Source organism: Hevea brasiliensis, chromosome 1 (genome assembly GCF_030052815.1).
Source record: "Hevea brasiliensis isolate MT/VB/25A 57/8 chromosome 1, ASM3005281v1, whole genome shotgun sequence".
NCBI classification, from domain to species: Eukaryota; Viridiplantae; Streptophyta; class Magnoliopsida; order Malpighiales; family Euphorbiaceae; genus Hevea; species Hevea brasiliensis.
In genome coordinates, this window is record NC_079493.1 from 2,938,543 (window position 1) to 3,082,721 (window position 144,179).

Sequence of the window (144,179 nt, forward strand, 5' to 3'; positions counted from 1 at the left end):
TCAGACGGATGGGCAATCAGAAAGAGTAATTCAGGTAAACATTAAAACCAATTGAATTAATACATATATTGAACTGAAATGATAATAATAATAATAATAATAATATGAAATATATGGTAGGTCCTTGAGGATATGCTGAGGAGTTATGTCATTAAGTTTAAGGGAAGTTGGGATAGATATCTCCCATTGGCAGAATTTGCATACAACAATAACCACCAAGCTAGCATCTAAATGGCCCCATATGAAGCATTGTATGGGAGGAAATGTAGAACCCCAGTGTGTTGGATTGAATTGTGCAATGATAAACTGGTAAGGCCAGACCTGGTGAAACAGACTGAGGAGAAAGTAAAGTTAATCAAAGCTAATTTGAAGGTTGCCTCTAACAGACAGCAATCTTATGTCGACCTGAAGAGAAAAGAAATAGAATATGCAGTTGGCGACAAAGTGTTCCTCAAGGTGTCACCGTGGAAGAAGGTACTAAGGTTTGGAAGAAAAGGTAAGTTAAGCCCTAGGTTCATTGGCCCATATGAAATCATTGAACGTGTGGGACTAGTGGCCTATAGGCTAGCTTTACCTCCAGAGCTAGATAAGATTCACAATGTGTTTCATGTATCCATGCTAAGAAGATACAGCTCAGATCCTTCATATGTCATTTCCATGGAAGAAATTAAAGTACAATCGGACTTGATATATGAAGAAGAACCCATACGGATCCTGGCTCGGGAAGTGAGAGTTGAGAAATAAGCAGATTCCACTAGTGAAAGTGCTTTCGAGGCACCACAACACCGAGGAGGCAACTTGGGAAAGTGATGAGATGATGAGGCAATAATTCCATCGACTGTTTGCATCAGCTAAATTTCGAGAACGAAATTTAAATTAGAGGTGAAGAGTTGTAACACCCTCACTGTAGCAATTCTGTACATTCTACTATTCAGGTGACCGGTGTCGGTTTAGACAGCTAGAACATCTAGAAAAATATTTAGACTAGAGTGAGGAGTCATAAATAACTCAAATATTAATAATAAAAATTTAGAAAAAAATTTAGAAATAAAATACAACCAAGTTAAATGAGCCGGTGCCCTATCGATGGGTAACCCGAAGGGAAGTTGCTGTCTTCACAGCTAGAAGCCCTAAACCCAGGGAAAAATTCATGAAATAATTTTTGGGACTCCAGAGAAGAGTCATTGAGGTTTTGATGGCATTAGAATGCCAAGAAAATGTTTAAAAAAATTTTAGATCAGTACAGACGATTTTGGCTCAATAAGCCAAACGAAGGGCATTTGGTCATTTCGTCTTCAGATATGCTTTTTGGCCGACTTGTCCAGTTAAGTAAATAATTATTATCACATAAAATTTGAATAAATATTGCTAAAAATTTAATTGAAAATGAATAGAAAAGAAAATGAAAGAAAATGAAGGAAATTTAGAATTTTGGCATCATTATGATGTCATTATTATACTCCCACCAATCACATTGTGACACATGTCTTTAAACCATTTAAAATGAGTAAATGGGCAGAAATTAAAGAAAAACAAATCATTTTTCTTTCCTTCTTCTTCCATCAGAACCAGCTCCCTCTCCCTTCCACCATTAAAGCTCCACTAAGCTTTGGTTAACCCACCAAACCACCTCAAAACCCTAGCTTCTCTTCACAAAAAACTCATCCTCACACCTAGAGCAAGCTTTGGACAACAAAAAGAAAGGAAAAAAGTGAAGTTTTGAAGTCTTGGAAAGTGACTAAGTCAAGGTTAGTGCCAATTTTCTTGCTTCCACTCTTTTCTAAGCATGAATCTAAGTTGACTTAAGTTGAAAATTTGATGAAAAATGAATTAAAGATGTATGAACTTGCCCCATGAAATTTCGGCAGCCTTAGGGTACCTTAGGGTTTCATCAATTTGATTGTATAATAGTTATGTATGGCTGCCATTGAACATGATTTTGATGTTTTAATTCATGGATTGTATGTATATGAAGAATTATAGTTGTTGGAGTTAGGGTTTGGGCACCAAAATTGGGATTTTGTTTATGTATTGATGAAAAGAAGTTGTAATGGTCAATTAGTGACCATTTGGTCATGTTTGAGTAGGAAATTGAGTGAATGGTGCCAAGGGAATTTGAGGTTAGGTATGCTGTCCAATGTGCCCTGCAGGTCTAGATGTGAGTCTAGCAAGTTTGGGCAGCTATAATTTGAGTTGTGTAGGTTCAATTAGTGCAAGGCCAATTGGACATGAAATTAGACATATAATGGCACAACTTTGATGAAGGAAACCTATCCAGAAAACAAACTTAGGGTGCCCTAAAAAATTGATCAAATCCGGGTAGCACCAATTTTTCCTTGGCAAAATGACCAAATGAACAGTGTTCATTCATTTGGTAATTCCTTAGTGTAGAAAGATCCAATTGACCTGAAATTTATATCAATGGAAATCTGAGGCAATTTAGAACAACTTTCATGTAGAACACAAACTCAAATTCTAGACTTAACTAAATGAAATTGCTAGCCAAAGTTGAACTACCAAATCTGGCAGAACCAAAAATTGCTCAGAAATTCTGGGTAAAGGCAATCAGACCAGTTATGGTGAAATAGCCATAACTTGAGTTAGAAAACTCCAAATGGGGTGATTCAAAAAGTGAAATGTAACTAGACACAATAAAGAACAACTTTGATTAAGAATACTTGGCCAAATTCTCACTAGAATGGCCTAATGGAACAGTGAACTCTAGCACCCAAAAACTGAAATTTTGATTTATTCTTCATTGGTTAAAAGTATGGATTGGCAACTAATGCCAACACTTTTGGGAACCAAAATGTGGTAAATTTATGTGATTAGGACTCATGTAACTATTATACATTGGAAAGTCAATAATTTGACCTAAATAATAAAATGAATAGTAACCTTACAAGTAAAACATGAAAATTCAATCAATAACTTTGTAATGTGCCCTAGTATACCTAGTAAGATTGGTTTGGATAGGTTGGCTTGTCAATAGGGTTCAGTTAGCAGTACTGCACATGGCATTATGCCATTCTGTGATTTTATGGCTTTTATCCATTCTGATATCAGTGTGATACTTGGCCTTGTGCCCAATGTTTATTACAGCTTATTAGCTATTCTGTTGCACATCGGGAGACATATTGTGACCGATATTGTGACTGCCCGAAGTACTTAGTACCCAGTGCCAGTTTACCCATTTATCCAGTCTAGTCATCCAGTATAGGTTACTTGGGCAGCCAAAATGGAAATGGATAAATTTAAGTAAATAACTAATATAAACAACGCCATATGAATAATATTACAAATAAATTATCTATATGAGAAATAAGCATATACACTGCATATTTATTTTCTTTGTAGTTCTTTTTATTTTATTATTGGCACCACTAAGCTGTATTGCTTAGCGCGTTGCTTTTTGCTACACGTAGGTTCTGGAGAGATTGACAGAGAGCCCAGTAGACCACAGTCTGGGTGAGACTTGTATACAGATCTACATAGTGTCTGTGTCACCTCACAGACTACAGTGCATTGGTAGGACACTAGGTCCCATTTTGGTATTTTGTACTGTTTATATTTTGTAATTAAACTTTTATTTTCTCATGTATAGTTAAACTCATTTAATTTATTTTAGTATTAATGTAAATATTTGTAATTTGTGTTTATAAATGAAAATATAGTATTTATTTATGATTTGTACACGATTATCATGTGAAATGAATGAATGATAAATAGAAGAATTTTTGAAAAATGGTTGAGAAATATTGAGATTATGTTGATGTAATGAAGTTTGAGAATGATGGAAAATGTATTGGAAGTGTTTTTCACAGGTTCCGAAAAACTGTTTTTTCCATTTTTAACCGGTATTCTGCCTGATTTTTTATAAAATTTTCAAAATTTCAAATGAGTTTATAATTTCAATAAATGACTTAAATGAGTTAAATTTCACAAATTGCATTATATAACAATGAAGAAATAAATTAAGAAATGATAAAAATAATTTAGATAAAATATGGTATTCCGGTACACTGTGTGGCATATCTTGCTTTGCTATACTGTAGACGGGTAAGGGGTGTCACATCACATCAATATATATATGGGAGCTGATCCCCTAAACAGCTCTCTTAATCCAATACCTGCTAGTGAGGTTAATTCAAGCTGGATTATCGCCTAATAATCTAAGTGCAGGGGCCAGCAAGATTAACTCAAAGCTGTGCTCACCCCAACTTATCTATATATAAGGATCGGGTCCTAGCTAGTCAAGCTCTAGTCGTGACTACCCGTCGTACCCATATCCATATCCACACCATACTCATGCCAACACACACACACACAACTCTAATTTATCTTAAGGCGACATCCACAAACAAATTCAATAACATATGCAACAAAGGAGTGTGCCTAGCATTTAATAAATTCAATACATACATATAAGTGAATGCATAAGCATGCCTTGAATATAATTTAATAATATTAAAATTAGAAATAAAATAAATATCAAACTCACAGACTGATCGACCCGATTGCAGCTGATCTAGTTGGAGAGAAGAAATGCTAGCCAGCACCAATTACTTATACAAATACACTAACCTCTATCAATTTGCTGGCAAAATTAAAAAATTAATTTAATTAAAAAAGCAAGAATAATTCCTAAGGTCTTGTCGAAATTTCAGTAGATTCTTCCCTATAACTAGACCTAACTCTCTGTAAGAAAAACTCAACAATAGCAACACATAGGGCCTTAGGCCTACAACAACAATTATAATGCCCATCTAGAGCCTACAATAAACCTTATCTAGGTCTAATCTTTCAAATTCAGCTCAGATTCCTGACTCTTTTACAGTCCAAATAATTAATTTCAGTACTTTAAAAATTATAAAAATATTTTTAGAGGTCCTTCACATTGTTCTTGTATTATTAAAGTTAATTTATTTCATTTTACTAATCCAGGAATATTTTACAGATTTAACCAGCTAACTAAATCAAGGCACAAACTACACAACTTGAGTTAATGGCTACCTTTGCAAATTATGCTATCTGAAACATGTCCAAAATGTCTAAAAATATTGGGATCGATTATAATATTGACTATGTTTTGAGATGGGCACCGGGCGTCCGGATCAGGTCGAAAACTTGGTTTCGGATGCTGGTGAGCAATCATCGATTCGAGTGCATATTCGGGATGCCCATGAGCTGCTGGTGATGGATCCGCTAATAGTTCATTAAAAATTTTCCCCGATCACCCAATATCGCCCTATTTAGTTTGGGCCATCCGATAAGCATCTTTGCTATCCGATCTCCGATCGAGGCATGGTTGGTGTCAAATCGAAGCTTGCGAAGAGTAGATGAAGATTACAAGGTCCAATCATCTATTCCAATCATAAATTGGCTAGGATCTAGCACGAAAGATTGAAAAATCCAAAACTTCTCTCTTCCATAACTTCTTCCTCCGACCCCCACCTTAGGCGAGGTTGGTCCCAAAAAGAAAGCTCGTCTCACGAGGATTCCAATGCCGCCCAAAAAGCCCCCATCCATTCCCAAAAAATGCAAGAATCAAGCGTGAAAGAATGCTGCTATGCGATCGCATTAAGACCCCAACCGCCGCCATACTAGTTCCCCCACGGTCACCGATGGGTGCTGGGCAAGTGGAGGTGACCAGCTGGCGTTGCCCCTAACCAGTCTCTGGGAAAGAAAAGTAAGGAAAGGGGGGGAGGGGGGGCGGGTTGGGGACGTGGAAGAAAAAGAGAGAGAGAGAGAGAGAGAGAGAGAGAGAGGGAGGCAGTCTGCTGCCTTTTCTGGAAATTTTCTTTTTTGAACTTTTAATGACATCATAGGTCCCTAAACTTTCCTAGCTTATTTACCTATATCATTTTTCTCTCTTCAAATAGGTCCAACTATTATTATTGTATTTGAATTAAATAATAATAATAATAATAATAATAATAATAATAATAATAATAATAATAATAATAATAATAAATAAAATATTATTATTATGAAAATACTAATTTAACACTATGAATAAAATAGTAATAAATTAATAATCTAATTAAAAATATTTTATATAAAAAAATCAAGTTGTTACAATATTTTTTTATTAGCTTATAAATATTAATATAAAATCAAAATTTCAAGTGATTTTAAGAATACACTCTCTTATATTCATTTAATGCAATCAAAATTATTACTTATGAAACACTCTCCAACAAAATTAAATCGTGATTGGCAAGAAGTTTTCATTCTTATCAACTTAATTAGGGGATAATTGGTTCAGCTAGTTTATATTAACTTTTAAATATGAGCCCCCTTATAATTGTTAATTGTTTTAATTTTATTTTTTATTTAGATTATATTATTTTTTAAAATTTGTTTATAATACTTAAAATTTATTACTTATTTAAAATTTATTACTTATGAAATTTTTGTGACGAAATTAATTTTTTATATCAATAAAATATTTTTAATTATAAAAAATAATAAATAAATCTAAAAATATTATAATTAATAATTAAACTCTATGATAAAAAATTATGTATATACATAAAAAATAATTATATGTTTTTAAGAATATATATTTTTAATTCTTATATATACTATATAATAAATTAGTAATTACATGTCTATTTCAAAATATATATATATATATATATATATATATATATATATATGATTTAACATTTCAACAAAAACAGTTAAATATAATTGACATATGCAAGCTAAAATATTAGATATGACATGGTTTTTTATTTAATTCTATTTAAAATGTAAACTTAATTTTTTTTGGGACAAAAAAGGGGAAAAAAAAAAAACTAACAAACAACTAGTTATCATAGGATGAGCAACACCCAAAACATCACCCTGAAGAAGCTGAAAAAGCACCACCAGAGGCTGATCCAGACGAGTGAGATCAAGAGGAAACCCATGGGCGAGGTGAGACAGCTTGTCGGCACAAAAATTTGCTTCTCTGTAAGCATGGACGAAACAAAGCTTCCAATTTCTGGACTTGAAGCTGTGGATAGAATGAATTAGAGGACCATGGACACTCAAAACTTCACTGCTACCTTGCAGCACTTGACAAGCAGCCTGATTATCAATCTCAACAATAACTTGTCTAAACCCAAGCTCCCAAGCAAAAGAAATGCCCATCAACACACCCCAAAGTTCAGCAGCAAAGACATCGCAATGGCCAATATTACGCACAAAGCCAGTAATCCACTTCCCATGACTGTCCTGTATCAGCCCTCCTGCCGCACTAGAATTCCTGATGACACTATCATCTGTATTGACCTTCACCCAACCATTCCCAAGGGGAGTCCAACTGATAAAGGATTCTTGACGTTCAGTGATGAGAGTAGTAGAAGAACCCGTAATGACAACCTTAACCTCCTGAACCTTGACCATGATAAACTGAACAGGGTTGGAGGGAGGATCCATGTTACTAAAAATATAAGCATTTCTCCATTTCCAAATCCACCAACAGGCCACCCCAAACACCAGTTGCCAATCAGAACAATGGCGCTCAAAATGAACCCAAAAATTGGATGAGACCCAATCATGAATACTTCCAATGAAGAACTCATACCGTTTAGTCTGATCCATAGCCCCCATCCAAGTGAATTTGGCCACCACACAATCACGTAACACATGGATTGCATCTTCAGAGTCGTGACCGCAAAAAGGACAAGAGGCATCCTGAGAAAGGCCACGGATAAAACGTTGGGAGTTAGACAAAATCTTGTTCTGAAAAGCAAGCGAGAGGAAAACTCTTACACGTTCAGGACCCGACCAAGACCAGATAAGTTTCCAGAGATCGTCCAAATTGCTTACAACTGAAGATTCAAGCAAATTGATAGAGGATTTCACTATAAAATGCCCATCCTTAGAAAGGGACCAAACAAGAACAACCTCACCACTGCCTCATCTAGGAGGAAGAATAGCTGCTATTCAAGAAATAATAGAATCATCAAAAAATTGGGAAAAATGTGGCCAATTCCAATCACCATTAGCATCAATAAATAGTTAACGCAGTCATTACATGGAGGAAGAGCCTCCAAACTCTAAACTGAAGAGTCAACCAAGTCAAAGAGGTGGCATACCAGGAATCCACTTGTCATCCCAAAACCGAACAACATCACCACTACGGATAAGCAAGTGGACGTTGTTGTGAACAAAAGGCCAGCTATCAACCACTGCTCTCCAAATATGTAAGCCTCTCGATCGGGGCAACACTGGAGGAATGCCAGGCACACGAGGGGAATACTTACTACACAAAACTCTAAACCAGAGGTCTTGTTTACTCGAAAAAATGTTAAACCCAAGCTTTTTATCATGAAAGCTCGATTGACAATTTGTAATTTGTGAAACCCCAAACCTCCAGCCGATTTAGGTATACAGATCTTATGTTAGGAAGCATTAATTCTCAATTAAACAAGATCAACTTTAATTAAGTATGGAATGATGATAATTAAAATTTTATTATTTGGCAAATTACCTCAAACAGCTTTAGGAATTTTCTGACCACCAGACCGGGTTGTAGCAAAACACCAGCCGTTCAGATGTCCGGCCTCTGATGGTATCCACACAGACCAGTTGTGAGAAAATTCTCCGAGACACTCTTAGAGAATATTGGGAGTTTTAAGTGCTAGATCTTTTCTTTCTTTTCTCACTTGTCAAAAATGGAAGACAAGCTCCCTATTTATAGGGAACAACCTTTTATAATTATAAATTTAACCCTTTAAATTTGTTAATTATAAATTGACCTCTTATAGGAATTATAATTCACATAATTAATTCTTAAAATTTTAGAAACTTTAAATTAATTGTACACTTAATTATTAGGACATTAAGCAGTGTAAATAAAATTTATACTTCAGTTCTTAAGTCTCTGGAATTATTTTTATGAAGTCCAACTTGATAATCAAATTTAATTCCTCACTTACAGTCTTTATGTGTGTGACCCATTAGGTTCCTAATATGTTGGCAATAAATATAATTAAATAAAATTAATACTTTAATTTTATCATCAATTCACAATTGATTAATTATATTTGTAGATCATTATTGACATCTAGCAATGTGTAACGACCACCCAAATATTAGAACTTGTCAAAGTGGTTTGACTAACCTTTCTGTGATCAATCTGTCAGTGTAATTGATATCCCTTCAACATAATATTTCGATTTATACATTGATGCATAAAATGTGTCTGCTATATATAAATTATTTCTGTCTTCCCAGTATGCTTGATTAATTAAATAAGATCTCAATATTATTTTACCTTACACAAGGATTTAACAATCCATACTGGCCAAGAACAATTGAAATATTTTCCTTAATTACCTAAGGTGATGAATTCTATCTTGACAATTAAATATCTCCACATAGTTCATACTATATCCAACAGCTGCCACATTCGTTATCTTTATATAGAATGACATGTGAGCAGTATCAAAATACAGTAATTCCTATATAAGATAACTTAATGTCTCAAGTCTAAGGATCATTTACACGACTGTCACGTGAGTCTTTCCATAGACACAGGTAAACTTCCATATGGAATCCTTGTACGGGTCAGTTCAGTAAACTTGTCACCACAAGCACTTACACGTTGGTTTTAGGTATCTCACATACCTCAGCTTAATAAGAACTGTTACTTCCTTTCACAAAGGAAAGAATGCAACGTGTATTGATCTCAACAGTTATATCAATGTCCAATCTTGATATAACATTTACCAGGAACATTTTTGAAACAATGCTATAATGCAGTCAGAATCTCATAATTATAACAACATTATAATTTACACTGCTATGTATATAAGTCCCATGGACTTTATCTTTATCAATTAATATTCATTAAAATTAAATTAAACATTATAGATAAAGCAACATTTTATTAAGAATAAAGTATATATACATGAATTAAGTGATCATACTTGCAATTAACACATTGGCTGCAGTGCACATACACTAACAATCTCCCACTTGCACTAAAGCTAATCACCCATGTATCTAATACCATAACCCTGCAAGTGGTGATCATGTCTTTGCTGGGACAATGCCTTAGTAAGAGGATTTGCAAGATTTTCTTCAGTGTGGACCTTTTCTATCATTGCATCTTTTTACTCAATGATCTCTTTGATCAAATGGAATCTCCTAAGTACATGTTTGGATCGCTGATGAGACCTTGGTTCCTTAGCCTGTGCTATGGCTCCATTGTTATCACAGTACAGAGTTACTAGATCAACAATGCTAGGAACCACACCAAGTTCAGTGATGAACTTTTTGATCCAAACAACCTCTTTTGCTGCCTCAGATGCAGAGATGTACTCAGCTTCAGTTGTAGAATCTGCTGTAGTTTCCTGTTTGGAACTTTTCCAACTCATAGCACCACCATTAAGTATGAAAATATAACCAGACTAGGATTTGCTATCATCTTTATCAGATTGAAAGCTGGCATCGGAACACCCTTGAACTACCAGTTCACCATCTCCATAGACCAAAAACATATCTTTAGTCCTTCTCAAGTACTTAAGAATGTTCTTTACTGCTGTCCAGTGATGTTCACCTGGATTAGCTTGGTATCTACTAGTTATGCTTAAAGCATAAGATATATCTGGTCTTGTACATAGCATCGCATACATGATAGATCCAATAGTTGAGGCATAAGGGATCCTATCCATTTTCTCTTTCTCAATCTGTGTCTTAGGACACATATCTTTGGAAAGAGAAATACCATGCGATATAGGCAAGAATCCTCGTTTTGATTCTTCCATGTTAAACCATTTTAACACTTTGTCTATGTACACAGATTATGAGAGACCAAGGAGCCTTCTGGATCTATCTCTATAGATTTTAATTCCCAAAATATAGGCTGCCTCTCCCAAATCCTTCATGGAGAATTTATTGGATAACCATATCTTTACAGATTGGAGTAATGGCACATCATTTCCTATTAATAATATGTCATCTACATATAAAATAAGGAAAATGATTCCACTCTCACTAACCTTCTTGAAAACACAAGGATCATCCACATTTTTATTGAAGTCAAACTCTTTAACTGTTTCATCAAAACGGATGTTCCAACTTCGTGAAACTTGCTTTAGTCCATAAATATACTTTTGAAGCTTGCATACTTTGTTAGGAAATTCTTTGGATTCAAACCCCTCAGGTTGTGTCATGTGCACATCCTCTTGCAAATTCCCATCTAGGAATGCGGTTTTGACATCCATTTGCCAAATTTCATAATCATGGTATACAGCTATAGCAAGCAAAATCCTTATAGATTTTAGCATGGCTACTGGCGAGAGGGTTTCATCAAAGTCAATGCCTTGCATTTGCCTGTAACCTTTAGCAACCAGCCTGGCTTTATATGTTTGTACATTGCCATCCATGTTAGTCTTTCTCTTAAAGACCCACTTGCACCCAATGGGTTTTATCCCTTCAAGTGGTTTAACCAATGTCCATACTTAGTTGATGTACATGGAATCCATCTCAAATTTCATGGCTTCAAGCCATTTCACGGAGTCAATGTCACACATTGCTTCCTGAAAGTTAGTAACCTCTTCTGGTAAGAATGACATGTCAGTATCAGCTTCTATTAAAAAATCCAATCTTGTAGGAGCATGATGTATTCTACTAGACTTTCGAAGTTCCTGTGTTACTTGAGTTTCAGGCTGTGCATCTGATGCTACAGTCTCACTCATCGATTCCATTTGGATGGTAATTTGTGGTACTTGAATTTCTTCAAGATCTACTTTACTCCCACTGCTACCTTTGAACACAAATTCCCTTTCAAGAAAGGTAGCATGCCTTGAGACAAACACTTTTTGCTCAGTTGGATGGTAGAAATAATATCCAATTGTTTATTTTGGATATCCCACAAATTTGCATTTATTTGATTTAAAACCTAGCTTATCAGAAATTTGACGCTTCACATAAGCATCACATCCCCAAATCTTTATATGTGATAGTGAAGGTCTATTGCCCATGTCACACCCTACCCCTCTGTAAGCCATAACATGATCCCGTAGTATACCTAATGAATCACCAACTCCGTCTACTGATAATCCATTAAATACACTACAAGGGATTTTAAAAACTTTTCTTATTTCTTTTACCGTGGTGAGCACTATTTACAAGTATTAAAAACCTTTTTAAATTGTAGTGATAGAACTAACACATTTGAATTATTTGGAATTTCTGTAAAAATTTTAGCAGAGTGCCATCTGTATTTTGGATAAAACAGTTCTTCAGAAAACCTGTGAAAAACACTTCAATAAATTTCCAAATCTCAACTTCAACATTTTTCTCAACATAACACATTTCTCAAGTCAAATTCACAGAAATTTTTCAAGGACTGAGATAGAGAAAATATAATAAAATTTTTACAAGTCAAAATATCTCATAATTTACTTTACAACTCCAATGTACAATTTTAATTTACAACTGCTCAAAACCAAAAACAATATGTACATACAGTGAACATACATTACATTACAAAATATAAAAATACTGGTATACTCATTATACCAGGTAGTCTCTCGCTGGAGGTACTAGCAGCCTAGTCTGCTGCACTGTCTGTCTGTCTACCTGCGACAGCAATAAAAAACTATCGCTGAGACAATGTCTCAGTGGTGCACAACATTAACCAAATACAATTTAAATCACAATTCATAAATCATATAAATAGTGGATACTTAAAACCATAGTTAATTTCAAGACAATAATTGTCAACCAGAATTTAAACTCCATTTCTCAATATCACAATAAATTTCAGTAAGTCAGATCATGGTTGAATTCAAAAGACAGTATATGTCCATAAGAGTTTAAATTCATTTCACAATCTCACAATAAATCTCAATAATCAGAACCCAGTTAAATTCGAAAGACAGTAAATGTCAATAAGAATTTAACTTCATTTCACAAATTATCAAATCGCATAACAACACAATTTAGTCGAATAAGTTAAGAATACAGTGTTGCCAATTCATTCACAACTTAAGCCATGACACAAATTTCCGATCAATGCCGCGTTGTACACCACGACAAAGCAATCACAACCCCACTAATCGAAATCAATGAGGAAGGGAGCTAGCTATATAATGAGTACTCATCCGATCACCTCAACTAGTAAACCAGAGAGGGAGAAAAATAAACGATCACGACTCCATAAATGGAGAAGGAAAATAAACAATCACAACCCCATAAATGGAGAAGGAATGATATCATACTGTCATGCTAAGTGTGAACACAAAATCAATTCCAAACATTTTATTCAAATGATTCGTGAGAATCCAATAAATTTTCAAAGTTATAATTTCATTCACAAAATGGCAACACAATTCATAGTTATCTTTAATTTCCACAAAAACCATTTACAGTGCTTTTCAATCAATAGTATCCATCAAATCATTTAAAATGCTTTTCAAGCAATAAATATCCATTCAAACACATTTCCACAATTTAAAACAATAATGTACAAATAGTCATAATTCATTTCAATTGAAAAATTCAAAAGAAATACTATTGTGCACAAACACAATTTAAATCAATAGCATACAATTAATCATATGAAATCTTATTCAGAGCAAAATCAGTTGAAAACTAGTTGTGCACAAACCTCTGATAATTGTCTCCTGGTCTGGACTCAGTGTTTCCTTCCCTTTTCCTGAGTCTTTGGTAACTGAGAAACACAATTTGAAGTGTTTCAGTACTAAATTAAACTGTCTCTAACGATAATGTTCGATAAATAATTCACTAAAGGCTATTATTTGCTCAATTACCTAATATACCGACCCTCGATGCGTTTTAGGTAAATTAGGTTTTAGTGTCCTTAATATGTCACATTCGATAGGGTTTTAGGGTTGGTATGTTTTACCAAACTCATTTCCTTGTTTAGTGCATTTTCTTGCAATTTGCTGGGTTCTGGGATACTAGTTTGACCTAACCAGACGACCTAGTTCCCTCGGTTTTCGGGTTTCGGTCAAAACTACAAACTTGTAGATCTATGTCTTATTGCACGCGGGGCAAAATTTTAGGTCAATCCGAGTTAAGTAGACCAAGTTATGGTCATTACACTATTGCTGGTCAAATGGCATCAAATTAGGTCAATTTTAGGTCAATTTGGTCAACTTTGGTTCGGCCAGTTTTTGGACCTGAACTTGTGCAAGCTTTTTGACTTACTTATGGTCATTTCTGGGTTTTGGTGTCTTCATAAGACTTGTAGGTATGGGTCTTAACTATTCATGGTTAAAATTTCAGGTCAATTGGACCTGTTTTGAGTGAGTTATGGCCTAAACACTAACTGCTGCCTAAATGGTCAGTTTTTAGGCCTCATTTGCATCTAATCCGAATTGGTCATTTTTTATATCACCTTGCAAGCAGAATTTTGGTATGCTTTCTCAATGAAAGTTGGCACATTTTGTGCCTAGTTTTACCTCCAATTGGTCTCATACTAATTGAGGTTACACATCTAAAGTTATTGACTAAAATGCATACTGCCCTTAACTACCATGCTTAAACACACATCAATTACACATGTACCTTACTATATGTTCACTTCCCTTACCATTTCTGTTTTGGTTCATTACCAAAACCATATTCCACTTTACATTAACATCACTTTGGGCAGATTACAATTATCCTCAACACACCAAATATAATTCTAATTTCCAAAGTCCAAATACAATTACACATACACATAAACATTACTAGTTTTTACATACACTTTACACAACAATTTCATATACATATCCATCTATCCTTAATGCCACAATTCTGCCCATATCTTCATGAACACATATACTTATCCAAGAGTTCCAAGGCTGCCGAAAATGTCTCTCAACACCAAAGTGTCCTACAATTCATCAATTTCCATTCTAAATGCAAAATCACCATATACATATGAAGTAATTCACTAAGTTATTAAATCACCATAACCAACATCATTTCCCATCAAATATATGTACAATTATCTCATCAAATACATGACTACATGGCTGCCCAAAAATGGATATCTCAATAACTCTTCAACTTAAAAATTTCCTTCACAAAACCAACACCCATAACATGTACACAAAGTTTAACAAAGAAATCTTCAAAAATGCTAACTTACCTTATAGTTGGAACTTGTTAAACCTTGATTAAACTTCTTAAATTTGGTATCAAACTCTTCCTTGTGTGTGTAGACAATTTTTCATGAAGGAACCTAAGTGATTGGAGTTGAAAATGGAGAGGTTAAGTGAGCTTGAGTGAAACGGCCATGGTGGTTTTCTTCTTTCTCAAATCGGCATGAAGGAATTCAAATGAGGAAGATGAAGTGCAGATGGGATAATGGGTGTACACCTGCCCCATTATGCCTTTAGTTTAATCCTTTAGTGGCCCACTCACATTATTTAATCATATTATAAGTTTAATGTGTTATTTACACCATTTCCACCCCATTTTTGGCTATTTACTTTAGGTACCACTAAATTAATTTTTCATTTCATTTTCTAAGTGTATTATTATTTATTTTTAATGGACATTTAGGTCAAAAGACAATTCGGGATGTCAAATGACCATAATGCCCCTGTTCGGGTTGTATTCCCGATTTTTCGGTAACACCGGGTTTTGTCTGTTTTTCGATTTCTCACTTTTCTTTGTATTAATTATTTAATTTTTCTTTGTTATTTCTAATGATATTTATACTTCAATTGATGTCTCTTTAAGTCCAAAAAAATATTTTCTAGGGTTCCCCGCAGTCCAGGGCTAGTCAACGGTCCACGCCGCGACTTCCCGGTGCGGTCACCCATCGTTAGGTTCCCGGCTCGCTTAACTTGATCACATTTCTTTGCTATTATTTTTCCTTTATTTTTCTTGTATTTTCTTTTCTTGTATTTCATTATTTTATGTCTCCTCACTCATTATTGAAGTGTAGTTCTTAGCATCCTAGCTGTCCGGACAACATTGGTCACCGGAGCAGCAGAACGCACTACCGAACTTAGGGGTGTTACAGCCCATCCACATCTCATATGGTGTCTTTTCAATAGATTTGGATGGAACTCTATTCAGAAGGTATGCAGCAGTTTGTAGGGCATAGCCCCAAAAAGAAACTGGAAGGTCAACATTACTCATCATGGATCGCACCATATCTAATAGGGTTCGGTTCCTTCTTTCAGAAACACCATTGTGTTGTGGCATTCCAGGAGGTGTCAACTGGTGAAGAATCCCATTCTCCTTTAAATAATCTTGAAACTCCTAACTTAAGTATTCTCTACCTCGATCAGATCGAAGTGTTTTAATACTCTTTCCAGTTTGTTTCTCCACTTCACTTCTGAATTCTTTGAACCTTTCAAAAGATTCAGATTTATATTTCATTAGGTATACATGCCAATATCTAGAATGGTCATCAGTAAATGTAATGAAATATGAGTACCCTCCTATAGCATGGGTAGTCATTGGCGCACATACATCTGAATGTATTATGCCCAACAATTCAGTAGATCTTTCACTCTTTCCAGTAAATGGTGATTTGGTCATTTTTCCCATTAAGCAAGCTTCACATGTTTCATATGATTCATAATCAAAAGGATCAAAATATCCTTCCTTATATAACTTTGTGATTCTTGTTTCATTTATATGACCTAATCTACAATGCCATAGATAGGATAGATTTTGATTATCTGATTTTAATTTCTTGCTATTTATGCTAAGAACATGCCTTTCAAGATCAAGTATATACAAACCATTTGCATAAACACCAAATCCATAGAAAATATCATTATTATAAAAGGAACAACATTTGCCTTCAATAATAAATTTAAAACCATTCAGTGCTAGGCAAGATACAGATATGATATTTCTAGTTAGTACTGGAACAAAATAACAGTTATCAAGTTCAAGCAAAAGGCCTGTAGGCAGAGACAAAATACATGTTCCTACGGCTAAAGCAGCAACCCTTGCTCCATTTCCAACCTGTAAGTCCATTTCACCTTTTTGTAAAGGTCTAGGTCTTCTTAGTTCCTGCATATTATTACAAATGTAAGATCCACATTAGGTATCTAATACCCAAGAACAAGAATTTGACATAGATAAATTTATCTCAATCATAAACATACCTTAAGTAGAAGCTTCATTAAGCTCCTTCTCCTTCAGTGCAGCAAGATAATCAGCACAGTTCCTCCTCCAGTGACCTTCTTTGCCACAGTGATGGCAGGTACCTTTGTCCTTTTTAATGCCCCCAGTAGGCTTAAGTGCTTTAGGGAAAGTCCCTTTCTTCTTATTGTTCTTCTTCTTGGACCTTTTGGATTTGGTCTTAGAAGATTGAACCATAAGAACAAGGGACTTGTTCTTCTTAAGTTCCCCTTCAGCAGTAGTTAGCATACCCAACAGTCTAGGCAATATAGTTTCCAACTGATTCATGTTGAAGTTCATTATGAACTGTGAGAAACTAGGAGGTAAAGATTGTAAGACCAAGTCAATACTTAACTCATGGTCCATGACAAAACCCAATTGGCCTAATTTTTCAATATAGCCAATCATCTTCAGAACATGAACATTTACTGAAGATCCTTCTGTCATCTTACAACGGAACAATTCCCTTGATACCTCATACCTCTCATTCCTGCATTTTGAATCAAACAACTCCTTGAGATGCAAAATGATAGTTCGAGAATCCATATTCTCATGCTGCTTTTGAAGTTCAGGAGACATGCTAGCCAACATCACACATGTGGCTTGCTCATCATCATCTGTATGATGAATGTACTCATTCAGTACCTCTTCAAGAGCATCAACAGGAGGAATATTGGGTTTGGCACGTTCAAGGACATATAGCCTCTTTTCTTGCTTGAGAACAATTCTCAAGTTTCTGTACCAGTCCAAGAAATTTGGTCCAGTCAACTTATTAGCATCCAGTATGCTACGTAGGGAATGGTTGTTACTCATGGTGATATTAGTGATCTACAAATGCAAAGATAAAATTGTATTAATTTCATGTATATAATTTTCATTAACCAAATTAATATAAGGTCTTTAATATCCATTTGGTCTCCCACTATTTTACTCAAATTAATAGCCCTCACTATTAATTCGGGAAATTTAACGCATTAATTTCCTTAGTGGGCTAGGACCCCATTTAATTTTATTTGACCTTGAGTGTGCTCAACAAATCAAAATAAAATTAAATTAGGTAGATAACTATTTATCAATCATATCTCTATGTGACTCCTAGATCAATTAGGTGACTGTCACACCTTACCCCTCTGTAAGGCATCACATGATCCCGTAGAATACCTAATGAACTACCGCACTTCACCTACCGATAACTCATTAAGTACCCTACAAGGGATTTTAAAACAATTTTCCTATTTTTGATAAGTGGTGAGCATTTCTAATAAGTGTTTAAAACATTTAGTTGAAATTAAAACTAATTAATATTTTTGGCCATTTTAGTTTTCCGCAAATTTTATAAAAATTTTGACAGAGTTTCCTCTGTATTTTGAGAAAACCGTTCTTCGAATACCTGTAAAAAGTACTTCTAAAAGTTTTTCTCAACCACTACTTCAGTTTCACAATCAAACTCAATCAATTTCTCAAGATTCACAAGTTCAATAATTCTCAAAATACTGTCAATCAATATCATTCATATTTCATTAAAAACAAAACAATTTGTACACAACCTTACAAATTTATATCAAAAGAAACACAAACTAAACTTTATTACAAACTTCATACAAATTTGTGTACAAGCTGCTCAAGACCCATTTTTACATGTCCATACATTTATGTGCAATATATACATCAAAAGAAGTATTTACAGTTAGGGTATAAATTATACCCGAAGGCTTCAAGCTGATGACTTCACACACCTCAGCCTCAAGAATGCTCCTCTAGTCTCTGTATCTCTGCGACAAAGAATAAAGCTATCACGAGTACTAGGACTCAGTGGTGCACAATATACTAAAATAATCTTTATGCAAAACTTAAAGCACATTCATTCAAAAATTTGGCTAAACATGAAAATTAAATACAATCATGCATTGTGAGATTTTACATATAAACCAAGTTCATTTCAAAGTATCAAAACACATTTCATAAAACCCACAGTTAGATCACGCCATTCGAAACAAATAGAATCTCAATAGCCAGAGGCTAAAGAGAAATCATATCACAGGCTAGCTAGCTCAAATATATGGATATCCATTCACATCCTCTTCTACTGGCACACCTCAACACTTCTCCAGAGAAGGAATCAAAATTCGAAACTAATTACCCCCACTAGTTGTGCTAGTGAGGTGTTCAAATATATGGTCATGACACTGTGGTTTCAAAACTTATCTTAACAATTTGCTAAACATTGTCTTTTCAAATATACATAATAACTTTCAACAATTTAGATCAAACATCATAAAAATGCCATAATCCAATATTTCATATTGTTCAAAACGATATGCAAAAGATGATTATAAAAGTATATGTTGTGCACAAACCTCAAACGAGTCGCCTGTTGGCCTTGACTCGACTCCTCAGGTTCTGTCCCGGTATTCTTTTCCATTGAAACACGAAATTTTCCAATGTTTCAGTACTAAAACTTAAAATAAATCCAAAATAAACTTAACTTCACATTTACCTAGCTCTAACGTGTTAAATTCGACGTTCTCGAAATTTTGTGTTTCGGGTTACTATTCACTGCACTATTCAAGTCAAATTATTGACTTTCTAAGGCTTAATGGGTATGGGAACTCCAACTTCACCCACATACCACATTTTGGTCACCAAACTTGTTGGTTTTGGTCATTTGTTTAAAGCTTAGGTCATTTTGGCAAAATTGCCAATTTTCGGTTTTGGTTCTCCGAAGTTGTACTGTTCCATTGGTCGATCTACTGTTGGAATTTGACAAAATTTCCTTCATAGAAAATGTTCCTTATTGTCTTAAGTGTATTCTCATTTTTGGATCACCCCAATCGGAGTTTTGTAGCTCAAGTTATGGCCAAAATAAGTTTACTGTTCACATGTACTGTTCATACTGAGATTTTAGTGCTGGCAGATTTTTGGTCCAACTTTGGTTAATAATTTGACCAAGTTAAGTTCATAATTTGGTCTCACTTTCTTCATATGAAATGTTGTACTATGTCTTAGGTTTCCATCGGTTCAAGAATCGCCTAAATCCGAGTTTTCTAGAGAGAGTTATAGCCATCCAAACATTGCTGCTCAATGAAAATTCTGCAGAATCTCAGTACAGTAATTTAATTTTGCTCAATGATTTTGAAAGGGTTAATGGCCTAATTTGGGTTGGTGTTCTTCATGAAAGTTTTAGGTCTATATCATATCTAATTTCTGGTAAAATTTCAGGTCAATTTGACCTACCTAGCTCGAGTTATGACTAAATAAACAGTTACTGTCATTTAGTCAGTTTAGTGCAGTGGCAGCCTGCAATCAATCCACTTTGGTCAATTGTTTCACCAAGTTTTGGTCAGTTTTTGGCCATGGTTCCTTAATGAAAATTGTGCTCTTTTATGTCTATTTTCATCTCCAATTGGTGGCATATCAATTGGACTTGTAAAATTTGAGTTTTGGTCCTTCAAAGTGGGTTTGGTCATGCTGCCAGCAGCATGACCATTGACCTACGAATTTGATTTTTATTCCAACAATTCCCACACAACTTATTTGGTCATAATTGACCATTATTTCACTTCACAATAAGTCCAACATGCCATTTATGCATTTTTCCCAAAATTTAGTTCACAACCCTAGCATTTAAAACCCTAACTCATCAATTTCACTACTTTGTTGCAATTTATCACACTTAATGGTTTTAATACTAATCATTCAACCAAGAAAGGTTTCTAAACTCATTCAAATGTATCATATCCATGCAAATCATATTCCTCTCAAGCTGCCCAAAATTTCAGTTTAATTCTTCCCCCATATTTGTTTCATTTAAATCAAGTTCTAAGCTCACTTTCAACCATCACATGTGCGTTTGAATGGATAAATGAAGAGTTTAGCATACTAACCTTAGGTGAACCTTAAATCTTCACTTTTTGTTCTTCTTCTTCCTTCTTCTTCTTGCTTTCTTATGCTTCTTCTATACTCTTCAAGATGCAATAATGAAATTCATGTGGAGAATTTTAGGGAAAGCATGTTTAATTTAGGGTTTCAAAAGCTTGGTTAGACTTATCCATGGTGGAAGATGAAATAAGTGAGAGGGAAGAGTGAGTTACGTTTTTCCTTTTGAAGATGATGAATTTAATTTTTTTTTTTTTTTTTTTTTTGCTATGGAAGACCATAAATATCAAATTTAATAAATATTTAATAAATTTGTTATGACATCATTAATGATGTCATCAACTTTGACTTTTCCAACCTCTTTCCTTTTTTTTTTTCTATTTATTTCTCTATTAGTTCTTTAATTTTATTCTCGATTCCGAAATTTTCTTTTCTCCGATTTTATTTGTGATTTAGGTCAGAGTCACTCTAAGGTCAATTGACCAAATTGCCCCTCACGGCTCATCCGGTTTGCAAATAATCCAATATTTCTTCCTCCTGACCTAATTATTTGACCGCTTAACAGTTCTTTTTGTGGTTTTCTTTTCCATTGTGTTCATAAGGGTCCTAAGGACCGCAGTCACTTTACGGTTGAAATTTGAGTTTAGAATGACTTCGCAGTCATTCCCGAGGAGGTCACTCATCATTGTGACTCTCACTGCTTAACCTCTTATGTTCTGTTTTTCTTATTTATAGTTAACTAATTAAACATTACTAATTATTTGTGTTTATGCCTTCTCAAATTGTCTTAAGTGTGGCCCTAATCCCATTAATTGTCCGGACCGACACCGGTCACCGGAACAGTGAAATATACCAGGCTATACAACGGGGGTGTTACAGTGACAACTATTTGTCTAAATATAATTTTATGTTTCTCCTAACTATGCCTCTGATTCTACATGATCATGAGTGTGCTCATCCAAATCATGTAAATCAGTTAAGTAAAACCCATTATTCAGAAATATCCAATATTTCATAGCCATAAACATGTTCGAGAGAAAAGCAACCTTGAGTGTGCTCAACAAGTTAACTTTAATATCGAACTCAGGTTTATGCTATAACAATGGAAGGCATCATGTTCATAACATGTACTTAATATTTGAATGAGGGATTTTAGGTCTATGCCAATTTTTTAGGTCTCATTAATTAACATGCTAGCAATATCATATATCACATATATATAACATACACCCCTAGCATGCATTTCTAATTGGATGATTATGGACTTTACTAAATAATTCTCTCGAGCCATTTGAGAGAATTATAGGGTCAAAAGCCTAGGTAGTAGCAATGTAGGACTTCATAAGTCTTCTTAGCAGCTCCTTGAAGTATATTTATCAGCTCCTCTTTCTGCTTACAGTTACAAATAATTTTCCTATCTACTCTTTCTAAAACTATATAACGTTTACATATTCAGAAATAGAAACCTCGAGTTACATTCGAGGAGAGTAAGATGAGAAAATAATTTACAACACAGAATATAAGAGAAGGCAGGGAACACAGTCCCTATTTATGAATATACAGACATTCAACCATATGAAGAGCAATCATATTGGTCTTTAGTCCATAACCATCCATCATGCATTATAATCAAAATAAAATGCATAAATAAATTTAATCATCCTCATTGTTGTTGTTGGTTTCATGTGTAATTAAAATAATATTTCTAACAATTAGAAATATTAAATCAAAAAAATATATATAATGATCCTCCTACTAAATAATTCTATTTAATTGTCTTGGAAACAATTTCCTTTAATTAATAAGTAATTTAATCACAATTAAATACCTATTAATTTAACAAAACAATTAAATTAAATTTTATGCTACCCATTGCCATATATAATTTAAAAACAATTTTCTAATATTATATATATGTGAATTAAACATAATTTTAATTCAATATCTAATCTAATTAGATAAATAAAATCTAAAACAATTTTAGATACACCATAATCTGCCATTTAATTTTAGAAAACACATATTCAAAAATTAATATTGAATTAAACAATTTAATTCAATAAATTTCTTTATCCAAATTCCCTAAATTAATTTTGGAAACTAATTTCCAAAATTAATATTAAATTAAACTATTTTAATTAAATTTAAAAAAAATTGCAAAATAGACTAAAAGAAGACCAAGGGTAATTTGGGAACAAGAAATTTTTAATGGCATTTTTGTGATTGCTAAGCCAAAAGGGGCAGCAAAATAACTAGTGGCATTTTGTAAATAAGCTGCAATGGCAAACTTGCAATTTTACTTAAAATGAAGGGTAAACTGGTTTAGTGGCAAAACTGTAATTCTGCCCAAAACATGGTGAGCAGACAGCACCCTTTCCCCTCTCTCAATCTGGTTCATCGTGAACTAGAAGCAGCCATGGAGGCCACTAGCGCCGCCACGCCAGAGCTGGCCCTCGCAACAGCCAGCCCACGCTGCCACAAGGCCGAAGACACACAGGGATATCTCCGGCAGCCTTGCAAACACGTCCAGCCACCATGTGCGATCCAGAGCAACAGATCACAACCCGATCTCCTCCATTTTTCTGCTGCCGGAAGCCACCATACCAGCCATGAGGAGTGCCGGTCACCATCTTGCTGATGGGTATACCCATTCACTCAGCTGGGTGGCGATTAATCTTCAGCGACAAATTTTCATGGATGCTCAAATGGGTTTCATGCAAAAATTGTAACACCCCTATTGGTATAGCCTGGTATATTTCACTGTTCCGGTGACCGGTGTCGGTCCGGACAATTAATGGAATTAGGGCCACACTTAAGATAACTTGAGAAGCCATAAACACAAATAATTAGTAATGTTTAATTAGTTAACTATAAATAAGAAAAACAGAACATAAGAGGTTAAACGAGCCGAGAGTCACAGCGATGAGTGACCTCCTCGGAAACGCATCAAGTCGTTTTAAACTCAAATTTCGAACCGTAAAAGTGACGCCATGCGGTCCTTAGGACCCTTATGAACACAAAGTGGAAAAGAGAAAATCACGAAAAGAATCATTAAGTCGGTCAAATAATTAGGTCGAGAGCGGAAGAAATATTAGATTATTTGCAAACCAGGATGAACAGCGAGGGCAATTTGGTCAATTGACCCCGAGAGCTGACTCCTGACCTAACTGTCAAATAAAATTGGAGAAAAGAAAATTTCGGAATCGAGAATTAAATTAAAGAACTAATAAAAAAAATAAATAGAAAAAAAAAAAGAGAAAAGAAAGAAGTTAGAAAAGTCAAAGGTGATGTCATAAAAGAATTAATTAAATGAATTATTAAATTTGGATTTAGTGGTCTTCCATAAGCAAAATAAAAAGAAAAGAAATTGGTTTTTTTTTTCTTCATTCCCGTCAACCCTCATTTCCTCTCTCATCTCTCTCTTTTTCTTAACTCTCCATCTCCACAAACTCCATTAAAGCTCAATTTTGAGCTTGTATATCATAAAATTTCACCATAGAAAAATTAGCCACCATAGTTAAAGCTTATCTAGGCAACTTGAGAAGAGGATTGGGCAAGAAAGAAAGAAGGAAAATTTGAAGAAAAGGAGGAAGTAAAACCTAGAAACCCACCAAGCAAGGTTAGTGTTTATCTCTTAAATTTTTCTTTATATTAATGATTAACTATTTGTATTAAGTTGGAATTTGATAAAAGTTAAAACAAAATGTTAAGATAAGGGATCATAAAGATTTCAGCCAGCATGGTATGAAGGTATTGATTCATGGTTTGATTGACTTAAATGAATATATGAACCTTAAGTAGTTGAGTTATTATGGTTTAAGGCTTTGAAAGTAGTTAAATATAATGAATTAGTGAGATTAGGGTTTCAATGCTAGGGTTTATGAACCAAAAATTGGAGAAATACATAAATGGCATGTTTAACCTATTGTGAAATGAAATAATGGTCAATTATGACCAAATAAGTTGTGTGGGAATTGTTGGAATAAAAATCAAATTCGTAGGTCAATGGTCATGCTGCTGGCAGCATGACCAAACCCACTTTGAAGGACCAAAACTCAAATTTTACAAGTCCAATTGATATACCACCAATTGGAGATGAAAATAGACATAAAAGAGCACAATTTTCATTAAGGAACCATTGCCAAAAACTGACCAAAACTTGGTGAAACAATTGACCAAAGTGAGTTGATAGCAGGCTGCCACTGCACTAAACTGACCAAATGAACAGTAACTGTTCATTTGGTCATAACTCGAGCTAGGTAGGTCAAATTGACCTGAAATTTTACCAGCAATTAGATATGATATAGACCTAAAACTTTCATGAAGAACACCAACCCAAATTAGGCCATTAACTCATTCAAATCATTGAGCAAAGTTAAAATTTCTGTACTGAAATTCTGCAAATTTTTAGTTGAGCAGCAAAGTTTGGATAGCTATAACTCTCTCTAGAAAACTCGGATTTAGGCGATTCTTGAACCGATGGAAACCTAAGACATAGTACAACATTTCATATGAAGAAAGTGAGACCAAATTATGAACTTAACTTGATCAAATAATTGACCAAAGTTGGACCAAAAACCTGCCAGCACCTAAATTGCAGTATGAACAGTGCACGTGAACAGTAAACTTATTTTGGCCATAACTTGAGCTACAAAACTCCGATTGAGGTGATCCAAAAATGAGAATATACTTAAGACAATAAGGAACATTTTCTATGAAGGAAGTTTTGTCAAATTCTAACAGTAGATCGACCAATGGAATAGTGCAACTTCGGAAAACCAAAACCGAAAATTGGCAATTTTGCCAAAATGACCTAAGCTTTAAACAAATGACCAAAACCAACAAGTTTGGTGACCAAAATGTGGTATGTGGGTGAAGTTGGAGTTCCCATACCTATTAAGCCTTAGAAAGTCAATAATTTGACTTGAATAGTACAGTGAATAGTAACCCGAAACACAAAATTTCGAGAACGTCGAATTTAACATGTTAGAGTTAGGTAAATGTGAAGCTAAGTTTATTTTGAATTTATTTTAAGTTCTAGTACTGAAACATTGTAAAATTGTGTGTTTCAGTTGAAAAGAATATCGGGAAGGAACCCGAGGAACTGAGTCGAGGCTAAAGGACGACTCGTTTGAGGTTTGTGCACAATATTACTATGCTTTAAAAAAATTCATTGATTAAATGAATGAAATATGCATTTTATTGTTGCTTTGAATTGTTGAAAGTATTCTGACCTTACTTATGATGTTTTGATTCAAATTGTGAAATTTATTGTGTATATTTGAAATGACAATGTTTAGCAAATTGTTAAGATAAGTTTTAAAACCACAGTATCACGACCATATGTTTGAACACCTCACTAGCACGACTTGTGAGGGTAATTAGTTTCGAATTTTGATTCCTTCTCTGGAGAAGTGTTGAGGTGTGCCAGTAGAAGAGGATGTGAATGGATATCCATATATTTGAGCTAGCTAGCCTTGTGACATGATTTCTCTTTAGCCTCTGGCTATCGAGATTCATGTGATTTCTCTTAGCCTCTGGCTATTGAGATTCTATTTGTTTCGAATGGCATGATCTAACTGTGGGTTTTATGAAATGTGTTTTGATACTTTGAAATAAACTTGGTTTACATGTAAAATTTTACAATGCATGATTGTATTTAATTTTCATGTTTAGTCAAATTTTTGAATTAATGTGCTTTAAGTTTTGCATAAAGATTATTTTAGTATATTGTGCACCACTGAGTCCTAGTACTCAGCGATAGCTTTTATTGCTGTCGCAGATACAGAGACTAGAGGAGCAGCAGACTGAGCTGCTGAGGTGTGAGAAGCTACCAGCGTAAAGTTTTCGGGTATAATTTATACCCTAATCAGAATATTTCTTTTGATGTATATATTGCACATAAATGTATGGACATGTACATGGGTCTTGAGCAGCTTGTACAAAGTTTGTATAAAAGTTGTAATAAATTTTAATTTGGACTTTTTGAATGTAAATTTTAGTATGATGAATATATAAATTGTTTATCTTGAATGGAATATGAATAAATGATATTGATGGACAGTATTTTGAGAATTTTTGAACTTGTGAATTTTGAGAATTGGTTGAGATTGAGTATGAATTTGAAGTAGTGGTTGAGAAAAACTTTTAGAAGTGCTTTTTACAGGTATTCGAAGAACGGTTTTCTCAAAATACAGAGGAAACTCTGTCAAAATTTTTACAGAATTTGCGAAAAACTAAAATGGACCAAAAATATTAACTAGTTTTAATTTTAACTAAATGTTTTAAATACTTATTAGAAATGCTCACCACTTGTCAAAGATAAGAAAATTGTTTTAAAATCCCTTGTAGGGTACTTAATGAGTTATCGGTAGGTGAAGTTCGGTAGTTCATTAGGTATTCTACGGGATCATGTTATGCCTTACAGAGGGGTAAGGTGTGACAAAAATTCTCCAAATTGGTTCAATCTCAAAATTTGTCAAAATTTACTTTAATTCAAATTGACTTTGCAGATCTAAAATTTTAAGATAACAAAACTTAAATCTTAAAATCTCAAAATTTCAGAACCAAATTTGAGCAGACGAAAAAAAATTTGGGAGAAACAATATATAATCACATGAATTTAATACTCAAATTAACACCAACAACAATAAATTATTCCATAATTAATTAAAATGGCTCTGATACCACAGTTGGAAAGTATTAATTCTCAATTAAATAAGATCAACTTTAATTAAGTATGGAATGGTGATAATTAAAATTTTATTATTTAGCAAATTACCTTAAGTGAAGAATTTTCTGACCATCGAACCGATTGTGATGGTATCCACACAGACCGATTGTGAGGAAATTCTCCAAAACACTCTTAGAGAATATTGGAGGTTTTGAGTGCTAGCTCTTTTCTTTCTTTTCTCACTTGTCAAGAGTGGAAGACAAACTTCCCTATTTATAGGGAACAACATTTTATAATTATAAATTTAACCGTTTAAATTTGTTAATTATAAATTGACCCCTTATAGGAATTATAATTCACATAATTAATTTCTATAATTCTAGAAACTTTAAATTAAGTCTATACTTAATTATTAGGACGTTAAGCAGTGTAAATAAAATTTATACTTCAATCCTTAAGTCTCTAGAATTATTTTTATCAAGTCCAACTTGATAATCCAATTTAATTCCTCACTTACAGTCTTTATGTGTGTGACCTATTAAGTTCCTAATATGTAGGCAACAAATATAATTAAATAAAATTAATACTTTAATTTTATCATCAATTTACAATTGATTAATTATATTTGTAGATCATTATTGACATCTAGCAATGTGTAATGACCACCCAAATATTAAAACTTGTCAAAGTGGTTTGACTAACCTTTTTGTGATCAGTCTATCAATGTAATTAATGTCCCTTCAATATAATATTTCGATTTATACATTGATGCATGGAATGTGTCTGCTATATATAAATCATTTCTGTCCTCCCAGTATGATTGATTAATTAAATAAGATCTCAATCTTAATTTACCTTGCGCAAGAATTTAACAATCCATACTGGCCAAGAACAATTGAAATATTTTCCTTAATTACCTAAGGAGATGAATTCTATCTTGACAATTAAATATCTCCACATAGTTCATACTATATACAACAGCTGTCACATTCGTTATCTTTATATAGAATGACATGTGAGCAGTATCAAAATACAGTAATTCTTATATAAGATAACTTAATGTCTCAAGTCTAAGGATCATTTACACGACTGTCACATGAGTCTTTTCATAGACACTGGTAAACTTCCATATGGAATCCTCGTGCGAGTCAGTTCAGTAAACTTGTCACTACAATCACTTACACGTTGGTTTTAGATATCTCACATACCTCAGCTTAATGAGAACTGCTGCTTATAACATTGACCAGGAACATTTTTGGAATAATGCTATAATACAATCAGAATCTCATAATTATAACAACATTATAATTTCTATTGCTATGCATATAAGTCCCATGGACTTTATCTTTATTAATTAATATTCATTCAAATTAAATTAAACATTAAAGATAAAATAGCCTTTTATTAAGAATAAAGTATATATACATGAATTAAGTTATTACACTTGCAATTAACACATTGGCTGCAGTTCACATACACTAACATCTTATCCCATCCCATAAGAGAAACTTTTGAACGGACTTGAGAAGAGCTCCAGATAAAGTTACGAATGATACGCTCAAGATCTAAATAAGTAGAGGAAGGAATCCAAGTAGACTGCATGGTGTAAACAGGTAAAGCGCTCAAAACTAACCTAGCAAGCGTAATACGACCCGCCAAAGACAAAAGATTACCTTGCCACTACGATAATCTACGGGCCATCTCGTCAACTAACCGGCTTCAAGAGTTCTAAGAAATCCGATTATGAATAATAGGTACACCAAGATACCGGCCTATAGAATCAACCTCCTTAAAATGAAGATTCATTAAAATACAATCTCGGGTCTCCCTAGCAACATTCCTGGAGAAAAAAATAGTTGACTTTTCATTATTGATTGTTTCACTGGAAGCCACACTAAATGAACCCAAAACCTCTTTAATAACTCCCGCTTGGTGAACCAAAGCCTCGGAAAAAAGCAATAGATCATCAACAAAAAAGATGTGAGTTAGCACTGGACCACCCCTACTTAACTGAATACCTTTCCAGCGTCCTTCACTAGCAGCAAGCTTAATAGAATGGGCCAGCCGTTCAATGCAGAGGACAAAAATGTAGGGAGAAAGCAGGCAACCCTTCCTTAACCCTCTAGTAGGTGAAAAAGAAGAGGAAGGTTGTCCGTTCTAAAGAACCCAAAAGCTGGCAGATGTAATGCAGTACATTATAATATTTATCAACTGAGTTGGAAACCCCACATCAACAAGGGTATCAAAAATAAAACGCCAATTAAGCTTATCATAAGCTTTGGCAAGATCAATTTTCATCGCCATAAAACCCTTTCTACTCTTTAATTTCTCCATGTGCTGGATAGTTTCCTAAGCCAGAATTATGTTATTGGCAATATGCCGCCCAGGAATAAAACTACATTGTTCCTCCCCTGTCAAAGCTGGCATACAAGCCTTAATTTTGTTCGTGATAACTTTAGACAAAACCTTGTAAACCACGTTACAGAGGCTGATAGGCCGAAAATTACTAATGGTCGCTGGGAGATTAGTTTTAGGAATCAGAACAAGATTAATTTGATGAAGATCATTATCAAAAGTGCCTGAAACCCACACATCCTTTATCCAAGAAAGCAACTGAGGTGCAACCTTGGCCCAGAACTTCTGATAAAAAATTGAAGGGACCCCATCAGGCCCTAGAGATTTATAAGAACCCATACTGAAAACAGCCTGCCTTATATCCATCAAATCTGGAGTGCAAACTATATTATCCCACAAGTAAGAAGGAATATGCGAAAAAAAGCCCCGAATTTCAAAAGCTGGTCTAGAAATGAAAGGATTGGTATACAAATCAGAGAAGAAATCAACGGCAAGCACCTGGAGAGCCGTAACTGAGTGACACCAGTAGCCAGAGGAATCTTTCAATGCTTCAATACGATTTCGACATTGTCTAGTAACTGCCACAGCATGAAAAAATTTAGTGTTACAGTCTCCATTCCTAATCCATTCTGACTAAGACTTTTGAAACTAGAATAATTCCTCTTGGAGCAAGACAGTCTCGAGATCCTTTTTTAAATAAGCTTCAAGATCAAGTAAATAAACAGAATCAAGATGATGCTTTAAATTACGCTCCACCCCAGTAATACGGCGCAGAAGACGAGACTTACGTTGCTTAATACTACCAAAGGCTTGCTTGTTCCATGAAGCCGCTGCACGTGAAAAAGTAGCAATATTATTTTTTATCCCAGCAGAGGTGGACTAGTTTTTATTAACTACATCGCAAAAGCAGTCGTCAGTTAACCAGGCAGATAAGAACCGAAATTGAGTAAATTGAGGAGTGGGAGAGGAAGGCTTGGATAACTTAATAAGAAGTGGACGATGGTCAGAACCCACACGGGGAAGATGATGAACCTCTGTATCAATGAAACTCATTCTCCAATCAAGTTTACAAAGGACCCTATCTAACTGTTCCTCCACCGCACCTCTCTTCTAACTAAAATGAGGTCCAACATAGCTAATATTAAGAAAATTACACCGATCAATCCAATCCCAAAACTCACAGTAGCGAGAAACACTTGCAACAGCGCCACCTTGTTTTTCAAAACCAAAAGCAAAAGAATTAAAGTCACCAAAAACCACCCAAGGATCAGAGACTGGAGTAGCAAGAGAAGAAATAGAATCCCAAAGCACACGACAAGCCGAACGTTGAGGACTGGCATAAACCATAGTAGCCAGAAAATTATTACCAGAAGAGCAAGAGACTTGAACATGAAGGAATTGAAAGTGCTAGCGAATAACAGAAACCTCAACGACATTCTGATCCCAAAGGAGCCACATACCACCAGCAAAGCCAATACTTGTAAATTTAAAATTTTATAATTTAAAAAATGACTCTTATAACGCTATAGCATGGAGCCTTTAATGAAGATGAAGGGTGTTGAAAATGTACATATTTGGAAATCAAAAATTTAAGTTTTTTAAGAGATAATTTGTCGGGATGCTTATTCCCTTGCTTTCCCTAATCTTTAACTTCAAAATGATGGTTAAATTACTAAAAATTATTTGAATTTTAATTTAATGTATACTTTGTATTTTTTACTCTTTCAAAAATAGTTATTTTAGACCTTATATACTAATTCTACTAAAACACTTTTATTTCAAAGGGATATATTTTTAATAATATAGCATCTTAGAAATTAAAATACAACCAAAATTTAAAAAATCAAAAAACTAAATTATGATTAAATTTAAAATGTCAAGAATTAAAAAGCAATAAAAAGGATGCTTGGTTTAGCTTATAAGTTAGTCAAACCTATTTATAAGTAAAAAATCTCAAATAAATTAGTGTTTAATTTGACTTGGCTTATAAGTTAAAAAATTACTTAAAATAAGTCAGAAGTTATAAGTAAACTTATCTACTTATTTTAAAACTATATTTTGACCAAATACAAAATTATATTATCCTAATAATTTTTTAAAATATTATTATCCCATTTTAATAACCACAACACTCAATAATATATCATTTTTTGTCATTTTAAAAAATTAAGTTATTTTTAATTGCATTTTAACTAACTACTTAATTATTTAAAAGTTAATTTCAAAGAGTTTTATCAAACAATTATTACTTATTTTTAAGTTAACTTATAAATTTAAAAATACATTTTAAGTTAAAAGTTAAAAGTAAGTAAAAATAAAAGCTATTAAAAAAAAACAAGTATATAGTTAAAGATGAGAAATATATATGTTAAAAATGACCAAAGTGTATATAAATTAATTCTTTATGTAACACCCCTGATTTTTTATATATTATTATTGGGCTTCGTGTAGGTATCCTCAATTCGGAATTCGCTTGTCCGGTGCAGTGAATTTCCTACTGCATCAGCCATCGGAAAGTCTCCGAATTGGATCGAGGTTTTGGCTACCCCACCATTGTCAGGCATCCTGAGCGCGTTCCCGAAGTCAGAATCGGCAAAGGTAAACCCGAACCTTGCTTTTTCGTAATTTTCTAGTGCTTAAATAGGATTAAAAATCCATAAAATATTCGTGGTAGCTTAGAAAATTACGATTCTTTTTGCAATAGCTTAGTAATATTTCTAAGGACCGCGGGGCAGAGTTTTATAATTTTTAGAGCTTATTTGAGCAGTTTTTGCAAAAATGATCAATTATAAGGACTAAATTGAAATTTTACATATTGTGATGAATGATTGATTTGATGGGCCCAGGAGGGGCTGTGTGATGTGATTGAGTTATGGATATATGGATTGTGGATATAGAAGTGTGTTTTGAGCCCTTTGCGAGTTGGGTAGGTCCTAGGTATAGGAGATTCTCACGGATTTTCTACGACTTAAGACGTATTGGGTCTTTTCTTGATTTGTATTGGGTCATTTGTATTAAATAATTGTAATATAATTGTCAGGTGAGCCGGGACAGCCTTCTTCTTCCGCCCAGCCGCCACAGTGATTGCCGTCAAGTCTGTGAGTAAAATATTAATTTTAATTGTAATTTCGATATTATTATGTGTTCAAGCATGCCCATGCATCACTTATATGCAAATATTTATGTAGTTAAACTCTAGGCACGATTTATGTTGCATTCATAACTGTTAGCGTGCCATGGATGTTGTTGTGGTAATTTGGAGCGATGTCGTGCGTTGGCGTGCGTGTGATGTGGTGTGGACTATGGATAGGACGGGTAGACACGGCTTGAGATCTTCGCTGGGACCCGGTCCTTCGGGGTAGACACGGCTTGAGTTCTTCACTGGGACCCCGATTTGGTTATTAAGTGGAAGTCCGAGCTGAGTTCTTCGCTGGCACCAGGTTGCATTAGTTCTAGATAGTTATAGAGATTATGGTTAAAATTGATATTTTACTCTCTAAGTCGAACGCTCACTCCTGTTCAATATTTTTTCTCAGGCTACAGGAGGATTTTATTGTGGTTAACCTGCTTTTCTCCTTCGCAGGTTGTTTATCAATAGTTTTGTAATTTTATTTACTCCTAGAATTTCCGCATGTGTTAGAAATATTTAAATGATTCGGGTCTGTAATATAAATTGTCATGTGGACCTGTAAAATTATATGCATGTTTGATGGATTGGATAACGGAGCTGAGCTCCCATTTATTTTTATGCCGATATGAGTATGTGGAGGGTGAGCTGAGCTCCCCAATTGATGATATATTTTGTTTACAGATCGGGTGAGTCAAAAACTCCCAGTTGAAAGGTCCACTTTATGGCCGGACTCTGTCCGGTTGGTTTCTTGAAATTGGGCCCAAATGGGCCTTAGAGTTGGGTTAATGAACAGTTAGGCTTACTACGGGCCTCGGGAGCTTTAGGCTGGCCCAGGTCCTAGTGCCGGTCCGGCCCATAGGTTGGGTCGTGACACTTTAGATATGTAAATTTAATACACACATATAATCGCACAATCACATAATATAAAAAAAAATAGACATAAAATTTATGTGATCGAGTAAGACAAATTTACCACGACAATAGACTTCACTTTTTATTCTAATCAAATCATAAACACAAAACTTTCATATTGGATGATCAGAATTTGAATCCATTACAACATATCCCAAATTCAAACTAAATAAATAACATTCCTCCATATAATATTTGAAAAAACAAAAGGTTCTGATTCAAGAATGGCAGTTTATTAATACTGAATGAAAGTGGTACATACACCTTCAATGATTTTTAATTCATTAAGCAGTTCCTTCCAATATTTTAAACTTTGGCAGTCAATTAAATTAATTAAACAATTCCTTCCAATATTTTAAGATTTGACTAAATAGCTACTTTATTGAAGGTAGAAAGTAGCTAGGCAGTACCCAATTCCTTCTTTCATACTTGATGTTGTAATTATCCACTAGGATTTTCCTTTTCATTTTCATTGATAGGGCACTAGGAATTAATAATTTATAATAATAAATATTAAAAGAAATTTTATATTTTTTAATATATTCCACACAACATAAATAATTTTCACTTAGTTTCAATATTATAATAAAAAATAAGTCCATGTAATTAAATTATTTAAAAAAAATAAAAACCGTTTCCAATTTATTTAACTAACCTTTAAAAAAATAGAGAAATTTTTACTTAAACTCAATTTATCATAAACTTAAAATATAAATATATAGAATTCATATATTTAATAAATGAATTTCATCATATATATTATTATCATATATTGAGTTTATAATATACCGAATTTAAATAAGAAAAACTCTATATAAGAACCCAAAACAAAGTATGCTAACTCTTGAGGAGATTTGGAAAGTCATAAATAGGGTTTAAAAGCTTGTAATCTTTTCCTTCCCAAAATAGTCTTACATATGATAAAACCATGTGAGATGCCTCAAAAAGCCCTACTAGGTATCAACCCACCTATAAACAATATTCAATTAAAGCACACTTATCAGGACTACCTTCATTGATTAATGACCAAGTGAAGAAGAATGGAGGAAAAAAATGTCCAATTTATAAAATAAAAAGGAAATATTTAATAAACCAAAGTGAGGTCCACATGAAGACCCTTCAAAAGGGAGAGCAATTTATCTCAAACCCTTTTTTTTAATTTTTTAGGTTATATTATTAGGCGAATTACAAAATAATTTGAGATTTGATACAATTTATAAATTGATTTATGTATTTTAAAAATTAAATTATTACATTCCTATAATTTTATTTTGAAACATATTCTATTTGCCAAGCCAAGAAATGATACTCACAAGACAAAGGGAGAGTTTAAGGGGGGAGAGCAGTTTAATTTTTAAAATATATCGACGGACTTGTTAATTATGACAAACTTAAGGGACTATTTTGTAATTCACTCAATTATATATATGAACATATGCAAAAAATTTTGTATCTATCTTATGTGGCTTCCACTAAATTCATGATTAGGCCTTGTCAACGAGTAAGTCTATCAATCAAATATCGCCACCTGGCAGGAGTCAAACGGTCAACATTTCCAAAGTCCAAATTTAATAAAGGTTGGCCTTTCTTAGATAAAAAAATTAATTATAGGCAACTGTTTTAGATAATTACATCGTCTAATCATGGGTTTAATGATTCTACTAATGTTATTAGAGGCATGTGCACGAGTGTGAGACATATTCAACCCACCCCTTTGAAAATGTAGTTCTAACTTTGGCTAGCTTTAAAAAAATAAAATAATTCAGCACAAAAAGTATAATAAGTTTTTTACTAATTTTGAGTCTAATTATCAATAATCTAATTAGAAAAAAAAAACCTAAAATTAAAATTTCACTTTGCACGTTCAGCATCTAAGGAAGATTAGTCTTTAGGAATTCTAGAGGAATATATAAGTAGTTGGATTGCACATTAAATTGATTAATTATTTTAATGTGTGAAGTAATTTGATCACTTATAAATTAAAATAAATTAATACGTAATTTATCTAATATTCTTTCTAAATTTAATAAAATATCCTAACCAATGCAGCTAAAAAAAACCATTTTATTGATAGATTGATTTGCGTTTGAGCTACCTATAATTTGATAATTTCATATGTTACAAAATCTTTTCACCTTTAATTTGATATATCAAATAAATTAAAATTGAGGCTATATAGAAGAGAGAAGAGACATTAATGATTTATTTATTTAGACTATATCTTATATCAAATCAAGTTATGGTTGGTGATATAACATTCTTAATTTTTAGTAATTTTGTGAATTTAAATAGCATGAAGGCAGCCATTGTAGACAAGACTTGGAAGGTCAAAAATTAATGGTATACATGTGATTTTGGGTCTAAAAGGTAAACCTGCACTTTTCTGGATAGAAAGTGGTAGTCTGCCAAATGCAGGCAGAGTTGGGCACTTGAGATCAAAACATTTTATACCAAAAATGGTTACAATTTCCTTCATAATCTTAGTGTGATTAATTAATGCTTAAATCTTTAATTAGTTTTAGTGGTGTTTATGATAAACTTTGAGAGTAAATGGATAATGTTTATAAAAAAGAGGCAAAAAGCTGAGAAGAGAGTTAGTGTACGTGAGTCTGTGGCAAAAAAAACGAAGGCAAGATACGAGTCTTTTGGGATCCACATATTTTATGGAGTATATATGAGTGTGGATTATATAGGAAGAAGAACTCCATTTCCGTAACTAATCTATGTGTGTGTTCTAACAAAAAAAAATTAACATTAATTAATTTCAAATCATCCTTTTAATTTATCTGTTTTTCCATCCTTGAGAAACCGACCAAACTCGTTTTTGAATTCTCCCTTCTGCAAGAAAAAATTAGTCTTTGCATATTTGATTCCTTTGCATTTCTACAACTTGCCCAAGTTTGGCAAAACCCCATTAAAACCAACTTTGCTCCCATGTTCGCCTACGTATCTACATGCAAAGTCAACCTTGCCAATAGACATATATGTATATATATAAATTTATTTGCACTGATGTTTTCACCTGTACTCAAATCTAAGATCTTTATTGTAATTGCTTTCTTCCTCTGTAACTCTCAGCCGTCCTCTCATATAAGCCATATTCATGTATAGTTTTTGTGTGAATTTGAGGTTTTCTTAAGCCTTTTGCATCATTTGCTCAAGAAGAAAAGTTTCTTGATTAACTTGAGTACTCTCTTTGCCTCCATTTCTTTGCAAACAAGGTAAGCACTATTTTCTCATTCCTTTTTTTTTTTTTTTCTCCTTCTTGTATGAGGTTCATATAAAGGAAAAACTACATATAATATGATAAGTACTTGATATACGTATGCCATTGATCATATAAAGGAAGTCTCTCTTATGCTGATACCCTCCTATGCAAAAGATACTCTTGACTTTGAAGTTTGGGATAAAGATGTTTTTCCCTTGTCTAGTTGACATCTATTAGGAAGTGGGCTTTTAATGAACTGTGATTTTCTTTTGTTTAAAAAATGACTCTGGAATACCTAAATTTCAGAGTAATTTGAAGTAGTTATCTTTTTCTTTTTCATTGGTTTCTGGTCTTGTTAATGTGTGCGGAAGAGATATAGAGTAAATAAACAAAAACCCTCATACGTCACAAAGTAAGGAAGAGGGCAGTGCCAAAAACGCAAGATTAGCCCTTTTCTGCGGCATCAAAGCCGGCTTAAAATGGTGTCTTTAGACTTTAATGGCAGAGAGGCTTAGGAGAAGTAGTGAAGTGAACGCGTTTATTAATGAACATAACTTGCTTTATACAAGGATACTTTATTAATACTAAAACGTTTAGCCCATGTGAGCTTTGGTGCATTTCTCAAGGGGTTACCTTTTGTTTTATATAAATACATGACCACAAGATCCATTGCTCTTCAAACTTCTTAAAAAAACTTCGCCAACTTTTCTATTACTTCTTCCTTGGGCTCATTTCCTCTCATTTTGAGCTGGGGTTCTTTGAAAATTTTCCTTATTAACACAAAGTTGGTATTTTCGGTTTTGCATTGAGTGGTTGGTTGCGGAGTTTAAAGAAAGATTGTGATACTAAACAAGTATTTTGATTGGTATTACAGAAAAGATTTAGATTATAACAGTTTTGTAGTTTGGTCAGTGTAAGGCTTAAATTTCTTTTACAAATTGCATATTTTGTTTTAATTAATGTCCAAAACTCTATCTTTTAGATTTGAATATGATGTGTTTGATATTATGTTTTCTTGCAGGTGTCACATTCTTTCTAATTGAATCTATGAAATGGGTTTAATCCGGAGTTCATCTCTGAAAAGAGGAGATTACTTGGAAGGGATGCTCAGTGAATATGTTGGAGGCAGAACCAAGTTGAAAGTTAACAGGAGTGTCTCACCTAGGCTTGTTGCTGCTCTTACTTGTCTGCAATTTGCTTTCGCTATTTATGCTACTTTCTTATTGTACTACATGAGTCCTGCAGTTGATTTAAGAACAAAACCAGACTTTACATGGGCTACAAGAATTGCACAAAATTGGAAACAATTCATAGTCCCACCACGTGTACTTGGTAGATACCAAGAAGCAGCTTCTCTTGTTGGAACAGAAATTCAACCCATCACTCCATTAGAAGTTTGTGAGCATGAAAAGATTGATTTCCAGCAGAAAAAGTCTAATGATGCTCAAATGATCAAGTTGAAAAGAGAACTTTATGATGAGATATTGGGTTTTCAGAGCAAGTCTATTGGTACAGAAACTCTATCTGAGCTAATGGCAATGAAATCTAAGTGGGATTTGCGCGGTCCAAATAGACCAAAGGTTACAGTAATCTTGAATCATTTCAAGAGAAAGACACTTTGTTCACAGCTTGATTCTCTGCTTCAACAGACCCTTCCTTTCCACCATGTTTGGGTGCTTTCATTTGGGAGCCCAAATGAGCTCTCACTTAAGAGAATTGTAGATAGCTATAATGATTCAAGAATCAGCTTTATTAGTTCAAGCTATGATTTCAAGTACTATGGAAGATTCCAAATGGCTTTACAAACTGAAGCAGATCTTGTATATATTCTTGATGATGATATGATTCCTGGTAAGAAAATGCTGCAGATTTTATCACACGTAGCAGGCACTGAGAAGTATAAGAATTCAGTTTTGGGCAGCATAGGGAGGATTTTGCCGTTCAGGCAAAAGGACTTCACATTCCCAAGTTATCGAAAGTTTCGATCGAAGGAGGCAGGTCTATACCTGCCTGACCCTGCTTATGATATAACAGTTGATAAGATTGTGCAGGTGGATTTCCTTTCCAGTTCATGGTTTCTATCTGCAGAACTTGTCAAGACACTTTTCGTCGAAACACCAATGACATTCATGACTGGAGAAGATCTGCATCTAAGGTATGTTCATATTACTTCCATTTGCTAGTCCTAGTATAAGTTTTAAGCAAGTTAATGAAAACTAAATGGCATTTAGTACTTAACTATGATAATTTTCATAAACCTTGATGATATCTGCAGAAGTCTCCTTTTTTTCCCGTCCCCACTAGAATTCCTACGACTGTGACAATACTTGAATTTATATTTGGTTGGTAACCTGTTATTAATCATAATTTTAAAGCAGAAATAGTGGACACAACGCAGATTAAGTTGAAAACCGACTTGGAAAGCATTTGAAGTACTAATTTTGTACTTAAATGAGTTTTTATTTGATACAATATATTTTCAATGCAGGAATCTTCTTAGCCTAACCTTCTTTAAAAAATGTAGTAAACTTTTCTGTTCATTATTATACTTATCACGGCAAAATGAATAATGTTTAATAATAATATTTCCCATTTCATGATGGGCACTCTGCATCCTGTTTCCACTGCAAAGATTTTTATATCCACTAATTTGTCTGTTCTAAATTATTTACTTCTGCACACAATAGGCATGTTTAATTTCCAGGATAAAGCAAAAATCTTAGTTGGAAATGGCACTTCCTTTTTGAGATTCCCTGTAGCACTATATGCACATTATTGAGCATTAGCATGGTGAGGACTAATGGAGAGCGCTCCATCAGATGATATTAATATACATTGAGAATAATACCAATCATTCAAAGGCCATTTAGGAGCAATCATAAAGATCAGATTTATTGTTTATGACCTGATATTGTTGTCAATGTATTTCTTAAGTCATTTAAAATGCTATCAATTCCTTTTCTTTCTTGGTTTAATAAGAAAAAATAGCATATTATGGCTGGAACCCAAACTACTGAATCCCCCAACTTCCCCAGCTATGTCAGCTAGGTATACCCAGGTGGCTTTTGAACTGCTATTGTTGATGACCATTATGTAATATGTACAATGCTAGTGCCATAATTGAATCAAGTTTCAAATTTGTAGTTTACCTATGAAAACAAAGATACAAGTTACTTTCAATGTGACTTTGTACTTAACAGTAGAATTATGACAAAATCCAGATAAGTAATTGCAGTAAATTGCATCTGATTCCTGATACGTATTCTGATATTATAATTTCCCTCAAACGTATGCAGCTATCAGCTTCAGAAGTACAGAAATGCAGGCTCATTTGTTCTTCCAGTAGACCCGAATGACAAGGAAACATGGGGTGATAGTGAGCACAGGCTTGCTTATGTTTCTGAGACCACTGTAATTTTCAAAGACATTGTTCAAGTCCGAGATGATCAATGGTGGAAGGCACTTTCAACTGGTTATGTGACTCAGTGGGCTGCAATGTACCCTCAGAAAATAGATGCACTCTTTTATGCCCACTCGGTTGATGAAGTTAACGCGCTTGCACCTCTTCTTGAAAAATTCAGGTCTACTGTTGGCAAAAAGGCCTATATTGCTGTTTCAGGAGGTACTTTTTGCCCTTGTGAAGATGCTGCAACTGCTCTAAAATGGCCTAAGTTGGTATGCAAGGAGAGAAGGTTTAAGATATTCGATTTGGATGTCGGGGCACTGTCAGGAATATCGAACTCTGAAGTACCAGTGGTGCAAGCAGTGTACTCTAGCATGAAAGGATTGATCAAAATTCACAATCCCAGTGTGGTAATCACAGTAGCTGGCATTGATCCTAATGTGAAGAAAGCTCTGAAAATGGCGACTGAGACCAGTACTAATGGTACAACAATGATTCTCCTGCCAAGACCTTCTATATCCAAGGTTCTTTGGATTGCAGACCTAAGATCTACTGCTTTGCCAAGTAAGAATGCATACTAATTTTTTTCCCCATTTTAAATGCTAGTTTCATCTATAAATAAAATACTGGAATACTAATTTAGCTCCAATAAACAAGCATCAATTTGGTTCTGATATGTCTGCAATAATTCTTAACTTAGTGAAAAGAGAATTTCTAATTTAAGTTTTCATGCTACCAACAAGATATACAAGTCACAATACTACACCCCTATATCAAATTTGCTAATTCTTAAGGTATATATGATTCAGCAGTATCAGAAGGTAGTGCCATGGACTATAATCATATCTTTTATTGGATGAAATTAAAGCAATTAGTGCTTCTCAAACAAGCATTCTTCTTAATAAATCTTCTTTTCTTTATTCTTAAAACTGAACCAAAAGCTATATTATTCTATTATTCTTTGACCTTTCTTTATTGTTTTCTGTTTATCTAATGATTAACCATCTGATTAACTTGCCTATGCAGATTGGAATAAAATGCACATTTCTGTTAACATAATCACCCAAAACCGTGCTCATTCTTTATCAAGGCTTCTCAATTCCCTCGGAAATGCATACTATCTTGGCGATGAAATACCTATCAGCTTCAACATGGACAGTAAAGTGGATGCCGCAACTATAAGACTTGTAAATTCATTTGATTGGCCTCATGGTCCTAAAATCCTTAGAAGAAGAATCATCCAAGGAGGCCTGATCCGAGCGGTTAGTGAAAGTTGGTATCCTACATCTGATGATGATTATGGACTCCTACTTGAAGATGATATCGAAGTCTCCCCATACTATTATCTATGGATCAAATATGCACTCTTAGCCTACCACTATGATCCTCAAGTTTCATTACCTGAGCTCTCCTCCATTTCCCTGTACACACCCAAATTGGTTGAGGTGGTGAAAGAAAGGCCTAAATGGAATCCAACTGAGTTCTTCAAGAGAATCCATCCTAACACGCCATATCTCCACCAGCTACCCTGCAGTTGGGGTGCAGTGTTCTTCCCTAAGCTTTGGAGAGAATTCTATGTTTACATGAACATGAGGTTCACTAAAGATGCCAAGGCAAACCCAGTTCAAATTCCGAAGTCTAGAACAAATGGATGGCAAGCTTCATGGAAAAAATTCCTCATTGACATGATGTACCTTAGAGGCTATGTTAGTCTCTATCCAAACTTTCCAAACCAAGCAAGCTTTTCAACCAACCATATGGAACCAGGGGCTCACATTAGTGCAAAGGACAATGTTGTTAAGCATGACAAGTCAGATTTTGAGGTCCCATTATTGAAAGAAGATTTCAGAAACTTTTTGCCTAGTGGTAAGCTTCCTCCAGCATCAAAATTGCCATCACTAAACCTGTTTAACCAGCCTGTTTCGCTTAAGGGTCTAAAATCAGCTGGAGCTAAGTTGGGCCAAGATGTATTTAGATGCAATAACGTCACAGAAATTGTGTCTGTTGATCATGAAACAGGTCTGCCAATGCAGTGCACGAAATTCTGATAAGCAGTAGAAAAATGCTGCTTGATAATTCTTTATTTCTTTGAAGATATCTTCCTTGTAATGTTCTTCTTAGCTTTGTGTTGTTGATACGCGATTAAGTAGAGGAACCAGTGGGATATGCAAAGGTGGAATACTGTTTCTTCTTGACTGAGCGAAGAATAACAAAAATTCTCACATGGGGAGGAAGATGGGTGTCCATTGCATCATATATGAAGCCAAAAGTGGCTTTTCTTTATTGTCTCCAGAACAAGAAAAAGAAACAAATTTGGTTTTCATCTTACGTTTTTTTCTCTGGTCTTTGTCAATGCCTAAATGTTATACACAGCTGTGTCTTGTAGTTGTAGTGAACTAGCATGCATTTCACTTCACCCAATTCAGTTGAATCTTAGAAAAGCAGCCGTATTCCATGCCTTGGTTTTGAAGGAACCAGGTGCCTCAATTGGAAAATTTTAAAATACAATGATTTTCATGTGAATTCTATCATAAAAACAATCGCAGAGTATATCTATTGTATGTATAATCACAATAAAATGCACATGAAAATCATTTTATATGTTCAGTATAAATAAATGAGATAAAGGCTATCTTAAAAGTTACCGAAATAGAGTTTTTAGAGTACCATGATTTTTATATTTAACGGCTAATCTAATAGCTATAAAAAATATATATATATACTCCTACTAACCACTATATATATATATAAGCAGTTAACTACTAAAAACCAATTAACAGCTAATATTGTAAAATAAGGCCTTAATCCCAAAACTTAATTCAATTGATTTCATTAATTAAATCAAAATTTTTTATTAAATAACATATATATTTAAAAAATGATTCACTATTTTTAATCTAAAATTTAATTTAAAATTTAATTATAGAGATATATGATATGATAAGTGGAGTTTTATAATATTTAAAATTGTAAACTTAAGAACTATAAAATTCTTAAAAGATGTAATAAAAATAATTTTAAATAATTATTTTTTTATGCAATATGATTTTAATATTTAAAATGATTAGCTAATTTTTTAATTAAAAAAATACAAAAATAAAGCGTATTTATTGTTTGGTAGGACATTTTTTTCCGCATATCACGAACTGCATTTTTTTAATTAAAAATTTATTTTATTATTTTAACCTTTTTAATAATTAAAATTTATTAAATTTAATTTTAAATTACTTTTAAAATACTCTATCTAATATATTTAAAAAATGTCTTTTTAATAATAGATTAACAACGATGTCAAATAAACTCTAAGAAAATGCAATGCTATAAATAAAATAGATATATAAAATTTATTTAATATTATTATTAGAGTTATTATTAAAAAAAACCTTTTTAAATATATTAAAGAGCATTAAAAATTATTTCAAAATTAAATTTTGTATATTTTAATTATAAAAATTAAAATAATAAAATAATTTTTTAATAACTTTCAGAAAAAGCAATTTTTTAACTTGAAAACCTCAATGCTAAAAGGGCTATAATCATTCATCAATTCTTCTTGTATAGGATATGGGCCTTAAAGCCCATTTACATCATAGGGCACAAGTTTTGTGCAATTTATGGGAAGGCAAAATCCACTTTCTTGCCTCCTAACTTTTTCAAGTTTTGTTTCTTTGTGTATTTTTTTATTTTTTTCCTTTTCCTTTTAATAGAAAAATAGAAAAGTAAATATTTAAACTCCTGTCTGTCAGGTCAGGTCTATCAGGTGAGTAATATGTCTTAATTATTAAATCAAATCAGGTGATCAGAATGCATTAAATTTTTGTTATTCAACTTGTTACCCACCAAAAATATATGATCCAAACAGGAGTTTTAATTGAAATAGATTTCTAATATTATCATTATCTTTACTTTTAGTTAATGATAATTTAAATATGTATTAAAATATAATTATCAAACTTTGTTAAGAAATAGACATTTTGAAATTTTTTATTACACTTTTATTTAACAATATTTTTTTTTAAAATAAAAAAATTTAATATTTTAACAATTATGATTATACTAAACTCAATCTTATATATTAATCACAATTTAGCACATGTTTGATTTGTTTAAATAATTGATTTTAAAATTATATTTGTAATTAAAATAATAATAATAATATTTTAATATTATTATTTATTTTTTAAGCTAATATTTGTAAAAGAGAGATCTCAAGCACACTCATTCAATAATCAATGTTGTTACCAAGTTGAAGAAGAAATAATCTTTTAGGAATAGAAAGTCAATGCAAACATAAATGGAGAAAGTTAATACAGATTCAGACAATATATTTACAGATAATGAAAAGAATAATACAGCTAGAGCGAAGAATAATCCTTCGTAATAATAATATATTAAAATATAATTATCAATTTCATTAAATTATTAATTTTCAAAGCCAATCTAAAATTATTGCTTCAATTAGGCTTTATTGGAGTAATCGTTGGGTGTTTCCTATCAATTATTGATCTTTAATCTGTCTAACAAATCTCAATGAGGCTCGATAATTAAAGTCATTATAACTGAAAATTAAAAATTTTTAAATAATTTTATTTATTTATTAATTATTTTATAAATAAAATTATTTTATTTTATTAATTTAAAAAAAATATATAATACATAAAATATATCTAGTTATTCCTTAGCTGTCAAATTTTTTCTTTTTTTTTTTTCTATACCATCAAACACTAATTAAATTATTTTATTTATAAAATAGTTAATAAATTAAGAGATTAATTTAAAAATTTTTAATTATAATAATTTTTATAAAATTAAATTAAAATTAATAAATTTTATAAAAAAATTAAAATTTAATAATTTTTATAAAAATATTTATAAAATTGAGTGATATTTATAATAATTCTCTATGTATATTCTGTTTATGTAGGGCCGGATGAATTGAAAATTAATATACAAATCTGTGTTTTTTCAAAAAAATAAGATGAATAACTCCGCAGAGAATCTGCGCAAGAGGGAGGGAGAAAATCTATATATATATATATGAAATGGTTGAGGTTGGTGGACACGTGGCATGATCTTAGGCCGTCAAAAGGGCTACGGGGACAACCACGTAAGCCTCGCATATCAATGGAAATTCAAAGCTGAAAGCGGGGCAATATTGACAAATAAAATATTCAGTTATCCTTTTTATCCCTTTTTCTCTCTCTTTTAAATTTATTTTTCATTTTTCTGTAGAAACCAGGTGAAAGCAAATCACTGTATCTCTGTAGATATAAACTCATACACGATTCTCTTTCTCTCGCGCGCGCTCTCTCACTCTTTCTACATCTCTGCATTGGATCGATTGAAGCACGTAAGATTCAAACCCTTGCATCTCTAGTATTTGATTTCAATTACGTTTTCTCTCTCTTCTTGTTTTCTTACTTCTTCTTCTCAATCTTTTTTTACCCTTAATTGGTCAATTATTGATTTTTGTTTCGTCTGCGATTGATTATTATAAGAAATTTAATTTGTAATTAGGGAAATGCGATTTGTTTTTAGGATTGAATTTTTCATTTCCCATTTCCTCTTCTTCTTCTTCTTCTTCTTCTTCATTCGAATCATAATAGTAATAGTGATGATAGTCAGATCAAATTGTGTTTTCTTTGATTTGAAATGTCTTATTGTGGGGAATTGGGCATTGATCAGACATGTTACTTTTATTTTCTCTTTATGTGCAATTCTTGGCGGTTGATTATACTGGAAAATATTGTGTGAGACCGTCTGTGTGTGTTGGGGGGTGGGGTGGTGGGAGCGGGGGGGCGGCGGTGTTGGGGGATAAAGCAGAATTTTAGGGTAAAAGGCCAGGCTACAAGTTGCTTGAAAAGTTGAAAACACAGAAATAGGAAAAGTGTACACAAGTAATATAAGAAATTTTATGCGGTTCTGTTCATCAAGTACCCGTTTTTTCTTTGTCACTATGAATTTTTCTGAAGGATGGGAAAAAGTTACAACTGCCTTGCAAAGTTTAGATTTTTTTTTTCCTTCAGAATATAAAAAATCTCCTTAGGATGGTGGTGATATGTATTTTGGTATCTACTATTTTAAAGTTTTTGATTCTTTGAGGGATTCAATTATTTTATTAATATAACAACTTAGTAAAATACAGTTAAATTTAAAATTTCTCGAGGATTAAGGCTAAATCAAATTTAAATTATTAAGGACTAAAGGGTAATGAAAAAGTATAGTTTTAGAATCAAGGAAAAAAGTGTAGCACCATAATGTTAACAATGAAGGAAAGTATATATTATGCCACATTTATTAGTTTAGCCTATTATGCTCATATGAAGTTATAGGAGAAAACCTGAAATTACAAAAATATGTTTTATTATCAGAAACGGCCTAGGCCAATAAAATTATCCCCTCCATGTTAAATCTCCTTTTGCTTGTAGCTTTTAAGCAGCACACTTTCTTCTTTTAATAAAAGCTACAAACTCAATAGAAGTGATATAATTTGGGCAATACTTCTACTCAACCAAGTATAAATGGGACAGTTCTAGCACAGACATACCTGTTTACCATTATCTTAGGAATTTACTCTACATTGAGGGTTTGCCATCAGTTCACTCTATGCAAAAATAAAACTCATGGAAAACAATGAAGATGAGTAATTTAAGCTTATCCAACTTGTTGAATTTAGTGCGTACAGATATTTGGGAACCAATCAGTGCCATGTACAACAGAAGAATAGCAAAAACAATAGACCATTCAATAATAATTGGATTGGATTATTGTGATTCTTACATAGCTAAGATGATCAGAAAATGACAGTAAAAAAGTTCTTTCTGTTTTTGAGTTAGTCGCTTTTTAACAATAACTTACTAGAAGTCTAAGGGTTGAAATTTTAAGATGGAAGGATGATTTGAATTTGAAATTCTTGCAAATTTCTCATTTTCTAGTGAAAGACTTGCATGTGTGACCCTTTTTCATTATGATTCCTGTAGATAGCTGTTTTCTGTATTGTGTAATTATTAAAAAAAAAATCAGATAGAATTTGTGGACAAACCTATTTGTATTTACGTGCAATTCTAATTTTATATATGTGGTTGCCTAATCTGAAGCTGGAAGATTGTGCTTGTCAGAGCTTAAGTTTGTTGAACATCTTGGCTGCCGTCTTGAAATTGAAGAATGCCATATTTTCCCAACAGCACGCTTGAGGATGTGATTTCTTTTTCTCAGCATCTGATCTTCCTGACTTGAGTGTCAAAAGGAAAAAAAAATACCAGATGGGGTCCATACACCGCAGGTTTTTATTATATATATTTTGTTTTATTCTCATTTGCATTTGGAAAGCAGTGAACATATGTTTTTGTTTCCAATGTTCTAGCATACTAAAATCAGTTGGCCATTCCTTTCTTGTTTGCCCTACAGTGGACTTTCTAGGAAAACAAGTGATAGTGCCAGGCTCATTATCACAACAATTTTTGGAGTCGTATTTGGTTTTTTTATTGGTATTTCATTTCCATCAGTTTCACTTACAAAGGTTGGTTGACCTGCACTTGGACTAACCTTTATCCCAGGAGTGACCTGTCAACCACTTGATTTGTTTTTCACTGTTGCAGATTCGCATACCTTCAGGCATAATATCATCTCTTGAAGTACCGTCCCTTGATCAACATAGCAGAAGCAAAGATATTATTGGATCAAGCAGTGTTCATAGGGTACCTATGGAACTTATTCTAGACATGCCCTCTTATAAATGTTTTTATGCACACATGCATTAAAAAAAAAAAAAAAATCCCCAAGCTGAACCCATAATATGCCCATTGCTTGTTTATTTGCTTTCAGATTTATGTTCCAACAAATCCTCGTGGTGCAGAGTTATTACCTCCTGGAATAGTTGTGTCAAAATCTGACTTTTACTTGCGCAGATTATGGGGTGAACCTAGTGAGGTATGTTGTACAAATTTATAACAAAATACAAGTGATTATGCTGGACTCTTATTACTTATCATTGTGATGGATAGCTGGAATAAGCTGGATCACTATCCACTGATTTTCCTACTAGTAATGTGAAACATAGGAAAGACCGTGCCATGTGTTTTGACTAGTGTGCAAATTGGGGAAGGTTTCATTTGTTATTTGGTGTTAAGTGCAAGTTTCAGCTCTAGAATATTAAAGAATTAGGCAAATTTTATTTGTTATTTGGTGTTAAGTTCAAGTTTCAACTCTTGAATATTAAAGAAATGGGCATAATATATATATATATATATATATATATATATATATATATATATATATATATATATATATATATATATTATTTGTGATGTTTCCCTACTCTTCAAAGAACTGTCAAGTCTATCCAAATCCATGCATAATAAATTGGAAACATGTGGTTTTAGGTGAGCATCCTTTGCTGTTGAGAAATGTAATTTTTACATATTCGTTTTATAATGGATGTTATTAAATTTTCAGGATCTAAAGAACAAGCCAAGGTACTTAGTAACATTTACAGTTGGTTATGATCAGAGGAATAATATTGATGCTGCTGTTAAAAAGGTTATATGGACAAACCATTTGTTATCCCTTGTTTAATTGTCTTTATTACCTTTGATACTGAATCTTGTTTTCTTGTACTTGTGGTAGTTTTCTGATGATTTTACAATTTTGCTTTTTCACTATGATGGTCGAACAAGTGAATGGGACCAATTTGAGTGGTCAAAAAAAGCAATCCATGTCAGTGTAAGAAGACAAACAAAATGGTAAAGTTTATCGCATATCCATCCTAGTTTAAGATTAAGGCTTCATTGAGTTTATTATTCAAGTTCTAACTCTAAATTTCCTATTAGTTGAACTTTAGATGTAGAATAATCATTTGATTAGTTCGCTCCATTGTTCAACTGCTTCTCTGCTTTGCTGTTGAGGCAGCCAAGTATCATTATCATACAGGTGGATGCTAATATTGTGGTCTGCTATCTTATTTATGCTATATGTTTTCCAGGTGGTATGCAAAGAGGTTTTTGCATCCTGATATCGTTGCTGCTTATGAATATATTTTCATATGGGATGAAGATCTTGGAGTGGAGCATTTTAATGCAGAGAAGTAAGTTCTAACTTGTCATCTTCTTGGCTGAAATCAACTGTTAAATGCTTCATTTCAATTTTTTTCTTATGAATTTATAGATATATTGAGTTGGTTAGAAAACATGGTTTGGAGATCTCTCAGCCTGGTCTTGAGCCCAATAATGGACTTACATGGCAGATGACAAAGAGGAGAGGTGACAGAGAAGTTCATAAGTATTTCATCTCTCATGAACTTTGTTGAGGTCTCATGATATCTTGGAAAAATAATTTTCTTTACCTTTTAAAGATTTCACTTATCTTTGGATTGGACAGGGATACGGAGGAGAAACCAGGCTGGTGTAGTGACCCACGCTTGCCTCCATGTGCTGCGTATGCTCTCACTCTCTTCTTCTGTATGTGTGTCTGTCTGCATCCACTCATGCATGTGAATGTTCTAATTGGTTCTTGTGGGCACTCAGCTTTGTGGAAATTATGGCCCCAGTGTTTTCTCGAGAGGCTTGGCGTTGTGTGTGGCATATGATTCAGGTATGTTGTATTCTAGGATTGTGTTGCTATGTAATTGTTTTCACAGTTACATGCTTTTGCACACTTATATACATAGATTTTCAGAAATTTTAATGCAAAAGCCAAGTTCTTCATCTCTTGTGAATATAAAATTTGCTATTCTTTAATCTCAAACTTCTTTAGTAGTACAGGGGATATATGAAGATAAAATGAGACAAGATGCATGTGCACAGCATTCCACATAGTCTACACACATGATCTCTTTTCACTGTTTTTCAATTTTTATCCTCTCTTTAAAGTGTTGCTGTAATAATGTGCTTGTAGAATGATTTGGTGCATGGATGGGGATTGGATTTTGCTCTCAGAAGATGTGTAGAGGTCAGTGGTTTTCATCTATTGTGGCCTTTTCTTTTTTGTAATTGAAAGCATTGCAGGATACGCTTTCATTTGTTTTCTTGCAAATGTGCCTATTAAGAGATGATAAATGTCATGTTGATGAAGCCTGTTGGTGGTATGGCAGCAGAGCATTGGTCATCTTTTTCATGTAGGCTCATTTGTTGTTTCTACCTTTCACATCTTATTTGGGAAAGGAAACTCAGTATAATGTCTATAAAAATATGTAGTGGGAGAAATTCTGTCAAAGCTTATTATATGATCTATGTAGAGGATTTTGTTCTTTTTTTATTGACAGAGACATATGCATGGCATCAGATTATGGATGCCAATGGGTGATTTGAGTCTGTTAAAATTTCAGACCACACAAAGGATAAGTGATTTTCAAAATCCATCTCATTCAAAAAGCAGTTGAGAGTTCAATAAGTCAAATGCAAAAATGACCTATATGTTTGTCTGTCTACCTGTGTCTTTATGTTTGCACAGGCATGCTTCTACACGTCTTCTCTCTGCAGTTTTTTATAATAGGTATCTATTTTTTGCAAAATGATTACCATGTTATAATTAGATTGCATAATGCCAAGCAAGTTTTCGTTGTGTAAACAGGGAGAGCCACTTCATATCTTTGATCAGCTAGTCACTGCCATCTTAAAGTTTTAATAATTTTGTTTTACTCAACAGCCTGCACATGAAAAAATTGGAGTGGTTGATTCACAGTGGATTATTCATCAAGTAGTTCCTTCTCTTGGGAACCAGGTGAGCCATCATCCACTTGCAAAATTGTCAGAATAATGGATTACATTTTTTATATTTTAGTGAAAATCATTGAAAAATGGACTACAAGAAAGAGATAAAAAATGAAAAGGATAGTACTACTTTAGAGTTCAGTCTACTCTGTTGTGAAGAAAATAATCCGTGAATCATGCAATCAAGTTTTCAATTGGTGTAGTCTGAGCACGGGCTAAAAGACAGGGAAGGTTCATTTTGGTTCTGGACAATTGATCTGTAACTTGGGCTGTGTATGGTTAAATCATCATTTTCAAAAGCTTCTTACTTGAGTTATTTTCTGAAGACTACCAAGCTATGCATTTGGAGATGGGTCAATTATTAGTTATTTTACAAGCACTATCATAACATATATCACCAAAAAATAAAGAACTTGGCTATAGTCTCATTATTGTTAGTAGGAGCAGTGTTTCTTTTGTGAAGAGAGCGGTATAAGCATCTTTTTTTTTTTTTTATGCATGCTTCATTTTTACTATTTCTGTATTGGTTAATAGTCTCACTACTGATTGAATTCTTATGCAAAATGTTCAGGGAGAGTCAGAGAATGGGAAAGCTCCATGGGAAGGGGTATGTACTCGGCTCTTCTGTTAGAACCCATAGTTTCTAATTTCTGTATTTGAAATATATTTATAATTCCATATCAACAAAAGTTCTGAAGTAGCCACAACAACCCTCTCTCTCCTCCACACCCCCCCAACCCCCCCTGCCTTGTTCTGTTTTCCTATTCTATTCACAGGTAAGAGCAAGGTGCAGAAACGAGTGGTCTATGTTCCAGAATCGCCTTGCCAAAGCTGACCAGGCATACCTTTCTCAGACTAGTAAGGAGTGATTTTTGCATCCTTGCCATCCTTCTGCCTGACTTAGCCTTGAGAGATGTTAGATTTAAATCCTTCATGAGATCCTTTGCTCGAGGCGGCAGGTTAATTTTCTAACCACATATTGTGTATCCCGTCAAATTTACAGTTGTTCTCCCCACAGGCATGTGATGAAAATTGGACATTCACAGATATATAGAAGAAAATTTTTGTTTTGTCTTTTGGTATATAGTCCCCTCTGGTTAATGTTTTCTTTGTGTTTAAATCTTTCCCTCTCTTTTATGCTGGCCAATGAGATGTCGGCAAAATTTTTATTTTCCTGTTTGGCAGTGTGGTTTCCGTACCTTACGATATAGTTTCTGTATATGCAATTTCTAAAACTTTCGCTGCCAAGTCACTGGAGAAGTTGGCATAGAAGGAAGAATTATATATATATATATATATATAGAGAGAGAGAGAGAGAGAGAGAGAGTGGGGAATTACATTTTCACCCTCTATCTCTCTCTCTCTCTCAGTTTTCTTGTGTTGGAGCTGACGAAATTTCAGCAGTAGATATGATTTCTACTTTCTCTAAAAGTCCCTGGAAAATCAATTCAAGAGGTTCAGGTAAGTCATCGTTATCAGAACTTTTGTTGGTGCAGATGCAAGGGGTCGATATTCAAAATTATTCAGAGACACTATCATTTCAGATCTGATTGAAAGATACATAATATCGGTACATCATATATAGTGCAAGGAAGGAGAAAACCAAGCAACAGTTATGTTTTAAGTGCACTAGAAGACTACAACTCTTTAAATAGTAATCATTAAATTGTAAGGAAGAGTAATATTAATAAATTGAAAGCTTCAATTAAATGAATGTGCTAGTCAATCTGGGTTGTTAGGGCTACTTTCTGACTGCAGGATTCTTGATTTTAATTTGGTAAGGTTTGATTTAATCTAATAATTAAAATTTTTTCATTTTTTCTTATTTTTTAAAAAGAAAACAAAAATCTAGTTTTAGTATAAAATCATATCAACCAGTTTTGATTCAAGGCTGATTTGTCAATTAAATTGTAATTGATTTTGATTTTGTGTTAAATCTATCCAATTTTAATTCTGAATTAAATTTTTTGTTTCATGAATATAATTTGTATATAGAAAATATTTTTAATGAAAAATATTTTTAATATATATATATATATATATATATATATATATATTTCATGAAAATGTTTTTCGTTATTTGATTATACTGTTAAATTTGGTATGTTATCATGTATATATAAGTGTTTTAACAATTTAATAAGATTATCAAAGACTAGATAATGAAAAATTACTCTCTCTTGTGAAAAGAGTAAATTTTTTTTTTTTTAAGTTAACTCAATTTTTCTTTTAAGCATTAATTCATTTTTCTAAATATTTTAAATATTAAAAAATATAAAAATATATTTTTCATAAAATAAACGAGTTTAAGTCTAATTTAACCAATTTTGCCTTCATTGAATTTATTAAAAAAAAAAGAAAAAAAAAGGGGAATGTGCTATTAAAAGTTTGATGCTGGAGTTGCCCACTATAGCAAGTAATAATGCTTGCAAATCTCTTAATTTCAATGATCTGTTAAGAAAATAATTTTTTACACCATGTAATTCAAATAATTAGCCTACAGAAAAGGAGCATAAGAAAAAAAAAGGAACAAAAAAAAAAAAAAAGGAGGTCTGTCCCTCCATCAGTCCATTGGATGGTCACCATAGATTCTATGCTCAGACTGAGCAAGCCCTCAGTAATAGAGTCACCTGAATATTATCATTATTGCCTAAATTATATAAACCTTATAGTATGGTTTTTGATGCAACATAAAGGTCAAAATCAAGAGAATTGTTAATGTGAAAATGGTTTTTCCTAATTTTGCTTGGTTGGTGATTGTGATGCTCCAAAGAAAAGGAGTTTTTTTTTGGAGTGAAAATGAAGTTTTCTTATCACCAAACACTAATTGAGTTTGAGGATGGCAAAGCTTTTTTGCTTGCATTGGCAGATACCTCACTTTCCATCTGAGAAATGTAAGTCTCACCTTTCTGGCTTGTGTGCTAAGACTCTTTTAACATCTCTCTTTGTATTGCTAACTGCTAAGGGATATAGGTAACCTCGTACAAATAATATATATTAATAGCAGAAATCATTAGCAAGAAATCAATGATATTCGAGTCGTCTTTAAAGTTATGAAATCTCAAATTCAAATCTTATTAAAATCAATTATAAAAGAAATTTTAAAAAAATCATTAGCAAGTAACATGTGATCAGGTAGAACTTAAGATTATGTTATTTGGTCTTAAAGAACTAAATGATATATATATATATATCGATCATCATACTCATATTCTTGTAAAGGGATTAATTCATGGAGCCAAAACTTAATTTGTTGGTAGAAAATAATAGTCAGAAGAATAAAAACAAAGGGTTATAAAAGAAAATGATGGTTTTATCATTTGATTTAGAACTCTTACCCTCTTTAACTGTAATATTGCCTCAGCCAACTTCCTTCTGGAAGTGACAAGCTAGCACATGTGACTTGTGAGATAGCTAAGAACCAAACAATTAATAGCTGATATATCAGAGTTTGGCACCAAACCCCTCCTTCCATATACATATAAGACTGCTAATGTTGCTTTCTCACACAAGCCACGATCACTTCATCTCTCTCTCTCTCTCTCTCTCTCTCTCCTCCCCTTCTGAGTCTTATCATATATCTGCACCACCACTAGCTAGCTTGCCCTTGCCGGATTCTGGTTTTTGCATGGAGTTGTAGGAGCCCTAAATCCTTTAGTTTCTATACATAGATAGTTAATTCCAAAGGTATGCGTAATGTATATGCAAATTCTTAAGCTTTCTTGCTATGTTTATGTTCGTTTTTGTGATAAAACACATTGGTTTTCTTTGTGAGTTTTCAGGGCTCCTTACAACTCCAAGAATCCTTCTCTCTCTTTGAAGCTTTGAGGGTATGGCTTATCTTCTTCTTTCTTTATTCTTTCCAGTCTAGATTCTCTCTCTCTCTCTCTCTCTCTCTCTCTCTCTCTCATGGTATGAACTTCACTTTTACATGACACCTATGATCCAATGGACATTGCCAATTATTTGATAAATTATCTTGTAGCTTCATAAGAACATTATAAGATACATACAAGTTCTGTAGCAAACTTCAATACAATGAAGGAAAAAAAAAAAGTTTAATTCACATTTTATTATATCTCATCATAAAAGATGATCACAATGTAGCGACATTAATTAGTTCTCACTGTTATCTAATCAACCATGCATCTAATTAGAATGGACGCAGCAAATTAAAAAAAAATAATTTAAAAAAAAGCAATGAATCACAATCTACCCTATTGCTTATCAATGGTCTACTTTGTTTACAATTTCATAGAGCTTACCTTTAAGCAACCTTTCAATATAATAGCCAATAATTAATGCATGGTTTTCTTTCTAACCTTCTTAATTTCCTTTTTGTTTTTTTTTATTTAGTTATTCTGTGGTATAATTTTGGTGGAAGATGGGAGAAATGTCAAGCTTCCAGCTGGGTGTTATTGGTGCACTGTTTCTTTCAGTGGCATCATCTGTCTCCATTGTCATATGCAATAAAGCTTTGATGAGCAATCTTGGCTTCCCTTTTGGTAATTAATTAAATTAATTAGTTGATTTAATTTTATCCCATTTTTAATTTTCACCATTCCAATGGCATTCTTTGAAGATTTTCTTTTACTTGTTAGGAATTAAAATTGAATTATTTTATGGTTTTTTTTTTTCACTTCAAGAAATTATTTTTCATAAGAAATTATTTTTCATTTTCTTATTTCTTGTTTTTGGTTCTTTAGCTACAACCCTCACTAGCTGGCACCTCATGGTGACTTTCTGCACCCTTCACTGTGCACAACGGTTCAACCTGTTTGAGTCGAAGCCCATTGACATGAAAACTGTAATGCTCTTTGGCATTCTTAATGGTGTTTCTATTGGACTGCTCAACCTCAGCCTGGGATTCAATTCCATTGGATTCTACCAGGTACATCTCCTTAGTACCATTTGGGATTGCAGGTAGATTGCTTCTACACAAATCATCACACTCAAAAACACAGTTTTTTTTATTCATTTAGCTTGAAATTTCTATCTTTAAGGTTTATTTCCACAATCCTGAGTACCAAACTTATATTTTTTTATAGCTTTTATCTTGTATGTGTACTTACTTTTCCTGGGATGCTTTTTATATAACTGCAGATGACCAAACTTGCAATCATACCATTCACTGTTCTATTGGAAACTCTTTTCTTGAAAAAGCAATTCAGGTTATAAAATGTGCCTCTGCAGATATTCAAACAGAATTTTCTAAAATATTACTATAATTCTGATTTACTTATTCAAACTCTTGCAGTCAGAAGATTAAATTTTCTCTCTTCCTCTTGCTTGTTGGGGTTGGCATTGCCTCTGTGACTGATCTCCAGCTCAATTTTGTTGGCACAATTCTCTCTATGTTAGCCATTGTAACAACCTGTGTTGGCCAAATTGTATCCTTTTCTTAGTTATCCCTTTTATGGAAGGAAATGAATTGATCGCTATAAGAGAAAAAGTTCATTCTTAACTCAAATGCTTAATTCAGCTGACAAATACAATACAAAAGAGGCTTAATGTTTCTTCAACTCAGCTGCTTTATCAATCTGCCCCATTTCAGGCTGCAATTCTTTTTGTCTCAGGTCCTTTGGTTGATCAATTCCTCACCAAAAAGAATGTTTTTGCTTACAAATATTCTTCTATAGTCTTGGTATATATATCATCTCTCCCTTTCTCATATTTTCTTCCTCAAATTACAGATATAAAAGAATAATTTGATATATTAACTTTTCAGGCTTTCATCATCCTCTCATGCCTTATATCAGTGGCTGTGAACTTCAGCACCTTCATGGTAATAGGAAAGACATCACCAGTTACATATCAAGTTCTTGGCCACCTAAAGACTTGCCTTGTTCTTGCATTTGGGTATACCCTTTTACATGACCCTTTCGCTGTCAGAAATATCATTGGAATACTAGTTGCCATCTTTGGTATGGGCTTGTACTCTTACTTCTGCTCCCAAGAGAACAAGAAGAAACAATCTGTTGACCTCTCATTGGGACCTCAGGTACTCCTCCCTCTCTCCTCTCTCTCTCTCTCTTAATTACCAAATAAATTTATATTTTGGGCTCTATTTAGATGAGATTGAAGAGGAGTAAATAAGTTAAACGAGGGATTAGGAGTAAGATTGTGAGAGTTATGACTATTTTTATTTCTACACCTCTTAAATTTATTCTTTCTTTATTTCTTTTCAAACATAAAAAAATATATATTACTTTTTATTACCTTTTCATAATTCACCTCGTCTTTTTAACCCTTTCTTTTTTTTACTCTTTCTTGCTTTTTCATTACTTATCATTTTCTCACCGATCCAAACAGACCCCAAAATACATGTGAATTGAAAATCACCACATCTTGTTTCAGATGAAGGAGAAGGATAGCACACCACTCATAGCAATCCAAGACAAAGAAAGTCATGAGGTAAAGAAAGCAGCAAAGGACTCTCTTGTCTGAGTAATTAGGTTTTCTTTTTAAAAATTTTTTTATAAAAGGCTCCCTGTATGAGGGTGTTGATTGGTCTAAGACATTTTGATGGTGTAAGTAAATCATTTTGATTCTTTCAATAAACACTTTTTTTTTTAACATTCAATTCATTTGCTACTTTGTAACATTTGTCAATGCAAATTATTGATAGATGTTATACTCATGTAAAATTAAAATTAACAATATAAAGCGAAGAAAATAATTAAGTGCATCTAATATAAAGATAAAACCTCATATGAAAATAAGTTTAAATTAAATATTTATATCAAAATTTATATAAAATTAATTAAATTATATGTAATGAATACATGTAAATATTTAATTTAGTAATTATTAAATTCTTGGTATAAACTCATACTTTTCACATATAATTACACTCAAAATAAAAATCACAAGTTCATCATCAGAGTGATAATGCAAATGCTGAATTTCCATAGAGCACCAAGAAAGCAGAGCAAGACACAAATTCCAGCAAAGGGTGTGGTATAGAGTTTGGGTAGTATATAATTGAGTTTATGACGAATTTGAGTTTTAAAAATAATACATATATTGAATTTAGATTTTATATGTTGAGTGTCCCTTACCTAAATTATTTATATAAGTAATTAATTAAATATAAAATATATATTTTTAAAATAATATTTATGAATTTTTATTACATTTTAAATAAATAAAATTTAAATATATTATAAATTTATTAAAGTTTTAAAATATAAATTTTCAATAAGAAAATAATTTTAAAATTAATTTAATAACGTAAGTTATTTAATTTTTAATGAAGCAATATAAATAGAGAGTATGTTAAAAAAAATTAAATAAAATTTATTGCCTTTACCTATATTAAATATAATTTTTTTAATTTATATGAAAATAGAAATAAGTCTATTTTTATAGGACAAAAGAAATATTTTTTTATTGATAATTAATAATTGAGTATTTGTGAGAGTAATTAAAGTTTTAAAAAATAAATAAATAAATAATTATTAATGCTCTCCAAGTAAATTTGACACAAAACTTGACCCAAGTTAATTAATCTAAACCTATGCAAAAACAAGTTATGATAGGTGGAAAGTAGCTTTAAGCTCAATTTAATTAAAAAAAAATCAACAAATATAAGGGGGAAATTAAAAATTTAACCTGCAGAATTTATTAATTTTCTTCATTTTGATAAGAAAAAAGGAAATAAAAAATTAAAGAAAAATAAAATTTGTTCACAATCAAAATTTTAAGTTTTAATATTGTTTATTAAAAAATGAAACTTTTTTAATAATTTTTATATTATTGTTAATTAATTTTCTATTTTTTATATTTTTCATAAAATAAAATTTCAATACTTTTAAATTCAAAAATTAAAAAATATAGACTTAATGGGCAAATCTTCAAATTAATGTTAGGTTGAACATAGATGACATATGCCCTTAGCTAATCCTAATCTTTTTACCTTTTACTTTCAAGGCATGAGCATCATCACATGAATTTGACTTGACCTTGAAATTCCTCATATGACCTTCATTATCATGCCTGCATCTTATTAAATTTAATTTTTGTTTAATTAGAATACAAATTTTATGTATATTAAAATTGAGGAATTCTAAAAAAATAAAATATTTTATATTTTAATTTTTAAAATTAAAACTTTGGTCAATAAAATGCAAAGCAAATTAATCATTATCTTGTCAAATATAATATTTCCTAATACAACCTATTAATGGACAAAAGCACATTTGTTAGGCAATGTTTTAGGAAAATTAATACATATTTAGACTCCTTTTATTTTATGAAAATATTTTTTAAAAAATATTTATTTTATTTTTAACATTTAAACTATTAAAAAATAATGAATAAAAAATATTTTATAATAAAAAAATAATTATTTATAATAAAAATGACTTTATTCTTAAAAAAATGAAGCCATTATAATCTTATTAAGATATGAAAATACTTTTATATATATGTAACATGAATACATATCATTAATTTAACGTTGCAATCAAATAATGAAGATAATTTTATAGGAAACATTCATAGAAAATATTTTATATATATATATATATATATCGGTGCAGTGTTCAAAAGATTTAACAAATATTTTTCATAATCACGGGTAGGTAAGCTTGGAGGTTCCTTGCATTGATTTTAGAAGGATTTGTTGAATTTTTTTGTAAGATTGTAGCTAAAGAACACAAATTAGGTAGAAAGTTTGGTGATATTTGTGAAAATGGCATGTTTATGAATATCTTTTTTGGTATCTCATCTTTGTCATATTATTATTTTTTTTTACACTAATTAAATTATTAATATTATAAATTAATTAAGTATTTATTTCATATATATATATATATAAATTCTCAACAAACTCAAGCAGCATACATAGGTATCTAAGCATTAAAAAAAAAAATTCTATATAGGAAATTGAAGGGATAATTAAGGAGTTAATTTAAACAAATTGTTATTTATTTTTAATGTAGAGGGTTAATAATTATTTTTTGATATAGTTTATTTTTAATTTTTTTAAAAATAAAAATATGTGTGTGTAATTTTTAAATACATTAAGGTGGTAAATTGATAAATGACACAAAAAGAGGCATTCCTTTGATGTTGTATTAAAAAAATTAAATAAAATTTTATTAAAATTAGAAAAATTAAAATAAAAATAAAAATATTTTATATTATATAAAGACTAAAAAAATATTAGAGAAATAAACAGTAATTTTTTAAAAACATACACTAAATTTTATTTACATAAATATGTATATTTTAAATAATATAATCATATAAAAAAGGCAAGAAAATCATAGAGTATCGTGAACGTCAATAAAAGCCAAAATTATGTTAAAAAAATTTGAGCAGAAAAAATACAAAATAAATAAATAAATAAAATAAAGAGAGAAAAAGAGACACCGTCCACGTGGATGTTTCTTAGCCGAAAGTAAGCTTCTTCCTTCGTCCTTCCCCTTTCCTTTCCTGCATATGCAAACAGCTCATTTTGTTTCTCACCCCCAAATAATAACTATTTTTTTAATTATTATTTCAATTTAATATATTAATTTTCAATAATAATATAAACACACCACATTCTCTGAAACCTATGGATATTGTTTTTTTTTAATAATAATATTTAATATTGAAGATGATTTATTATATTTTAAATGTGATTTAAATTTGAAATTTTAATACTTTAGTGATAATTATATATTATTATTGCACTAAAATTTATTAATAATTATAAATAATTAAAATAACCATTTAAAAATTAAAATAACATTAGGAAAAAAATAACTCCCTTATTTTATTGAAAAGAAATAAGAAAAATTAAATTTCAAAATTTCCATTTTATAAGAAGAAAAAAAAAATTATAAGGATTTGTGTAGAAAATGCTCTTTGAGCATTTTGAGACATTTTGTTTTATTTCTAAATTTGATAAAAAAAATGAAAAATAATATTAATTTTTGTATTTTTTTCTTTATATATATCTTTTCCCTTTAATTATTATTTTTTAATAGGGACATAATAGCAAAATCTCTCCACTTTTATTTTTGTAAAATATGGAAAATAAATAAATAATTTTCTTTTCTTTTTTTTTATATTGAAAAGATTTATAAAAAAATAATATTTTTATAAGAAATTTATTTTCTTTATAATTTTATTTTTTTTTTCTAATTTTTCTATGAAAGTGGTTTGGGTTTAATATTTATATTTTCATATTAAAAATAAAAAAAAAAACAGAAAAATAAACAAATTGAAGAAGAATATTTTATGTTGAATATTCCAAAAATTAAGAAGACTTTGTTGAAGTCAATAACATCAATTACCCCTTCCACCAGTTTTGAGGACTGCCTTGACTAGAGTGATGTTTCTGCACCTGCCAAACACTGTCCAACATCAATTTCTATATAATATTATTTAATATAATATTCTATTATATATATAATTTTACCATTATACCCTTCCTCTCTTGAAGGATTGCCTCTAATATATATTATTAATAAACAATTATTATAATAACAATAATTAATGATAATCTCAAACTAATTAGAGTTTTATTTATAATTTATTTAAAAATTACAAATATTTTAATAATGTTATTTTTTTATACTAATGCTCAGCCACACAAACAATCAATTTCAATTTATCAACTTGCAATTGAAATAAAATAAGTAAATAAATAAATAAACTTCCAAATAAAGCCTAATGGAATGATTATATTTTTGCATATTTTGGATGATATCTATCCTTACCCAATACACAACCCAGCTACAGCCATCCCCAGTTCCATCTAATTTTACCCTAAAATACAAAATATTATTATAAATTAAATTAATCATACGAAATAGAGAAGGGCAAAAAAGTCATTTAATTATATAATATTCGCTGCTGTAAATCTTTGTCTTATTCTTCGCAGTACATAACACCAATTCAATTTCAGTTACTTTACAGAGAGAAAACGAAAACAAAAGCACAGAAACAGAAAGAGTGACACAGAAGGAGAAAGAGACAGAGAGCGAAAACCAAGAGAAAATTTAAAAAAAAAAAATTGAATGCATTTTCAATTCCTATGATTGCTACTCCAATTTCAATTCCTGGGATTTGATCTCTTGCCTCTTTCAAATTCTCTCATTTCCTCTGCATCCCTTCACGGGGATCACATGCAGAGGATCATACTCACAGGCCATTTCTTTATTTCTTGAATCCATATATTTACGTCATATACATTCACATATATATATATAGTTACACACTATCTTGTACGCAACTGGGAATTGGGTTTCTTGAGATTTGGAGATTTTTTTTTTTTTTTTATAGAGATGGATGTTTCCCAAGATAAAGAAATAATGGAAGGGTGGTTGTATCTTATTCGTTATAATCGGATTGGGTTACAGTACTCTAGGAAACGCTACTTTGTTCTTGAAGATCACGTTCTTAAGAGCTTCAAGGCTATACCTGCTTCTAAAGATGAGGTTATTTTCTACTTTCAATCTCTAGTTATTTATACGGTATTATTGCTTTAGTAGATCCTGTTGTTTTACGTGTTTGTACATATTTGTGAGTTTCTTTGTGTGTGCTGTTATTTGTTTGTTTCAGGTTATGGCTTTTGGTTTCGATTAACATAAGCATGCGAAAAATCAATGGGCCTTCTGGGTTTTCTTTTTGTTCCTCTCTGTTTCTTATTTGAGTGATTGCTGGAGTTTGTTTTTTTTTTTTTTTTTCCTTCTTTTCTTTTCATTATTAGCACACAGTACGTAAACTGGTTCAAATTCGAATTTCGTTATCCAATCGATTTTTTTTCCTTACCTTGAGGTTACAAGTGTTGCATGCCATGAGTTTGTTATAGATTCCTTGATTATGGTTGCAGGGTTCTTCTAGCTTTGAGATAGATTCCTTATTTTTCGGTTGAATATCTAGTTGAAGTTTTCTGGGTTATCTTTTGTTTTCTTCATAAGTAAGCTCATAGTGTCATTCTGTTTCAACTTGCATCTGAAAAATATGGCTTAGTGGCCTTAAACTGGAGCAGCAACTATGTAAGTGTGATTTTCAGTGCTTGACAAAAGAAGTGCTTGCAAGTTTTGCTTGAAATTGTTAAGATTTTTTAGTTTTTAAACCATCCACTTTAGATTTAATGAATAGTCTGTTAAAACCGTTTTTGGGTTGTGTATCAGCTTGTCTACTCGGTAATCATAATGCTGCAAACTTTTTCTAGAAAAATGTTTGTTGATTCAGACTTATCCTTAATGAAAGTAAAAGTGTTTCTTAGTGCAGCTTTTGCTCTTTCTTTTTTTTTTAATTTTTCTTTTTATTTTCCTCACCCCATTCACTTTTATGAGCTATGAATTCAACAATCAGCTTTGAAATATTGGAGTTGCCTTTTTTGAACATAGCTTTGAATTCTGCTGTAAAACTAATGCAAATAATGATGTATTCCGATCTGTATACCATCTTTTCCATGTCAGGAATATCTCTGCTTTAGCATTACGGGTTGATGTTAGTAGCCTTTTAGTCTAAATTCTAGCTATTAACTGAATGTCATGATAATGACTTCAATGTTTATTCGTTGGATTTTGATTGCCAATGAGATTTGATGGTGGATACGTAATGGGAAAGCAACATAGCTACTTGAAAAATACTCTGTATCTGAGTTGGATTCAGAAGCAGGCAAAATGGCTATGAAGTGTATTATTAAAATAAGGAGAATCATCTAAATATCCATTTTAATTTTTCCACAACAAGATGATATTAATGGTAGTATTTTTACAGATTTAATTCCTATTTCAGCTGTGTGAACAAAGGAAATGAAATAGGCAAATGGCTGTATCAGTGCATTGAAAAGAAAACATTGTTTAAATCCACATTTATATGTATCCATAACATTTAATAAAAGTTCTCAGCTTATTAAAAAAAAAAAAAAAGCATCCATAACATGATATGTGATTGATAATAACTTTTGTATATTCAGTTCCTGGTAAAGTATTTATCTGCTCAAAATGAATAGGGATTTTGATTTAAGCTTTATATTTCATTTGAATGGTGTGGTGTTTTACAGTTGATTTTGCAGTCTGTTTGACAGATGTTGCCTTGTTTTGTTATATGAAAATTTATTTTATTATAGTTTTGTTATCTATTCTGGAGACTAAATAAGATCAGGTATATATTCCTGCATTTAGGTCATGTATAATCCTTTGATGGTTTACCCTGATTTGCTCTCCAGGATCCTGTTAGAAGTGCAATTGTTGATTCCTGCATTCGGGTCACAGATAATGGGAGAGAGAGCATTCATAGAAAAGTAAGGAAAAATGATACGTTTTTTGCCTTGGTTGTTATATCATTATGGGTTATTTCCTTCCAGTTGTGGTATCAATGTCTTAACTTACGTCTTGCAGGTGTTCTTCATATTTACACTTTATAATACGTCTAATCACAGTGATCAACTTAAGGTTAGGTGACTATTCTATAAAAAGGATTTTATCAGTGTATAATGTTTTCATGTTTAAATTATGAAATCTAAATGTTGTAGTTGGGAGCAAGCAGTCCTGAGGAAGCAGCAAGGTGGATACATTCCATTCAAGAAGTAGCTTTAAAGGTTCCATCTTCCATATTGCTTAATTTTGTTAATTTACAACAGGCTGCTATGTCTAAAACAGGGACTAATGCCTGTTTGTATGTGCAGGGTGGCCAGAATGTTGTTGGTTGTTCGAAGAGCAGTTGGCAGTCCTTTAGGTATGATAACACTATCCAACATTCATATACAAGAACTATTTGCTTTTGGCTTGCTTATTACCTTTTTTCTGTTACTCGACCTTGACTTCAGCCTTACAATGCGTATGCTGGATAATTATTGGGCACATATTTTCAGTTCATTAGACATCTTGTTGTTGAAAATAGCTTGTTGAATTTGTTTGGTAAAGAGATAAAAGTTCATAATTAATCCTTATGGGGCAGTCATGTTATAATTTACTTCTTAAATTCTTGTCCTGTGATTATTTTCAAGCTTTTCATAAATGTTTGTTCTCTTAGATTGAGTGGTTCCAGTCGTGTAAATCACAACAAACCAATAGACTGGACTCTTTGTTCTTTCACGCATAGTGATCCAGTGACAGATGTTATTGCACCTTCACCTTGGACAATCTTTGGGTGTCAGAATGGTAAGTATAAAGTTTGTAACTTGCTGTTTGAGATATCTAAGTTCCATGGTTGACAAATGGATATTTGTAGGTTTACGTCTCTTTAAAGAAGCAAAAGACAGGGATTCTCATGGGAAGGTAGGCAGATTTTCTTTTTCACAATTTATTGGTTTTTAATCATTATTAGTTTATTACATTATAAAAGTTTTCCTTTTCTTGGCAGTGGGATGATCATCCTGCAATAATGGCTGTAGGCGTGGTTGACGGAGCCTCAGAAGCCATTTTCCAAACTCTTATGTCACTTGGTCCTTCAAGATCAGAGTAAGTTATGCTTCAAGGCTTTTAATTCGTATCTTTGGTTGATCAATGGACCCATGGACTAGTCTATGTCAGCATTGAAGTTCAAAAAGTACACCTGGAAAGAATAAAGAAAATAAAAAATTCAAAATCATCTACTTGTTTGCAGAGAGCTTACCCAACAGAATTTTAGCCTTATAATCTTCCACTGTTTGCAATGAACCTGTTAACTGCACTTTTATGTTATTAGTTATCTTTTAATTATTAATCAACCCTTTATCATTAAGCAACTTGCTTTTCTTTTCTTTTAGAAAAAAAAAATCACATACGTAAATAAAATTTCTTTACAACATTAAATAACTAAAATTTGCTGTGCTAATTGACTTGCAGATGGGACTTCTGCTTCTACAAGGGCAGTGTAGTAGAGCACCTTGATGGTCACACTGATATTGTTCACAAGAAGTTGTATAATGATTGGTTGCCTTGGTCAGATCAACACCATTAAGTATATTCATGTCCTCTTACGGCCATGGTTTAAGAGTCTGAATTCGTTTTTCGTCATAATTTTCAGGGGAATGAAACGAAGAGATTTTTTGTTGCGGCGTTACTGGAGGAGGGAAGATGATGGAACATATGGTAACAATGCTATGAAGGTTCATGAATTATTTTCACAACAGGGCTGTTGGAAATAAAATAATTTGATTCACTTTGTTCTGCTGCAGTTATTCTCTACCATTCTGTGTTTCACAAGAAGTGTCCACCCCAGAAAGGCTATGTTCGTGCCTGCCTTAAAAGTAATGTATGCTTAAATATTTGGAATTGAAAATGAATTTCCTGGATCTTTTGAAGTTCTTTGTATTATGTGGTACCTAGTAGTAGATAATGCAGGAAGAGTGTGTAATAATTATGCATAGCATCTTCATCTCTCTCTAATAACATGTATAAGTTAGCATCCAGGAGTAGTTGTCCTTGGAATCAAGTTACTTGGAAATTCTGAATTGTAGATGCTTTTCTTTAATTTACTTTGGTTATAAGAACAGTTTGGCTTGCATTCTACTGGTCCATTATTTATAAACCCTGCAAGGTTTTCTGATTCTTCTGTTGGCTAGTAATGAGTCACCAACCGCCATCGTTATCCTGCTAATGAAAAATTATTGCATGCAACATGTGTGTTCTGATCTGTTAGTGATTATTTCGGACCTTAATTCCCCAAAAACTCTTCTGTTGGATAAATAGCATTTTTCATTTTCTTGCAGGTGGAGGATATGTCATATCTCCTGTGAACCAAGGGAAACGATCTGTAGTAAAGCACATGCTTGCTATTGACTGGAAATTCTGGAAATCATATCTGCGAACTTCTTCAGCTCGATCTATTACCATCCGGATGCTTGGGAGAGTTGCTGGTATTTTTGAAATTTCGATAAAGATCTATACATTTTTGATTTTTTGTTTCCTTCATATATTATGAGGTTCTGGTATTGAGTAAAAAGAGGCTGCATTATATTTACAGCATTGCGGGAGTTGTTCAGTGCAAAACTGGGAAATTGTCCTTCATCTGATTTTTCATCAGGAGAGTTGGCAAGAAATATTAAGCTGCATCAGATTGAAGAGGACAGGAAGGGAGATGATGGGAAAACTAAGGAATATCTAAGTGAAGAGGTAGATAAGGCTCCTTCTGAATCTGAACATGCCAGTCTAGTAGGACTAAATGATGCTTCAGATGAGTTTTTTGATGTTCCAGAACCCTCAGACTGTGAACATACAGAGAATGGCTGGAGCTATGATTTTGGTCATGAAATATACTCTCAGGTACTATTTAAAACAAATTGATTCACTGTTGCTTCTTACATACAAGGAGGACCTAGATGTGGTAGTTAAGGACTTCAGCATTGATTTCCACCTTTTTACCCATGTGCTTACTCACAAATGCTAGTTTCGGATCATTTTGTAATAATAGGAAGACTCCTTGCAAGGTGATACGATTGTTGACCTTGTGCTAGAGAAACTTTAGGAAATGCAGGCCTTCTGATGGCTAGTGGCATGCTTTCCCTCTAGTTGTCTACATGTTTTTATCTTGGCTGAACTTATCAACTGATCTAATTATCAGCACCTTCCTTAAGTTCAACCAGGGTAGCTTGATGATTCAATTGTTCAGAAGGGCATGAACCACAAGACATAATTTCTTGTTGTTATACTTTGTCAAATTCCTGTTTTAATTGCTAGTGAGCTAATGAGGGCAAAACATTCTTTTATTTCTTCACCGCATATCATAATTCTGCATTAAAAAAATTCAGATGTTGCTTCTATTGTTTCTCATTTTGCTTCGATTTGAGAGCTGCAGGACGTACGCCAACCTAAGTTGTCCACTGCTGCTAGTTTTGTGAAGAAATTGCATGATCTGGCTGGTAAAGTTGGTTTGGGTGTTCAATTTTGAGATTAAGAAATCGAACTGTCAAATGGGTTTGTATGATTTACTGTCTTGTGCAATTTAATGACATTAAGACTCATGTATCCTGCAGTTCAAAAGAGGGGTTATGTGGACTTGCAAGAGATGGCAAGGGAAGACAGTATGTTGTGCTGCTATGGAACTACTCTTCCAAAAGATCCAACTTGTACTATGCTTTCCAGTTGGACAGCAGCTGATCCTTCTAGCTTTTTGATCCGTGGAAAGAATTACCTTGAAGACCAGAAGAAGGTACAAACTACACTATAATGATCTTAAAACTAACATGTTTAGCCAAAAATGTTGATTACAGCCACTAAATGAATAGGCAGCAAATTGGTTAGTTTCTTGCTTCAATTAACAATATCTTGATTGCAAACTTTCTTATCTCTGATATTGCTCATATGTATTTCTGGCTTCTTATATGTTCTTCCTTTCCTTGCTTACATCTAATATCTTATATACTAATCAATCATAGTTTTTAAGTTCCCTGCTCTATGGCCTACCAAATGCTAAAATTTCAATCCTCTATAACAGAAATTTGTAAGACTACGTCATACTGCATTCAGCTTTTTAATTCAAGTTGCCCTTGTGACAATCTGTTCAGTTTCACCCAACCATCTCTAAGCTTCCTCCACAAGTGGAGGAGGCAATTTTAGTGTTGGTTATTGAGTTGTTATGCTAACTTATTTTCTTTCCAGGTTAAGGCAAAAGGCACTTTGATGCAGATGGTTGGTGCAGACTGGCTAAAATCTGACAAACGAGAAGATGACCTTGCAGGTCGTTCAGGGAGCATTGTTCAAGTAATATTTAAAGTTTTTTAGTTATTGATCATCTATAAGCTCAGCTGTTTGCACTCACATCCGCAGTATGACATTTATTACTAGAAAGAAACTTTACAAGCTTTATTTTGCAGAAATATGCTGCGCATGGTGGACCAGAGTTCTTCTTCATTATAAATATACAAGTAAGTTTGGCCTTTTGCTATATTTAGCTAGGTGTTGATCCTAATGACTGTTAGTATCTGTTGTTTTTCATTTAGAAAATTCAAGTTATTGATTATGAAACAGGTCCCAGGTTCAACTACGTATAGCCTTGCCCTATACTATATGATGACTACACCTTTGGAAGATGCACCCTTGCTAGAGAGTTTTGTCAAGGGGGATGATACATATAGAAATTCAAGGTTTAAGCTCATACCTTACATATCTAAGGTTAGTACAGGTAGTGATTACCAATCCTTTAATATTATCAGTTCCACTCTCAATCTTTAGCATTGGTTTCAATTTAAAGGAACCTGTCAGTAGGACTCCAGGGGCATGTGCTCCATCTAATTTGATAAAACAACATGGACAAATTATTTTGTTTCTGGGACAAAAAAAATGCAAAATCATTCTTCCTGAATATTTTCCTCAAGACATTGTAATGTTGCTTATGTTGATAATTATTCGTTTTTGTCAGGGTTCATGGATTGTTAAGCAGAGTGTGGGAAAGAAAGCATGTTTGATTGGTCAAGCACTGGAAATTAATTATTTTCATGGAACGAACTACCTGGAGGTAAACTTCCAAGAAAAATATGTATAATTTATCAAAGCAGTGATATTCAATATGTTAGGTGCATCATAATGCCGTCGATCAGACACACTTTCTTTCACTACTAACAGTGTAGGAAGGAGGCTGTATTTACTTGTTAGAAAGGGTACTTTCTAAATTCTGACTCTTAAATTCATTTCAGCTTGGAGTCAACATTGGGTCATCAACAGTTGCGAGGGGCGTGGTCAGTCTTGTTCTCGGTTACCTCAGCAATCTGGTGATTGAGATGGCATTTTTGATACAGGTAAGAAGGACTTTATATTCTCAAACAGAGACAAAATAAACAATGATGAACTGCTAAATGCCATTCAGATTTTGATCTCCAACTAAGACATTTTTATCTGCAATACAAGAATCCATGGGGAAAATGAGTATGCGCCTCCTAATCTATGAGTTCCAATCTTTCTTATGTAGGCAAATACAGGAGAGAAGCTACCAGAGTATCTTATTGGAACCTGCAGGCTTAACCATCTGGATGCCTCCAAAGCAGTTTTATTGAATTCATGATTATCTATCAGTGTCATATTCAGTTCCTTAAGAGGGCTCAAGAAGCATTTTCCTTGGAAACTAACTTTGAAAATCATTCTTTTATTCAAGTATTGGCCTCAACCCTGTAATGCTGTAAATACCATTAGAGTTGATAGCCAATCTTTGTAAAGATGCTATTCGAAGTTAGAGCTCTTTCTTCAATTTGGTTATGCTATGTGCTCAAAATTTTATCTGAAAAATGGGCAGATTTATGAGAAATGAAAGAATTTGCCAAATAAAAAATTTGATAAGGATTCTTTCAACCATTAACCTAAAATTAAATTAATTAAGTAGTCTGCAGTATATTAATACTAATTAATTATTTGCTCTTATTTATTTATATTAATCATTCATCTTTCACTTAGGCCATGTTCTTGGCACCAGCAAAAATGCCAACGCTGATAGGGTAGGGGCCCGCCACCACGACAATAGAATTTAGGTCTATGAAAGTGGAGGTGGAGGTGGAGGTGGAGGGCATTGGGCAGGGCTCCACCCACTTGTGGGGTTTTGACTCTTGAAAGTTGAAATGACTCAAAATTCCCCCCTTCCACACTCTCCAATACTTAATGGCACTAATTACTAAATGGGTGCAAAACGATGTGTTTTCAGATTTCATTTGTTTTGCAAAAACTCTTATTATTCCTTTTGAATTAGAAAAATAAATTATTTATTTTGAAATTCATAATTAATATTATCTTTATTAATTTCCATATTTTTCTTTTATTCATTTTCATGAAACAAAAATTTTAGAACATTTAAATTTTTCAAGCATAATTTTTTATACTCTTATAATACAATCACCCTCCTATTATTATTATTATTATTATTATTATTATTATTATTATTATTATTATTATTATTTATAAATAATTAATTTAAAAAAATAATAATCCAACACCAATTCTGGTCCTTCAAAATTAGTGTTAACAGCTAAGTAGCCATTTATTCAGTTGCAGATGATAACTTGCCAATCATTTTTCTCAAAAGCATTCTCTGAATCTGCGGTGTCGTTTTGATTCAGACGCGCTCGCTTGCACCTTATTTGGGTAGGTGAAAAAGATATTTTTCATTGTTTGAACAGAAGAGAAAAAATAAGAAATGGGATAAAATTTTATCTTATTTTTTCTAATTATTTTCTTTCAATTTAGATAAAAAAATAAAAAATTTAAAAATCAAAGTAGTTTATTCTTTATATTTTCTATTTTTGATCCCTTATTTCTTCCCTCTATAATAATTTATCCAAAGAGAGTGTTACAAACACAGATTCAGCAAGAGAAAATTTTCTACTTTCCTGCGAAAATGTAAAAGCTACTGCCTTTTTTTGTATTTGGCCGGCGAGAAAATCCGGAGTAACCATATCTGGAAAATTGTGATTCTGTTTGGTGTGGGCCCTAACTGATTGCGAGGTCTGTCTGGTAGAGTTCCAACACTGACTTGAACGAATTTATGGGCACGAGATCCCTAAACCCGATACAGGTAACCCACTAATCGTTGTTCCTCTTTCTTTTTTTTTTTTTTTTTTGAAGGTTTCTTTTTCTTCTTGTCTCGTAGACTTTCTTTAAAGTTCCCTTTTTGGTTCTGATTAGGGTTTTGGGTTGTTGGTGGTTTTTGCTTCATTTCTGGTTCGTAATATGTTCTGTTCCTTTAAAAGTGGAAAATTTGCTGTTAGCTTATATTTTGAGAGAGAAAACAAGTAGATAGTGTATTGACAAAAAAAAAAAAAATGGAATTATTGAGAGAGAAATTTGTTGGCCTTTGCTGTTATTAGGCAGAAATGCAGCAAGACTAAGGCAATTGGAGGGCCTAATAATGTGAAATTTTGTTGAGTTTGTTCTTTGATAGTTAGCTAATTTCTTATGTTATTCTATTATTATTTGCATTATTTCATGTATGTTATTGTCTACTCTGGCAGTTGTAGGAATTATGTGGATGGATCCTGCAATGAGGTTCACTGTGCTTTTGATGTTTCTTGCATTGGGTGCGTATCTGCAGGTTTTAGTTTTATTTTAGTTTAATTTTTATCTGCCATGAAATCCTTTATATGTGTTCTTCTTGCACTTTTTTGTGGCCTGGACATTATTTCAAATTTTGGTTGATAACTATCCTTTATCTGACACTAATCCTTGTTTCTGTATTAGCAAGTGCATCTCCCATCAAAAATGATTTTAGCCATTGCGAAAAAATTGTCAAAAAGTGGGCCTTAGCTTCTCTTAAAGAAGAAGCAACAGAGGGCAAACACACGCTACGAGATTTGTTGTTTTTCCTCCATGTCCCAAGAACTGGAGGGCGTACATATTTTCACTGGTAATTCCCTGTTGGCACGCATTCATATGAAAATAGAGCTTACCATTTCCTTCGACCGTATTAACTTCTGCTTTCTGTTATATGTTGCACCTGCAGTTTCCTGAGAAAGTTGTACTCTAACTCTGAGGAATGTCCCCGCTCATATGATAAGCTGCGATTTGATCCAAGGTACAGTTGGTCTATTTTTTTCATCTTTATTCATGCCTAATGTTTATGGAATACTGACTTTTTCTTTACTGAGACTACTTTCAAAATCCCTAGGTATTACTTCTTTTTGTCTACTAAAATTTCAATTATACATGGAGGATAAGGATGAAATAGGTTTGGTTGAGTGTCTCTTTGAAGGTTTAAGTGTTTCCTGCAATCTTTTTTCTTTTTTTTTTTTGTCTTTTTATGAAGAGAATTTCTACTTATAATATTGGATTATGTTTGGGCTTGTTTTCCTTGTCTGTTGGAGACTTGGAGCAAATAGTAATACTTTATCCAAGTACCTCAGTTAATTTTACATCCGATTTAGTAAATTTCTCTTAAATTTAGGAAAGTGGGAGGGGTGGAATAAATGCAAAGGCTCGATTTATTATAATTTTTATAAAAGTATCTCAAACACTGTACTTCCAGGGAAAAAATAGGAGGGGTGGGGGTGGAATTCTTTGTTGTTGCTTTATGTAGTTTCTTACGTTATTATCACAATGTTGCTTTCTGTGGCATCTCTATTGCAGCAAACAGAAGTGCAGACTGTTGGTTACTCATGATGACTATAGCATGATGTCCAAATTTCCAAAGAAGAAAACTTCAGTGGTGACCATACTCAGGAATCCAGTTGACCGTGTGTTCAGTACTTACGAATTTTCTGTTGAAGTGGCGGCTAGATTCTTGGTGCATCCTAACTTAACTTCTGCCACACAAATGGCTGGTCGGTTGCGCCCTAGGAATGGTGGGGTTAGTACACTGGATATATGGCCCTGGAAGTATTTGGTTCCATGGATGAGGGAAGACCTATTTAACAGGGTTTGTCTATCCTGTAATCTGCTGCTATATGTCTCATGTATCTTACTTTTTTTAGGACTTTGTAATGCTAAAGGATTTTGCTTGCTTAATTTGCTGGTTCATAATCATTTTATCCTATTCTCTTTTCACAAATGCTTTATTTTGACAACTATCTGCATTTATGGTTTCTTTTTGGAAAAGCAGAGCTAGGGAAGGAAACATAGAATGTTTTAATTGTTCTTGGCTATTTTGAAGGAAACACTTTATGCTGTTTGTCTCTCATCTCTCTCCTTTTCCATGAACCTACATTTACATATTGTGCATGATGATATAAGAGGACCAAGAGGGAAAATTATTGCCTACGCCCTTGTGTATGTACACCACAGTTGCATGGGGTGGCTCTACCATATAAATAGGACATCTGAGTGTAGGCAAGAAGATCTTGGATGAGTGCATAGACTTATTTTAGTTGACAGATCATTTATGGAAGGGCTGGGCTATTTTTTTTTTTTTGCAGTCCATATCATATTTATATATTTTTACTTTTATGGGCAGAGGGATGCTAGGAAATTTAGGGGTTCCAATCATGTGAGGAGCAAAGATCCATACAACATGGAGGAAATTGTTATTCCATTACATGAATATATCATGGACCCCATAGCACATGACATGGTACACAATGGAGCAACATTCCAGGTGCGTGCCTAGTTTAATCCCACTGCATGTAGCATTTACATTTTTCCTTCTGTATGCATTTCGTTATTTTTTTTTTTGTCCAACTGTTTTAATTAACAGGTTGCAGGATTGACCAACAACTCTTATTATGTGGAAGCACATGAAGTGCGCCATTGTGTCCAGAAGTATAAGATTCTTGGTGAACATGTACTGCAAGTTGCTAAGGTAATCACAATAGGTTTTTCATGTTTTGAGCAATGCATTATCATAATAGTGTTTCTCTGATTTTTTTTTTTCCCTCTCGTCATGGTTGTTTTCATGTTGGATACTTGTAAATCTTGCAGAAGAGGTTGGATGAGATGTTATATGTTGGCCTCACTGAGGACCACAGAGAATCTGCAACAATGTTTGCGAATGTGGTTGGTGCACAGGTGATTTCCCAGGCATTGGCATCAAACACTAGTGTGGAAACTGCAGCTGATAATAAAGCAGGTTAGTGGGGCAAGGGACTTTTTTTCTGTGCCAACAATATCCTTCAATTATTTTCTCCATTCCTCAATCAATTTCATTTTTTACTTATTTTACAGAGCAGAGCTCTTCAATTTCAGATTCTGAGCGTGAAAATGATGATCATCAGGTGAGTGGTTGTGACTCTTTGCATCTGATATAAGAGATCACGATAATTACTACAATGGGGGTAATCTTTCTGCTTTTCCTGGACAACAGGTTAGCACCTCAGACCAAAAGGCAAGTGAAATTGCTTCTACAGGAAATCTTGAAGGGAAGAAAGAAAATGTAAGGCAATTTGTTTTTGGACATAAAGGATAGTACACTCTAAAATGGGGAAAAGTTATGACTTTGATTTTCTTATCGTCCATGTTAGATGACTGTAAAGAAACTTATGGCAGCCTATGAAGACTGCATTTCTAATTTACGGAAGACCCAGGCACGTCGTCGTACCTCTTCTTTGAAGAGAATAGCTCCAGCAAACTTTTCGAAGGAGGTATGCTTTCATAATATATTTTCTCAACGTCTACATTTCTTTTCCACTTTTTGTCTCATGTAAACAAGTTTGTGAGAGCAAAGCCAGTTTGGTTCATGATTTATTGTCAAGTGTCAATTAACTTTGAATTCTCCTTGCCTCTTTGGAGATTTGTTAATTAAGCAAATTGTCAGATCACATGATTGAATTGATGTGGGGCAAGAGCAGAGCACACTGAAATGTTTCTGTTTGATATCATGCCTGACTTTTGGCACGCTGATAGCTTTTGGATTGTGTTTTGTGAGAAATACATGATCCATTGAACATTTTGAAGGGATTTAGAGTAACTGATGGTTGCTTGCAACCTTGGAAGTGTATTTTACGGAATTTACCAGCATTGTAGTGGTTAGAGTCGTGTCATTCAATATTTTGGAAAGTCCCTACTTAAAGAAAGGTCATGGCACTTGGATTGAACTAGTTAATTGGACTTCGATTAACATTTTGCTTCTCATGGTTGAAATGGAAGGCTGTCAACCGTGGATTGACAGAATATTATTGGATTTCCAGTATGCTCAACCATTGAGTTTCCCATGGTTGGAGTCCAATTCAATTTTGATATCCATAGAAGCTCACTATTTCTTTATATTCTTTTGAGGAGACTGGGATGGTGAAACTTTTTTCAACCATGACAATTTTTCAAAGATCCCAATGTTCACACGCTTAAAATCAAGTGGTTTTGGGCCTCAATATACTGATTACAGCATCGGGAAAGTTCTGGTCATTGTCCTTTTTTATGGATGTGTCGATTTTTTTTTTCCTGTTTTTGTTCATGTTAAATAAAACTAAATTTGCTGCTCTATCTAGTCTTTTTGTGCCTTTTTCAATTGTTTGAGTGCACTTGGCTTTCCTTCCAAGCTACATGTGCTATTCTATTTGTTGGGTTTTATTTGTGCCCAAAGTTATTTCAAAGGTTGTTGTAATTTTGTCCAATAATCAGAACTGAAGTTTGGGTGCATATGGCAGCTATATATATATATATGTTATTTTTTATTTGTGGGGCCCACATAATTGCAATTAAAATATTAATTTTTAATATTGTGGAGCCATAGGTCTCACAATTTAAAAAGAAAAACCATCCTTTTATATTTGTATATATCCATATGTCTCAGTTTTATGTAAAGCATCATAAGGCCATGCTTGCTGATTTTAGGCTAACATTTTTGAATGTCGATGGTTAAACACCTTGCCCTGTACTTTTTGAAACTCTTTCAAAGTTACCATATTAGTGCTGCGATTTATTATGATTACACTTATGGGCCTGGATAAGAGGGCTTGTGCATCCTCTGTTATGAGTAAGACTAACATTTCAATGTATGAAATTTCACAGGACCGTCTCCTTGTTCCTGAGGTGGTTCTTGAGCAGATAAGATCACTTAACAATCTTGACTTGGAGCTTTATAAATATGCTCAAGACATCTTTGCAAAGCAGCACGAGCATACAATGCAAAAGTTGGCCAGCACAGTAAGTATTTGTAAGCTAAGGATGTGATTTTGTTATTTGTGTTTCTACCATCACTTGTGCCTCATCTACTGGCGGTCACATCTGCTAAGTTTTCATTTTCTGTGAAAAACTTCGAACATGTGTTCTTAGAGTTCTCAGTTGTTGAATGCATGATGAATGCCCTCATAGTTGCCTAAATACATGAAGACATTCTATGGTCAAGGATTATAAAGAATCTCAAATACATGGAACTTTAGAAGAACAAGTTGATGTATTTATAGCTTTTCACTACTTGTTTAGGAAAGAGTGAGAACACAAAACATTCTCCAAACATTCTTTGTATGAAAGCCATTAGACATCCTGGACTTTCTCTTCTTGTTTTTTAACCATTTTATCAGGACAGCAAATTGGTAATACAACATAAAGGGCTTGAGTTCTTTGGCTATGGCCCGTTTCTTTAATTTGGTAATGCCACAAGGTGTCACTCTTCACTTTCAGAAAATTCTGCTTGCTTTGAATTTCTGGTTGTTTCACTTGATTGCTTCAAGCAAGTTTCACTTAAATATGTCTGATGTATTTTTAAGGTGTAAAACTGCAGGAAGGATTGGAGGGCTTATTCAACAATTCAGGTGGCATCACATTATGGAAAACAGTTTCATTGGTCATGTGCATTGTCTTACTCATTGTAGTCCTTCTATTTGTAAATGCAAGAAGAAAAATATCTAAAGTTAAGATATGAATGGTACTTGTTTACAAGCTGTAGGGGATCACATACAGAGAAAAGTTACATAGTGGATAGGAAAGTAGGTATCAGTCTGATTCCATTTTGGCGGATGGCTATGCTTGTGTTATTTGGGGCTTAGTTATGGACCAGTTGATTTTTTTTTTCTAATATTAAAATCATAGTCTGTTTCTTTGATCTGATATTGAAATGCGTATCTTTTTAGTATTCAATCTGGTGATGATTTTGGGTTGGCATCCACATGCCTAGTGGAATCATTTTCTTTAGTTTGTATCTGTGGTGAGTGAACCCATATAGAGCCAAGGTGGATTTGAATCTTGGTTTATACAAGTGTAAAACCATGAGGAGATGGCAGGAACAAGGTGGTAAATGTGTTTGATTCGGGGACAACTCTTATAAATTTGATGATAAATACACTTAATTTTAGTGCACAAATCAATCATAACGAAAAATTACAAGATAATTGGTTAGATGGATTTGGTTCGATTTGAAAAATTAAAAAGATTGAATAAACCGAAATTTTTAGCAGAAAAAATAAATCATACTGCATTAAATAAATTAAATTTTTTAGATTAAATAGATTTGATTTATCTTTTCAGTTTGAATCAAAAGTTTACTCACTTTTAGAGACTGTTTGTTTTACCTTATAACTTAGTCATACTCATTTTATAAGTTTTAAAAATAAATTTATGAGTATAAATATTTTGATATTTATAAGTTAATTTGAAAATATATTTTATTTTTTTATTTAATTTTTAAAATTTTATTATATAAAATTATTTTAATAATAAATATATTTATTTTTTTATTAAATATATTAATTATTTATTATAAATGTATAAATTATTTAATTAAATATATAATTATTTAAATATTTAAAATAATAGGACAAAAGAAATGATTAGAATGGGATTAGATGAGATGTAAATGGAATGCGGGTGTAAAGAGGAGTGATAAGAAAAGGGAAAGGGGCGAGGCAGTGCATGTGAAAGCACATGATATATACTTGCTTATCGCCAGAAAAAGATGAAATAACTTTACCAAACGAGGACTTAAGGATCATGACACTTGGAACTGGAATGGCGGGTGGTGGGTCCCTTCGTTTTCAACATTCATGCCTCCGTTATCGTCGGTGCACTCTCATACTTTTCCCATACATTTGTCTTTCCTATAGCTCTCCACCACCGCCACATGATTTCTATTTCTTTCTTCTCCAACTATTTAATCCTTTTTATTTTTAAAAAATAACATAATTATTTCCAATTATTCTTTTATATATATATATATATATATATATATATATATATAATATCCAAAAAAATAACTTTCTTAATATCTCTTTCTCTCTTTGTGTGCGTTTTATTTTGCTGCCGCTTATTGTTCATTGCCATTCTGAGTGCTCTAGAGCTTCTCACCTCACCTTGAGTCATTGCTAGAGTTGCTAGTCGTGGGTTTTGGTATGAGGGGATAAACAAGGGGGGAGACGGGAGTGACGACGAAGAAAAAACGGGAAATGGAAGATTTCATTTATTTGGGTAAAACACGACCCAATTTTTTTTTTTTTAATTAATAATAAAATAAATTTTAATATTTTAAATTTTTTAAACATTATTTTGACTAATTAATATATATGTGTGTAAGGTCATAAATCGGCACGATTGTATAAGTATACTCTCTACTAAAAAAAAAACGTAAAATTTACTTAATTTCATGAGTAGAATGATTTAAAAGATAAAGGTGTGACGATTTTTTTTTTTTTTTTGAGATAAATTTACTTATTTGACTTTAAATTTAATGGGATAGAATTGCATTTATCCACATTCAAAGATAATTATAGAATTTCAATGAGATAATGAATAATTACATGCGATTTTGTAGTAAATAATCCTATTCTATGGATTCTAATTTGATTGCTTTAGACTAATTAGAATCAAAGTTTGCATTGTTTTATAATTTTATCTAAATTTTTTATTTTTAAATTAATTACTTAAATTTTTAATTTTAAAGAAATTTTAATCAAAATATTGTATTAAATATTAATAAATACATGATTCAATTGAAATGTAAATTGGTCAATTAATTTTTAAATTTGATTAATTTTTTTAAAAATTAAAATATTTGGATTAAAAAATTTGTCAATAAAACCATATTAAATAGTATGTCAGATGGATGGAGGTCAAACGTTGATCCCATGTCTAGCTCAGTGAACCTCCACTCACTATATCCTAATCCTCCCACCAGCAGGAAACCTAAAAATCACAATCTCAGACAAGAGATTCAAAAGGAGATCTCCTCCTCTCTCTCTCTCTCTCTCTCTCTCTCTCTCTCCATTATCGTCGGTTTATTTACGATGTCTATCCAGTCACTAAACGGCGCCGTTTATGATATCTATTGTTGACGTCGCTCGCTGTATCTGTCTCTCTAGGGTTTTGATGTAGATAACTCACATTCATGGCCTGATTTGGTCTCATTTAGGGCTTCTTTTCAAAGGTTTGTCTGATTTTTGCTGTTATATGCTTCATTTCCTCTTGTTCAGTCCTTTTGCTGTTAAATGTTAAGTTGCATTGTCTCTATTTCGTTTATTTCTGCTTGGTTCCCGAGAAAATGAGTTAAAATACCCTCATAAACTGTTGAATGGTAATTAAGTAGCATTTTTATTGTGAAAAATTGGAAATAATGCAAAAATAGCTCGTTATCAGGTTTTGTTCGGTGTAATAGCTTCTCCTTGGTCCAAAAAAAAAATTGCAAAATAAAATAACATAAAGGGGAAGTGAAGATATGACTTGAATTGAACGTTGATTTTTTCTTTTCTGCTTGAATTTTCTTGGTAACCAAACAAAGATTTAAAAATTATCTTATTATAATAATATGGCTTATTTTTCACAGCTTCTTGCTAATTGGTTCAAATTGAAGTCATAACTGTGATGAAAACGAAAGCGTATCTGTTTTTTTTTTCAGCCTTCAAACAGGAAGGATTATTATAAATAATGAATAAACTCATCTTTCTAAGATTATAAGAGTCCTTTCCTTTTCTAAATTTCTTTTTAAAACCCTTTGTTTTATACATAATATTTTTTCATAATAAACTTTAATTAGATAAGATAATTATTTCCTTTAATTACTTTGCCTTTAAGGACTTTGCATGTATATCTCTGTTTTTTTTTTTTAAGAATAAAAAAGGTGTATTCCTAGATGAGGTAAACGTGGTCTTCAAACTTTCTAGATAATAACCCTCTCGCCCTTCCCTTCTTTTACGGAGTAAAAGGGGTCTTACTTTTGAACCCATAACGTACTCGTCTCTGAGCAAACCACATGAGCCAAACGTGCAAACATCAAACAAATATCACACTTAAAGATATCTCTGTTGGATACATGTTGGATATCTAGAAAAACCTGAGTTCTAAGGTACTATCCTCAATTATGAGGAAATAATGTTAAACTCTAACCAGTACTGCTGCATTTATTTCTGTATAATAACGTGTTTCTTTTGTGGGGGCTGAGTTTTATGGCTTTGAATAACAGTTGCCTGATTACTTTGTTCTTCTTCTTGCCTTATGTCACACAGGGTAATAATATGGATGGTTCTTGGTTTTTTGATGAAAATTTTAACGGGGTCCCAGATGATTTTTTTGATGATGCCATTAAATATTTTGATTTTCCATTGGAGGATGTGGAACCGAATGATGTAATAGAAGATTGGGAGGCTAAATTTCAACAGCTGGTGCCAACATCATCAAATGTTTTGGCAGGCTTAACGGCTGGTGGTGAAAATAGTCATGACATTCTGAAAGCAAAGAAAAGCTACTCAGTTTTGGTGAGTTTAATAAATTTGGTTTGATATCTTTGTATCTTTCTGTTGTTTTGGTTATGAATGCTTCAGCATTCTCAAGGTGCACATGGCAGATAGTCTAAACTGTGCTCTCATTCATAATCCCGGGTAATTGTGGATTGTGTCTTTGGATTTTCATCACTATTATATGGCCAACAAATGGGCTGTAGGAAATTTTGTTTATCCTTTTCTTTATCTTTTAGTGTTCAGCTTGTAGACTTATTTCTTTATAGTTTATCTTGTAAGAGTGTTTGATTATATGTGGAGTTGTGAAAGTTTGCGCCTCATTATTCTCTAACGAGGGAGATGGTGTGCTGCTCCATGATATTTTTGTTGATTTTGTAAAGTCCATTTCCGTAATAGATTCTTCATTGTGAGATCCATCAGTACGGTTACTCCATTAGTCATAATTTATTTAGCATATGTTGACTAGGATGGTTCATTAAAAAAATTTTCAATATGAACAATGTGATTGTTCTCGTATCTTTCTGACATGTTCTTATAAATGCATTTGCATTTAGTCCTTAAGAATAAGATGGATAACAAAGGTGCCTCTTCTACATTACAAAAACATATGTTTTATTTATGCAGGTCATTGTTATCATTAATTGCTAATGTAGAATCTTTATTTTTTTTATTTTTATTTATTTATTTATTTTTAATTTGAAATTCAACCAACAATGCTAAGATGGAGGACAACCTTGACTATGTGCATAGAGGTGGAACTTATATCTTCAATAGCTTTATAAGTCCATTCAGGGAAAATGTGGATGCATTCACTGAAAAACTAAAAGAAATTTAAGAATAGTAAATCAAATTACATAATTTAACAAGAAGCTGTGATGGAATAATGAATCTGCAAAGGATCAAACCGGGAATGTTTGGAAAAGTATGTTGGTGTTTATGGTTTTACATTGCTCCACCATGCTTTCAGTAATAATAGAGTTAGGCTATGGAATCCTTGTTGTTATGGAACTACAGAGTGCCAAGGAATTTAGAAGTTTGAGTTTGTTCTTAAGTAGCAGAATTGCTGAGTTGATGAAACTTGCAAAAAGGATGGGTGTTACTGCCACAGAAGATGGAAGGACGAGAAAAGAAAATTTAAACTATGATTGGACGTGTCATATGTATGTTAAGTAGCCCCCTCAAGTATCTACAGATGGCCTTGTGCAGCTTGTTGGGTTCAGCTGTATGCTGTCTAATGAGGACTTATGCCAAACTTGATTGAGCCTGCAGCTGGTTGCCATCTAGTTGAATGTATTATTGATGAAAATGAAGTGCGTGATAATTGCTCAGAAATCACATTTTCCAAGTTCCTGCTAACAATATTCTGCCATTTTTGCCTTAGCTAGAAAGAAGCAAACATTTATTCTAAGAGACAGTGTTGGCTTTTTCCTTGATGGCACTTTTAGTCATTCACACCATCTCTCTATAGGAAAATGGAATACCTAGGAGGAAGCAGGAATTCATCATGTACTGCTTCTTGTGATTAGGTGCTGAATTCTCTGATACTCCGACTCTTCATTTTGCCCTGCTGTACCCATGTCGACACAACACGACATGGAACATGTGTCCGACTTATATTCATGCAGTCGTACGCTCGATTGACAGAGATCTCTCAAGATGAAAAGCATATTGAATTAAAGGATAGGTAAAAAAACAAGTTAAGAAGAGAATGCAACTTTGAATTAAAGGATAGGTACAAAACCGGTTAAAAAATATTGAATATTTGGAGAATCCAATGGTTGCATATCACAATTTTAATTGTGGTTGGCCAGTCCATGTTGGATAGATTATTGCAACCTTTTCAGCCTAGATAACTTAATGAGCACCTGTGTGTAAATTTAGATCCATATCCCTGTATTTTTTGTTTAGAAAGTTCGTAAGTCTGACACATGGATGTGTACCCATTTCCGACATTCGTACCCATGACCGAGTAACATAGGCTGAAGCGATCAAATAAAGATCAAAGAGTGTTGAATTCATTTTTATAATCTGAACTTTTGGGAAATGCACAGCTACAGAGTTGCCTAACAATCTTTGACTGCACCGTAGAAGCTTTTTTTGTAATTTACTTGCAGTTACAATCCTGTGTAAAATAACAAGCATCCTGTTGATGTTGCTAATAATGCATATTAATTGAAGTGGTCATTATATATCTATATATATAATGTCATTTTTTATTGATATTTCAATGCCAGTTGAAGAATCTATTCAGTCTCTTATAAATGTGTGCCTTTTGACTGTATGCAAGGAGTTGCAGGGAGGTGGCTGTTGAAAGTGATCAATACTTATTGGATGCTTGTATCCACACATTATTAGATTACTCTCAAACATATTCTATTTTCTCATTATGGCCATTCATATGTGTAATTGTGTTGGGGTCACATGCTCTCGTGTTCTCTAGACAACTGCAACACATTTTTCCATCTGTCAGTTGTTTAATTGACCTTTTATTTGGTGCTCAGTCCAATGAATCTTCCCAGCCAAAACAGTGGCCGGCAGCTGCTGAAGCATCCTCTAGCAGAAGCATTCCCCTTGATTATGACTCTTCAGAGGTTAAATATTCACAACTATTCTGTACCTCCAGTCCTGTTTCTGTCCTTGAAAGCAGCAGCAGTTCTAACTCAGCTGAAAATGCAAGCAGCTCTAACTCAGCTGAAAATGCAAAGGTCTGTCACCCCAAATTTGCAATCCCAGTGAAGCGGCCTCGAAGCAAGCGCTCGCGGCCCCAGCAACGCACATTTCGTTCCATCATCATGTCCTATGCTCCAAAACGATATCATCCTTTGGGTTCCTCTGAATCAGAATCAGAGTCCTACCCTGATGAGAAAGCGTCGAGCCTTGCCAAGAAAAAACAGAAGAAAAAAAATCTGATGATGCTGTCTTGTACTGTAGAGAAGAAGAAACCCTCCTTGCAACAGCCAATTGAAATCAGAAAATGTTCACATTGTGAGGTGACCAGGACTCCACAATGGAGAGAGGGGCCAATGGGGCCAAAAACCCTTTGCAATGCTTGTGGGGTTCGTTTCAGGTCTGGCCGTCTCTTCCCAGAGTACCGTCCTGCTGCTAGTCCAACCTTTGTTCCATCTTTGCACTCCAACTCCCACAAAAAGGTCGTAGAGATGAGAAACAAGGCTAGGCCAGTAAGCACTATGGATGCAATCGACACATCACTGCCAACAGCACCAGAATCGTTGTGATAGCCTATTTGTTTGATTATTATTTAGGAAAGTAGCTTTCTAGCTGGGAGCTGTCTGTTCTCTGTTTTCAGTTTTCTAATCAGTCGGTTGGTTTGTTCTTTTTGTACATTGAACGAATAAGAATTAGGAACATTAGATGATTAGATGTTTGGCAGCAATGAAAAAAAAGGCTTAGAGTAGTGAATATCTGAGTGAGGCAGACGAATGTAATTTAGATGTTTAGAAAGTAGGCTGATTGATGCTTTGTGCCCCTTTGGTTATGGTAAACATTTTTTTCTTCTCTGCTTTGTTTAGACTCTATGCCTATATTTGTCTCCTTGTTTCTGGACACTTATTGTTTGTTCTCTCAATCCATGAGAGCTGAGCGTATGCTACAGTTCCGATACCTATCTATCCATTTAACAAAGTACATTATGAATCTGCTCCATAACTGTTCAAGTAAGCAGATGCTTGATCATTTTATTGTTGGCTCAATGATCAAGCATCAGTATTGCTTTTGCAAAAAATGTTTGAAGGATCATTTTCATCTGTCGGAGAGGGATTTTCATTAATTTGTAAGGTTCATTGGGAGGTTTAACGGGGCAAGCTACATGATATGGGAAAACATCTTCCTTCCTGATTCCACCAATTCAACGTGTTCTGCCAATATTACGGTCCCGGTTCTAGGCTGGAACCAACTATTTATGGTTGAGGGAAGAAAATCAACAGTTTGATTCCTGATTAGGCAAAGAGGACCAAAATCAGCCTTGTTATACAAGGTTCAGGGCCAGTTTAAGCCCATGATCTGTGGACTATAGCCAGTCACAAATTTGATTCGAACCAGGCTTTGGTCCAATTAAAAATCTGAACCAACCTTGACCAGATCAAAATAGATGCATTTTCTATCCTATGTCACTCCATAGAAATTGAGAAATCAATCAAAACAAAGAATATCCATTTGGATATATTTTTAATTTTAGTGTTTCGAGTAAATAATTATAAAATACCAATATAATATTAAATTAAAATTTTCTTCATTTTAAATTCATGTACATAAAAGGACCACAACTTTTGAAATGGTTAGGCTTGAGTTACTGTGCATTAATACATGGTAGTTTAGATAATTTTTTTTATTCTTATATTATGAGACTCACATAACATAGAATAAAAAAATAAAAAAAAAATCTAGCTATTTCATCTGAATTTTATCAAATAATTTAATGCCTTCTAGGAGTAGGCTGCCATAATTCTCTTCATCAACTCAATAAAAAGCTCAATAGTGTCCTAATAAACCATTGAAAAATAAAGGCAAAGCAAAAAACTTTTATAATGTAAAGAGATGTATCTACTAAAGCTAGATGGGAAGGGAAAGAGCCCAAAATCTGAACTTACTAGACTGTATTGTAAGTGTTTGAAGCTTTTAGACAAACATGCTCATTGACCTTAAAACCAAAAATAGATTGCTTGCACAAGATTTGAGGATTGGTTGTTCTTTGTTCAAGTAAACATTTTTTTCTGCACACATCTCTTAATAAATTATGATAATTTTATCAAAATATATTAAATTATATATTTTATACACACACTCTTTATAAAGGATGTAGAATCTTATAAGACCACCCTCACATAATGCATTATAAGTGTTTGAAGCAAACTAGTTTCAACTTCTGTTATCTATAGGAACTAGAATGAGTCTGTAACTATGGTGAATTCTTGGTGATATTTTGAGCTTTGATAATTTTTCTGTTTTAAGCTTTGATTATTTGATTTCTATAAATGCTATAATACTCCATAGTTAGCCACCATTAGTAGTAGGACTGTAGAAGTCCATTTGACTGATGAATGCACTTTGCTTTGCTTGTTTTTCTTTTCTCACACACATGTATTTTCTTATAAATATGTTTCTTTCTTTTTCATTTTTTAGCTAATTCGAAATATACGCTAATTACAAGTAATCTAATTGGTCTTTCTATACCTTTAAAGTGTAGAGAGTAAAAAGGTCTTGAATTCGAATCTCCTTATCTATCTATTCTAAAATTATTCATCTTTATAATTTGTCACTGTTAAATGAAATCATTTTAGATTTAGTTAGTTTGAATTATTTTTTTTATCCAATTTTTTTCTTTGCTAGAGGTATAGTATTAGCAAACAAGTTGGGTAGTGGAATTGGATTCATATTGAGTCAAGTTTAGTTATTTTAAATTATTTAGTGTATTAGTATATAAAAAAATTCAAATCAAATGATCAGTTTATTGATTATATATAGTTTTAAATTAAAATATTATTTTTACTAAATATATATATATATATATATATATATATTTTAAATTAATGAAATCACATCAAAACTTATCAATTTTAAATTTGTTATATCAATTGTGAAATTAATAAACTCTGCCTAAGTAGCTTGCGCTTAGCCGGTCCCAAGCCCGGATAAAAGAGGAGGGTTGCGGTAGATGACAACCAGCGTAAAAATTTCGTCACACCTTATGATATGGATTTAAATGAAATAAATGTTGGGGGGTCCTCAACTCACGACGCGCTACATCGGAGCCCAGGTGTAGTGAGAAATATGCAAGGGTGTAGGGCGTTCACCGAAAGCGACATGCCATGCCGACGCTTGGGTGTGGTGTTAAGTGAGTAAGGGTTCCCACATCATGGACGGGTGTGGGTAAAGAAGTTAGTCCATAGGACAGATAGTAGAATAGATAGTGAAACAGAACACAAGATAGACATAGAAAACAATAGAAGATATCATAAAAGGAGACTAATTAGGAAAGAGCAGGATAAGAGGAGGATCAGGGTTGGTACTTGGAATATTGGATCACTTACATGAAAATTAATGGAGCTTGTGGATACCTTGGAAAGGAGAAGGGTGAATATTGCTTGCATTCAGGAGACTAAATGGGCAGGAGAGAAAAGTAAGGAAGTGGGTAATTCAGGGTACAAACTGTAGTTTATCGGAAAGGAGAGAAACAAGAACGGAGTGGGCATAATCATAGACAGGACATTGAAAGACTCAGTAATAGCTGTGAAAAGAGTAGGAGATAGAATTATACTAGTAAAGCTAGTACTAGAAGAAGAAACAATAAATATAGTTAGTGCTTATGCCCCACAAATAGGACTAGACAGTGAGAGTAAACAAAGGTTTTGGGAAGATATGGGTGATTTAATGCAAAGCATACCGAATAAAGAGAATGTTTTCATTGGTGGAGATTTGAATGGACATGTAGGAAGTGATAGACAAGGTTATGAGAATGTTGATGGAGGTTTTGGTTTTGACAGTCGAAATGAGAAGGGAAAAAGCATCCTAGATTTTGCTATGGCATACGACCTAATACTAGCAAATACCTACTTTATAAAAAGAGAGTCAGATTTAGTGACTTTCAAAAGTGGGCAACGTAGAAGCCAAATCGACTTTCTCTTAACCAGGAAGACAAATAGAGCTCTATGCAAGGATTGCAAGGTCATTCCAGGAGAGGCTTTAACAAGTCAACATCGGTTGGTGGTCTTGGATGTCAAGTTTAGGAACAATTCAAGTAAGGTCAGAAGAAATAGTGTAGCTCGAACAAAGTGGTGGGAGTTCAAAAGAGTAAGGCAAGTGAAGTTCAAAAATGAGCTTCTCGAGTCCGAAGTATGGAAGCTGGATATGGAGGCCAATGATATGTGGATACAGATGGCATTAAAGATTAGAGAAGTAGCTAGAAAAGTACTTGAAGAGTTTAAAGGGCATGGACCACCCTCAAAAGAGAGACGGTGGTGGAATGAGGAAGTACAAAAGGCAGTGAAGAGAAAAAGGGAATAGTATAAGAAATTACCTAAATGTGATAATAATGAGGCATATGAACAGTACAAGATAGCAAAGAAAGAGGCAAAAAAGGCAGTTAGTCAAGCAAGAGCACAGGCCTTTGAAAAGTTATATGAGAAACTTGGAACTAAAGAAGGGGAGAAAGATATTTATAGATTAGCAAAGAGGAGAGAAAGGAAATGTCAAGATCTGAATCAAGTTAGGTGCATTAAGGATAAAGAAAGAAAAGTGTTAGTAAAAGATGAGGACATTAAAGAAAGATGGAGAAATTATTTTAATGATCTCTTTAATAATAGTCAAAATGGTAATAGCGTGAATATAGACTATAGAACAATAGAAAAGAATGTGAATTATACTAGAATGATTAGATCTTTAGAAGTAAATGAAGCACTTAAGAGAATGAAAGTGGGTAAAGCCTGTGGACCTGATGAAATACCAATTAAAGTGTGGAAGTATTTGGGAGATATGGGAGTGGCATGGTTAACTAAATTATTTAATAAGATTCTAAACTCAAAGAAAATGTCTGATGAATGGAGGATGAGTATTTTAGTACCTATTTTTAAAAATAAAGGAGACATATAGAGTTGCTCAAACTATAAGGGAATTAAACTCATAAGCCATACTATGAAGTTGTGGGAGAGAGTTGTGGAGCATCGACTACATCATGATACTTCTATCTCTCTCAATCAATTTGGTTTCATGCCCGGTCACTCAACTATGGAAGCGATCTTTCTTATTAGAAGCTTGATGGAGAAATATAGAGATGTGAAGAAAGATCTACACATGGTTTTTATTGATTTGGAGAAGGCTTATGATAGTGTTCCAAGAGATGTCTTATGGAATGTGTTAGAACAAAAGAGGATATCTATTAGATACATACAAGTATTAAAAGATATGTATGAAGGAGCAACTATTATTGTGCGCACAGTGGGAGGGGACACAAGAGATTTTTCGATTTCAATTGAATTACACCAAGGATCAGCCATAAGCCCTTACCTTTTTACATTAGTTTTAGATGAATTGACGAAACATATACAAGAGAGTATTCCTTGGTGCATGTTATTTGCGGATGATATTGTTCTGATAGATGAGACACGAGAATTAGTCAGTAGAAAGCTAGAGCTTTGGAGAAGTACTATAGAGTCAAAGGGTTTTAAGTTAAGTAGAACGAAGACAGAATACATGCATTGCAAGTTTAGTGAAGGCTAAACTGGTGACAGGAAAGGAGTTAGTTTGAATGGAGTGGTACTATCCCAAAGTAATCACTTTAAATATTTAGGCTAAGTCCTTCAAATAGATGGGGGATGTGAGAAATTAATACTTAGTTTTATGAATTATTTGAATATAAATTATTTTAAATTGAATATAAATTTAAAGTGTATTATGAATTTGTATAAGTCCATTAATTAGGTATAAAATTATAAGTCTATGGCGTATATATATATATATATATATATGAATGAGGGGTGAACTTCTAAATGGATAAAAATATCTTCCTATATTTAATATAATTATTTAATTTAATTGTTATAAAAATATTAATTAATTAATTAATATAGAATGCTAATCGAATAAAATTTAGAAATACTAATCTAATAGGAAGTTTATATACTAATATTACATATATATTATTTGTATTTAAAAAATATAATTATATTATTAGAAATACTAATATAATAAAAAGTCTGTACACTAATATTATGAATTTGTTATTTATATTTTATAAAATATAATTAGATTATTAATGAAAAATAAATAATATTAAAAATTCAATAAAGGCTGAATTAATTAACATATCTTCCAAAAAAAAATCTTATTAAAAATTATTATTGAATTTAACATTTTACATTATATTATACAAAATATATTATTTTAATTACAATGGTATATAAATTTTAATACTTATTATTTATACATTCAATTATAAAATAAATTAATAATCTTCGGTTCCAAAAGGAAATCCTATTTTTTCTATTTATTTTTATTTTAATATGTAAAAAAATTATTACGCATTAATTTAATATTGATTATCCCTAAATTATTAACTTTGAATTTTAAGGTGAATAAATTTTAAAACTTTAAAATTTTATAGGTTAAAAAAAAGTAAAGTTTTTTAAAGCATTTTAATATAATTTATTTTTTGTAATATAGATTAAATATTATTAAATTCGATGATAATAAATTTATAATTACCATAAAATTAAATAAATTGAAATATTTATATTTTAGATAAAAATTTACAAAATTTAAAAATAATTATGAATTAAATATAATAAAAATGGAACTTTGTATGAATAGATTTATCAATATGCTCACCAATTAAATGGTTTGAAAAAAAATTACATGTTACTCATACAAAATATTTATTTTAAACTATTTTACATTTTAATGAAATTTTAATATAATTTTAATTTTTATACTATAATTTAAATATTATTAAAGTCTTTAATATTTTTTATAGTTACATAACAAAATTAAATAAATTGAATATGTTTACATTTTAGATAAAAAAAATCATAAATTTTTTAAAAATAATTTTAAATTAAAAATAATAAAGATGTACCATATTTGAAGAGATTCCAGGAATAATGTCAAATTTTAGATTTTTTTTTTTGAAATTCTCACTTATTGAATGGTTTTTTTAAAAGAACAAAAAATATTAAATATTATACAAAATATTTATTTTGAGCTTTTCTTCTCTTTTTTGTTGTTTAATTTATATTATTATTAGTATATGTAGAAAATGATATCGAGAATAAATTTTTTAGCAAATATTTTCTTAATTGATTTTAAATATGTTTATTATTAGATTTTCTTATTATATAATAAGAACAGTCACAAATTTTAAGATTATTCCAAAATTATGATAATTTTTTATAATTATAGATTATTCCAAAATTATGATAATTTTTTATAATTATTCTTAATGAATTTTTAAAATAAAGAGCATGGCTTTTATTATTTGAGGTTAATTTCTTTTTTATAAATCATAAATGTTTATGATATAATTATAAATATAATAATTAAATGTAAATAATTTGAAAAATAAGTATGTCATAAGGTGAACAAATATTTTCACTAAAAATTTTTAAATAATTAATTAATTATGAATATTTTTATTATCATTTTATTTTTTGTAAATTTTTTTTTGAATTATTACTCAATATGTTAAAAATCTAATTTATCTAAACAATAATTTAAAATTTATTATAATTAGATTTTAATTTTTTACATAAACAAAATTAATTATGAGTTATAAATTATTTAATACATGTACAACACACAACACGTGCTTAAATATATATATATTTCAAAAAATATGATTTAAAATAATAAAATTAAAAATAAATTTTTATAAAAATCTTATTTTCAATTGCATTTAGGTTAGGCCAATATAAAATGAAAAATGGATTCATCTCAATAAAATTTTAGCATAAATTATAATTTAATTTGAAGTTTGATAAAATTATAATTAAGTATTTTTATTTTTATTTTATTAAAATTATTCACTCAATTTTAAACCTACCTATAATATAATATTACTGTTAAAAAGTAACTTTTTTATTAACGAGAATGAGAAAATAGTTTCAAAAGAAGATTAAGTATAATTGTCATTTGAAGTTTTAAAATAATTATTTTTTATAACGTGCATTGTATGTTATTTGTGTTTGTTATATACACTCGTAATTTAAATTTGCTATATATAATTTTTCATATAATATTATATTATCATAATTAAATTTAATCTTTTTTTATAATATTAAATTACCATGATAACATTTTATTTCTAGTTAATGTTAGTTAAAAAAATTAAAAAAAAATTAATAAGGAATATTAAACTAATCAATTAAAATAATATAAATAAAATACTATAAACACGATAAAGGAATATACTGTTTTACCAAAATCAGTCTCTGCAATTCCAGTTAAATATCTATCAAATGAATGAAATTATATAAATAAGTTTAGAAAATTATACAAGAATAATTATGCAAATGACAATAAAATGAAAAAAAAAATACTGAAAAAATTAATCCGTTAAAATATCTGAATGGTTTAGATAGTCTTTAATCGTAATGTCCCTCTATTTTTTTTAAATTATTTTAAATAAAAGTTATGATAATAAAAGTTATGATAATTGATTTGGACACCTAATACAATAAGGATTTTGTAACACCCCTCACGCGACTACGGTGTAACCGAGCAAAGTGTGCTACATTTGGTGCCAGAGCACCCTATCTTATCTTACTTTATTATTTTAGTAATTTTAAATTCATTTAATTTAATATCAATTATTTCTCTATGGAGAAACCAGTGGAGTTCCCTTATTTTATTTCTATTTGGCGTATTTCATTATTCACCTGCTTGAAAATTCAACAATTTTTTCACAATAAAATCTTATCCATACTAATCATAATTATCTCATCAATTCGAATATCCTCTATATAATTCAATTTCATATTCATTTCCATTCATTCTCAACTCATATGTGATAATTTTCAATCTTCATTAATTTACATGATATACAATTTAATTACATATAAAATAATCAATTTATAAATTTACATCACATAAATATTCCATACAAATTCTTAATTTACATTATAACATACTAATTACAACATATGAAATATTTATAACATACAAAATACATAAAGTGATATACATGGGCCCTAGCTACATGCATTGCTGAGGAGGTGACAACCTTTGACACTCTGCAGATCTGGACTCTCAAAATCCCCTAGTCAAATGTCCATTGGGTTTTAACTTCAGTGCTGCTTAGTGGTGTAATAATATAACAAGGAAATAATATACAAATAAAGATAGAAACAAAACATAATTCGAATAATTAAGATTTATTTATACTTCACATGCGGTTTCTAAAATTTAATATGTTTTATCTTAATTTAGTCTTATTTGGAAGTGTTTATTTCGTCAATGTACAGTAATAATGTACAAAAAAAATGATATAAAAATAATAAATTTATACTTACATTATTATGTAAGTCACATTTGTAATATTTATTTATGTTATAATTTCCTTTGCTAATCTTTTAGCATTTTCTCAATACTTTATGGGTTGTCTCAGATTATTTCATAATAAGTAAATTTTAATATCGGTCCAGTTCATTTCGATTCTTTCTACTAAATAACTATTTTAATTTATTTTAGGTCATCTTACTCATTTATTTAATTTCTAATATTTTTAATTACTAATATTCTTAACTTATTTCAATAAATTTCACTGCCCAAGTAACCTATGACAGGCTGACTAAACTGGATAATGGGTCGTTGGCATTGGACACCACGGTGCCTTGGGCCGTCATACCATGGGATGCGGAACGTCAACCACGTATGCACTCAGTATGGCTAAAAAGCTATGATAACACATAATCGGGCATAAAAGCCATGAGTACGGGCGTAAAGCCATAAGTGCAGGCATAAAGCCATGAATACAAGTATAAAGCCTTTCGCAATACTGCTAAAATAATACCCTATTGGCATACCAATCTATCCAATCTGACACACATGTCTAGGCAATACAAGGGCACATAATATCATTAAATATTTATATATTGTATTTTATGACTTCATTATTTCATGACAAATTCCATAATTTATACATTAATTATAATATTCATACATTCTTTACATCATTCGTATTGATCACAATTCACAACAATAGTGTTCATGTACCATTGTACTCAAAACATTTTTTCTTTCTCTCATAAAGAAAACTAATGTTCCATTCATATTTTCATGTGATTCATTTATTCATTACAATATTTATATGAATTCATAACTCATACAATGTGTTATTATCTTATTTGTAATAGAAACATAAGTCCTAATGTAAACCTCATTCCATTCATACTCAACAATCCATCTAGGTTAATTTCATTTTATATTTCAAGTGGTATTACTTATATTTTATTAGACCTACTAGTAATGGGAGTACAAATCTTAACTATATACTCACATAACTTAAATGTTCATCAAGTCATTTAGGTGAATTACTATTTCTATTCCAAGTAATCCATGAACATTTCATGGATTTCAAATTCCATACCTTAATTTCATCTACCAATTTAGTTCTTACACTTTGTATCTTTGTATTACTATTCACATTGCTATTCACTCAAATTGTTGACTTTTTAATACATAATAAATTTATTGAACCTAAGTTCACCAAGATACCACATTTTACATTTTATTTTTGTTGGCATTGATTTCCAATACCATTTCAAAACTTATTTTATGTTATTCAAAATTTTCAGATTTCATACCCTAAGTTTACTGTTCCATTGGTCATTGTTACAGTGAAAATTTGGCAAAATTTTCTTCATCAAAGTTGTTCCTTTATGTGTCTTCTTTAATTTTCTTTTTTAATCACTCCGATTGGAGTTTTGTAGCTCAAGTTATGGTCATTTTACCATAACTGACCGGATTGACCTGTACCCAAAATTTCTGGGCAATTTAGTTCTGTTAGATTTGGTGTCCTAATTTGGACTAGCAATTTGAATTAGTTAGGTTCAGAATTTGAGTTTTATGTTCTTCATGAAAGTTGTAGGGCTATGTCTCAGCTTTCTACTGGTAAGAATTCAGGTCAATTGGACCTTTATACACTGAGTTATAACTAAATGAATGAATACTGTTCATATTTTTAGGGCATCCTAAGTTTATTTTCTGGACAGGTTTCCTTCATCAAAGTTGTGCCATTATGTGTCTAATTTCATATTCAATTAGCTTTGCATCAATTGAACCTATACAACTCAAATTATAGCTGCCCAAACATGCTGGACTCACATCCAGACCTACAGTGCACACTGGACAGCATACATAACCACAATTCCCATGGCACAATAACTTCATTTCCTAATCAAACATAGCCAAATGGTCACTAATTGACCATTACAACTTTAGTTTATATCCATTTTTATCCACCACCAAAATTAAATTTCAAAACCCTAACCCTAATTGACCAAGCCTCCAATTCATGCATCTTACTCCTAATTTGCTATACTAAGCATATAATTTATACTAGGGGCAGCTAATATGTCACTTTAAATCAAAGAACTCTCCTAACCCTAACTCATGTCAAGGCTGCCAAAATTTCATGGAACATAATCATGCATCATTAATTCAATTTTTTTCAAATTTTCAACTTAACTTAGCTCAAATTCATGTTTAGAAAGATGTAAAAGCAAAGAATATGGCATTAACCTCTTTGGTAATTTTCTAAGCTTGTTCACACCTCACTTTCTTCCACTTTCTCTTCTTCTAATTGCTGCTCAAGTCTTGCTCTAGTGGTAAGGAAAATTTTTTATGAAGAGAGGGTGAGGTTTTATGGTGAGTTGGCTAGGGAATCAAGCTCATTTGAAGCTTTAATGGTGGTCTTCCTCTTTTTTTTTTTATCTTTGGTTCGGCTGCCCATGGTGAGAAGATGCAGATTGTTTGTCAATTTTTGTCTAATTTATCTCATTTTAATTGGCTTATTGAGTTGTGATCGGTGGAGACCTAACTAATCACATCATGTGATGTCATATTTTCTATTTTCTTTCATTTTATTTTCTTTTCTTTACTACCCATTTTCAATTCAATTTTCAGCAATATTTATTTATATTTTAGATCATAATAATTATTTACTTAACTAGACAAATCAGATAAAAATTATCTCTGAAGACGAAATGACCAAAATGTCTTCTGTTTGGCTTATTGAGCCAAAATCGTCTGTACCGATCAAAAATTTTTTCTAAGCCTTTTCTTGGTATTCTAATGCCATAGAAATCTCAATGACTCTTCTCTGGAGTCTCAAAAATTATTTTATGAATTTTTCCCTGGGTTTAGGGCTTCTAGCTGTGAAAACCGCAACTTCCCACTGGGTTACCCATCACCGGGGCACTGGCTCATTTAACTTTATTGTTTTCATTTCTAAAAATTTTTCTAAATTTTTCCTTACCATTATTTGGGTTATTTATGACTCTTCACTCTAGTCTAAATATTTTTCCAAACGTTCTAGCTGTCTGGACGTACACTGGTCACTGAAACAGTAGAACGTACGAAATTACTACAGTGAGTGTGTTACAGATTTTATAACTAATAATTTTAATTCTTTTTTACATAAAGTATATTTTTTAAATAATAAAAATATAATTATAACTAATTTTAAAAATTAAAAGTATGGTTGACAATCTCATTATTCCCCTTCTCACTTTTATATATACCGCAAATATTATATAGCAATTAATTTTCTTCAACATCTCATCAATTGATTTGTTTAATAAATTAATAGGTTTCTTCTAATATACGGATGAATAAAATAAATATGTCATATATTTATCATATAAAATTTATGATTTTGATTGTTTATGACTATTTATTTTTATAAATTTATATTATAGAAAATTAAATAAAATAATTGAAAAAAAAGATCATATAAATATTGATGATAAAATAATTTAATATAATAAAATTTTTATCTAAAGTTAGAGAAAGTGGAAATAAGTTAGTATGTAGCTTATATTTAACAAATCTTAATCAATTATCTTAAAATATCACTAATCAATTTCTATGTAAATGAATCTTTTGCTTTTTTTTAATTGTATATTTTAATTAATAAAAGTATTATTATATAGGTCATAAATTATATTTTATTTTTCATGATTTTTATTAAATAATTAGTCAATTTGACTAAAAGGCAGAACATTAAATAATTACTCAATCCTATTAAAAGGTATAACCTATAAGTGATGGTTGCAAAATGATCTATATCTAAAAATTTTTAATTCTATTTTGTCAAAATCTACATATTATCAATCGAGTTAATAGAAAAATAAAATTTATAATATTTTAGTAACTCAAATAAGAAAAATTTAGATTATCACTTTGACAAATACTAAAAATTATATTATAAAGTTTTTTTTATAGTACAATATAAATTTTTAATAAAAATAATTATTCTAACACCAATTCATAGTAATATTTAAAAAAATTATTGAAATTCATTAAACAAATTTTAATTAAATATTTGATTATAAATGAAAAATTAAAAAAAAAAACCATAGCCATAAGAAATGATCTTTACTTTGACATCTCTCATAGAAAATTAATAATTTCATTGCAATAACATTAAATTAAACAAATCTAATTGAAAAAACTATTTCTTTAAATGGAAATTATTTCAATAATTTTAATTTTAGTGATTTTGATTGATTTATCTAATTGATTAAAATTAGCAATTTCAATTAATTTCATTAATAAATTTAATTAATTTTATTCTATAATTTGGACATCAAGAAAATTTTCTTTCTTTTTCATGTGCTTTGTAATATTTCAAAATTATTATTTTACTATAATAAGAATAGTCCCCACCTGCTTTATTTGAGAAATTTTTATGAAATTTTATTTTCATAATTTTGAAATAGTACAATTATTATGGTGAATAATTTAATGAATTCAAATAAAAATACAAAAATATAACATATTTATCAATTAAAATTTAAAATTTAAATTATTTTCTCTATCCCAAAAAAACGTCTATTTATGTTTTCACATAATCTATATTTTATATAAATGTGGAACGAGAGTTGACTTTGTCAAAAATGTCATTTTATTTTTAAAATTAATTATAATTATATTATTATTATTTAAATTAATTTTAAGATTTATATAAATTTAAAAATCTTAATTTTAAAGGTCATATAAATTAAAAATTATTAATTCTGCTTATACTTAATTTCAGTTAAATATAAAATTTTATAAAAAATAATTAATTAAAATAAAAAATTAATAAAAAAAAAATACAATTAATGGATAATCTATATAATATATCAATGTTGAAAGTGAGAACATCGGGTCTACTCAAAATACCATAGTAATTTAGTGATATATCTGACTAAATTTAATTGGTTATGTTATTTAAAATAAATTATACTAATAAAAATTAAATTTAATTAAATATTAAAAACTAAAAATAATTTTAAAATAGGTATGAATTAAATGAAATCATTTTAGAATTAGTTAGTTTGAATTATTATTTTTATCCAATTTTTTTCTTTGCTAGAGAAATAGTATTAGCAATCAAGTTGGGTAGTGGAACGGAATCATATAGAGTCATTTTAAGTTTAGTTATTTTGAATTATTTAGTGTATTACTATATAAAATAAAAACTTTAAATCAAATGATCAGTTTATTGATTATATATAGTTTTAAATTAAAATATTATTTTTACTAAAAATATTTTTTTTTTTTTTGAATTAATCAAATCACATCAAAACTTATCAATTTTAAATTTGTTAGATCAATTGTGAGATTAATATTTATATCTATGAGTTATTTGAATTTAAATTATTTAAATTAAATATAAATTTAAGTATATTATGAATTTGGATAAGTCCATTAATTAGGTATAAAATTATAAATTTATAGTTTGATTAAGTATATCAAAGATAAAAGAAGAAATTAAAGAATAGGCAGTTAAGGCTTAGTATGTTTTAATAAAATTATTATAGTTTTATTAAATAATGTGTATTTTTTTTTGTTTAATATGTATTTTTTTTAATAATTATAAAAATTATTTTATTAGATAAATAATATATATTTAACCATTAAATTAAATTATCGCTGGTATAATATATAAAATATGTAGAGAAATATTATAGCCCAAACTTACAACCAACATTGGGCAACCACCCACCAACTTTTAGCTAGTTTAGGCCTTCATCTACACATTTTGGCATTATATCCTTTTCATTTTTTAACAAATCATAACATAACCACTTCCTAATTAATTCCCCATCACATCAATCAACCTTACATTTTCATTCATAAAATTGACCATATTAATTTAACAAAATTAATTAATTAATTGTAAAATAATTTGAAATTAGTAATGTCATTAGTAAAAAAAATTATAATTTAAGAAATTAAAATATTTTATAATACTTTAGGTACTTACAACTAAACTATTGTAAAAATTAAGCTATAGTTTAATAATCAATAACTAATTAAATAAATTATTTTCAAGGTTAAAATGGTGAATTCAATAATAATAAGGATGAAAAGCATACATGGAAGTCACGTGATGAGAAGGCAGACAAGGCACTCCATGGGGCATGTCTGTTTGTAATGAATTGAATGGGTATTTAAGAAATGGCAGGTGACACGGTCCTTTCTTTCATTACTCCAAACTTCCCTCTCAGGCCATAGCCCACCACTAGGACGAGTCAAACCCACACTTAGACTCCCGGGTCAACTCGTCCGAGTCCATCCCCAAAATTCCCGCCGTACGGCCCCACAATCCACCGTTACGTTGAGTTCCAAAAATTCAATGTGATTCCGCCACGTGTCATCTCATCAGCCACTCGTCAACTTTGTACGACCCCAAGCTGCCGGGTTTGCCTGTCTCTAGCTGTTAGGGGAATACGTTACAGTAAATGCACCCATACCGCATTTTAGCAATGCGGAGCATGTGTCGTGTTGTGTTTAGGACAGTGATGATTTGAATCTGTGGGTTGTCGTTTTATAGACGGAGTAGTCAGGGGAGGGGGGTGGGGCCCAAAAAGCAATGTTTGGTTTAACGATGAAAGGAAAAAAAAAAAAAAAAGGGCAATTTTTGCTATGAGAAGGCAAATATTATGGAAAGAGACAAAACTGTTAGCTTTATAAGGACGAGGACTTTTTTTTTTTAATTACATTTTATTTTTATATAATTTACTCTTTTTTATCTCTACAAAAGTATTTTTTTTAATTAATAAATAAAATATATGAATATATAAATTAATAATAAAAATAAATTATTATTAAAATTATAATAATTTTAATAAAATTTTTATTTTTATATAACTCATATACATATATTCTATATTTAACATTTGATATGACATCCAAAATGATCATGGAGAAGAGGTATCAGATAAGAAGAAGAAGAAGAAGAAGAAGATGTGGACTTGATGGTTCTCCAAACTTGTCAAAGATCTAAACTTCTCTAACTTATTTTTGTTGTCACACTTTTTAGGCCTAAGTTATGCAATGGGTTGGCTCAGAAAATTACACCAACCTACTTTTTTTAAAGGAAAGGAAGAGTGTATATATTCAATCAATTTATAAATATTATATTATATAAAATTATAATAAATTTTATTTATATATTTAATTAAAAAATTAAAATAAAATATGATAAGTTCTATCTAAACTTGTGATAAAATATGCCTTATTAAGTAAAAGGGTAAGTGATTTTGAAATTAAGAGATTTTAAATCTAAGTTATATTTGCCTAGAAAATTTCCAAATAAGAAAGTGAACATGTATATGAAATTATAATTGGTTGGTCAATTTGTTTGCTTAATTAAAAGCAAATAAGAAAGTTACGTCTGCAATGAATGATTAAAGGTATGAAATGTGAATAGGATGGTCCATCTATTTTAGTTATATGCCTTTATGATTTGGTTGTAAGACTTTGGTTGATAAATTAATGTTTGATTAATTTTTGCTCACAATAAACTAAAAATCGTCCAAAGCATGTCTATAAGTTTGAAATAAAATTTCAAATTGAAAAAAAAATAATGAAAAAAAAATAATTATAAGTTCCCATAGGCCTTATTTATTATAAACTCAAGACACAAAATGTATGATAAGATCTATCTATTAAATATACAAATATCGTATATTTATATTTTAAATTTATAATATATCGCATTTATATAAAAAAATTTCAAAAATAATTTTTTTATTATTAATTTTCACACCTAATATATACCACTACAAATCATAACATTACTCCTCTTTTATTAGGTCGTCATAAAATTAATTAACTATATATATTACAGCATAAATAACATTTTTGATGATGGCAAAATCATAATTTAATAAAAATTTATCTTTTTTTTACATTTTTAAATTTTAGTTTTTCTCTTATATTATGAAATTTTCTCTAATTCGAAGATTGCGGAAGATTATCGACATAATTTATATGCTGAGCTTGAGATTGTCTCAAGCAAAATGGAATAATTCTAGCTTTTTTTCTAAAATGTAACTTACTCTGATATCATGTGAAATTTTTTCGGACTCAAAAAGTATAAAAGACTATTGAAACGGTTCATGTATTAAACTTAAGAGTTACTTCCATTATATATATATTAATTATGATATGACAAGAGATTAGAAATTCATCAAATTTAAACGTCTTGGACTTTCTTTAGCATGAGGATCAATTATCATAAGGCAACCCAACATGCTAATTAAGGCTCGGAGACACACACTAATTAATAACCCTAAGCATGGGTATGCATGGCTTGGTTGAGTTTAAGGAACGGCAATGTGGCATCCTATAAATGGATCAAGTTGAAAAGTATAAAATTTAACTAATTAGGAATCTCTAACTATAATTAATCATATCATTTAAAATTGATATATTGTAATAGGCCACATATGAATGAAGGTGGTGGTGTATGTTGTGTCTGTATCAATGTCGATTATATTCTTCGCCAACCCATTTCCTAATCGTATATATATAACAACAAGAACAAGTTTTCAAGTTGGTCTTAATTGTCCAACTAATTGTCTTGATGTTTTATGTTGGTAGTGATGTTGTTACTTCACCAAAAGCTTTCAATTTCTTTGTTTCTTTAAATGGGTTTTTTATTTAAACTTGTAATTGCTTGTTAAATGGTAATGATAATTAGATTCTTTAAAAACCAATTAGTGCCTTATATAATTAGGATTAGGATTACTAATATTGACAAGAATTTATCTTATATTAATTGTTATACATATATGTTTGTCTTCATACTTCAAAATTGAGCTTTTAATCCAAGCATTGTGTGTTGATTAGAGAGAAGTAGTTGTCTTAAAGCTAGGACAAAACTAGATTGAAATCTTTTAAAAAAACTCTCTCAAGCTTCACAAATTACTTGTAAACTAGCAATTAATTTGCTTAAATAGAAAGGGAGCTTGTAATTAATGATGCTATGAAATGTTTTCAAGCCTTATTTCTTAAACAAGGAAATTAGTTAAAAAAAAAAAAAGAAACTTTCTAAATAAATTGGATCATTATACTTTTATTTTGAAAGATAATTGAATCACCCAATTAATGGATTGCTTTTTATATAATATATTAAACTATTTTCTTTATTAATGAGTTTTTAATTCAGTAATATTAGAGTCTAGTCACTGTTGCTAAATAAAAAAAAATATTTTCTTTAATATAATTATTAAAATTACATAAAAAAAATGATATAGTCTTTTTCTATGTATAATTTGGAGGTTTATATTTGGAAAGATAAATGGAGAATAATTTTCTAAAAATATACAAGAAGAAACGACTGAAAATCACTTTGTATTTTGTAGAAATGAAGTAACAATTAAGAGGGTGATGGGTGACCATATTGTCATTGAATCAAACAACATGAGAAAATCAAGTAATGTTAGGACACTTCAATATGAAGTGTTAGCTTACATCTTTCAACAATGCACATATATAATGTTATCGCTTTAACTTAGTTTAATTCAATATTAACTTAGATAAATTATATAATACACTGAAAGCATGTGTTCGTTCACTCGTAGATATAGGTTTTAATTTTCAGTGAAGAAAATTACATTTATGTGAGCATAAAAAGGATTAAAATTCAGTATTTTTTAGTGCGCTTAATTTAATAATTTTATATATAACGAGAGATTTTTTTTATTTAAACCTAATTTATCATGAACTATAGTGAGACTCACGTATTAAATAAATGAATCCCACGTATTTATATCTTAAATTTATGATGAACTGGGTCTAAATAAGAAATTTTCTATAATAAATACGCACGTGATAAAGAAATGAAATAGTAGCCAATGAAAGTTGATTCAGTTGATAAGACTTAATTATTACTACTATTAGGTTGATACGTCTTTATTAATAACTGATTTATAAAATCTATCATAATCCCTTAATAAGATTAATGATATAATGATATTATCTGACCTAAAAAAAAGAGAAATCTCCCCTCACCAAAACTATCGGGGGAAAAAAAATTGGAAAGGAGAGTAAAATTGGGAATGATGAGGCATCTTTTTGCCTGAGCAAGAAACAAGTAGAACTATTCTTTGCATGAACATGCCGTCTTGATAGTTTTCCCTAGTAACTCATTTCTTTCATCTAATTCAACAAGTCATGTTACAAGGAATGATTTTCAACCAACCCATATATACACCTCAGTTGCAGGTGACGAAATCGACATATCTTTATTATTAATTTATGTGTATAATTAATTATTTAAAATAATATAAACAATCTTTTTTTTTTTTCTTAGTTTTCCTAAAATATGAAATCTTCCATATATAATCTTAATTAAAGGGTATTTAAAGTAGTGGTTGAGTCAAAATTTTATAATAGTTAAGTCAATAACTAATTTTTTGTTCTATTAAACAAAACTTATAGATAATTACCTATAAAAAATTTATATTTATAAATATTACCCATAGCATAGCCTCTTATTTTATTTTTATATTTTTTATATAAAAAATGAATTTATCATATTGAACATCAATATTTTATTCTTATAAAAAAATAATTTTTATTTAAATGTTTTCAAATTTTAATTGCTAAATTTTTATATAATAATAATAATCTTAAATTCCTTTTTATTGCACCTTTTATGAATTTTAAAATTCTTAAATTTATTATTTTAAGTATTGTAAAACTCTGCTAATCATATTATGGCTCATCATATTATATATCTCCAAAAATAATATTTTTTAATTAAACTTTTAATTGAGTTAGAAAAAGGGTGAACTATTTTTTAAAAAAAATTATATTAATATATATAATAAAATAATTATTCACTACAAAATTATCTATAGAATTTAAACTTTATTTTAAAAATATTTCATATATTTAAATTTAAAAATTTTAATAATGATACTTTAAAAATGCCACGGCACATATATGTTTTTTTTTTATATTAATATATATCAACTAATTTAAAAAGTAATAAACAATAATCTATTAATAAATTTATTTTAAAATTTAAAATGAAATGTTATATATTTTTAGATCTTTTATCAAATATAATATTATATCGGTTGTTATTAAAAAAATTTATATATTCACACATAAAATAAATCATAATTAATTAAATCATTAATAAAATTTTATAATATAATTATAAAAACATAAAATATGAAAAAAATATATTAAATTATACCATTAAAATAAAATAATAAATAATGGGCAATGTATGAGCAAAATTACTATTTAAATTTAAATTTTAATCATAAAATTCAAATTTAACTTATGCAATAATAACTTAGTACACGGATAAAATTGGAAATACACATAAAATTTTGATTTTTTTATGACAAATTTTGAATTTTTTAATCATTTATCCTAATTCAAAAAATTTTTTCATCATGTAGACTTTGTTCATTTCATGAAAATTTATTTCTTAATCAAAAGAAATATTTGTTGATTTTTAAATTAATTTTCAAAATAATTACAAACAGGAAAACAATTTATAAGAGAACCGTATATAAATTAATTTCTACTCGATTAATTATCACCCATTACAATTAATCATGGTTACGGTCCGATTTTAATTTAAAATCAAATTACAATTGAATCAATTTAATATGAAATCAAAAGTAAATTCAATTAATTTTAAATTAAATTGAAATCAATCGGTTTGATTTTAAGTAAATAAAATTATTTTTAAAAATGAAAAATTTTAATTTTAAATAAATTAAAAATGTTGATTAAATTCGAAAAATAATTACAATGAACTACTTGCAACCATAATTTATCATCGCCATAATATGAAAAAACAAATACTTTTTCTAGAAAATAAAAAAATTGTTTTATTTATTTATTTTATTATTATTATTGTTTTTTTACCCCTCTCCAACAACCTTCCGCTTCATCCTTCAGGTCAGCATTACGTATCCCCACCAAAAGATCGCCGACTCTTTCACTTTACCTTGCAAAGAAAAAAATATCTCCCTCAAAGCCTCGAAAGAGCGTGCATCACACGAGTCAATCACAAATCTTCAAGAAATTGACGCGCTGTAAAGGAGAGTAAAATTCAACCATCGGTACGGTACCGGAAACCCGATGGGCTCTATTAACTACGGTTTTTAATCCGACAATTGCGTGTTTGGGGTGTGTCTGTTTTTTTAAACCAGGGTTAAGTTCTGTCTGTCCAGTCCCAGTTACGAGTTCAGAGGTTAAAAAAACCGCGATATTTTAGCCATTATATCATGAGGCGAGATGATTAAAGAAAAACAATGAATTTAATTGGCAATAAATTCCCTGGTTCAATAAATAAACACTTTTTTACTCTATGTGTCCATTCATGATTTCTTTATTTGTTTCCTTTCGGTTCTGTGGAGAGAGTTGGAGAGAGAGAGAGAGAGTTGGATTTTGTGAGATCTGATCGAAACCAACAAAAATAAAAACAAAAATTTCAGGTTGATCTTCAAAAAAGAGGAAAGAGGGGAGAAAAGGGTAGCTTTTGTTTCAGTAAAATGGGTGTGATTTAAAATTTGGGGTTTTGTTGGAAGGTAATTTGGCGGATTGAAGGTGCTGCTGAGTATTTGATCGCCGATTAATGTCTGTCTGTCTGTGCGTGGAAATATACTGTCACGTCGTTCAAGAATTCAGCTTTTTTAAGTGAAGAAGAAGAGCTTGTTCCTTGGACTAAAAGAGGAATTGGGTTTTCTTCAGTGATGAAGAGAAATTTCAGCTCTTAAATTATTCATTTCAGAAGATAATCGATAGATTATTTGGGGGGGTTTTTGATACTTTTGCAGTAAATGTTGAAACTTTGATACATGGCACTGTCACATAGATTTTTATAGAGCTTGTAAAGGTGTTCCATTTTTTGGAAGTAGCAGACAGAGAAGAAAGGTGTTCTCTTTTGCTCTGTTGCAGTGTGTGTTTTCTTTCACTTAACACCTAACAGGTAAATATATAATACACAATTGATAAAAATTATAGTCTTTAATTAATGAACTGTGGTCTTCTTGTTCTTCTCTTCTTTGTTTAAATTTGATTTTGATTTTGATTTCACTTCCATTTCTGTAGCATTTCAAGAACTCTCTTCGCCAACATCAAGTCCACCGCTGCCAGAAGCAATGAAAGAGCTGGAGAAGAGCTTGGATCCACAGTTATGGCACGCCTGCTCAGGAAGCATGGTACAGATCCCTCCGGTGAATTCCAGAGTATTCTACTTTCCTCAAGGCCACGCCGAGCACTCCCAATCTCCGGTCGATTTCTCCTCCTCCCTTAGAATCCCGGCCCTTATCCTATGTCGCGTGGCAGCTGTCAAGTACCTCGCCGATTTAGAAACCGACGAAGTCTACGCAAAGATTAGCCTCGTCGCATTGCCAAACAACGAACTTGATTTCGGGGAAGAAATGGGTATATGCGATAATGGCAATAACACAGAGAAGCCTGCTTCTTTTGCGAAGACGCTAACTCAATCTGATGCTAATAACGGAGGGGGTTTCTCTGTGCCACGGTACTGTGCAGAGACTATATTTCCCCGGTTGGATTACTCGGCAGATCCACCGGTGCAGACGGTTGTTGCCAAGGATGTTCATGGCGAGATATGGAAGTTTAGGCATATTTATAGAGGGACGCCGAGAAGGCATTTGTTGACTACTGGGTGGAGCACGTTTGTAAACCAGAAGAAATTGGTTGCTGGGGATTCAATTGTTTTCCTTAGAGCTGAAAATGGCGATCTCTTCGTAGGAATTCGCCGCGCCAAGCGAGGAACTGGGATTGGAAATGGGCCTGAGTCGTCGTCACCTCCGTCTGGATGGACTGCAAATGCTAGTTATGTTAAACCATATGGTGGGTTTTCCCTTTTTCTGAGAGAAGATGAGAATAAGGGAATGCGAAATGGGGGGCTTAGAGGGAGGGAAAAAGTAAGGCCTGAAGAGGTTTTGGAGGCGGCGGCGCTTGCAGCCAACGGTCAACCATTTGAGGTTGTCTATTACCCAAGGGCAAGCACACCGGAGTTTTGCGTTAAGGCTTCTTCGGTGAGGGCTGCAATGAGGATCCAGTGGTACTCTGGTATGAGGTTCAAGATGGCCTTTGAGACAGAGGATTCTTCGCGGGTTAGCTGGTTCATGGGGACTGTAGCCTCTGTTCAGGTTTCTGATCTCATTCGATGGCCTAATTCTCCTTGGCGGCTTCTCCAGGTTCTACTTTTTTCTTCACTTTATTATCAATTTTCATTGTAAATTATGTTGCTCAATTTAGCATTTGTTTAATTTTTTTTTTTTTTTTTTTTTAATTCTTAGTTCTTGCAGTTTTGGATTATTTGAGTCACTAATATGTTAAACATTCAGAGTTACATCACTTTCTTTCAAATCTAAACCATCAGTTAGCTGCCTGAAGACTTGATTGGCTTCCTGTGTCTCTCATTTGCAACACTTTTATCTGTAGGATAAGCATCTTTATTAATAAATATTCTTGGAGGATGAAGATGTGGATGCTATTTTACTTCTGGTATTCAGTTATAGTATCTTCTGTCAGGGATTGGCTGCAATTGCCAAACTCCTCATACCTGGAACACCAACCAATTTGTTGGATATAAATGGATCTTTGGGATGATATTTGTGGAAATCATATGTTAAGAATATTGCTGGTTGATGAAACGTATACTTCAGTACACGATAAAGTTTCTTTGAATCAGTGGTCGGGTATTTACTATCTTAATTGAACTTTCTGATAAATTGAAACAGATCACATTATAGCTAGTGTACCTGCTCATTTATATTAAAAGGGTGACCATTGTCCCATTTTTTATTGATGAGGTCACATCATTTTGTCTTTCAGTTTTTTTTTCTATTTTCGAGTTCTCTTCGTGTCATGATCTGCTTGATCTGTATAATGACTATCATCCCTCATGCTGTACTCCACCTGGCAGAAATTGTAAATTTTGTCCTTTGATTGTTTAATAAGCTCCACACGGGAACAGATAGGAGTTTCTGACATGGCATATTCAATAAATGATGTAGAAATTATGGTGTCTGTCATATAGGTTACCAGAAATATATAATCTTTGAGTTTGAGCAAATAACTTATTTGAGGATTCTCTACACATTGTTGCACAAGTTGTGATGCTTGTTTAATCTAATTGTCTGTGATTTCTTTTTAATTAGTAAATACATTTGTATTATTATTCTTTTAAAATGATCCAATCAATCTTAGATTATCAAACTATACTACATTGATGCATTTGGTGCGTTGAGTATGCCGTTTCATGCATTTTACAGTGGTGATTGTTAATACAGAATCATTAGAGTCTTAATGCTTTTATTCTGTTCCCTTGCATTTGAGAATTATTCTCGTGCCCAAATAGCCCTGCTTCTGGTATCTCATTTTGTTTTTGGTCCTTACGTATCTCTGCAAATCCTCATTGCAGGTGACATGGGATGAGCCGGATTTGTTGCAGAACGTAAAACGTGTCAACCCATGGTTGGTTGAATTGGTGTCAAACATGCCAGTCATCCACCTGTCACCTTTCTCACCACCAAGGAAGAAGTTGCGGCTCCCGCAACACTTAGACTTTCCCCTTGATGGCCAATTTCAATGGCCATCATTTTTAGGCAACCCCCTTGGGCCTAGCAGCCCCTTGTGTTGTCTATCTGATAACACTCCTGCAGGCATACAGGGAGCCAGGCATGCTCAATTTGGAATATCTTTATCAGATCTCCAGCTTAACAACAAAATGCAGTCAGGGCTGTTTTTATCTGGTCTCCAGCGGTTCAATTCACATTCTAGAATTTCTGAAAGTTTCATGAAAGGCCATACAAACAGCAATGAGAATTTATCTTGCTTGTTGACAATGGGGAACTCTAATACAAATTCTGAGAAATCTGATAATGTAAAGACGCACCAATTTTTACTTTTTGGTCAACCAATACTCACTGAGCAGCAGATTTCTCATAGCTGTTCCACTGATGCAGTCTCACAAGTTCTCAGTAGAAAATTTTCGTCTGACGAGAGTCTAGAAAAAGTAAAAAGTCATGACGTTTTAGGATCTGCTCATGAGAAGCAAACTTTGCCAGAAAAGCCAGCCAATACTGGGTTGTCATGGCAAAATCTTCGTAACACTGATACGGGCTTGGATGCTGGTCAGTGCAAGGTTTTCTTGGAATCAGAGGATGTAGGTCGGACCCTTGACTTATCTGTTCTTGGATCTTATGAAGAGCTGCATAGTAGGTTGGCCAAAATGTTTGGGATAGAAAGATCAGATATTTTCAGCCATGTTCTTTACCGAGATGCAATGGGTGATGTTAAACGGATGGGAGATGAGCCATTCAGGTACTATTGTGAAGAAAAGAAAAGTTCTTTCCTCATCGTTTACCTTTTTGCCTCATTCATTTAGTAATTTGATTTATGAGTTCAACACGACAGCTAAATTTTCAATTATATATGTAGTGGGCTTCTTTGGTACTAAATGTGTTATAATTTCTACTTCACTCTTGCTGGAAATGCAGTGTCTTCACAAAAACAGCAAAAAGGTTGACAATTCTGATGAATCCAGCTAGCAGTGACAATATTGGAAGGTAAGAAAGGAGATGAAATAAAGTTATCCGATTTCCACAAGGAAATCTTCTCCCTTCAAAAATATTATCCTTTTTTTTCACTTGGCAATCAAATTTCCAAATTTATTGGTCTCAAGCATCATTTATCACTTGTCAAAGTTTGTAATGTTTCTTGCAGGCCATGGATCACTGGTATGCGGAGCACTGAAAATGGTCTAGAGGCTTCAAATAAGACTGGTCCCTTGAGCATATTTGCATAACATAGTGCGTGGGATATGAGAGTAGATGCAGATAGAATAACTGGATTTTGAATAGTTTTCAGTTCTTGTTATATATAGATAGGAGAAACAGGATAAAGAACTACAATCTCCCATCTCTTATTAAAGCTGTTATCTGAATGTATTTCTTATTAGCATCAGTGTTTATTGTACTGAATATTCTCTGCTTAATATTATGGTGAAGTTTTCTTGCCTCCATTTTGTTTTGATTCCACCTATGGCAGTTAATCTTGTTGTTTCTACAAAATGGCTAGCAAAATAACTAGTGTGAGAAAACTGTGCGCTACCAAGATTGTTAATTCATGAGCTTGGGATGACTAGAACATGATATTTCTGTGAAGATCATATACTCTGCTAGCTATGCATATCAGGTGGGGTTTCGGTTTCTGACGGTGCCAATGAATGAAAGGGAAAACAGTGCATGATAACCTTGGCTTGAAGGCTTGGAGGAAAAAGCGTAGTGCAGTACACAGTGGTGATGCTCTAATGGTGGTTTACTTACTGTTCTCACTTACTAATGGATCATATACTTGTTTAAATTAAAGAATTATAAAAAATTGTATTGATTAATATATAGATAAAAGAAGCACACGTGCAGGTGGACCCAAAGGCTACTAGAAGAGGCGACGTGAGTTCCCAGTTGTGTCGCTGTTTCGGTGGCTGCGCTTTTGATTTTGGTCCAGCAATGCCCCCTTGGGCTTTGGATTTGACTCCACCCCACATCCTGTGATGCCCACTTCTCTTTTTTCATTTTAATTTTTATGGAAATTAAAAACAAATATTAAAATAAGAAAAAATATCATAAACATTATCTAAAAAAATATTAAAAATTTTAAAAAAACTTATTATAATTAATTAATCTAATATTTTTTAATTATCTATTTGAAAAAATATATATATATATATATATATATACTCACAACATAGATATAATAAAATAAAAATAAAAATTGTGAGATAATGTAGAAATTTGTATTTAAAAACAAGTACACAAACACAAACGGACATATTGATGAGAAGGAAAGATATGGAATGGTCAAGAACATGGGAATGAGGGCCAAATGGAAAAAGGGGTGAAATCTAGGGATGGGATGGGATTGGGAATGCAAAGACAAACATTTATCAAAAAGTTTTCAATGTCCAATTTTCTTTGTGCTTTTAAGTTCCAAACCCTTAGAATCTGGGATTTGGTTTCTCATTCAATTATTATTGGGATTCACGTTTTACCATTTCATCACTACCTTCAAATGCCATATATAATTTCATTAAAACATTATCAATTTTTATAGGAAGATTAAATTTCTAAGCTATTTTTTTATTATTTATAAAAAAAAGAAAATTATTGAAATTATTGCTGAATTAGTGATGAATTTAATTTCGCTGCTAATTCTGTCTGCTAATTTTATCCCAAACACGTTATTTTTTTTTTTTTAAAATGAGGATTCTTTAAGTATAATGTTCATAGCTTCCTTAGACACTAGACCTGAAAATCAAAGTTACCTGTTGATATTCTCGATTTAATTTAACTCTAAAGAAGGAAACCTACCACCAAAACCAAGGTGGTACATCATGAAACGTACTATTGGATAATTCACCATTGACCCCATTGCATTCATAAGTAGAGATAATATTTAGTCATCATACTCAATGCTGATGCGAAGAGTCAAAATCAATGTGAGATAAGACCATCTCATCAGATTAATCACCAGACTACCACGCATGGCTATATGTTATTACTTATTTAAAAAAAAAATCTACCACTAATTTATTATTTTCGTCTTTAATTTTGCTGCTAAAGGTGTTTTTTTTTTTTTTAGTGTTAAAACCTTATCAAAATTAAGAAATGAACAAAGAACAAAGAATAGTTACATTGCCATGTTAGAGTTCTCAAAAACACCTAAATTTTATAAAAAAAAATCTCGTAACACTCTAAACTTTTAAAGCTTTTCATAACATATTTCAATTCATGTAAGCATCTTATGGTACGCTTTAATTCTGATAAAGTAGAATTAAGATACCCTTCAGATTCTATTTTTATCTTACAAAATTTGAAGTATATTATAAAATATTTATAGGAGTTGAGATGTGTTATGAAATATTTTAAAAGTTTAAGATGCTACGAAATTTTTTTTATAAAATTTATGGATGAACATATGTATTTCGCTAATTCTAAACATAGTGAAATGAAAAATTCATGCATTTCTTGATGATATATAGTTGGAATAATCAAATGGTGTACATTTAGAAGTATGAGAAAAAAAAAATCTCAAATTTAATAAAGAAATCATTGGGAGGAGAAGAAATTTAGCATAGAATGCTGAATCCAAAAGGTTAAGTTAATGGTATTTGAATGCTTATGTTTTTGATGAGCTAATAAGACAAATTAAAAGGAAATTGATGTTATGTACATGTTGCTATTGAAAGATCTAAGAATAATAATTAATTCCACAAACATTTAATGGATTACAAGATCAAGAACTCAAGCACCTCTTTTGTTCACTCATTTCATTATACTAATAATTTTCTTTATTATCAAAAAATTACTTTAGTTTTTATGGTACTAAACATTTATTAAATTAGATTTTGCATTTTTTTAATAACATTTATATTTTTTGTATTATAAAAAATAGAGTTTTTAAGATTTACAATCATGATTCCCTTAATTTAAGACATATGGTCAATAATTAATATTTATAATTAATTCAATTCTATAGAAAGAAATTTATCATCGAGCTCAAAATAAATTTCATGATGTTCAAATGTAGAATCAAACTGAAATTGGATATATCAAACACCAAAAACTCCAAGCTTTGTGGTTTATATATATATATATATATATATATATATAGAGAGAGAGAGAGAGAGAGAGAGATAGATATCCTTATCTAATAGGCTTATTCCCTGAATAAATCAAAATTTTTACTTGCATTGCTTATTTTATATAAATTGTTAATTTTAGATAATTTCACTAACAACTTTTAAAATTAAAAAATATATATATCTAAAATTCATAATTTTATTTAAAATCATGAGTCAAAATTCCATGGTTATTTAAGTAGCCAAAGTCAAAAATTTTAAATTATGTTTTAGGTTTTAGATAAAAATTTTTTTAATTTAAAAAATTATGATTAAATTATTTAAAATTAAAAATTAAAAATAAAATAATAAATATTAAAGTTTTATTAAGATAATAGTAATATTTTATTCTTTATTATATGAAAAAAAATATTATAATTTTTTTTATGCATTTTGATCTAATCATTCCTCCACAAAATAAGTACTAATTTTTAGATTAATTGCAGCAAGCATAATGATGATTCGCCTCATTTTAATTAGTGGAGTATATAAGGCAATTAAGGCATTATTAATAATTATTTTATAATTAAAATAATTATTTTTTTTCTCATATGTGTATGAATTATTTAATTTATAATTAATATATTATTTAAATTGTAATATTTTTATTTAAAATTAAAATGTATTAATTAATCAAATTAAGATATAGGATAATAAACGACACAGATTTGATGACGTGGCCTCAAGACCCGTTCGTGCGGTGGACCCATGAGTATTCTTCCGCATTTTGATCAAATTATTTAAAAATAAAAAATTGTTAGGTTCACCATGAGGTTACGTGTAAGATGTGAAAGATCTGGATTAGTACATTACGTGTACGGCTGTGATTTCTTCTCTGGATCAGTAATGATCATGATTTTATATCCGTGTTAACCGCTGGCTGGTAGTAATCTGGTGACCCTGGTGAATAAATCACGATATATAAATATGATATTTTGACTTCTCACGGTAAATTTAAAATCTATTATCTCGAATGTTTTCCACAGTTGGTTACAGTAGTATAGTTGAGAATTGGTAATTGCTAATCAACTCTATTATCTTAATTCTTAAGAAGTGAAATTCCATAATAGCCCCTGGAGTTTTCTAGTTGATGGGTACATAATTTTCATTCCCTTCATTAATTAAAAGTTGCATGTAACGTAAGTTAATTTAATATAAAATTAAGGTTAATAATTATTAAATTAAATATTTTTATTAAAATTTATATATACAGTAAATATAAAAAATCTAGATTTCTTTATTAAAGAAATATTTTATTTTGAAAAAATGAGATCAAATAATTTTTAAATTGATATGAAACAATGAATAGTGCAAGCTGTACGTATCGACTCGTGCAGTGCTATAGCTAACGCGTTAAGTAGCCCACTTGAAGAGTACGTTTTCAAGAATGAAACTCAAAGAAATTGACGAGGACCCACACAATGTTGACCTATTTGGAAATCTTCAAATCTATGCTTATTTTCAACTCCTCAAAGCATTTTACCGCTTACTACACCCTTTCTCATCTTTGGGTAGCTCCAATGGAAATTCAAATTTATAACTTTATAGTTTTAAAGTCGATTACAATACTAATAAGCGAATACTTATTAATAAATCGGTATGAATTTCATTGCAGTTTAAACTTTACTCTTTAAGATATAAATTTTAAATAAAAGTAATATTTTTCTAAAAGGATGTTGTAATGACTGTGAGTTTATTATCGACATACATTTAAGGAATTAAAATTTTTAAAAATAAAATTGTCATGGTAATTTTCAATATGCAACATATAAACAAGTAGTCTTTTGACATGGAAACACCATAGCCTTCTGAGGCTTAGGTTTGTAGGAAAAGATAGAATTAAAATTTTCTCATTATACATGGTTTATAGATAGAATTTTCTTCAATGGAATCATATTAAAAAAAAAAGAAATAAATAGAATATTTCAGGGATCATTATTAAAATTAACTCTATTTTATTCAATTAAAATATATAAAAATCAAGAGATGGGAAAATTAAATTAATAGTTTGTTGATCTTAAATTTGAGTCTCTTCATCTATTTATTTTAAAATAATTTACGAGAAAAAAAAAGAAAAATGTTAATCATTTATAATTTAGGCTTATTGAGCTTGTATTGAATAATAATAATAATAATAATAATAATAATAAAGTAGGTTCTTGACAAAGAAAGAATGTTTTGCCAAGTACATACTCAAAATGATGGCAAAGGTGGAAAGAAAATATGATGAGAAAGGTCTGCATTTCTTGCTCCACAAATGAAAATTGTGCATCTGTAACATTATTATAAGCTTGTCATCTATACGCTTCTCATCAGAAAAATTTAAAGACTGGCCTGAAAAGGGCAGAAGCAATATTAAAAGAGAGCATATATCCATAAGCTTCATCATGAATTATTGCATTATAGATTAATTGTTTGGTAATTTGTCTTTTCATATCACTAAACTCAAGGATTTGTCCCTATTTCATCGTCATTTGTATATCTTTATGCTTTTTAAACCCTTTATCTTCAAAGATAGCACTTGATCTATACTCAACTTGATCTTGAAAAAAGAGCTTCTGTATTATATTTTTTATTTATTGCAATTCTATTATAAGAAATTTGAGATACATTAAAATTAGAGTTTGTGAATTTGTATGATCGTGTCTTGCCCTTTCATTATAGTAAAACTATATAAATACATTCAAATGTTGACATTTTGATCACCACATTAGATATTCGCCTTTCGAGAGTTGACTCTTTGATTGCCACGCTGATTATTTAGTGCAGGTAATATCAAAAAGCCTCCTGAAAAACAAGAAAGGGATTATCAACCATTGCAAGACATGCATCTTGTTCTATGTGTCTCCTGTTATTATTATTTTGTAAAGTTGTATGTCTAATTTCATAGCAGAGATGGATTTATGAAAGTGGAAATATTATCTCATTGCATAGTCCATCAATTAAAGAAAAGAAAATAAGGGAAAAAGGATATTTCCGACCTTGTCATTCTTGCTTAAAGATAAGCAATTAAACAAGAACAGCATCAAATTCAAGAGCACAATCTACATACAACAGCAGCAAGACATATAATCATAGAAGCCACAATTTTTAGTGGAGAACATTTTTACATGAAGCCACCATTGCATAAGGGGATGTTTTATTGCAAACACTACTTATTAGAAATATGTAAGTGTTAGAATTATAATAAAAAATATATAATTAATAGAAATGATTTATAAACTCGTTAAATTAAAGTTTTGGGTTGGATGTGAGTAGAGTTATGTATTCTACATGCAAATGATGTAATTATTGAAACCATAATGAAGTTCCATGATCTCCAAAGTGGAAAAGGATCGATATTGATATTAGTCAAATACATAATAATCAAAATGCCAAATTTTAGTGTTCTGATGACGGCAATGCAGAACTGAAGTAAGTGCTACGACACCATGTGATTAGCCAGCCTTACGACACCAATGGCTGCAACATTTCTCCATCAAATTTTATCTATGGATTCTAAGATGACGTTACACAAGAGACACTTAACAATCTATTGAAAATCTTAAACCAAAAATTTGATTTCCATACGTGTTTAACTCAAGAATGAAGAACGTCAACATATTAATATTTACCAACCATTAAAAGTTAACCACCTGCATGCCTAGTTGAAACATTTTTCTCTTATTCATTGGTGATTGGGACTGAAATTCTAGATTTTATAGCCAATGCTGTAATGAATTTCCGATAGGCCCTGTTGAATAACTTGAGCACAAAAGAAAAGAGTGAAGTCAATGGCATAATAGCAGCTATTAGTACGACGCTCAAGTTTGAGTTTACTAATGTAAGAGGTTTAAGACAAGAAATAAAAACTCGGTAATGAATAGCAACGTATCTTGTGTCATGGTAATCACCTTTTTATAATGTATCTTTATAGCCATTGGCATCGTTTGGGGTAATTGGCAATCAACCCTGAGCATCTTTTGGTATGGGTGTCTCTTTTGAGTCAATGCGTCTCTCCGAATTCGAGTCATTTAGGTGAGTGTTGAAATCGAGTGAGGGCTCCTTACAGGTGGCTGAGCCTTGTCGAGGCTCATCTTGATCAGCCATGTTAGGATTTGGATTGCTTGACTTGGATTGGACTACCAAGCATTCAATCCGCTTAGTTCAGATTTTGGGGTGAGTTATATCTAGCATTAGTGATTACTTCAATACCAATGAATTAAACCTCATTGGTTGGCTAGTTGAAACATTGAACATGGCCAAGCAAATAAAACTGACCAAACTGGATCAGGAATGGTAATTGATCGAGTATTTGTGAGTATCTAATCTGACTAAACTTTAATAGAATGATTTGAGCGGTATATAATTAGGTTTAGAATGAGTTTGAATTTGAAGAGTAATACTCATGGCGGGTTCTGATTAAATTCGAGTTTTTCCGTATTGGGTATACATTATCAAAACCGTTTATATAAATAATTAATGAAATATAAAAATATGTATTTTTATAATAATATTTATAAATGTTTATATATTATATTTTTAATACATAGAATTTAAATATTTTATAAAATTATTAAACTTTTAAAATATAAATTATTAATTAAAAATATTTTTATGTATGTATAACGAGTTATAATTTTTTTTTAAATAATAATAATCGAATTTGAAATGAGTTTAGATAATTAAAAATAAATTTTATTTAGGTTTAGAATGAATTCAACTATTAAAAAATTAATTGAATTCAATTATAATGTTTTTTGCAAATACCCTATTTATTACCATTTCTAAATAAGCGAATGATGTCCGTTGAAAAAGTTAAAGTGTAAAAAATTGATTTGCATAAAATTTAAAGGGCTGTTTGGTATTGCTATTAAAACTGTTATTAAGAAAATTACATTTTTAAATATATTAGTTAGAAAATTTTAAAAAATAATTTAAAATTAAATTTAATAAATTTTAATTATAAAAATATTAAAATAATAAATAATTTTTCTAAGTTCACCCCTTTTCCAAAGCAAAAGTCCACCCGATGGAATATATATAAAGAAAAATAAAATAAAATAAAACTTGGATCCTTGAAAATGCTTGAAGAAATATAAAGATGATTTAGTTCTTAAGATTTAGCTTTTATGAAAAAAAAAATTTTAATTATTTGTCAAAATGACAAATTATATTTTAAATTAATATTTTTTTAATGAACTTTTAACGATTTAAAACGTTAGAATAATTTCGAAAATTAAAATTTTAAGGATAGTGAATAAAAAAAGTAGTCAACTACTTCTAAATGTCGTTCAGTAATCTCAATTTTAGTCCTTAGTCAATTTTTGATTAAGTGGATGGAAGCCAAATTAATTGACTAATTTCTATTATATTTAGCTCAATGGTAAAAGTAGCACAATAATTTAAAAATATATATATAATAAAATATAATAAAATAATTATTTTTTAGTATAAAAGAAGAACGTTCCACCCTTGTATGCACATCCAGCGTTCAAATTTCAAATCCCATTATAAAATGGTGTTTGTGATACATTTTAAACTATGAAAGTATAGAATTTTCAATGCACATTGAAAAGTGATTTCAACTTAGCTGAATATATAAATTTTATTTAAAAAATTTGTTGGTATTCTAATTTTTTTAAAACGTCTCGTAACATATCTCAATTCTTGTAATTACAAGAATTGAAGTATATTATGGTACGTTTACAAGAATTGAGATGTGTCATGAAATACTTACAGAAGTTATTATGTATAATATAACGTTTTAAAAATTTAAGATGTCACGAGATACCTTTAGTAAAATTTAAGGGTAAACTTTTATCAATTTAGAAAAATTATAATCGTTCTTTAACACCAAAACCAAAATGAAAAACTATTTACTTACTCTCCTGTTGTTTATAGATTTTGTAACTGTCTAGTGAGGCTTGGCTCCTTGGCCTGGGTGAGTTTCTTTTGATGGCTGATGAACTCCTCTCCACAACAAGGCAAGGTGGTTTCATCAATTCCTTTCTTCAGATGTGTAGATTCAGTTCCAAGAGGGTAGGATGGAGAAGCCTTTTGCTAACAATACGTCCAAGACCAGATTCAAGTCTATGTTGGATGCGTATATTTGAGAAATGATTTCATGTTGCTTTCTAAAATTGTAATTTTTAATAAAATCTCAAACATTTATTAAATTTAGGAATTAAAATTGCTCAAACATAATATAATCCAAATCCAGTTTGGATAACTCAATTTCTTGAGTGTGATGACTTTAGAAATTGCAAGGAAATGTGAGATTATCTAGTGTGATGCCACGTTCACTTCGAATCTAAGCGTACGTAATATTTTCCTTATTTTCTACTTCTATATGAAATTTCTTATAATTCTCTAGAAAGAATATCACGTAAGCTTCACCCATGCTAGAGTGGCCCATGCTTCAACGATTTTTGTTCCATTATGAACTCAAAATAAAATTTACTTATTAAATATATTATATATATTTATATATTAGATTTATAATGGACCAAACTTAAAAAAAATTTCCAACTAGACTATACATTGGATAGAACATTTGGTAAGCAACCAAGCATACAAGGATACTAATCCTAAACAAGAAATCAGTATATATATCTATTTCCTCCCTAGTAAAAAGCAGTCAAGTACAAATCTCTTATTCCCTTAACAATAAATAAATAAAAATAAAATTAAGCTCAGTAAACCACAACACCTTCGGACTCAAGAATTCCGCTGCAGGCAAAAAAAAAAACAAGAAGAAAAATTGAAAAAAGAGCAGATCAATCCTAAATAAACAAACTAATAAAAAAACCAGTAATGGTGGTTGCCAGAATGAAGTATAAATAATAGATTAGATGAGGGAAATCCCGCTAGTCAGTGACAGGAAGGAAACAAAAACCTTGAATAATAAACAACAATGAGAGTAATAATAACTAATAACAATAAAATCATAACACAACCTACCATCCAATCCCCATTTGGAAACTAAAAAAAAAAAAAAAATACACTGTACATGAGTCGGCTGCTTTAAGCCTTGCCAATGAAAAATTTTTCGAGTCAAATTTTCAGGTTGGGTTGGACTCACCATCACTCTAGAACGGCAACCTCTTGATCAACCCTCCAATAGTTTGCGTCATTGAACTCCTTAATCCCAGCTCCATCATCATCAGAATTCTCTTTTTCCAGAACCTTCGGAATCATGTTCCTCTTTAGAGGCCCTGCTTCACCAACTATACCCTCCTTGAGAGCCTGTTCCATTGCCTTCTCTGTTCCCTCTAATTCAACACCAACAAATTCAACATCCTCTTCAAACAAAGAGGGCACCGTTGCAGATTTACGGCTTGTATCACTGCCCACTGACCCATCACTAGAATCCTTGGACGAGGATGAGCCATTTGGTAGTATGGATTCTCCACTTGAGGAGGAATTAACATCAGGAGTTGCTACCTCAGCTTGATCCGAAAGATTGACATCAGAGAGATCATGATCTTCAAATGGATTCAAACTTGACCCACCTACTTGCAAATCTGATGATTCTCCCCATCCTACCCATTCAGGGAAAGGCCTGTCCCCAAAAAAGTCTTCATTGTCTGGAGTATCAAATCTGAAGAATCCAATATCCTGGGGAGTAGTTGCCTTATCACTTTGAGGAATGGGAATACTCCCAGAAAATCCATTGGCAAAGTTTGTTTTGGAAGTGGAAGTAAAATTAACAGTGTCTTTGCTCTCAGTTAACTCGTCATCTTCTCCAACTACCACCTCATCATCACTATTGCTGTTACCACCATTAGCAGCTCCATTCAAGCTTATCTCATCCATCATTTCCATAGGTGATGTACTCACAGGGGCATTACCAACGCTGTCATCTTGGAAGGCAAACCAGTTGGAATTTGTGAATAGACTGCTGCATTCAAAAAGAACATATGTTATCAATTCATGAACAAATGCTCAAAAATTTGTGCGCTAAAATCATGATTTCATCTGACTTTGCTCTTTCCAAAATGCTGCATTATTTTTATTTTGGGCAATTTAAAATGCAATGCTTCAAATCCCATTCCCACATTCAAAGCAAATGAAATACGTAGGTAAATTCTATGCGTGCCGGAACCTGCCAGACCTTATTAGTTATTATGGGTTCAAGTCAAAAATATCATGCTGTCTCAATAAATCATATATGCATTAGATTTTGCTATGTACAGCCTAACTTGAGATGTCGTCCCCCATCCTAAATGATTATGATTCAATAATGATACTGAACAGCACTTAGCGAGTATAAATTCAACTTGCCTAGTATATTTCCAAATTCCAAGTTGAAAGAAATGAAAGGGGAGAGGAATTTATAGCACATTTAACAAGAGTCATATTAAGCAATGGCCAATGGCTAAAAGACTCACCTCCCTTGGTCATCACCAAGCCTCAGAGAAGATATAACAACTTCAGCAGACTCGTCATCAAAGTAGACATCCTGAAGATCAATATCAAATAATCCAGTTAGTACCTCATTTGATACCAACAGATATCCCAAAACTTCCATTCTGATCTGTTCATAATTCTTCCCATGTTACCAATCCTAATCTTTCTATATGGGAAAAAGATCATTAACACCCAGACTTAGACAGAAATAACAAGAGAGAGAGAGGAGAAAAGGGAAAGGCAGAGAGAATGCAACTGTTACCTCATCATCTCGATCAAGGCCGCCATTGTCCTGCAACCAGGATAATAATAAGTAAAAGCCATTCCTCTCTTTTTGCTTGGACGATATAAGACTAAGATGGTTAAGAACCACAAACCCAGTAACAGATAATGAAAAGATAAAAAGGTGAAGAAAAGCATCAACTTATGGAATAAAGTGAAGTCCAAACATACCTCTTCATTATCCTCATTTCCATACATTTTGTATCTAAAAGCCTGGCTTAAGTTATTCGCTAGAGCTGCTACATCATAATCTCTGTCATGAAGATCATCCTCATCACTGTCCCTTGTCCTATCTTGCAATGCTGTTGGGCGGCTGCCAAAAACAAGGAAAAACAAAATGAAATCTTCAACAATAGTTTAAGAAAATCAGAACATTACAATGCCACATTAGAACATAAGAAAATAATAGAATAAACGTATCTCTCTTTCATATGTTCACACCCCACAGAAGAAACCTTCACTAGACCTCACAAGTCACAACTAAGCTTGCTTATCACCACAAGAAGCAGTACTGTGTTGTACCTTGTAATTCTAGGTAATATGAAAAAATTGAAGCAAATAACATGATGATCCTTTAATTAAGGACAAATTAACTGCAATACCATTTCAATTTGCATTCTTCAAATAGGGTTAAGAGCTACCATAGATCACCACCCATGCTCCAACTACAAATATATAATTCTCTATTCTTCAGCCATCAAAAACTCCCCTTTTTTTATCTTGCAGCATCTAATAAGACTTTTTTTTTTTTGACATTCTCCCACCATTCAAAACTTGACCAGTTAGCAGCTACCATATCCAACCATTAATCAAATTATAGCTAAAAATGAACTAAGCTCAACATCTACGGTTCAACTGTCCATAGAAAGCCACCAAAAACTCATTATCTCTTCGATTATTCCTCCACTTCACTAGTTTCTTGAGAATTCCAACATCAATGTTGTAAAAGATTAGAGAGATGGAGTCAGTAGAAGAGCCACTAGGGCATGGCCCGCTAGAAAATTACTCCCTATCGTTGTTGTTTCTAATTGCTTTAGTCCTAGTCAAATATCAACCAACAAGATACCAAAAATTACTAGGTGTAACTGCAAGGGAAATTTAAACTGAAACCAATTTCTCTCCCTTCATGAGAAAAATGCAGATTTAAAATTTTCTTTTATCAAGAGTAAAATACAAAGATTTATAGGAACTAACAGATGTTATATAGGAAACTACCCTGGAAATGCAAAAGATAAATAAAGCTCATCAAAATCATAAATTTCAACAGCAAAGATATCACAGATATAGGCAAAAGTATACCCGCATGCCCATCGGTAAACATTTTCAACTGCATTACGCTCTTGCAAAATGCTGGCTTGCCACTCATTCCATTCACTATTTTCCTAGATGCAACAAACAAAAGTTGTTTTAGCAAATACATTAAAACAAAAATTAACATTTTTGATAACGTGAACACAATATCCAAAGATATACTAACAACTGATAAGAGCAGGTAGCAATATTGTTATGTGGGAAGCAAGTAAAATAAATATGTGAAAATATATTTATACCAATCAACAAGGTGATTTCAAAAGACTAAACGAGGAGGTCTAGTTCACAGCAAAGAAAATCATAAAATATTTTGAAGTTGTTCTCAGGGGAGATATTAATGTCATTACTGCAGCAAGTAAGAAATACCTATAATAATTAAACCATGCAGACTTCTTAAAGACACATTGTAGCCCTCAAGAGACGGTAAAACGGCATTATCTTGCTACTCACCTGTAGATATGTCTGAATGCGGCTGTTGGTGTTTCCCAACTGAACAAGTTTATTAGAAATTCGCGTAATGTGACCAAGGTTTCCTGCCCGTGGTGCCCGCTTTCCAGCAGCAGGAACAGTTAGCTGCACAAGGATACATACATTTATCTATAGCTCAAAAAAAGCTACTGAAGAATATTAATGCCACATTTACTGATGAGAAAGAGTGCTTGACTCACACATTACACACTAATACAAGTTCTCATCAGTTTTAGGTGCAAAACATGAAAGACTAACATCCATCTACCTGATTAATATCGCCAGAAATAATGGGGTTTTTATCAGTTTGAAGGATTTTTCCAATGAAATCACAGTCTCGAAGAAGATGATCAACCATAGTATCGCTCTTAGTTTCGAAGCATGACAATATAATACTCTCCACATGATGATGCAACGCATTATTGAATGGGTACCTGTATCAATTATAACACCAAAAATTTTGCCAAATTAGCCAAGGGAACAAATATAGAAATATGTCCTTCGAGAAGAAATCAATGTTTTCTGGATACTCATGAATTCACAATTTCAAAAAGGATAGAAACTTACTCAAAGAACAAATCAAGGATCCGTTTAATAGTTCCTGAACTGACCAATTCCTTCTCAGTAGCTTCATTCCCCGTTCTTAATAGCACCGCAATGAACTCAACAATCTATAATAAACAAATTCCAGTAGGCATTAACTATAATTTACACAAAAATATATCATACATTGTAATAACAGTGGAGAAAACTTATTAAGACACAAAGATTTACTAAGTACTATGACTATCCCACATGCTCAGGAAAAATAGCATCCAACTCTGCCAATCTAATTCCATTGGGGTTACAGAAAAGGATTGTGTTCTGCACCATCTTCTGTATCAAGATTCAAGTTTACAGCAAAAGCATTACAAACCTTTAAGCGATGCTTCCCAAGAGGAGGCTTCAGTTCTCCATATGTTGTAGGTAAAATTTTATCATCAGACAACACATTTAATAGCATAAGTAAGTCACCTGCAAAAGAAGACATGCAATCTTAAATATCATCAACAAACTAGGGGAAAATAATGAAAATAACACACTCTACTAACAATTGCTTCTTCTACCCTTTTACTGTACTGAAATAACAGATTCAATAAATCTTGACCTTTATTTGGTCAGAAGCATCAAGCACTTACCAAGTTTAGGCAGCATTGCATCAATAGTCTCTGGATTTACAGGGATTGAGGACTCATAAATTTGTTGACTTCGAAAAGAATGCAGCAAGGGGGAAAAGGTTGCAGATCTTTTAGGATCCAGTAAAGATATACACACAGAAAGTGAGTGAACAAGTCCAGATTTTGAATGTGAATCTTCCAATGCATGTCCAAATATCCTTGAAACAAAGCTGCATATGGGAAAATTTCCAGGCTAGCATAAATTAAATGCATATGTGGAGAAAGAAAGAGATTTACAATATTTTGCAATCAATGTAAAGAAGCACAAAGTCGCATAAACCTTGGACTAGAGAGTTTAGTCGCCAAAGCTGAGGGAGCATTTCGAGATATTGCACATAATGTTTCTGCTGCATTCGCATGAACTTCAGGAGGGCTCTAATTCAGACAACAAAGAAAATTTTAGATGGCTGAAATACAAAGGCTTCCAAAGTACACTCAATCTAAAGATTTATTAAAAAAGGTGACCTAGTGCACAAAACATCCCACACTTATGAACTCTATGGAGGGATGATGCATGCAGCCTTACCCTTACTTTGCAGAGAGGCTGTTTTCACAGCTCAAACCCATGACCTCCAAGTTACAAATGGAGTAACTTTCCCGTTACACCAAATCCACCCTCTAATCCAAAGATTTATTATTGCTTATAATTCTATATTTTTGCTTCATTTGGTGTTTCTATCTACCTTGTGCCTCTGGAATTCTCTCATTGCTGCTGTAGACGTAGCAGGAAGAAAACAAAGGAAGACAAAATCAAACACACATTTATCTTTCATTCCAAAAAACAGAGGCCAGAATATTTCTATTTATATCTGCATACACTCAAGGAAACAGCACCAAAGTGGCAAAAAAATTCCACAAAATTATCCATTCAGAAACTCCACAAAATGGGCTCACTGGCCTCCTTCTTGCCAGTACAACAAAAACCAACTCGAAGTCAATTTATGGCAGCATTCTTGCCAATATACGTGTAATGTATCTTCAGATACATCATATGTGGCTTCCACCTCTCAGACAACCCCAAACCTATAATAATTGTGTAAGACACAAAAACTGAAAATGGGCATTCACGGAATTGACTATCATTCAAATGACACAGTTGTACACAACTGATATGTTTGTCTGCAATCTGTTACGTTTGGACAAAATTGAAAATAGTACATGTACATGAATAGAACTACGTGTATGTATACACACACAGGCACATAAAAAACTCAAAAACTAGCCAGGCTGGGAGAACTGGTTTACCAATTCTGCAAATTCAATTTCAGTTTGTCTAATTTATGAACCAGTCATTTTGAAATGGTTTCAAAGAAACTGCCATAATTTGGTTACACAAACCACGAACACGCCTAATACATGGTACCAGTAACAGTAAAAACATACACATACTAGCACCAAATAAGCTAAGGAGTACCAGTTCCATAAACAACCACATATAAGGTGAATCACTTCACCATCCAAATAAATATTATCAACTCTGTATGTGGTGTGGCCATGTGGGTGTGTAAAAAAAATAAATTTGCGAGTTCCTTTGATAATACAGCGATCACTTACAGAAGGATTCAATTTGTCCACAATCATTTCTAGCAAATTGCTATCAGCTAACCATTGCATCACATCAATGAAATTGGGATACACATGATCATCGGCCCCCACCAGCCGAACCAAAACCTGCATAAAGCAGTCAATATCAAAAATCAACAGGGCAAATTACAAGGACTTAATAAACGGAAACCAACACAAATCCAAGTATCTCAATTACCTCCATGATAGATGTTATTCCAATTAAATCAACCAGTTGACGGAAAACATCCTGATGGGACTGTAAAGATTAAATTATATATTAAAAAAAAAAAGCATGAGACTGGCCCTGGTAACAAACTTGGTTTCCAAAAAAACATTGACCAACAGTATGCACAATTCAAGCATGTAGATATACATCATTTCCATTGTACGGAAATAAAAAGAACAGATATTACTGGTAATGGAATTCAGATTTTAATGAAAAACAGTTACTTACTTGAACATATTTCATAAGTGGGACAGTCTTGCGTACCATAAGGCAAACAACCACCTAAAATGCAACAGAAATAGCATCAAACAAGTAGTTGGACAAAGAAAAAACACATAAGACAAACTTCTCACAATGCATGACATACACTTGATACAAAGCACCCAACAGCATACCTTGCTGAAATACCCAGCAAGCAAAGCACTATGAGGTCGGTTTGGTTCCAAGAAAGAGAAGAGTAAGTTCATTAACTACAATAGCAGGAGAAAAAAAAAATATATTAGGGACTAGGGAGGAAATATTACCACATTAATTTCCAGGATTAAAAGAAAGTGGAAGCGAATATACTGTCCTACCTCCTCTTCCTCCGCTAAAGTCTTAAGAATTACATCAATTTCACATGTAAATATCTCACAGGCAATGAAGGGAAACCTTTTAAAAAAAAATAAAAGAAGAGTCATCAGAAGCTAAGAGACCCTGCAACAACAAAGAAGAATTTCTTTTACAAGTAAAAAAGATACTTGAAGGTGCGTTTGCTTTCAGCATCCTCAGGAGGTTCTTCAATAATATACCGCAATAACTGCTCTACGTGGGCTCTATCTCGTATACTGCAAACAAAAATTTATGATGACCATACACAACAATCAACTTTATAACATATTCCCCAAATAATTCCAAGAAAAAAGAATTGCAATATTCATGATAGAGCAAAGACAAAGTTGGCGTGAAACAGAGTAAATATATTACAAATTGATGAGACGACTGTTTAAAGCTTTGCATTCTTGGATTATTTCTTCCTCGTCCAGAAGCTCTTCCAATGTGAAATTTTCCTTGTCTAGTATTGACTCCACCTACAAAAGCAACAGCATGCTATAATAGATAAACCAGAAAACAAGTAAACAAAAGCAAATATACTAACGTACTTTGCTGGTTTGCTTATATCTAAAACAACATGACCATGAAGAATTCAATGTTATTAGAAAAAAAAAATAATGCCCAGTAGAATCGACATTGGAATTGGCATAATTCAGAAAGTAAAACCTGCTCACTCAAAACTGTATACCATATCTGTCCACTGTTTCAGATATACTATAACAGCAATCATATCAATAAAGTGCTCCCATCAATATGGGGGGGAAATCCTACCAATAATAATTGAACAGCCAATAACTAAGTCTTAAAATGCAAGCGTTAAAACACCTTTATTAAAATGGTTTTTCTGTTGCTAAACGTACATTCGTTAATTAAAAATGCAAACTACAGCAAGAGAAGCAAATAAATCCCAGAAACCAAAACTGCTAAAGCCCAAGTCGATGACTCCTAAAACCAAACCCAGCAACCATCACCACCAAACTCAAAACAGAAATTAAACCGTAAACAGACGTAAAAAAAAAAATTAAAAACAAAACTTCCATTTGAAATTAGAATTGACATATTCACAACCTCGCAAATAATCCAATAACAGCAATCAACAATTCTTGACATAACAAGAAAGCAAGAAAAAAAAGAGAAGAAACGAAAAAAAGAGACCACCGTATGCATTCAGCTAAGCTCAAAATCAAGAAAACAAAAAAAAGCAAAAAAAAAAAATTAGAGGCATGAATTGTCACTCACAGGAGAGGAGGCAGAAAGAGCCGTGAGCTTCCAAAACATCTTTAAAGAGAGGAGAGATTCAGCAGAGGTAGAGGCAGGAGCTGCGTAGATCTGTAGACCCTAAAAGAGTGGGCAGAAATCTAGGTCTTATTCAAAAATAAAAGGGGAAAAGAAACCAAAAAACAGCTTGAGATTCGAGTAATAGCTGGCGAGATAGCTGAAGCTTGAAACCCTAATTGGAAAGAACAGAGAGATCAAAAAACAGGGAGAGCATGAAGATCGAGAGTGGAGAAGAAGCAAAGGTGAAAAAATTGAAAATGGAAGAGCAGCTTCGAAGAACAAAAGAGACGGAGTTGTGAGAGGCGGAAAAGTGCACAAGAGGTACTCCGGAATTCACATAACCAAATTCTAATTCTACTATTCAATTTCATCATGAATGATGCTTGTTCATACATTGCATGTCTCATGTATGTGTATGTATACATATTCCCATTCATGCATGTTACAATTAAAGTATAATAAATTCAAGCTTATATCAATATAAACTTAATTATTACTAAATTAAATATTTAAATTTACATTTATATAATTTTTATATATATTTTATATAAATTTTAATATAAATATTTAATCTAATAATTATTAAATTTGTTTTAAGGTGAACTCCAATTTATGTTAAATATATATATATATATTAATTTTTATATTTAAAAAAATAATATTTTTAATTAATTTAATTTTTTTAATATAATTGTTGATTGTAATGATATGATTCATTTGATTTCACTTTTAAAATATTAATGTGCAAAATAAAATATTTTAAAATATTGTGATGCCACTAAATTTTTTGAGTAAAAATTAAAAAATAAAATATCCTTTTAGCTAATAATTAATTAATAGACGGTAATGTTTTAAATTAACATTTTTTTTTTGTTATAATGAAATTAACAAATTTTTACTATTTATATATTTCTCAATTTTTTAAAAAATTGGAATTATTAAATATCAACAAAACAATTAAAAATTATAGGGTTATGTTAAAAGAAATTTTTTATTATTAATTATAAATCAAAGGAAGTTATATGTTAAAATTATATGGTAAAATAGGGAAACATAAAAGAAAAGGAAAAAAAATTGCATATAAAGGTTAATCTTGTCATATTAATTATTTAAAATTTATATTATGGTACAATAAAAAGGTTATTTTTGTTTAAAAAAAATCATTTCTTTTTTATTTTTAGCTATTAAAATAATTTTTATTTTAAAATTTATTAAACATAAGTTTGTCTTGTTAACATATAAGTAGATATATACACATAAAAATAGCTTTCTAATATTGATATAATTGGAGAGCATATTTGTATTTTAATGTGTCAATATATGTGCAATAAATATATTAAAATTTTGTTTAATTAATTAATTAATTATTAATTTTATAAAAAAATATATTATAATAAAAACTTAGAGTATTATTAAATTTTTTTTAGATAATAAAATTTTAATATCAATTTATATACTTAGACCCCATTCGATAATATTAATTATTCTAGTACTTAATTGTTAATTATTTTACTAGTTATTGATGATTAAATTTAGTTATTTATATATTAATTTAAAATAAAAACGTTCAATAAAAATAATTATTAATAATGAGAATAGTGATATCAGACTCTAAAAAAACACTTTCTTAATTTCTATACAAAAAGAATAATTTTTTATAAATTATTTTTTTTAATTTTTAAATATTAATATAAATATTATATCACTAAATAATATAAATAAAATAATAAAAATATTATTTTAATTAGAATTAAATAACAAGGCCTTAGGCTTTCATTTGTTATGGCATTGTAGCTCTCATCCATGCCATAAGAAAAATAAATTGCCATCCATTATGACCACATATTCTTTCCAATAGGAGTGTCAACCTAATTGAATTTGAATGGCTAAATGTTATTTTCAAGAGGTCTCAACAATTAATTGAAGGTGTTTCCCAAGTCATCAACTGTTAATCTCATGGTCATAAATGGTCTACTTGTCAAAATCTGATATCCTTGATGGGATAGATAAAACTTATTCTAATATAAGGTTTATACAGACATTTAATATTAATCCTACATACCTTCATTATTTTTAGAAGTTATTTTTATCTATAATTTTTTATTATTTTAAGAAAATTAATAAATATTTTTTTTTTTTAATTTCACCTTTATATTTTGAGTTTATATAAATATTTAATATAAAATTTATTTTTTTTATGTAAAATTAGACTTATCATAAATTGAAAAATGCAGCTCCTTCAATATAAAATTAAAATTAAAGATGCCATCAGCTCTTGTTATTATTCAAATTGAAGGTTTTTCATATTATAAATCATAATTATACATTTCACAATGAATGAAATAAATATACTAAAGTCGTTATTGGTTTGTTGGGACACAGGCAGAAAGGCTATGCTTTCTCTATAGAAAATCTTCCCATTTTTCGTCATTTTTTTTCTTTATTCTTTTTATCTTTTTGACCTTTCCTTTCAGTGCCAATCACTGACAACTAGGGGTGTGCAGTTTTCGGTTTAAACTGAAAAATCGAACCGATTAATTCGGTTCAATTGGTTCAATTTTAAAATTTAATCGGTTCGGTTTGGTTTATAATTTTGATAATTTCAGATTAATCAGTTCGGTTAGTTTATTTTCATAAAAAAATAAAAAAATCGAACCGAACTGAAATTATTAATATATATAGGAAATAAAAAAAATCGAACTAAATTGAATCGAACCGAATCGAACCGAACCGAAATCAAAGAAAACCGAACCGAACGTTAAGATTTTTTAGTTTTGATTTCTAATTTTTTTTATTTTTATGTTTTATTATTTAGATTTAATGTTAAAAATATGAAATTTTATAAATTTTGGTTTGATCGGTTTAAAACCGAACCGAACTGATATTTATCAGTTCGATTCGGTTCGATTTTCTCTTATCAATCGGTTCAGTTCGATTTTTAAAATTTTTTATTTTTAATTTTTGGTTTTATCGGTTCGGTTCGGTTCAGAACCGAACCGATCATTTGCACACCCCTACGTGACAACCACTCCTATATTTTTTTGTCATTTTTTTTAATAAATTATATCTACTCAAATTTATATCTATTAAAAATAAATATAAAATTTTTTCTCTAATATCAAAATTATGCTATCTCCATTATTAGGAGTCCTGTCTTCTGTTAATGGGTTTTTTTTTTTTAATATTTGATAAATTTTTTGACAATTTAAAATATAGTATGAATCGTTGATTTATTGTAATTAAAATTTTTAGATTTTGTAAGTAATGACTTTTTATCAATGAAATCTAGTCGAGTAATTTATTTTTTTATTTAAATTTAATAGTTTAAAATCTTTTACAAATATTAAGTTGCTAACTTTTATCATCTAAAATGAAAAGGGATTAATTACTATAGAAATATTATTTTTCTATATGCAGATCATCTCTTAACATAAGTTTTATATTCTATATTTTTTTTTTCTCTTTTATACTCACGTGATGATGTTTTTTAATGGAAAATATGAATTTTTCATTTAGACTTTATTTGATTCGTGAAAAATAATTTGTATGTGTAAAATATTTTTTCATTAGAATATTTTCTAAAAAAATATTTTTTGTTATTTGATTATAATATTAAATTAACGGTCTATTTTTATATCATTTATATGTACATAAGTGTTTCACATTTCAATAAAATTATTAAACTATAGAAAATATAAAATGATTTTTTTAAAGAAAAATAAGTCATTTTCCTAAAAAAATAACATATTTTTTATTTAATTAGAAAAATATTTTTTGCTAACTCATTTTTTTAAATACTCTAAATGCTAAAAAATACGAAACAAATAGAGTCTAATTTTAAAAATATGAAAATAAACATATACTAAGAAATACCAAAATATAAAAGGAGGGGAAAAAATATTTTAAACCATCAAGCTTTTTAACTGTTTGTTATTGAGTCCTCTGAAAAAAAATTTATTTTTGATTGAGTCCCTTAACTTTTATTTTCTTTCATTCTTTTCATTTTCCAATACAAATTTTTTTATAATTTATCTTCGCATGTTAAACACCTCTCCAAAAATACATAATATGTCAAAAAAATAATAAAAAGCTGGCCGGTTTAATTAAAAAAAAAAAATTTAACGAGGGCTCAATAGCTAAAGCATAAAAGTTTGAAAATTTTGAGGCTTAAAATGAATTTTTCCAATATAAAAATTTGCTGGAAAGTGATTACTTCTTTCAATTATATCCAATCTTGTTAACAAAGCATTTGAACTGCATAATAAAAGTTATAATGGTAATTATAATTATAATTATATTGTATATTTAATTATTTTATTTGATAAAAAAATTAATATAATAATCATTACATTAAAATAAAAATATAATTATGATTATATAATTTGATTTATTTAACTTATTGCCAACGTTATCACCATTTGTCATTATTACCATCATTCTTATCTAGCCACTATTATTGCTTAGACGCTAATTACTGTAACTATTATTATTAATTTAATATTGATGATTTTAAATTAAAATAATATTTAATAAAATAATATTATATTTTAAATTTTATTAATATACATCTGTAAACAGACATGATATTATAATAGTCATTGTTATATAATGTTTAATTCATTATATTATATTATAATTTCAATTTCATTGTATAGTTAATTACGTTATTGTAAGAAAAAAAAAAAACATTTCTATATCCTTTAATAAGCCTGAAAACTTGAATGTCAAGGACAAAATCACCATTAATATCAAGAAGTTAAATCTTGAAATGCCAATGAATCAAAGAAAACACAAAACTTTCATAGGAAGAAAAATAAAACTATCATAAGGATGACTAAATAAATTTCATCAAATAAATTAAAAAAATACTTGAAATTACAAAAAACCAAATATATGTCTAAAAGTACATAAATTATTAGATTTAGAAAATTTATTTTTATTAAAAAAAAGGGAAAAAAAAGATGATGGCCCTAAAACAAGATTAAAACTTAAAAAAAAAAAACATTTTTAAAAAGTACATTAAAATTTAATGGTAAAACTTTAATTTTAAAATTTTTATCCCTTGTTTGGATAATGATATATTATGATTTCATATTATATGGTATAATTATACTCTTATTTATTTAAATTATTCCTAAAAAATAATGGTTTTGTGTTGTAAATGCAACAGGTTTTCAAACTAACAAATTGATAATTTGAAATATTTTAAAATTTTTGTGTTCTCATTTCATGTAATAACTATTTATATATTTAAAACATTAATAAAGTATTTTAATATTCTTCATATTTATTTTATCATACTATATCATCTAACTAAATAAGAAAAAGTTATTAAACCATCGTATGCTATGTCATTGTTTTAAATATATTAATAATAAAAATCATACTATATAATACAATACGATACATTAATAAATTAAATTACACTCAATCCAAATGGAGTGTTAAGAAGTTGCTATAAGATAGTTTTGCCTCTATAAGAAAAATATATTAATTAAGATTCTTAATTTTGATAAGCTTTATTTGGAATAAATTATTTGTGATAAAAAAAAATAAATATATTGTTGTACAATTACGCTTGATTTTTATTTAAAAAAAATAATTATAAATTAGAAAAATTGATTTTTTTTATTTTAAGAATGAAAATTGATAAAAAGAAATTAATTGAATTGAATTTCAGTAAAATTTTTTTATTCTAAATCGGAGATAGTGATTTTAACGAAATTCTTGCAAATTTTACTGGGGTTTGTGTTTGTGAAAAAGAAGAAATACAAGAAACCATGAATTGCAAATATAGAGAGAGATTCGTTTTGTGATTGTCTTTCATTTGTGGAAAAAAGAGTGATCCATGTTTGTCACGATCTATTAGCGATGGCATATTTTAAACTTTTGTCACAAATGAGCCTTTTAGCTTATGTCTAATATTAAAAAGGTGAGCTTTATTTCATTCTTTTCATTCAATTGATGTATAATGGGCTAATTATAATAAATGAGCTACATAATAAGAGGTAATCCTCTCATTTTCTCATACAATTATTGGTGGATTTACCGTAAAAAAAAGGGTTAATTGATACTAGTGTATTAAATATTCTTTGTATTTATATATATTTATATACGTTGATTTCTAATAAATTTAATTATTAAATCGTCTTTTTGATAAAATTTAAAAATAATCGAGACAAATAAGCATATTATGTATTCAAAATTTTATTTACTTTTAAAGTTTCACAATGTCTTTTTCAATAATAAATTTTATCATAACAAAATATTATAATTATACATATGATAAATTGATAAATGACTTTTAATTAAAATTTTCAATAATATTTTATTATTTAGATTTCGTATGTTGATTTTAGAAAGAAAAAAAAATCTAAATTTGTCACTGCTTTCAATAGTGAATAATCTTAAAAGAGGTAAATAAAATTAAATTAGATTTACTTCATTGCCTTGGATTAAATCAAATGCAAACAAATTTATATAAATTATAGGACAATCTTAAAAAAAGAAAAAAAATTCACATGTGGTTGCCACATTAGACTATCATTGGATACCAATGGCTCCCAACTTCAAGGTGGACAGGCCTACAATTTGTCCTCCTAATGTTAATATGGTCAGTGACTTGATAAATCATGACAGGCTACAGTGGAAGGAAAATCTAGTTAACCAATTATTCAATGAGTATCAGGCAAGATCCATATTGTCTATACCAATAGGTCCAAGAGGGTGTGAAGATAATTTAATTTGGAGTTTGGAAAGATCAGGGCAATACTCTGTGAAATCGAGCTACAGAAAGCTGATGAATAGAGTTCAAAGTCTCAATCATAATGTACAATATTCTCACTCCCATCAAGTCCCTGTGCATATCTGGCAAAAAGACTTTGAACCTTAAAGTCCAACAAAAAATGAAGGTCTTCGTGTGGAAAGCACTCCTAAATGCTCTCCTTATTAATTGGAATTTAAATAGGAGAGGCATGCATGTTGACCCTTATTGCCCCATTTGTTGAGAAAGCATTGAAACAATAGAGCATGCATTATTTTTATGTTGTCATGCCAAGGCATTGTGGTTCTTTAGTCCGTGCTCTTACAAACCTGATCTTATTGGTTTTTCTTCCCTTGGCAACTGGTGGATATCCCTATGAGATACTTTTGGTAGAGAATCCTGTCACCAAGATTTTTTCCAGATGATAGTCATTATGTTATGGACTATATGGAAGGAGAGGAATAAAGCTATCTTTGAAGGAGCTTCTCTCGACCCTATTACTTATGTTAGGATTATTCTCTAAACATTGAATGAGCTACATGAAGTGGATTAACTAGTTTCAAAAGTTAGTTCCATAAATTATGCTCATGTCCATCTGCATAAATGGGAACCTCCTCCAGTGGGTGTTTTGAAATTTAACAGTGACAGCTTGCAGAAGTGGCGATGTGAAGGCTGTGGCAGCGGTTGTTATGAGAAATCACTATGAAAACCTGATTGATGGTCTAGTCAAAGAGTTTTACTGCTCTTCTTCGTTGGTTGGCGAAGCTAAAGCAATGCTTGAAGCAATTAGGCTAGCTCGTGGTATGGGTACTACTTCAATCATCTTGGAGTCAGACTCATCTATTATTCTTTCATCTATGAGGAATGATCATATATACCCTATATGGAAGATCAAAGCAATAGTAGATACAATAGCCACTTTAATACCTTTATTCTCTAATGTGTCATTTTCATTAGTTAATAGAAAAAGCTAATGTTTTGGTTGATTGTGTGGCAAAACTTAAAAGGAACTAGGGTCTGCCTTGTAATTGGCTCACGAACACTCCTAGAACCTTACTCTTTGTGTTGTATTCAGATACCAGTTTAAGGCCTTGAAATGCAAAATGCAATTAAAAACAAATGATAGGTTAATGGGTTAGCCACCTATGTATAAAATCATAGAAGTTTTTAATATTTTTAATTAAAAATTTGTTAAAAATTTAACATATGAAGTTATTAAAACCTATTTTTTTGATCACTTGTTTTTGTCACATTAGCCTATCATTAAAATTGTGAATAATGAATTATAAATTAATTTTTATGAAATAAATGAAGTTTATTTTTATATTTTTTTATTAATGGTTTATATCACTGAAGCCCATATTTTCCTCATCCCTTAGATAAGTAAAATGCTTAATACATAATTTGAATCTTAAATTTTATTTGAAAATCTTATTAAATTTATATATTTTTACTCATATAAAAGTTACACTATTCTAAAAATATGAACAATATTTTTTAAAATTTTCATACATTTATTCAAAAATAATAAAAAGTAAACTAAAACAATCTAATTACTTTTAGTCTATAATTGGGACATAAAAAAAATTAAAAAACTGATATCTTCATTTTCATGTATCAAATAATGCTTCAAAATTATTATTTCACGAGTTTTGATTAGGTACTCTAGGAGCACGCACGCTTTATCTGATAATATGATGAGATCTACATTTTATAATTTATAGAATAACTGAATTTTTATAAATATATGGTGCACTAAAAATTATTATATCAGAAGCATATTATAATTTTCTTTATTTCACTGTAATACAAAAACAATAACAATAATAATATCTGCCTATTTAATTTTGGCAAATTTAAAAAAAATATTTATATATTTTTAAATAATTTTATCTTTAAGAATATTAATTGTAATTTTATTGGATTATCAAAATGAGTGCTTACAGTTGATTATGATAAAATTATTATTTTTAATTATAAAATTAATATATATATATATATATATATATATATATATATATATATATGAACCCAAAATTTTTTGCAGAATAATTATTATGTATACCCCACAAATAAATTAAAAAAAAAACTATTTTTATAAATTTCAACAATAACACTTATCAGATCCATAAAAATAATTTAAATTTACATTTAAAAATTTTAATTATTAAAATAATAAAATATTTTTTTAATTATTTTTTTCAATAACATTTAAAAATATATATTTTCAGTTTTAGCTTTAAAATCTTGATGTGAAACAAGTATTATATATATATGCCTGTCTATTCTTGTCGTTGGCCAAATCACAATGCTTTGGCTTGCGATTGCATTATTTGCCCTATTGGCCAAAATCAAGGATTATTCGTTAAAGTAAGATGTTAAATAGATGGCTAAAACGCAAGATTAGGTATGGGTAGGTTTTGCCAAACCCATGCTATCAAATATATTATTATTATTATTATTATTATTATTATTATTATTATTATTATTATTATTATTATTATTTTCCATTAGGCTCTTATATCAATTAATTGATAATTTTCCATTTGTGTAGTTTTCATTCTTGTTAAATTTGTTTTAAAAAATAAAGTTATAATAAATGTAATTCACATATAAAAATATTATTTTGTAAAATATTTATAAAAGTCTCGTATGTTTTTTTTCATCAATTTACATAATAATGCGATATTTTTTTGTGGCTTAAATTTTGGATATGTCTTCATGAATCTAAATTGTATTTCGACCTAAAAATTTCGCGTTGCGATCCGATTAGGATAAAAAGTGATATATGTGGTAATAGTAGAGGGCACGGATTGATAGGCCCGATCCCAAAGTTCACCACTGATCTCCTTGGAGTGGCAGGGGCGACGCTCCCTTGGCATGAATCAATATAAATATTATAATATTTTGTCATTTGCGGTAAAGTTGTGAGATATTTGAAAAACACATTGAATGAAATTTTTTTCTCTTATCTTATTCGTGGACATAGATTTTACAGTTTAATTACATTAAATCCTGTATTATTATTCTTTTCTTTTTTATATTGTGTGATTCTATGATTTATGTGTATGACTTAGATTTTCGTGACTATCATAATGTAATGTAGCTTAAATCACTTAGTTATCAAACACTTTATATTTAATTACTGTTCAATTTCAGTAAACATGTTCTTGTTGAAATTGAACATGCAGACTCAAGCCACTATAGGCTTGTCATTCGAACCAATTACCTAATGGGTCAGTCCAGGCTAAATCGGACTCATATTTTGTATTTACACTCCCCAATCCATAATCTAATATTATAATTAATATTTCCAACACCATAACCATTGTATTTAATTAATATCAATCAATTATGAAAATAAATAAATAAAACTAAAAAGGATAAGGGAACCCAAGTAGACGAATAAATCCAAGATACGAAAAACAAAAACTAATAGGAGTAAATTACATAAATAATACCCTAATTTAAGAGTATATAATAATAAAATACATAAATTTTAATTTAAAATAAAATTCAATTAATTTTTACTTTCTTAATTTGACAATTATTATAAAAATTTTTTTTTTAGCTACAATTCCAACAATTTAATTTGTAGAGATCAATATTTTAATAGATCAAAACTTTAATAAATCAAAACCTATTAATTTGAAATTATCAATTTGGGAAAAAAAATATATACATATATATATTTTATAAACGACACATCTACATAAATAATCTGTAAACTTGCTAATAAATATTATAAAGATTTTATATTACTTAAATTAAAATTTAGAGTTTTATATTACAAATTAAAATTTATATATCTTGTTGTTATATACCTTTAGACTATGTTTGGATTTGAAGAAAATAAGAGAGGAAGAAAAATTATAAAGAAAAATAAAAATATTTTCTCTCCTCTCTCTTTTGAGAATGAGGAAAAATTGAGAAAAATAAAAAATAAGGGTGGATTATAACATATGTGTGTCACTATTTATTTTCTCTCAATTTTAAAGAGAAAACGAATGAAAAATAAATAAAATTATTTTTTTATCATAATAATTATTTATTTTAATTTTAAATAAAAAAAATAAAATAGATATTTTACTATTTAAAAAATAACTTTTTCTCTTTATTTTTATCTCTAATATTCAAATAAGAAAAAAAATAGCTTTAAACTTATTTTTATTTTCTTTTCTTATTTTTTCCCTTTTATTTTTTTTTTCATTTCTAATAAAGTTTTCAAATATAGTGTTAAGTTCGGGTACCATTTATGTAATTTATCTAAGTAACATGGGAAAAAAAAATTGAAGTGCGCGTGCAGCTTTGTTGTTGCTCATTGTCTGACACAGAGGAGGAATCTCTCTGCAGTTTGCACCCTGCAATGGATCCATATTGCTTCATGGTGCTATTATTTATTTATTTATTTTAAGGGGAAAGTTTTAAAACTGAATTTTATTTTGAAATTATTATTTAATTGCTATTAAAAATAATTTAATTATTTTAAATAAAACTTTTAATTTGCAAATTTAATATATTTTTTTAATAATTATTATTCCACAATAAGCACTATTATTATTAATTATTTGAATAAAAATTATTATATTATATATAATTGAATATAAAAATAAAAGAATTACATTATACTCTCTCTATATTTGACTATGTAAAATTATTTGTTATAGTTAGAAGATAAAAAAGAATTAATTATTTTTTTTAATTTTATTTGTTATCTCTATAAAATATAATAAATATTTATATAATTTTTTAGAATTAATATTATTATTTTTTTAATTAAATCATTTATTTATTATTTTGATATTCATTTTTTTTCATATTTTTAAGATCTAATAGTTATGACACTCAATTTAGATAAAAAATAATTAAATAAATTATTAATATTTTTTTATAAAAATAAAATTATTTAATTATAAAAATTTTAAATATAACTATTACTTATAAACGAATAAAGTAATATACAACCCATTTATTAGATGATTAGTTAGGTGATATCACAGGATACATATTCTAAAGTCCAAAACATAACCAGGACGCAGACACTTCTGATATCAATATATTATTATTCCCATTTTATTTATTAATGCCTGAATTATTTATTTATTTATTTATTTATTTATAAATAAATAAATACCCTATCATAAATATTTTAAAAATAACAAAATTTTACGCGGTAAAAAAAAAAAAAAAAAAACTCATGTCCTAATACACGCAAAGTAGTCGCCAAATGGAGCTGAAAAAGTTTCAGAAGAAGTGCACGCGCAGTACACACAGCCAATCCAATCGCGAGTAGCGTTAACTTTCTGTAAATCTGAAGTTCAGCTCACCATTATTTGCAAACTCATGTTGGTTCCTTTGTTTCCATTTGCCTTTTCTTCTGTTCTTAATCTCAGGTAGAAGGAGGAGGAGGAAGAGGAAGGAGGCACCTTTTAGTAGACTCTGTAGATCAATCCAGATCTGTCATAACAGAACCGCCTTCGAAATTTGGAGCTTTATATTTTTGTCGCATGCGATTCTAATATTTTTTCACTATTAAGGTACGATTATATTAGATCTTGGATTCTGTTTGTTTGCCGAGAAAGGAAATGAGAAGGAAACTGAATTACTTTTTTTTTTTTTTCAAATATAGTTCTCGTTGGTCTGTTGCTTTGTTTGAAAAAGGAAAAAAACAGCGTCTCATTATCTGAGTGTAATTTTGTATTTTTTTCCTTTTTTTTTATTCTCTATAATTAGAATTTCCTTCATTTTCTTAGCAACGAAACTGCTTCCTTAAGATTTCATTTATTTCTCACATGTAAAAATTGATTTTTGTTTAATTAAATTGATTTCTATCTGAATGCAGTGAAATTAAGCAATAGTTAATTTAAAAGAAGGGAAAGCATTGAATTTAGTGGGTGTGCGTGTGCGTGTGCGTGTGCGTGAGAGAGAGAGAGAGAGAGAGAGAGAGAGAGAAAGAGAGAGTGAGGTAGGGAGGCGTGGCGCGGAGAGATGAATGTGAGCCATGCGTCCGTTCACCCGGTGGAAGATCCTCCGACGACGGACGGTGGAAACAACAATAACAACGCGCCGAGAGTGAGAATGAAGGACATACAAGGAATGCCTGGCACGAAAGGTGGCCTCGCCTTGCGTATCTTTCAGTTTTTCTTTGCGGCTGCGGCGCTTGCTGTCATGGCTGCCACCAGTGACTTCCCTTCCGTAACTGCTTTCTGGTAAACGCTCACTGTCCTTCAGAATTTTACTTTCTTATGTTTGGTTAATTGGAGATTAAGTTTGGTGAATCTTGTGTGTGAAATAGAATTTCTATTCTTTAGCTCAGTATGCCATAGTTCACTCCAGGACTGCAGATCTCGATTTGAAACCTGGTCAGAAGCCAGTGAACCAAAAAAATAAAAGGAAAATTGGGATTTCTGCTCTGGATGAATTATATTGGAAATTTGCTAAAATATTGGTCGTTTAGACTAGTTTATGTTGGATACCTCAACGTAGGGAAGATTGAACAAACATTTAATGCTGTAACTAATATATGGTAATGAACTTGGATAGGTCTGATTTGCATTGCTGTTTAAACTGCAACTGTGAAAATCACTTTTTTAAATATACTAATGAAAAAGTATTAAAAAATAATTTAAAATTAAATTTGATAAGTTTTAGTTATAGAAATACTAAAATAACAATAATTTTTTTTAAACTGCTTTTTTTAATAGTATCTAAAATGATGATTTTATTTAGAAAAACAGTTTCAGCTCTCCGAACGCAATATCAAATAGGCACGATAAGTAATCTATTTCTCAATATGATTTGGCTATGCTTTTTGCGGAGGCTCTGGATTCCAGGGTTATGACAAAGTTTGCAGTTGCACTTAAGTTTCGATGCAGAAATATTCTTAGGTTTGGACTTAGGATCCATGAGTGAAAGAACCTCCACATGTTCTGAATAAGGGTTGAACACAACATGTGTGGATGAGATGTTAAGATTATCTTCTTTTATAAGATGTTAAGGTTTTATTTTCTTTAGCAATTTGATTTATTTATATTGTAAAAGTTGGGATATAACACAAGGTCCTATATTTTCACTGTCTGAAAAGATCAAGTAAATGGTGTACTTGAATGTTACAATATGAATGGAATATCAGCATCGGCAATGGTCTGTTATAGTGTACATTTGTTAACAGTGTGAAGATAATATTATGTACAATTGGATCTCCCAGCCTCGCATCTTTTCATATCTTTTGTGAACACAACAAATCAAACATCTTGATGATATTATTTGTTGACATGTTTGACACTAGCAAGTGATGGAAGGGTTGATGAGAAAGTTTTTTTAGGTCAACAGTGGAATGGTTTGTGCTCAATTGTTGCCTCTGCCAAAAGAATTACTGGGAAGCCTAATAAAGGATCCCAATGCCCGTTGTCGCTGAAACTGTTTTTAATTCTAATGAGTTTTATATTCGCAAGTGCTATGATTAATTGCCAATTAATAAGCAATTTTGGGTAAAAAAAAAGGAGCATTTTGTCCTTTTTTGTGCTTCAATATTTTTATATGTGACAGTCACACTAGTGTTTTTTGCATAACATCAAAACTTTTCTGGTGTATGCTATGTCAGTTACCTTGTTGCGGCTGCTGGTTTGCAGTGTTTGTGGAGCCTTACCTTAGCTATTGTAGACATTTATGCTCTCTTAGTGATGCGCTCCTTGCAGAATTATCAAGTTGTCAGCCTGTTTGCTGTTGGTGATGGGGTAAGATTACAATGCTGAATATGACAATTGAACCTTTTATCTTTTACACATGCTGCTGCTTACTTCAATGGTATATTAAAAACTGGAATCAGTATTTTTTTGTCTGACTTCTAAGTCATGGGTCATTAACAATGATATTGCATTGAATTAGTTACGGCTTTTTGAACTGCTTGGTTCTGCTCATGAAAATTCCTCCCAGCAAGTTTCTTCAAATTTTCCAATCAATGCAGTATTCCTTGATTCTTCTGCTATCCATCTTTTCTTTTTTCTTTCATTTATGATTTCCAGTTTGTAGTAACAGTTATCATTACTAATTACCTGCATTGGGTAGTTAGGTGTTTATTGACTCATATATAGAGGACAAGTTAAGCAAGTTGCATCTCACTCATATGTGTCTGTAATCAAGTCTAAATTTACTTGGACTAATATATCAGACTATTATCTTTGTCCATGGCAAGAAGCAGAAACTGATATTATCAACCAATGAACTTTAGCTCAGTGGTATTGGAGTTGCCTTTAGGATTGTAAGGTTTCGAGTTCGAGTACCAGTTGGAGTCAATTGTACCACAAAAATAAAAAGAAACTGATATTATCACATGAATGGATCAGAGTGACCGTATCATGTTTGTTCCTAATGTGCACGTGAATTCCAGATTTGCATTGAATAAACAATTGGTGTTGAATGGGGAACCATGACAAAAGTTCACATTATATGCTCACTTTGCCTTCCTTCTTCTATACGTGTGTTAACTTATTTGTCTAACTTGTTAATTTAATCATCTCGATGAAAGTTTATTTTCCTTGGCTCTTGTGGCTGAAATGATATGGACATTTTTATGCAGATCACATCCACTCTTACATTTGCTGCAGCTTGTGCTTCTGCTGGCATCACAGTCCTTATTGATAATGATCTTGATAGCTGTTCTCAGAATCATTGCGTGCAGTTTGAAACTGCTACAGCCATGGCTTTCATCAGCTGGTTTACTGCATTACCTTCTTTTCTCCTGAACTTTTGGTCGCTGGCATCCCGATGACAAAGAAGGATTAACCAAAAAAAAAAAAAAAAGAGAGAGAATATTGAGACAGGCCATTTTTGTTAGACCAACTGAAATACGTGGTCTTGTTTTGATCTTTATTGCCTGTTGTGTGCTTCAATTCTCAAAATTTAAACTCACATCTCTTCCCTTTGGAATGTTTTGTAAATCAGGATGCAACGTAAATATTGAGGTTTCTTTGTGTTGTCAGATCCAAGATTAATGTTGATTGTACCACTAGGGTGTAGATATTCAATGTGGAACGTCTGAAGTGAAACCAGTATGAAGTTTGAAGAGTGTGTTT

At 31.1% G+C, this 144,179-nt stretch overlaps 9 protein-coding genes across 17 annotated transcripts in view; 8 read left to right on the forward strand and 1 right to left on the reverse strand.

The window, feature by feature from the left end:
* Nucleotides 1-37,071: 37,071 nt before the first annotated feature.
* Nucleotides 37,072-43,195, forward strand: LOC110645004 (uncharacterized). 2 transcript variants are annotated; one of them, XM_058140271.1, is made up of 4 exons: nt 37,072-37,276; nt 38,285-39,418; nt 40,560-41,230; nt 41,693-43,195. In XM_058140271.1, the coding sequence occupies exons 2-4, from the start codon at nt 38,316-38,318 to the stop codon at nt 42,712-42,714; spliced, it is 2,796 nt and encodes a 931-aa protein (XP_057996254.1). In that variant the 5' UTR covers nt 37,072-37,276; nt 38,285-38,315; the 3' UTR covers nt 42,715-43,195. The 2 variants fall into 2 exon arrangements, with proteins under 2 accessions (XP_057996254.1, XP_021653688.2); XM_021797996.2 differs by lacking the exon at nt 37,072-37,276 and adding an exon at nt 37,958-38,170 and having other exon boundaries at nt 41,693-43,186.
* A 2,663-nt stretch (nt 43,196-45,858) lies between these two features.
* On the forward strand, nt 45,859-52,454 carry LOC110645005 (uncharacterized). Of its 2 annotated transcripts, none has more exons than XM_021797997.2 (15): nt 45,859-46,016; nt 47,764-47,948; nt 48,074-48,185; nt 48,265-48,363; nt 48,491-48,595; nt 49,121-49,204; nt 49,292-49,407; nt 49,647-49,748; nt 49,829-49,942; nt 50,042-50,098; nt 50,188-50,254; nt 50,558-50,611; nt 51,308-51,382; nt 51,944-51,979; nt 52,149-52,454. In XM_021797997.2, the coding sequence occupies exons 2-15, from the start codon at nt 47,929-47,931 to the stop codon at nt 52,239-52,241; spliced, it is 1,134 nt and encodes a 377-aa protein (XP_021653689.2). In that variant the 5' UTR covers nt 45,859-46,016; nt 47,764-47,928; the 3' UTR covers nt 52,242-52,454. The 2 variants fall into 2 exon arrangements, with proteins under 2 accessions (XP_021653689.2, XP_021653690.2); XM_021797998.2 differs by having other exon boundaries at nt 45,861-46,016; nt 47,785-47,948.
* Nucleotides 52,455-54,869: 2,415 nt separating this feature from the next.
* Nucleotides 54,870-57,946, forward strand: LOC110644998 (UDP-xylose transporter 1). The gene is made up of 9 exons (XM_021797982.2): nt 54,870-55,059; nt 55,155-55,202; nt 55,729-55,877; nt 56,079-56,263; nt 56,476-56,543; nt 56,630-56,762; nt 56,855-57,016; nt 57,101-57,373; nt 57,730-57,946. The coding sequence occupies exons 3-9, from the start codon at nt 55,757-55,759 to the stop codon at nt 57,817-57,819; spliced, it is 1,032 nt and encodes a 343-aa protein (XP_021653674.1). The 5' UTR covers nt 54,870-55,059; nt 55,155-55,202; nt 55,729-55,756; the 3' UTR covers nt 57,820-57,946.
* Nucleotides 57,947-62,281: 4,335 nt separating this feature from the next.
* Nucleotides 62,282-70,496, forward strand: LOC110645006 (protein ENHANCED DISEASE RESISTANCE 2). Its single transcript, XM_021797999.2, has 21 exons — nt 62,282-62,807; nt 64,553-64,627; nt 64,725-64,778; nt 64,859-64,924; nt 65,012-65,061; nt 65,359-65,486; nt 65,557-65,603; nt 65,689-65,786; nt 66,153-66,248; nt 66,334-66,398; nt 66,485-66,556; nt 67,019-67,165; nt 67,273-67,571; nt 68,104-68,167; nt 68,282-68,457; nt 68,907-69,008; nt 69,122-69,172; nt 69,276-69,419; nt 69,667-69,762; nt 69,941-70,042; nt 70,213-70,496. The coding sequence occupies exons 1-21, from the start codon at nt 62,655-62,657 to the stop codon at nt 70,303-70,305; spliced, it is 2,178 nt and encodes a 725-aa protein (XP_021653691.2). The 5' UTR covers nt 62,282-62,654; the 3' UTR covers nt 70,306-70,496.
* Nucleotides 70,497-71,405: 909 nt separating this feature from the next.
* On the forward strand, nt 71,406-77,697 carry LOC110645003 (protein-tyrosine sulfotransferase). 4 transcript variants are annotated; one of them, XM_021797995.2, is made up of 13 exons: nt 71,406-71,802; nt 72,239-72,304; nt 72,465-72,630; nt 72,727-72,798; nt 73,350-73,638; nt 74,173-74,313; nt 74,413-74,517; nt 74,637-74,784; nt 74,880-74,929; nt 75,019-75,087; nt 75,176-75,295; nt 76,662-76,796; nt 77,360-77,697. In XM_021797995.2, the coding sequence occupies exons 2-13, from the start codon at nt 72,250-72,252 to the stop codon at nt 77,363-77,365; spliced, it is 1,356 nt and encodes a 451-aa protein (XP_021653687.2). In that variant the 5' UTR covers nt 71,406-71,802; nt 72,239-72,249; the 3' UTR covers nt 77,366-77,697. The 4 variants fall into 4 exon arrangements, with proteins under 4 accessions (XP_021653687.2, XP_021653686.2, XP_021653684.2 ...); XM_021797994.2 differs by having other exon boundaries at nt 73,350-73,569; nt 77,374-77,697; XM_021797992.2 differs by having other exon boundaries at nt 71,407-71,802; nt 77,374-77,697.
* Nucleotides 77,698-79,806: 2,109 nt separating this feature from the next.
* On the forward strand, nt 79,807-84,829 carry LOC110645002 (GATA transcription factor 11). 2 transcript variants are annotated; one of them, XM_021797988.2, is made up of 3 exons: nt 79,807-80,007; nt 81,083-81,331; nt 83,815-84,829. In XM_021797988.2, exons 2-3 carry the CDS (start codon nt 81,092-81,094, stop codon nt 84,547-84,549), a joined length of 975 nt encoding a protein of 324 aa, XP_021653680.2. In that variant the 5' UTR covers nt 79,807-80,007; nt 81,083-81,091; the 3' UTR covers nt 84,550-84,829. The 2 variants fall into 2 exon arrangements, with proteins under 2 accessions (XP_021653680.2, XP_021653681.2); XM_021797989.2 differs by lacking the exon at nt 79,807-80,007 and adding an exon at nt 80,695-80,922.
* A 20,827-nt stretch (nt 84,830-105,656) lies between these two features.
* On the forward strand, nt 105,657-110,351 carry LOC110645000 (auxin response factor 18). Its single transcript, XM_021797986.2, has 5 exons — nt 105,657-106,277; nt 106,400-107,520; nt 108,750-109,651; nt 109,828-109,896; nt 110,054-110,351. The coding sequence occupies exons 2-5, from the start codon at nt 106,450-106,452 to the stop codon at nt 110,133-110,135; spliced, it is 2,124 nt and encodes a 707-aa protein (XP_021653678.2). The 5' UTR covers nt 105,657-106,277; nt 106,400-106,449; the 3' UTR covers nt 110,136-110,351.
* A 9,151-nt stretch (nt 110,352-119,502) lies between these two features.
* On the reverse strand, nt 119,503-128,683 carry LOC110644999 (uncharacterized). Of its 3 annotated transcripts, none has more exons than XM_021797984.2 (20): nt 128,304-128,683; nt 127,437-127,540; nt 127,211-127,297; nt 127,046-127,121; nt 126,866-126,940; nt 126,699-126,752; nt 126,441-126,500; nt 126,233-126,349; nt 124,959-125,053; nt 124,640-124,848; nt 124,378-124,475; nt 124,029-124,132; nt 123,730-123,895; nt 123,444-123,566; nt 122,982-123,064; nt 121,854-121,995; nt 121,663-121,692; nt 121,382-121,452; nt 120,073-120,891; nt 119,503-119,720 (listed from the first exon to the last, which is right to left on the reverse strand). In XM_021797984.2, exons 1-19 carry the CDS (start codon nt 128,340-128,342, stop codon nt 120,075-120,077), a joined length of 2,550 nt encoding a protein of 849 aa, XP_021653676.2. In that variant the 5' UTR covers nt 128,343-128,683; the 3' UTR covers nt 119,503-119,720; nt 120,073-120,074. The 3 variants fall into 3 exon arrangements, with proteins under 3 accessions (XP_021653676.2, XP_021653675.2, XP_021653677.2); XM_021797983.2 differs by lacking the exon at nt 119,503-119,720 and having other exon boundaries at nt 119,812-120,891; nt 128,304-128,402; nt 128,489-128,683; XM_021797985.2 differs by lacking the exon at nt 119,503-119,720 and having other exon boundaries at nt 119,812-120,888.
* Nucleotides 128,684-140,325: 11,642 nt separating this feature from the next.
* LOC110648717 (CASP-like protein 5A2) overlaps nt 140,326-144,179 on the forward strand; it is a 3,864-nt gene continuing 10 nt past the window's right edge. Inside the window, exons 1-4 of the mRNA XM_021803046.2 lie at nt 140,326-140,642; nt 140,948-141,314; nt 142,709-142,841; nt 143,684-144,179. The exon at nt 143,684-144,179 is cut by the window's right edge and continues 10 nt beyond it. Coding sequence (XP_021658738.2) covers nt 141,094-141,314; nt 142,709-142,841; nt 143,684-143,875 — 546 coding nt within the window. The 5' untranslated portion in view covers nt 140,326-140,642; nt 140,948-141,093 and the 3' untranslated portion in view covers nt 143,876-144,179. The remainder of the gene's footprint in view (nt 140,643-140,947; nt 141,315-142,708; nt 142,842-143,683) is intronic.

Bases quoted from the DNA above. Each gene is read 5' to 3' on its own strand.
- LOC110645004 (XM_058140271.1), top strand. From the start codon at position 38,316: ATGGGTTTAATCCGGAGTTCATCTCTGAAAAGAGGAGATTACTTGGAA. The intron at 39,419-40,559 runs GTATGTTCATAT...AAACGTATGCAG, and splicing joins GGAGAAGATCTGCATCTAAG to CTATCAGCTTCAGAAGTACA. The intron at 41,231-41,692 runs GTAAGAATGCAT...TTGCCTATGCAG, and splicing joins AAGATCTACTGCTTTGCCAA to ATTGGAATAAAATGCACATT.
- LOC110645005 (XM_021797997.2), top strand. From the start codon at position 47,929: ATGGGGTCCATACACCGCAG. The intron at 48,596-49,120 runs GTATGTTGTACA...TTAAATTTTCAG, and splicing joins TATGGGGTGAACCTAGTGAG to GATCTAAAGAACAAGCCAAG. The intron at 49,749-49,828 runs GTAAGTTCTAAC...ATGAATTTATAG, and splicing joins GAGCATTTTAATGCAGAGAA to ATATATTGAGTTGGTTAGAA.
- LOC110644998 (XM_021797982.2), top strand. From the start codon at position 55,757: ATGGGAGAAATGTCAAGCTTCCAGCTGGGTGTTATTGGTGCACTGTTT. The intron at 55,878-56,078 runs GTAATTAATTAA...TTGGTTCTTTAG, and splicing joins CAATCTTGGCTTCCCTTTTG to CTACAACCCTCACTAGCTGG. The intron at 57,374-57,729 runs GTACTCCTCCCT...ATCTTGTTTCAG, and splicing joins ACCTCTCATTGGGACCTCAG to ATGAAGGAGAAGGATAGCAC.
- LOC110645006 (XM_021797999.2), top strand. From the start codon at position 62,655: ATGGATGTTTCCCAAGATAAAGAAATAATGGAAGGGTGGTTGTATCTT. The intron at 66,557-67,018 runs GTAATGTATGCT...ATTTTCTTGCAG, and splicing joins TGTTCGTGCCTGCCTTAAAA to GTGGAGGATATGTCATATCT. The intron at 67,572-68,103 runs GTACTATTTAAA...TGAGAGCTGCAG, and splicing joins GTCATGAAATATACTCTCAG to GACGTACGCCAACCTAAGTT.
- LOC110645003 (XM_021797992.2), top strand. From the start codon at position 72,250: ATGTGGATGGATCCTGCAATGAGGTTCACTGTGCTTTTGATGTTTCTT. The intron at 74,518-74,636 runs GTAATCACAATA...TAAATCTTGCAG, and splicing joins ATGTACTGCAAGTTGCTAAG to AAGAGGTTGGATGAGATGTT. The intron at 75,296-76,661 runs GTATGCTTTCAT...GAAATTTCACAG, and splicing joins CAGCAAACTTTTCGAAGGAG to GACCGTCTCCTTGTTCCTGA.
- LOC110645002 (XM_021797988.2), top strand. From the start codon at position 81,092: ATGGATGGTTCTTGGTTTTTTGATGAAAATTTTAACGGGGTCCCAGAT. The intron at 81,332-83,814 runs GTGAGTTTAATA...TTTGGTGCTCAG, and splicing joins AGAAAAGCTACTCAGTTTTG to TCCAATGAATCTTCCCAGCC.
- LOC110645000 (XM_021797986.2), top strand. From the start codon at position 106,450: ATGAAAGAGCTGGAGAAGAGCTTGGATCCACAGTTATGGCACGCCTGC. The intron at 107,521-108,749 runs GTTCTACTTTTT...TCCTCATTGCAG, and splicing joins CTCCTTGGCGGCTTCTCCAG to GTGACATGGGATGAGCCGGA. The intron at 109,652-109,827 runs GTACTATTGTGA...CTGGAAATGCAG, and splicing joins ATGGGAGATGAGCCATTCAG to TGTCTTCACAAAAACAGCAA.
- LOC110644999 (XM_021797984.2), bottom strand. From the start codon at position 128,342: ATGTTTTGGAAGCTCACGGCTCTTTCTGCCTCCTCTCCT. The intron at 123,567-123,729 runs GTAGATGGATGT...ATCCTTGTGCAG, and splicing joins TTTCTGGCGATATTAATCAG to CTAACTGTTCCTGCTGCTGG. The intron at 123,065-123,443 runs GTGAGTAGCAAG...TGTTGCATCTAG, and splicing joins GCATTCAGACATATCTACAG to GAAAATAGTGAATGGAATGA.